Here is a 144,179-nt window from a genome sequence, read left to right on the forward strand (position 1 = left end):
TGTTGTTATATGCCTTTTTAGATTACCAATAGTGATTAGTTTACCGCACCTGGGACATGATTCTATGGCGGTTACATGCTTAACAGGTACACAGGCACGGCAGTGTCTTTTGAAATGTTTACTTGAAACACTAGTTTCACACGTAGGGCAAATTTTTACCGATTGCATCTTGTCGGAAAAAATATTTGTGGGGTGTTATTTTATATATATTTAGTGGAGTGTCACAAAATAAATGCTTTGCAATAAAAAAAAATCTTGTAAGGCTAATTCACGATGGTGTTGGTTTGGTGTGTGTTATTTTATGTATATGCTATTCTTGCTCCACAATCAATCCTGTAAATAAATAAAAAAAAAAAAAAAAAAAAATAATTATGTTTGTGTATAGAAAACACAAAAATATTATGAGTATAATTCTATTTAAGTTTTTCTACAAAACGGGGTGTAAGGGGTGCTGCTTCCACGTAGTGCACCCAAAAGTCAACCTCACTTCCACGTAGTGCACCCTGGACAAGAGACTAACGAGGCTCTGGCGACTGGCGCTATTGCCAGTATAATTTTGTGTGTGTTGTCCTGTTTTATGTCCTTGAGTGTGCTGAGTGCGCGTTTACAGCCTCAGCTTTTAACAAGTCAGAACATTTTAAGGTTTTAAAGTTTTTAGTTATGCAACGTTTGAGTTGTAATTTGTAATGGTAAGGGGCTGGACCCCGTATAATGTGACGGGAGCAAATTAGCCTAAGTGCTGACGCTCCCAAAATTTTAAATTCAAATTCAAATTTTCTACAAAACAATTTCTTTTTTTTTCTAACCCTCAGCCCTCTTGGCGTATGAAGTATAAATCATAATTTCAGAAAACAGAGTTATTTCCGGTCGCCATTTTTGAAATCAAACCATAAGCATTATTTATGTTTATAGTATTCGTCAAGCAATAGCAGATAAAACAAGAATGGGTTTTCTACAACCCATAGTTTATGAATTACAAAAATCTTAGAAATTACATCTTGAAATTTAAATTTAAAATAACTCGAAAACAGCAAGCACTAGTTATCATCCCTTCAATAGGTTGTAGAGTACTTCTAATTTTTTATCGAATGCTATTAAAATTTTCGAATTAGGGTAAAAACTAAGCCGGCAAATCAAGTCTCTCAAAAAAATTTAAAATGTCTGTATTTCCGAAACTTGAGGGGGTAGAATCGATTTTATTTGCTAGTCGAATAGTTCTCGTCGAATCCTATCCAACAAACCTAAAATCATCATCCTAGCTCAATTAGGAGCCAAGAAAATCAATGTCTTGGAAAACGTCTTAAGATTTTTGTCTTAAGAAAATTTTCTTGACAGACGGGAAGTAACATCTTGAGATACATCTTTCTTAAAGATTAAGATATTTATTTGTCTTAAGACGTTTTCCAAGGCATTGATTTTCTAGGCTCCTATGGGGCCTAGAACCATGTAACTTTGATCTATGTATATACTAGTACTTTTCCTACATGTTCACTCACCTTACAACCCACCCGATCAAAAAATAAAATTCACCTCTCGCGCGCATGCGCACATGTATAAATTTAAATATAGGCTCGATATTGAAACAAAATATTAGTTTTCTTCTTCTCTCTGGCCAAGATTGCAAATAATTGCAGGAATAATGCCATAATATTTTTAGACTGTAGGTCCAGGTCCCGAACCAGACAACATCTGAGTTGGTGTTTTTTTAAGTCCACTTTATGCGCAGTAAGGCTAATCGGGACTGGACCTACAGTTTTTTTTAAAAGTGGGATCCGAACCACTTGTGCCTCCACCGGATATCGAACCCGGGACCCCTTGATTGCAAGGCAATGACGGTACCACTGCGCCATGGGGGAGGCCCCAGACGACATATTTGCTCTACAACACGCAAAAATTGGAATTGGAATTGAGTTAAAATTTCTGGGTGCGTCGGCACTTAAGGCCATTTCGCACCCTTCTATGTATACGGGAAAATATCCCTTATCTAGAATTCTGACTGAGAACTTAAAAAAGGGGTGTAAAGAGCCCCTTGGGAAAAACTAAAAGTGCAAGGTTGTAAAAAGACCTGCACGAGACAAACACAACACATTAAAAAGTCAGAACGAACTAAAAACCTCCTTACAGACGGTGGAAGAGTCAAGCTCTTCGCAAAAAACTAAAAACATGTGATAAAATACTGCTGTCATCATCCAAGAGGGATGACAAACAGCCGGAAAGGTTAACAGTCTGTCGAAGGTAGGCAAGATCGACACATTCAACGAGAATGTATCGGATGCTTAAAATAACATTACAAGCACGACACAACGGAGGGTCCAGCCCTTGCATTAGGTGACCATGTGTGAGACGGCTGTGTCCTATACGCATGCGGGTAAGAATAACTTCTTCTCGCCGAGAGAGACGAGACGAGGAGCGCCAAGCACCTATGGTGGGCTTAACAGCGTGAAGCTTGTTCCCCGTTTCCACATCCCACTCGGCCTGCCAAGTGTCATGAAGGCGACAACGGAACAAATTCTGCAGGTCGCTAGCTGGCAAAGGGTGGACGAGAACGTCGCCATCTGCATCAGGAGACTTGGCGGCAGCATCAGCTGCTTCGTTCCCCTGGATGCCCACGTGGCTAGGGACCCAACAGAAGTGTACATTCACACTGGCAGATAAGGGCACTAGCCGTCTGAATATGCGTTGCGCTACCGAATGCCGGGAATACGGCGAATCCAGAGACTGCAACACGCTGGTCGAATCACAGCACACAAGGACTTTCTTCAGACCATTGACGTCTGCAAAGTCCAGTGCCTTTAGAATGGCGTACAACTCTGCCGTAAAGATGGAACAGGCAGGATGTAGCGAGAAACTAGAACTTTGAGTGTCTAGGACGAAGGCGCAACCAACTGATTCGACTGTCTTGGACCCATCCGTGTAAAACAGATTAAAATTAGGGTGCTTCGCACGAAGTTCTAAAAACCTTTGCTGGTATACAACCATTGGTGTTTCTGACTTTGGAAGGGCAGTCAGAGAAAAATCGAGAGAAGGTGCAGGAAACTCCCAGGTAGGGAGAGGCGGAATGAGTGGAGAGACGCCAGGAAGATCACTGTCAACACCAAGTGCTGACAGGATCTAGTCTGCACGAACACCAAATGGTCTAGTGGCACTAGGGTGGAACCGATACCTCGCCAGCCTATTCTCGTCTGAGATGGTGTGAAATGAGGGATGTGAAGGCATCGAGCGAAGATGGAGGAAGTAGCTCACTACGAGCCGCTGTCTTCGCAGCGACGGCGACGGCTCAGATGCCTCTACGTACAAACTGGCGATAGGGCTGGTACGAGAGGCACCAGAGCGCACACGTATACCAGCATGGTGGACGGTGTCTAGGATGCGAAGTCTAGATGGGCGGGCAAAATAATACACAACGCATCCATAATCAAGCTTCGACCTGATGAGTGCATGGTATAGGCGAGGCAGAACCGTCATATTAGCACCCCAGGAAGTATGAGATAAAACACGCAAAAGGTTGAGAACTCGAAGACAAGAGAACTTAACTCGCGAAGGTGAGGTATTCATGTTAATATCTTATCGAAAATGAGGCCCAGGAAGCGGACCTCATTCACGAAGCACAGGGGAGACTTCCCCATGTACAGGCAGGATCTAAATGACATGTACGTTGGCGACAAAAGTGATCACACACGTATTTCTCGGATGAGAAGGTGAAACCTGTTTGGGAGGACCAAACGGTTTATCGTCAGTTGGAGTTGACGAGAAGCTGACGCGAGATTCCGTGAGCGACAAAAGATCGTGAGGTCGTCTACATAGAGGAGGCCATGTACAGGGGAAAGAATGTTTGCCATAACACTGTTCACTGCTATGGCAAACAGTCACAGTTAAAACGCTGCCCTGTGGGACACCGTTCTCTTGTTCGTGAAGATCCGAAAAGGAGTTCCCAACACGTACGCGGAAAAAACTATCTGATAAAAAGTTTTTAATAAAGTACGCCATATGGCAACGAACGCCCCAAGAATGGAGCTGGTTTAGGATGCCAAAGCGCCACGTTGTGTCATATGCCTCTTGGAGGTCAAAGAAAACTGCAACTAAATGTTCCTTGTTGAGGAATGCATCCTGAATATGTGTTTCCAGCTGAACCAGATGGTCCAGTGTTGAACGGTTGGAGCGAAAACCACATTGAAAATTACTTATCAATGAGTTTTCCTCCAAAAACCAGGTGAGACGCTTGTTGATCATGCGTTCCATCAACTTGCACCCATAGCTAGTTAAGGCAATAGGCCTATAACTCGAGGCTGCGGTGCGTTGTTTACCTGGCTTCAGGATGGGAACGATAATTGCTTCTTTCCAGAAAGAAGGGAAAGAGTCCTCCAACCAAAGCCTGTTGAATACCGCCAAAAGGAAATTTTTGGCTCCAATGGGCAGATGACGAAGCATCTCATAGTGGATCTTGTCCACTCCAGGAGCTTTTTTTCCTAGAATGTCGAAGCAGTTGGAACAAGTTCTCCGGATTTTCGCGTCTTGATTCGCTGCACTGCGGTCACATGTTCGTCTGAATCTCTTCCTCCTCAGCATTTAGCAGATCCAAGTGGCGAATCACACCTTTACTACTGTTAGATTGACGATGAGGTTCAACATTAACAGGTAAGTCGCCCAAAGATCTTAGCTTTAAAGGGTTGTTGGTCTGGCGATCTGTACTTGTCTGGATAAGTAGACTCCCATTTCTCAGATTTTTTATTTCTGGTACGTCTGAACCAGCGGCGTAATCTAGCTGTTTCTTGATCAGAAATGGTGACAGGTCCTTTAATGTAGCAGCTCCATATTTCTTGGTTGTTGCAGATTCATCGTTACTGTCGGTCTTCTGCACAATACTAATCACAAGATAACGTGGCACGTTACTTGTCTTTTCCACTAATTGAAGCGGGCTCGAAGACCGTGCTCGTTTTGGGGGTTTCCCCCCGTTTGAGTTGTTTTTTGTACCCATATACAAAATTTGTTAGTGTGTGAGGGTCCATAAATTGTCGCCTCGACATGCCCTCTATGCCGAGGAAGGCCTACCCCCAAAAATGGAGGCTACTCGAGGACCAAACCGAAATCCCCGAGGCCACGTTCGCGACTGCACCTACTCCTGCAGCCAACACTGTCCCATCGGCACGTGCAACTCACACGTTGGGATATATTTTTTTTATCGAGGTTCTGTCCTCTAGCAGGACCCTTAGTTATAGGAAGGTCAAAGATATGGAGATGAATGACGTGATTTAATGGTGAAAATGTGAGATATGGATGTGAAGAATGAGTGAAATGATGAGATGAAAATGGCCTCCCTACCTTACTTATAGGGAGGTCAAAGATATGGAGATGAATGACGTGATGGGATGTAAGGGGTGACATTCCACGTAGTACACCCAAATGTCAACCTCACTTCCACGTTAGTACATCCTGGACTTGACTAACGAGGCTCTGGCGACTGGCCCCATGGCCAGTATAATTTTGTTTGTATTGTCCTGTTCTTTTGTCCTTATGTGTGCTGAGTGCCCCTTTGCAGCCTCAGCTTTTAACGAAAGTCAGAACATTTTAATATGTTATGATTTTAATTCTGCAATGTTAGAGTTGTTATTTGTAACGATGGCTGGACCCCGTATAATGTGACGGGTGCAAAATAGCCTTAGTGCTGACGCACCCAAAATTTTAAATTGAAAATTGTCAAAATGAATGACGTGATTGAATGGTGAAAACGTGACATATGGATGTGAAGGATGGGTGAAAGGATGAGATGAAAATAACCTCGCTACTAAGCCCCCTCGCCCCGTCAAGGCAGTCTTACATGGATGGGGAACACGCAAAAATAAATTCATATCTGTGCATATGGTGGCAATGTGTGATGTGATCAGCACCAAACATTTAATTTATATGTATGTATATTTGAATTCCGTGTTGCAATCATGAAATTAAATTTTAATTAACTTTTTTTTCTATCCATCTATCTCTCTCAATCTATATAGCCTGTTCATATTTGGCACAGTCATTGCAAGTCGGCCATTTTGTTTATGTAGTAAAAATAAAATCTCAAGCCATTTTTGCGAATGCTGGCTGTAGCCATAAGCATAATTAGATATAGTTGCCGGATTTTATTTAATTTTAGGTTTAATATCAATAAGCGTGCATAAAAACTAAATATTTTAAATAATAAGATTCGAATCACTATGTACTTCCACTAGATATCAAACACACACAACTCTCCTCCATTTTCTTGCCTTCCTCTAACAATTTAACACGCACTCATATTTCCTACCAACAACAACGGCACGCAGAAGAAAAAGATATTCCAGCTACCAAGATGCATGCTCCAAATATATAAAGCAGAGGGAGACATGAAACACCTTCTATATTCCCTCTCTTTTTGCATGTTTTGTGAGTATATTTTCTTCCACAATACATAAGGGCTGCTTGGCTTTTCAGGAAGTTACCCTCCATCCACAGTCCCTTACATCTGTTAGGTTTTTCAGAATTTGACTCACAAAAAGCAACTCCATATTTATAAATCAAAGCCATCCCGTGCAAAGCTAAGAAACTAAGTTACTCACTTTTTGGAAATCCTGCTGAAATGCTCTTCACTGACGTTCAAAATGAAACAGAACTTTTCCACACTAGCGCTTTAAGTTTTATCCGTTTTAGTGACGTCGAGGAGTGATATGTTAGCCAACGCAACGTGGACCAATAGAAATCCGAGACAATCCCCTCTAGCCACATCATTTTGCGAGTTCGAAAATTCACAAGTTAATGCATAACATCATTGCTACCAATGCTGTTAACTGACGTCACTATTTCTCAACAGTTGCCAGAGCTGATGTAAAAAAAATAACTGCTGTAACCTAAGCATCGTGTGTATTGAAATATGAACAAAACATATTATATACGTTGGTGAGGAATTCCATCTTTCAGCTGCTGAAAAACCAGGAAGTATAACTTCCGCTTTCCAAGCCCTACCTATTGTTGAATTTCTGTATTCTGTCAACATTGTTAGCACGCTGGGGGGAACGAAATTGTCGTTTCAAGATGTCCACAGGCAAAGCGTAATTTTTCAAATACGGATAACAGTCGCTTTTCGCTAATTGCTACAGTACAATAAGTATATATATTTACAATTAATAGCAAAAATATTAATATTTATTAACAATATCTATCTATGAATTTGTTTCGAACGAAAAAACATGTTATAGAAACATGTTTCCAGCCGTAAGTTAAAAATTTTGGCACCCTCTCCCCACCCAAATCGCATTACATACATACATGTGGAGGACCCGTGGCCTACCTCCCAATATTGCTTAAGAGGTTTGGTTAGCATGCAATAGATCAGTATGCTAGAAAATACAGAGGATAAGAAGAAGAAGACGGGGATAACAAGAGCACCACCACCACCACTATCGCCAGTTAGCGTCATTAATTATTCTTCTTCATCTTACTGCATACTTATCATCTTAGAAGGCTACGACGTCAACTCCTATTTGTAGTTTAGCTTCGCCTCTGAAATATCATACAGCAAAATGTTTAAAAAAACAAAAAGTTTGTGAAGCAACTAGTCAGTGTTGCCAACTCATATTGGTAGGTTAGCTCCGCCTGTAAAATATCATATGGTTAAATTTTTTGGGGGTGGGTTGGCAACACTGAGACACACTTGAAGTTTGTCAAGCGGGTTGAATACAACTACTCGCATATTCAGACGGCTTGTGTCCTTATCTGCCAGCACAGATGTACACTTCTGTTGGGTCCCTAGCCACGTGGGCATTCAGGGGAACGAAGCAGCTGATGTTGTCGCCAAGTCTGCTGATGCACATGGCGACGTTCTCGTCCACCTTTTGCCAGCTAGCGACCTGCAGAATGTGTTCCGTTGTAGACTTCTTAACACTTGGCAGGCCGAGTGGGATGCGGAAACGGGGAACAAGCTTCACGCTGTTAATCCCACCATAGGTGCTTGGCGTTCCTCGTCCCGTCTCTCTCGGCGAGAAGAAATTTTTGCATGCGTCTAGGACACAGCCGTCTAACGTCTAATGCACGGTCACCTTCTCCAAGGGCTGGACCCTCCGTTGTGTCGTGTTTGCAATGTTTTTTTTTTAAGCATTCGACACATTCTCGTTGAATGTGTCGATCTTGCTTACCTCCGGCAGACTTTTAAGCTTTCTGTCTGTTTGTCATCCCTCTGGGGTGATGACAGCATTATTTTAACAAGTGTTTTTAGTTTTTTGCGAAGAGCTGGACTCTTCCACCGTCTGTAAAGAGGTTTTTAGTTTGTTTGTTCTGACTTTTTACAATCTTGCACTTTTAGTTTTTCCCAAGGGGCTATCTACACCTTTTTTTAAATTTTAGATAAGGGGCTATTTCCCCGTATACATAGGAGGGTGCGAAATGGCCTTAATTGCCGACGCACCCATCAATTTTAATTCATTCAATCAATCAATCAATCTCCCCTCTCCTTCTTCTTAGTTTCTTGTGGCTGGCTGGCCGGAGGAAAAAATTCAAAATTATTTTTCTGGTTTCAGAGCCCTCGGGTCCCTCCCCTTACCTGCTTCCGTGTGTCCTTTTGTCGTCCGATGTTAATAACGCAGAAAGTTAATAAAATAATAATATTCTCTAATAATTCCGCTATTGGATAAATGCTACAGTCGCGACAAATTATATTCACAATTACACCAATAATAAACATACACCTAATAAACATATGCTATCTACACATCGGTTAAATATTCAGTTGATTAAAATTACCGTACAAATTACACATTAATACTTTAAATGATCATGCCTTTGTAGATTCTTACCAGGATTTGCAGTTACGGGTTGCTATTTAATTATTTACAAAATTTGAATTTGAATTTAAAATTTCGGGTGCGTCAGTACTAAGGCTATTTTGCACCCGTCACATTATACGGGGTTCAGCCCGTTATCGTTACACATAACAACTTTAACGTTGCAGGACTAAAATCATAAAATATTAAAATCTTCTGACTTTCGTTAAAAGCTGAGGCTGTAAAGGAGCACTCAGTACAAATAAGGACAAAACACAGGAAAACACAAACAAAATTATACTGGCCATGGGACCAGTCGCCAGAGTCTCTTTAGTCTGCAGTCCAGAGTGTACTGCGTGGAAGTGAGGTTGACTATTGGGTGCACTACGTGGAAGGAGCACCCCTTACACCCCAGGCGGACGAATAATTGGACCTCATTTTTTTCAAGCGAGGCTTACGGGTGTTGTGTACCGCACATTTCTTCAAGAACAATTTCCCAGTCTTCTCTAAGACGTTCCCTTACACATCAGAACACACATGTGGCTACAACAAGATGGCTGCCCAGCACATTTAAAGCTGACAGCGAGGTATCAGGTGAATGCAATGTTTTGTGGTCGCTGGGTAGGTAGAGGTGGGCCTGTGCCTTGGCCTCCTAGATCACCAGACGACTGAGAGAAATCGTTTACCAAAATCACCTACAACGAGGGACGACATGAAGTTATTGCAGCACAGAATGATTTCAGTGTCCGTGTGCAGAAATGCATTGAGAGCGAGGAGAAACATTTCGAACATCTACGGTAAGTTGGTAAATGTGCATCACACTGGGTGCTTTACCTATTCTTCTCGTTTTCGTTCTTCATTGGTTTCTGATTAATCTTTCGTTTTTCTTGACATTTCAGTTAGGCCTATTTCTCTTGTCAAACAATGGTTTGGCAATCAATTGTGAGAAAATGACCTTTTTCGTTGGCGAAGCAGTCGTTAAACACGCCAACGAATTCCTTATTTTGTGTGACAGTAAACCATTCGTTGCCAGTTCTAGCCTGGAGAAAGTGTGAAGGGCTGTCAAAGTTGAAGCTCCAACAAAGCTTACAGTAGTACGGTGTTTCAAGAGCGGATCCATTAACATAATTGTTTGTACAGGATCTTATGTACTCTGTCGAGTGTTTGTGTTTTGCTATTTACGTACGTAATTCCTCACTTTGGAACACCAACTTCAGGGGTCGGAATTGTGTTGGTCGCCATTTTGAAACCGGTCAGTGGATTACAAAATCAGGTTCGCATCCCTTTCACGTTTTCTGTCACCTTTAAAACGAGGTATTACTCGATTCCCCCTTGCCATTTGAAATTTTCGATTTCTTCCCTAAGTTTAGACCTTCTTTTTTGGCTCACTCGGTCTCATCCTTTTTTAGTCCCGAAGTCATCATGTGGCATATCGTTGGAAAGCTTGTGTCCTGCAGTTTCCGAAACTGTTATGGTGGTGCACTTATCTTAATTGTTAAGCTCGGTATACTCGATTTGGCTCAACTTCCTTTTTTTGCAAGACCACGGTAGGTGGTACAGACAAATGTTTCATATGTTAATCGTATTTTTCCCCGCCATTCCGAATCTGCATTCCAAACTTACCCTTTCCATTTGAATTTGAATTTTAAATTTTGGGTGTGTCAGCACTAAGGCTATTTTAAACCTGTCACATTATATGGGGTCCAGCCCCTTATTGTTACACATAACAACTATAACGTTGCATAACTAAATTTAAATTTAAAATTATGGGAGCGTCAGCACTTAGGCTATTTTGCTCCCTCCACATTATACGGGGGCCAGCCCCTTACCATTACATATAACAACTCTAACGTTGCATTAAAAATCTTAAAATGTTCCGACTTCTGTTAATAGCTGAGGCTGCAAACGGGCACTCAGCACACACAAAGACAAAAACAGGACAATACAAACAAAATTATATTGGCCATGGGGCCAGTCGCCAGAACCTCGTTAGTCTTCAGTCCAGGGTGTACTAACGTGGAAGTCAGGTTGACATTTGGGTGTACTACGTGGAAGGTCACCCCTTACACCCCCGTTGCGTAACTAAAATCATAAAATATAAAAAACTTCTGACTTTCGTTAAAAGCTTAGGCTGTAAAGGAGCACTCAGCACAAATAAGGAGAAAACATGGGACAACACAAAATTATACTGGCTATGGGGCAAGAGCCTCGTTAGTCTGCAGTCCAGGGTCTACTATGTGGAAGTGAGTTTGACTATTCGGTGCAATACGTGGAAGGAACACCCCTTACTCCCCCTTCCCATTTGAAAATTGTACGAACGGAACGTGCCCCCCCACTAAAACCACAAAGGGTGGCTTTCGAACTGTTGCAAATACTTTCTAGAGATTCTTTGGGCCCAACTTAGTGGTGCATTTTTTTTTGTTTCAACTTGATACGATCTCCTGTTCTCTAGAAAAGGGTAGCGTCTGGGTCGCTCTGAAACACCCTGTATATAGGCCACATTTGTTTTTTCTCTGCTGAGCTCATTATCTTGTAACTTTTGGTCTATTACAAGTGGGTTACTCTCAAAACCTTTCCAGACCTTATATCTTAGTTCGTCTTGCTCTTTCCTACTCCATTTTATTTTTGTACCATCCTTAACACAGGCTATGTTCCATCCAATTACATTGTGGTCACTGGTGGTCAGATCTTTAACCCACCAGTTATTTATGAACTGCCGGTCTTCGTAATCTAAAGTAATATGTATGTTCGATCCCACCATTGTTACTACAAAAGGTTGGTATTGAGGATTTGCTATTTGCAATATGAAGGGTTTTACTTGCAATAAGATCTTCCATTTCCTTGCCTCTGTTATCAAGTTCCTCGCTATACTATAATGGAGATTTAGCATTGGCATCTGCACTTATCAGGACATGAGAATGTAAACCATTTTGGTGCCTAATTGCTCTCTCCATCATTTGTATATATGGCGATATTCTGTCTTTAAACTGACAATAAATATTTATCAGAGTCCAGATTTTACCACCCTTCTCAGCATTTACCACCACACAGTGCGGTGTTGACGAGGATTTTCTCCAGGTAAATTGGATATCCTCATTTGTTACTAAAGTAACTGCGTTTGATGTCTTGGAGTAAGCGAAGCACTTGGTAGATACAGGCACTTGGTAGATACAGGAAGTCCAACAATCTTCCCTTTGATATGCTAGGGTTCCTGGATCATCGCAATATCGATGTTATTGTTTGTAACGTAATGAATAATCTCTTGCATTGCCAGCTTCGCACCTTGGGCATTATGTTGTATTACTCTTATCTGAGGGGTGTAAGGGGTGACCTTCCACGTAGTACACCCAAATGTCAACCTCACTTCCACGTTAGTACACCCTGGACTTAAGATTAACGAGGCTCTGGCGACTGGCCCCATGGCCAGTATAATTTTGTTTGTTTTGTCCTGTTCGTTTGTCCTTGTGTGTGCTGAGTGCCCCTTTGCAGCCTCAGTTTTTAACGAAAGTCAGAACATTTTAATATTTTATGCTTTTAATTCTGCAACGTTAGAGTTGTGATTTGTAACGATAAGGGGCTGGACCCCGTATACTGTGACGGATGCAAAATAGCCTTAGTGCTGACGCACCCAAAATTTTAAATTCAAATTCAAATACTCTTATCTGATTTGAATTTCTTTTAATTGTCTTTGTTGTGTTATCCATAATTTATTTTAGATATTGCCCTGTCCATTAGATCTTGATAAGTTGGACATACATTCTTATTACAGTTTATCTTGCGAAATTTACAAGGTATACATATCTTAATATTACCCAAGTTACAATTCTGGTCATTGTGCAATTCTCCACATTTCCTGCAGATGGTTTCATTTCTGCAATGCTTACTGACGTGGCCAAGGTCATTACACTTAAAGCATCTAGGAAGCGCTATATAGTCTTTAAGCTTTATTACCTTGAACGGTAGATAGTTTTTGTTTCTTAGTCAGGATGTTCCTCATTGTAGGGGTTGTTTCCAATACGACATTCATTGTTGAATCGTTCCGTCTTCCTGTTTTAAAGGCAATTTTAAGTTATTTTCAATTTCTTCTTTTGTGTTTACACCATCTAAATTTAATTGATAGATGTCTTCCTTAAGGTCTTCGTCTTTGTATTCCTTTGGCACGACATATGACATTATTTAAGGATTTTTCTTTTTTGTGGTTTCCATTAATAACCCTTTAGATTGGAAGATTGGGTTATTCTTTATTGTTTGTAACTCCTCATTTCTTGCAAATTCTACAATGAGTAACTTCTCTGTTGTCCTCATATTCGTTATTCTGATTTTGTCATTTGTTGGATTGACATTTTCAGTAATTATGTCGTGTATTTCTTTGGGGTCTTTCCCCCCTGACTTGACAAACAGAGTTGGTTTTGTTTGCCTTGATGGTTTATGAACTTCAACTGATACTTGTTTTAACTTATCCGCATATGTATTATTTGCATTATTTAGACTATCATGCTTATATTCTCTTATTGCTCTAACTTCCTCTTTTAGATATACTAAAGTACTTCTCAGTTCTTCGTTTACAGCCTGGAGCATTTGGTTCTCAGTGTTAAGATCTTCATATGCTGTTGCTATCTTCCCTACCAATTCTATCAATAATGTCTTTGTTGTAGCAGAGACGTTCTTTCGAGCACTTGCAGTTTGTATTTCATTTATGTAAAATCTAAACGTTCCTACTTTCCTCCCACTTTCTGTTTCTTCATCATCGTTTGACCTCAAGTTTTCACCTGCATCTTCTTCCGTGTCACCCATTCTTCTCTTTCTTAATGGTTTTTTTAGGCTGGATCTTTCAGAATGTGTTCTAATTCTTTTGCTTTTATCGGAGTTCATCCTATCCTTAACATTTTACACCAATAACACATAACAAATGGTCTTGCTCTTGACGCTCTAACCTCTTCTAAACCCACCGTTGCATTTCATAAATCCGTTGCAATTGCAACCACCTACTACTCCACCTGATTCCTGCTAGATTGTTACTTGTTAGCCATATTGTACATACGTTAGGTCGTATTTCTGCAAGAAGTTACAAAGGACAACTTCGACACAACACAGGAGTTCACGTTTGACTTCACATTTGATAACCACAACGACAATTAAGAATTTAAATATCTCAATATGGCTTCCTGCCCAGCACTTTAAAACACCTCGGGAGAACACAGAATAGTCGTCGACACCAGTTTAAAATCTCCCGAGGGCGGCTACCCATTTCCTGGGGCGCCAATCCCTGATCAGCCCGGCCTCTGCTTCGCACCTTTGCTTTTACCAGAAGCAGGTGGATCCCCTGATTGGAGTCGAGGATGCACTTCTATTTCGTGGTTGGTTTAAGCCAATCAGAGGGGGGCGGTAACGGGGGTCGGGTACAAGTATAAGTTTGAGGCCAATAACTAACAAGACATCAGTGATTTGAGTTTGACGCTTGTGAGCTGTCGGGTCACAGGCCAAGACAAGACAATAAAGTGAGGCTACTGAACTGCAACATACACACTCGAGAATGGGATTATGACGAGGAAGAAGGATGCAAAATCTGCTCGCGCCATTAGTCTCCTGCTTCAAAAAACAAGTAACGGTTTTTCGTATTATTTCTTGCACCACTTTAAAAAAATCACAATTGCACTAAAATGAACTTTCTGTTTTCACACTAGACTGCGTTTGGAAGAAGAAAAAAACACTGAATCACTAGCATTAGGTTGCAAAACATGTTTTATTTTTGCGTTATCAAAAACAACATTCTCACTATTGTTTAATTATTTTTGCATTATGACGAAAAAATATTCTCACTAATGTTTAATTATTTTTGCATTTTTCTATCGTTTTTTTTAATTTTCTTTTTTTCTTTCAGATGCTGCAACCAGTTTTCCCTCCTATCACCCTAGGGAAATAAGCATACAACTTTAGGTATTACACATTCCATTCATCCATGTTCATTAACCAAGATTTTTTTTTTCCTCAAATTATCTCTTTTCCTCTTATTTGTTTACTTCAATCATACAACACCATAAAAATTGTTGCAACAAAATAATATCATACACTAGAATCGATAGCTACAAACATTGCATGCAAAACACACACGGAGGTCCTCTGTAGGAAGTCAAAAGTGTTTAAGAAAAAACAATAAAAGAACCCATGAAGGGGTGTAAGGGGTGACCTTCCACGTAGTACACCCAAATATCAACCTCACTTCCACGTTAGTACACCCTGGGCTGAAGACTAACGAGGCTCTGGCAACTGACCCTATGGCCAGTATAATTTTGTTTGTATTGTCCTGTTCTTTTGTCCTTGTGTGTGCTGAGTGCCTCTTTACAGCCTCATCTTTTAACGAAAGTCAGTATATTTTATGATTTTAGTTATGCAAAGTTAGAGTTGTTATGTGTAATGATAAGGGGCTCGACCCCGTTTAATGTGACGGGTGCAAAATAGCCTTAGTGCTGACGCACCCAAAATTTTAAATTCCAATCCAATCCAAAAACCCATGAAACTCTACAGAGGCATGGTTTATATGGCCATATAGAACTGTGTTCGGCACCACGCATCCCTGGAGGGATAATTTTTTCTTTGGGGGCCAGAGATTTTCTTAACAAATAAAGAATTCTTTAACACGCGTTATAGAGTTTGCCTTTATCATTTTACACCGTGGAGATGTGTGATGTTAGAGGTTAGCTTAACATGTACAAGGTCGTAAGAACAAAAGTAGGTCAAAAGGCGCGTTAAGAGTAAGAAGAAACATTGTGCAAATTTGCAAGAAGTAAAAAATATCTTAAAAAGTGCCGATGGGATAGAGTTGGTTTGCAATGTTGCCAAATTTAGACGCACGAGGGCAAAGAACATTCGGCATAGGGATGTGACGACCTCAACGCCCAGTGACTTTGTTCACTGCAGTAAGTCAACCAATAGAGTGAAATGGTCAACATTTTGCTCTGTTGGCATTTACAGAGCTGTCCTGTCATGGTTCTATGAGCGTCCAACAATCTCCAGACTACAATGTGATTCAGCTATTTTTTGCTCAATCTTATTTTCGTAGGTGGTGGGTCCTCAACGTAAACGCCTACGATGTATTTGGGGGCTTTTTTGTAAGTGGTGGGCCCTCAGCGTAAACGACTACGATGTATTTTTTATGATGTGTGAGCCCCCTTTTTCACGAAGTATGTCGTGGAATTAGTTCAATGCCCTCCACTACTTTTGTAGGGGGCCACAGTGGGAGGGGCTCGCAGTGTTGCCAACTTACTCCACAAAAATTTCACCATATGATATTTCACAGGCGAAGCTAACCTACAAATAGAAGTTGCCATAAATTTCTATAGTATAGTGATTTTTTTATGTGTGAAGAATGTTTGGATCTAAGGTCAGCGTAATTTTTATAGAATTATCCAATTTTTTTTCTTGTATCTAAAACTGTTCAGTCACTCTTTCATTCTTGACATCATTCACAAAAGTTTTCTCTGCAATAAGAATAACGCTGCATAGAGTATCGGCAGGCAAGGCGTCATGGAACTCGTTAACAACCACCTGCTTTCTCTTCGATGTGTTAACGACGATTATGGGTCTGCGAGCTATGAACTCATTGGGGTTGTAGTACACGTCCACATCTCCTGGAGTGGACAAGATCCACTATGAGATGCTTCGTCATTTGCCCATTGGTGCAAGAAATTTCCTTCTGGCGGTATTCAACAGGCTTTGGTTGGAGGACTCTTTCCCCACTTCCTGGAAAGAAGCTATTATTCCCATCCTGAAACCAGGTAAACAACGCACCGCAGCCTCGAGTTACAGGCCTATCGCCTTAACTAGCTGTGTGTGCAAGTTGATGGAACGCATGATCAACAAGCGTCTCACCTGGTTTTTGGAGGAAAACTCATTGATAAGCAATTTTCAATGTGGTTTTCGCTCCAACCGTTCCACACTGGACCATCTGGTTCACACATTGCAGCTGATGCATTCCTCAACAAGGAACATTTAGTTGCAGTTTTCTTGGACCTCCAAAAGGCATAAGATACAACGTGGCGCTTTGGCATGCTAAACCAGCTCCATTCTTGGGGCGTCCGTGGCCATATGGCGTACTTCATTGAAAACTTTTTATCAGGTCGCTTTTTCCGCGTACGTGTTGGTAACTCCTTTTCGGATCTTCACGAACAAGAGAACGGTGTCCCGCAGGGCAGCGTATTAAGTGTGACTCTGTTTGCCATAGCAGTGAACATTGTTAGTAGTGTCACAAATATGCCTTCTAGGCCAACTCTGATTTCTTGACCAAACGACCACAAAAACCTGAAAAACTCACTTTCTCTCCACGTTCCGCGCCTCATTTATTGCGCTGACGATGTTTCACGGCGCAGAAAAGCAGTGATGAGTGAAAGATGCACTCTCATCCTTTCATCCTTTGAAGGATGAGTGCACCTTATCGTAATTTTCCAAGTCCGGGACCAAAATGTTTATATATCGTGACCTTTGTAAACCTCTCTCTCTCTCGGGGAAACGATGTGCCTCTCATTACTTCCGTATTGTGACGCAAACAAACAAATAAATAATTGTTGTTTTTTTTAGGATCCCTGGCCCCTATATAACCTCGCCAGGGGTGCGTGGTGCCCAACCAAAAAAAAAGTAAAAAAAGGTTCTCTAACGGCTGCGTATTTTTCTCACCAAAGTTATGCCGTTTAAAAATTCACCTGTGCTACTCAGAAATATAATCTCAGATCATTTCAATTTAGATTGTCTGGAAGCGACACATTCAAACGAAAAAATAATAAATGATAGTGTTCCAAGAGAATATCGAATTCATTTTGAAACGCTCGTGAAAACGGATTTGGCTCGAATCGAAAATTTGTCAGCACTCTTTTCAAGCTTGCACAATTTAACTTTCAATTTCCAACCACATCTACTTCCCAATTTCAATGTTTTTTTGGGTCGCCGTATCGTTTTAGAATTTCACGTTCGTCCGTTTGCGTAGATGGTACGACGCTTTAAGTTCGTATCAATTTCCTGTACGTCAATGGATACCGCATTTGATTATGTTGTTCGAATTAGGCCGTTTGGCCGATATCGACCACAAAACGATCCAAGAAAAAAATTACCACCGCTGTTTCGTAAAAACGATATAACGCGAGCGGAGAGAGTGTGGTCGACCGCAGCATCCGATAAAAATAATTTAAGAATAGCAATCAATCCTTTTTACCGTTGAGAGTACGAAGAACCAACGCGAGAATAATTATCTTGGAAGAATTCGAAAGACCTCACTTGATATTAAATTCCACACGATTTATAATTTTCATCTGGGCCATCCTCCACTCGCAACATCTGCGAACGCACGAACCGGGCTGTCGGATAGATCGTTTATTCGCATCTATTTTTTCGGTCATCAACAACTGGTCGATTTATTCATCTGGCGTTGCGATTTACTGGTCATACATATTACCAACATCGACCGTATATAAATATATTTTCGAATTGGTAGACGACGCTTTTTCATCTCGCCGCATCGACGTGAAAAAGTTTGATGAAATTAGCGAATGCGGCAACCGCCCCGTCCGTGGAACCTTTGCAGACGATCGTAGAATTCACGTCCTTTCCGCCTCCACGGTCATGAATAAAGAATCCGCCACATCCCCGATATCAATCGAATCACAAGCAGGAAACGAGGCGTCCACCGTTTCATTTCAGGCATGGTTGAGTTTTTGTGCTGTGTGGGGTCGCCCGTTTCACACACCACACACCCTGACGAGGCGTGGAATAGAGGCCGAGGAAATGATCGACAATACATGCATGGGTGGAACTGTCAACGCCCGTTCATTGTTATTTGTCCCCCACAGGATATTGTGCGCATCGAAAAGTCTTTTGTTGAAAAAAAAAGTATAGCATGAGTGAATCGGTCAACGCGGGGGTTTTAATTGCTAGGACATTGACTATAGCCCTCATTGTGTTTTCACCAAAGGGGGTCGCGTGGGGGTGGGGGTTCCTATATAACGTACCAGTTTCTCCTTTTGTACATCATTATCATAGTGAACGTCAATCGTGCTAGTTTAGTATTTTTTAATTTGTTTGTCTGGCAGTATACATACATAGGAAGTTTTTAGTAAGCTACAAGTTTTTATTTTGAAGTCTCTCTATCTCTCTTAAAAGGTAAGTTCTTTTTCATGATATATATATATTTATTTTTGTTTTGCGTCTGACAACACATATTCAGAGGAGTCATAAAAATTGACACACACTTACATGTCGCATATTTTTTACCTCCTACAACAGTGCACATACTGTTCGCGTCTAATATATATATGCACTTGTGGAAGAAAAAAAAATGTCTAGCATTTTTCAACTTTTTTTTTCCTTCTGTTTCAGTGTGCTTTCCCCTACCACCACCACAACCCCCCCCAAAAATTTCTCTGTATATATAAATAACAGAGAAAAAAATGGAATCGCAAGCAGGTCCCTCCGGTCTTTGCGGGAAAGTGGCATGTCGCAACTGTGGAAAATTAATTTCTAAACCTAATATTGCTAAGCATTTGAAAAAATGTCGTCTACCGGAACATGATGTCGTAGTCCCCCCGGCAAAGAAATCTCGCACTGATGCGCATGAAGGCGGTGCTTTGAATAAAAGTGCACGCATCATGACGTATAAATCTGGAAGCGACGAAAAGTGTGACTGGACCACCTTCCTCGACAACGTGAAATCTCTGATAGTCGATCAATTACGTGATTGCCTCGTCAATGTTGCAATTAAAATTCATCTCGTCTTGACCCTGCTGTATGAGAAAGTTGTCTCGTCCAAGACAAGCACTTTCAGCTTTTACGTAGGGTGTGAAGGCTTACACGAGGGCAATCACGAGGATCTTGACGAGATAGTGACACGGCTATTCGAGCACTTGGGACAAAAACAAGAAGAGTTTGAAGGTAGAGGAAGTGGATGGAGTCTTTGCGGTCGCAGCCACATGTTAGAGCTTCGAGTCTGCAATTTCAAACCGTTACGCAGCGATCAAAAACAAAAACAAAAAAATGTTGCACGAGACATTAAAAAAAAAAGCCGTGTTGAACATAGAAAGTAATGATGCGAAGAGTTTCCTATGGTCTGTCATCGCCGCATTACACCCAGCTAATAATCACCCCCAACGCCTGTCCAATTACAGAGGATATGAGGGAAGATACGAGAATATGATGAGAGGAATTTCCTATCCTGTGCCTCTGAATAAGATCAATCAATTTGAAAAAAAACTATAGAGAGGAAAAAGGAGAAGATATCGATATTTCTGTGTTTGGGGTTGACGATTCCGGCAATATTCGTGTGTTAAGACCTGCGAGAAGGCAGAATAATGTAATTCGACTCTTGCTTGTAGATGGCCGTTACAGTTTGATACGGAATTTCTCACGATTAGTAGGAGGACAGATCAGCAAGGATCACGATAAGATCGAAATTTGCGATCGATGTTTGAGAATTTTTCGCGTGGGAAAGAAGATGAGAGAACAGCACAAGTGTTTTGGCTCCGTGAATGCAGAACCCGAAGATGTCATGCCGGAACCCGGAACCAAGATGAAATTTCAGAAACACCAGGCTCTTCTCCACCATCCCGCTGTCCTTTATGCCGACTTTGAAAGCTTCCAAGTTCCTATGACGTCTTGCAACCCTGATCCCTCTACCTCAAGCACGATCCAAATTTTTCACCACGAGCCTTGCAGTTTCTCCATCTACGGAGAAAAATTGAATGATGTCATCTTGTATTGCGGACCTGATGCGGCAAAACATTTTGTTAAGAAGATAGCGGAATGCGCGACAGAACTTGCACCCAGCCTGAAAGGCTCTTACGTTTCTCCACCTGCTCTCACGACGGAACAACAGCAGAGACATGACGCGGCGACAAGATGCGCGGAGTGTAACCAGGCTTTCACCGCCGAAAATCACAAGGTCGTACACCATGACCACCAGAATGGATTATTCCTGAGCACCATCTGTAATTCGTGCAATCTTAAAATTAAGGAGTCGCATTTTGTTGTCGTGTTTCTGCACTACACGGAGAAGTACGACACGCATCTGTTCGTCAAGGAGTTGTACAACATAACTTCTAGAATCAGGATCATTCCGAGAACGAGCGAGAAGTATATTACTGTGAGAGTGTGGATCCCTCTTGAAGAAGGAGGAAGCGTGGAAGTGCGAATCCTAGACTCGTACAATTTCCTGTCCTCCAGCCTCGCCACCCTTGCAGCTCAACTTGGCGACGAAGATCTTGTGGCCACCAAGCAAATGTGTTTTTCGGGGAGAGATGAGAATTTGAATCTGTTGCGTCGCAAGGGCGTCTACCCCTACGAGTACGTCAACGATTTCGACAAATTTGACGAGACGGAACTTCCACCCCGGGAGGCATTTTATTCTCATCTCACGGAGGACGTCTGTTCCGAAGAGGACTACGAACACGCTCGTAGTGTGTGGACGGCCTTCAATTGCCAAACTTTCCGTGATTATCACGATCTCTATCTTAAATTAGACGTGACTCTCCTCATGGACATTTTCGAGTCGTTTCGCAAGAGATGCATCTCGATCTACAAGTTGGATCCTGCGTATTTCTTCACGACGCCGGGATTGACTTGGGAATCGATGATGAAATACACCAACGTGGAACTGGGACTCATCGCAGAGAAGGAACAGTATGCCTTCATGGAGAGTGCGATACGCGGTGGCATCGTCCAATGTCCCCGACGCCATGCTCAGGCAAACAATCCTCATAGGCCTGGTTACGATGCATCGAAGCCCAACACCTACATCGTCTACTGGGATGTCAACAACCTGTACGGCCACTCCATGTCCCAGTGTCTTCCCATCGGCGACTACGCGTGGATGACCGAAGAGGAACTCTCCTGTGAGGATTTTTTTCTCAACTGGAGCGAAGATAACGAATGGGACTGTTTCTTGGAAGTGGATCTCGATTATCCCGAAACGCTTCACGAGAAACATCACGGATTGGCCCTGGCCCCCACCAAAGAGAAGCCACCTGGAGGATCAGCAGAGCCAAAACTAATACTAAGCATGGAGAACAAGAGGAATTACGTTCTGCACTACCGAGTCCTCCAATTTTACGTGAGTCACGGTTTGCAGCTGAAGAAAGTACATAGAGGATTGAAATTTAGGCAGACTAGGTGGCTGGAACCCTACATAGCCGAGAACACGCGACGCAGAGCGCAATCGACATCGCCTGCAGACAAGGATCTGTACAAACTGTTTAACAACGCCATCTACGGCAAGACGATGGAGAACGTGCGTAATTACATCGACGCAACGTTGGTCACGGACGAAAAGAAATTCGAGAAGATCGTCGCGTCCCCCTACTTCAAAAACTTCACCATTTTCGACGAGAATCTCGTATTCGTCGAGAAGAACAAGAAGCAAGTGATGCTCAACAAGCCGATTGCCATAGGTGCTACCGTCCTTGAACTATCAAAATTGCACATGTACCAATCCTATTACGATCAGTTTCAACCTTTTTATGGAGATAACATCCAAATATGTTACATTGACACGGATAGCTTTATTTTTCTAATCCAAAACACACCAAGCCTCGAAAATGATCTGACTAAGATGAAGCATCTTTTTGATTTTAGCAACTTACCATCAGGCCATCACTTGCATTCGACAGAAAATAAAATGACGATTGGAAAGTTCAAAGACGAATCGGCTGGTAATTACATCAGCGAATTTGCGGGGCTTCGTGCCAAAATGTACTGCGTCAAGATTGCAGAAGAAAAAGAGATCAAGAAAGCGAAAGGGGTAGGAAAAATAAGTACCAGCAAATTTAGCATGCAAGACTACAAAGAATGCCTGTTTCAAGGTAAAAGAAAACTCAGTACCGATCATCGCATTGCAAATAAATTGCATGATTTGTACACAACTCGTGTAACCAAAGTAGCACTCGATGCTCGAGACAACAAGTTACGTGTTCTCGATTGTCAAATCCACACGAGAGAGTGGCGCCACTGCAATGGAAGCGATGAATGTGACGTGTGTTAACTCTAACCGCATAGCCATGAAGTCCGCTGTTTCTTTTGCCATTCTTCAAAATATACGGAGGAAAAGAGGGGCCCTCGGGCGATGAAAAGTTGCAAGTTGTTATTATGTCGTTAAGCCCGCTCTAAACGAGGCTCATTAAATTCAACTCTTACTTTTTTCTTCATCGTGATTTAACGACATAATTACATATTCGAGTCTTTTGAATTGCATCGCCGCAGAGAAAAATCTTCTCTTCTCTTTTCTTTTTTTTTATTCGATCTACGAAGGGGCACAGCATATAGAAAATTTAAATGACTAACAAGGACAATGAATCTCTTTGGTTTCCGGAAACAAAGCATCATGGAAACTGCACTACCAAATTCCAATAACCTCTTACCTTCCGTGTTATCTAAACTCAATGGTCTACTAATTGTACACCTCAACAGTATTTGGACGAAACTGAATGACGAAATCGGCAAGATGTTTTACGTCTTTAATAACAATTTACATTTCTACGAAATTCCGATCGAAGGGAAACTTCAAATCACCGTGAATCCGGAAAACGTAGGCGAAATCAAAATATCTACCGGCAAGAACATTTTTCGAATCAAGCACGAAAAGATGCTTTCTAACATTACGTACGATGTTTCTGCAGGAGATTATCTTTACGTTCAACTCCTAGGAGATTACGACAAACTCATTCCTCTCTTTGTAGAATTACGAATCGTTTATCCTATTATAAATAACCGTTAACCAAAAATGCCTAACGACATTTTCGGCAACACCAAGCGTGTAGACCATGCAGAAGAGATTCTCATGCTCGACGTTCGAGTCAAAAAGTTGAGGAACGATTTGATCGCTTTGCAGGAGACCTTAAACAAAAGTTTAGAGTCGGAGATCGCTACGCTCCAAACGCAATGTCTCGACCCCATTCTGAAAATCGATTCCGAACTGAAAACGCTCATAAAAAATTATGTCGACGTACCTTCTTACGACAACGTTCAAAATATACAGTTGAGCGTGGATTCGCTTCAAAATGATTTGGCCAAATTACAGCAATTTCAATCGAAAAATGAAGATTTGGAAAAATTGAAACTCGAAATCGAAGAACGAACTTCCGCAATCGAAAAGAATTTCTCTGAACTTCAAACCGTCGTGAACGATATTGATGTAGAACGCTTGCATGTCGTAGTTTCCAAATTACAAGAAGAATTCACCAGCACGTTGGAAGAAATTAAATCCAAGTTACAGACTTTGGAAGATACAATGACGAACCTACCATCGTCAGACGAACTGCAGGTCATCGGTAAAAGCGTCGCGAACATAAAAATTCAATTGGAGGCTTATCAAGATTTCGAACACATTCAAACCACCATCGCTACGCTTCAGGCGTCCTTGGAGTTGATCAACGAAGAAATTAAAAATATTCACGCTGAAGCGAGCGCGTTGACGAGCATTTTGGACACGTTAAGCACGGTTCGGCAGAAGATCGAATATTTAGAAAATTTGAACGTCGAATCCAATCTTGCTCATTTTCATCACGTACTGGACAACATACAGGGTGACTTGGAATCGTTACGGACGAGCGTGCCTTCGAGCGAAGATTTGGAAAAATTGAAAACTGCGGTGACGGCACTATCCGATTCGAGCGACGTCAAAAGTTCATTGAGCGATCTCGAGAGTAGGGTGGCCAATCTCCCCACCTCCAAAGAATTACACGCTTTGAAAAGGAACATATCGCGTATGCTGAAACGACTGGAAACGGAAACGGCGAACGTGGAACAGATTCGAGACGAACTTGCTTCGCTGGTGTCGACGTTGCCCACTTCGCAGAGCGTCGCCGACCTTCACACGCAGTTTACAGAGATGCGAAGCATCGTGAACGATCTTACCGAGAAGAGCTCGAAATTGAATCAAGTCGAGAACCTTCAGAACATTGTCGTCAACATCAGAGATCAAGTTGGAGTGCTGGAATCCACGCAGGAATCGACGCTGGCCTCTTTCGGTGCCAAGTTGCAAGAACTCAACGAAAACTACAAGCAGTTGAACGTGGAAGTGAAAATCAAACCGTCGTTTTCTGCCGTAACGGATACCATAGTCGAGCATTTGCTGCCCATCGAAAATAAAATCGGACACGTTCAAAGTAATCTCGTCACCTTCGACACTAAATTCGCCAAATTGTTCACCTTGCAAGCCATCGAAATCAACAGCGTACCCAATCAACAGAGAATCTCCACGTTCGTCGAAGGTAACAAACTGTACATGTTGCATCCTTATCATCCGTACTACAAGTTTCTCCTCGATGGCACGATTCAGGTAAACGAATTTTCGTACTGGTCTCACGGCAGAAAGGCTAGCGTTCCCACCATGACTTTGATATCGAATCGTGGTGTCCAGAAAGCAGGAAACATTCCTCTGGCACGTTGGAACGAAACGCGCAACATATATGAAATACACGAAGACGAAGATCTTACCGTTTTCGACGTGAGTGCCGGCGATAAGCCGATCGTTCAAAACACGAGCGAGGTGCCACCCTCTTTGAATCCCATCACGCTGGTGCTTCTCTTGAAACGTAATCTCTAAAAAAAAATGTCTAGGCAAACCATCGTCCAAGAATTGCATAAACCTGCACGCCGCAACTACGAACGTTTGGCGGTGGTAACCAAGGGCATCGACGACCTCTGGGAAAGCGACCTCGTCGAGATGAGTAGCGGCAAGTTAAAAAATGTACATAAATTGAACAAGGGCAACAAGTACCTCCTCACCGTCATAGACACATTTTCGAAATTCGCATGGGCTCTACCTTTGAAGGCGAAAACAGGAACGTGCGTCACGGAAGCATTCAAGACAATTTTTCGCGAAAGCGGCGGCAGACGACCTCGGTTTCTGCACACGGACAAGGGGAAGGAATTTTACAATGCCGTATTCCAAAAGTTTATTCGGAAACACGACGTTCGACATTACTCGACCTTCAGTGACGTCAAGGCCAGCATCGTGGAAAGATTCAATCGCACTCTGAAATCGCGCATGTGGTCACGCTTTACGCTTCAGGGAAGCTACAAGTGGGTCACCATTCTTCCGGAACTCGTTAACGACTATAATTACACGGTGCACAGAACGATAGGCATGAAGCCAGCTGACGTTACCAAGTCCGACGAGCAGCGTTTAATTTCTAGCGTTTACTGTCCAAAGTACACACCCACGACAAAAAAGCTAAATACAAAATTGGAGACCAGGTGAGGGTCAGTAAATTGAAGCGAACGTTCGACAGGGGTTTCACACGAAACTGGAGCACGGAACTTTTTACCGTGGTTCGAGTTTTACCCGGGAACCGTCACACGTATATAATAAAGGACAGTGGCGGTGAAATTTTATTGGGGCGCTTCTACGAGGAGGAACTCTCTAAAACTAAATACCCCGACACGTACCTCATCGAAAAAGTTTTGCGTAAGAGAGGTGACAAACGTTTGGTGAAATGGCTGGGACTTCCGGAAACGAGTTGGATCGATTCGAACGAAGTGATTCTATGAGTACGTGGAATGTCGTGAAACGTCTACCTGATTCTGAAAGTCAAACGAAGAAAAGGAACGGCGAATTGCTCCCCGATAGCATACGGTGTCTGATCGTAGGACTTTCGGGGTGCGGAAAGACGACACTGCTCATTGATAATTTTATCCTCGCACCCAATTGGTTAGACTGGGAAAACAGACACCTCTACGTATTTTCGAAAAGTCTCGAACAAGCGAAATACCAGCAACTTATGAAACTGTACGAGGGACTGGGCATTGCAACTTTCGCAACTGAAATCATTCCACTGGACGATTGTCCCGAGAATTTCGTTGTGGTGTTCGACGTCATGATCTTGGAAAATCAAAACGAGATTCGTAATTTTTTCACTCGAGGACGTCACAAAGGATTGGATTGTTTCTACCTGGCACAAACTTTTTCCAAGGTTCCGAAACAACTGCTACGCGATAATGCTAATTTCATATGTTTGTTTCGACAAGACCACACCAATTTAAAACACGCACACGATGATTACGTAGGGGCTGACATAAATTACAATCTATTTTCTAAATTCTGCTCCCACTGTTGGAACAGTGACGGTTTCGGATTCGTGACCATCGACATGACTCGAAAAGCAAACCATGGAAAATATAGAAATAAAATAAACGTTTATCTAGACGTCTCAAAGGCTAACAAGAGGACGATTTCAGATTTGCAACAAGAAGATAAAATTCCAAAATAAATCAAAATCGAGAATCTAAAAAATAAAATTTGAAAAAACGTTATTTTTTTTCAAACGTCTGACAAGCATATATAAAATAACCATTACAACAAAAAGTGAGTGTTAGAAAAAGTGGATAGTCTCAAGAGGGTGACAGCAGAAAACTACGAGAACTGAACGTATAGGCTGAGAATTCGACGTTTCAAAAACGTTTCAACGTATATAGAAAAATGTCAAAACGTCAATTTCAAGAAGACGAAAATCTCAAGTTGCGAGAATACCTCGTGAAACGCTTCAAAGGTTGGAAATCCGAGAATCGCGGATCCTACGAAGAGAAGAAACGTCAAGATCAACCTGTGATCGATGCCATCAGCGGTCTAGGTAAAGAAATTAAAAGTTTCACGGAACCAAATAAAAATTTGATCAACGAACTCGTACCACTCGCAGCTAAAAATTCCGCCGTACCCACGCCCATTTCGAGCATTCCTTCGACGCCGTTCGAACTGAAGGAAGTACCGGCACGACGTCGAGCCATAGGCAGCACCTCTTCGGATAAAATCGAGTTGGGACCTTTGGCACGAGACTACCTGAGCACGGGGAAGTTCGACAAGGATGAAGTGTTCGGATTGTATCCCAGCATGGAGAGCAACGAGGTTGGCGGTGTGGTGTGGAAGATTGGGAAATCGAAAGTCACCTTCGAAGGCAACGACATTAAAGTTAATTTAGGCGATAAGGATAGTTGGACCAGGTATCCGGGTACGGTGGGACTGTGTGAACTCGTTGCCAAAAAGCAGCCGAAAGATTACACCGACGAAGATTACCAGAGTTACAAGGAAATTCTAATCATGACGGATGCCTTGTACCAGAACAACGACGCCTCGCAGAATAGGGTGAAATCGAGTAGCGGCGAGAAGTACAGGAATCTCATCAAACCGATTTGGAACCAGGTGAAAACAGGCAGCGGCGTCAAACGCTACAACACGTTACCCAAAGAATTCGTTTGGGTGGACGACGTTAGGAAGCTCGTGGACCGATTGTTGGTGATAGCCGGCGAAGAGAATGCAGGCAATCGTAATTTCTACAACGAGAAGGTTGGTATCGTGGACATGATCAGCGCCAAACTTTCCAACTTCATCGTGAACGACGACAAGGGCATAGGTTACCTGATCAAAATCATCAACACGCTGCCTCCGAGATTCTGGAACGTGGCCGAAGGAAAGGGACTCGTGAACGACATCATCAACAAGTTACTTTTCGAGATGCATTTACCTGGCTACCAGTACTGCGGACCGGGTACCAAACTCGAGAAAAGATTGGAGAGAGGAGACAAGGGTGTGAATCCGTTGGACGCCGCATGCAAAGATCACGACATCGCCTACAACACCAAGCAGACGGATCTGGATGCACGTCACAAAGCAGACAGAAAGTTAGAGCACGCAGCTTTCGAAAGGTTCGTCAGCAGAGACGCTTCGTTGGGTGAACGGGTCGCCGCACTGGGTACCACCATCACCATGAACGCGAAACAAAAATTTGGGTGGGGTGTATAAATAACATACAGTAAAAAAAAACATGTATCGTATAACCGACTTGCCACCCGAGCTACTATCTAAAATATTCAAAAAGGTAGTAAGCGGAGATATAGGAAAACTTTTGATCATAGCAAGAACGACGAATTCGACGAATTTCGAATTCCGTGTGAAATGGCCGTCAAGGACCGTCTTCGGGAGATCAGTGCCATGAGGTGCGGCGATCTCGATACTCTTCTTTCGGCCGCAGGGGAAAAATTAAACGAGAGAATGGACGAACTGCACGAGGCGAGGCAGGGAAGAAGACGATACACGGATGATTGGCGCAAGTCTAAACAAGAAACTGAAGATATTATTACGCACATCATCGCGTTGTCGGAAGCACGGACTTTCTTCCTCCGTGAAAAAAAATAATAATATATACGTGTCAAAAAAAACTTGATATATAAATAACACACATCGTGAAAAAAAATAATCTTCGGTATATATAAATAACACACATCGTGAAAAAACAATTAAATTTCTCTCTAACACTCTGAAAATTTTTCTCCTTCGATATGAGTGAAAAAAAATGAGTGACCTCCAAGCATTAAAACAAATGCTAAATTTGTCAGTCGAGTATGTAAAAATTCAGGAATTGGAAGTCGGCAAACCTTACACGATAACTTCCGGTTCAATTGCTTCTACCCAGTATGGTCCCAAGGTGCGTCTGTTGCTCGACGGACAATACAGTCTATTTTTACCAGATCGATACGCTAACATGTTATCCGACGAGAAGCTAGCTATTTTAATCGAGAACAAAACTCGAATCGTGTACAAGGGAACAAAGGAACTTCTTGGTAAGAAAACAAAGCACGTAATAGAATTTGTGTAACGACTGCGCGGAGTATATATAAAATAACATACCTTGAAAAAAAATTACACGAAACAAAAAAAAATCTCAGAACATTTATATATAAATAACATACCGTGAAAAAAAAATTACACGAAACAAAAAAAAATCTCAGAACATTTATATATAAATAACATACCGTGAAAAAAAAAATTACACGAAACAAAAAAAAATAATCTCAGGACATTTATATATATATAAATAACATACCGTGAAAAAAATATATATAGAGCATCAACATGAAGCCCAAGGGTGTCGTGTACCAGATACCATACTCCAATCTAAAAAATCTAGGTGCCCTCGATGGGTTACTCACCAAGAAACAACGCGAGAAGAAACGTTCTTGCTTGTCCAAAGGACACGGAATGAAATTACTTCTCAGCACACCTCAATTGAGACGCTTGCAGCGTTCGCGGAAACAGCAAAAGATCGGAGGTTTCATATTCAGCATCCCGGCCATCCTGGCAGCATTGGGGGCCGTTGGAAGTTTGGCTGGGGGTAGCGCCGCCATCGCGAAAACCGTCATCGACTCGAAGAAGAACAAGGCGGAATTGGAAGAACAGAAACGTCACAACCTGGCCATGGAGAAGAAAGGGGGAAAGGGCGTGATGAAAAAGTTTTAAAAAAAAGAAACAGCAGCACTCACCAACCGAGATATTGAATCTCTGATCCAACCATTACGAATCAAACACTTCAGAGGAGTTTTCATGTCCGACTCGTTACCTTCAACCGTTAAAAATAGAGAATGCGGCGTAGTCAACTTGGACAGTCAAGAAAATCCAGGCACGCATTGGATATGTTACCACAAAAACGACAATAACAAAGCATTCGTTTTCGATTCTTTCGGAGGTGTTCCACCTACAAATTTAGTCCATTATCTGAAAACGAACAAAACCTCTATATACTACAACGACGAACGAATTCAAAATTTCGGAGACGAGAACTGCGGTCATCTCTGCCTCTCCGTGCTCGCGTTTCTCTCTAAAATAAATAAGCCTACGATCGAAGATTTCCAGAAAGCATTGTGGAATCTGAAACAGCATCACCAGGATGGGCGTGTTCCATCTCACGAGCGAATCTTCGATCTTGAAACTCACGCTGCACGACGACATCGTCTATCCTAAATCCGTAGCTCTGCGTGCATTCTACAGCATGTACCTCATACCTAACGTCACGCATCACAACAACAAAATTAGCGTCGGAAGCGAACATATCGTCGTCACGCCAGGCCAATACAATCTTTCCACTTTGCAAGCTCAATTACCCAAAGGCACGTACCTTTCTCAAAATTCGGTCACGCACAGAGTGGAAATCGTGTCCGCGACGGAGACCGTGGACCTTGGCACCATGGGAGAACTTTTAGGTTTCGAGAACGACACAAAACTCGAAGCTGGCATCAAGCACGTAGCAACCAACATTCCTAAATTCTTGGCCATAGAGACTCTGAACGTACACTGCAACATAGCGGAAGGCATGATCACGAAATCCTCGGACGGATTAGGAAGTCACAAGCAGACGGGAATCATAGCCACTTTCAAACCAAGTTCCGAGTTCATGGAACCGATCATCTACACACCCTCTTCGCCGATCTATTTTCCAGTAAGTCGCAACCGCATAGACGACATAGAGTTGGTGGTGACGAACGAGAAAGGAGAGGTGGTGGATTTCGCAGGTGCAACGACCACTGCCATCGTGGAGATCAACGTATAATAAATAACCATACACATCATGGAGCAAATCGAAAGTTACGAATTGCAACCTTTTCCTCCGAACCGTCGCACGTTCGCCAATTTGAACGAAGCGAACCGGGAGATCGAATACGACGTGGACGTAGGGGACGGGTTCGTTCATCCTCACAGAGCGGACCTCTACCTTCAATTCGACGTGGTGAAGAAAGAAAGCGGAGACGCGTTTCCCGCAGCAGCAAATTTGATACTCGTGGACAACTTCGTGCCTCACCTGTTCTCGCAGGTGGAGGTGAGGAAACACGGTACCGTCATCGACAGAATAGATTATCCAGGCATCACGTCGACGGCAGTGGGAACGTTGAAATTATCCAAAACGGACGCGGCGTACTATCAGGCCGGGGGGTTCGAAGCGGGGACCAAAATATCGACGACAAGTCACACGGTGCTCTTTCCCATGCGTCTGCTTCCGGGATTCTTCTCGGACTACAAGGAGATCATGTGGAAGGGAGGACTGAGGATCACGTTTCGAAGAGCGGCCAACGACAACGACGCACTGATGCGATACACCAACTTGAACGCAGACGGCACGCCGATAGCCAACACTTTACCCGAAGCGGCGAAATGCGTCATCCGGAGCATGGAATTGAGAATGCCGGTGGTGGAATACGAAACGAACTACGCCCTCAAGAACAAAGCGGAGATCTTGAAAAGTCCGCAGGTACCGATTCACTTTCACGGTTACCAGTGCGTGCAGAAGATGGCGTCCGGAAGTCACACGGAATTCGACGTCACGACGCAGTTCAACAACATACAGTTCGACATGCCAGATTTCGTCATTGTACTTTTTCAGACCGGGAGGGACAAGAATCAGGAAAAAGATTCCAGCAAGTTCGACGACTGCAAGATCAAGAACGTTTATCTCAAGAACGGTAGGAACGAAGTGTTCCCGCGCGAGAATTACAACCTCGACATGACCAAAGACGATTACCTAAAACTTTACGAAGCTTACACGTCTTACAAACGCGTGACCGAGGGAAGCGTGGACATGTATTACACGCCCAGCGAATTCAAAACCCACAGACCCATGTCCGTCATCAACACATCTAAGAGAAAGCAGGTGGTGGTCAACGATCGCACCAACATCAAGGTCGTCTGCGAGTTTAACAGTCCGTTGCCCGCCGATACCCTATGCAGCGTCATCCTGGTCGCAGAGAAGTCCTTCGTCCACGACGTGAAGAACGAGAGTTTCACGGAGCAGTTTTAACAGGTTTTTTAACATCTTTTCTTGCACAATAAGGAATTTTTTGTACTAGCACAATCAGTTACAATGGCACAATACGAATTTCACTAGTTCGGATCGGTTACAATGTCAATTTCATCAGTTATCAGTTACAATATCTTTTTTTTTTTCATCACTATAGCACGAGACAATCAGAATTTGCACAAAAATTTTTGTTATTTTTTTTACACGAAAAAATTAACAATAAAATTCTTTCTTTTTTTTATCGTTTCAGATGCTGTCGAACATCAAAAACACATACACATACACACACTAGAAAAAAAAGCATGCAACTTTATTTTGTAACACACACATATATTCTCCATCTTCATCAAGAAAATATTATAATAAACATAATTTTTTTTTATCTATCTCACAATAAAACTCTATATCCAAAAAGTTACAACATCAAAATAACACTAGAGTCGTTAGTACAAGTTGCATGCATAATTACGGAGGTCCTCTGTAGAGTTTCATGGAAGTTTGAGAGAAAAAAAAAACACGTGAAACTCTATAGAGGTGTGGTAATCTATAACCGCAGCCGTTAGAGAACCTTTTTACTTTTTTTTTGGTTGGGCACCACGCACCCCTGGCGAGGTTATATAGGGGCCAGGGAATCCTAAAAAAACAACAATTATTTATTTGTTTGTTTGCGTCACAATACGGAAATAATGAGAGGCACATCGTTTCCCCGAGAGAGAGAGAGGTTTACAAAGGTCACGATATATAAACATTTTGGTCCCGGACTTGGAAAATTACGATAAGGTGCACTCATCCTTCAAAGGATGAGAGGATGAGAGTGCATCTTTCACTCATCACTGCTTTTCTGCGCCGTGAAACATCGTCAGCGCAATAAATGAGGCGCGGAACGTGGAGAGAAAGTGAGTTTTTCAGGTTTTTGTGGTCGTTTGGTCAAGAAATCAGAGTTGGCCTAGAAGGCATATTTGTGACACTACTATTGTTATTCCAAACATTGTTGCCCCTGTACATGGCCTCCTCTATGTAGACGACCTCACGATCTTTTGTCGCTCACGGAATCTCGCGGCAGCTTCTCGTCAACTCCAACTGACGATAAACCGTTTGGTTGAGTGGTCCTCCCAAACAGGTTTCACCTCCTCATCCGAGAAATCCGTGTGTGTTCACTTTTGTCGTCAGCGTACATGTCATTTCGATCCTGGCCTGTACATGGGGAAATCTCCCCTGTGCTTCGTGAATGAGGTCCGCTTCCTGGGCCTCATTTTCGATAAGAAATTAACATGGCTACCTCACCTTCGCCAGTTAAAGTTCTCTTGTCTTCGAGTTCTCAACCTTTTCCGTGTTTTATCTCACACTTCCTGGGGTGCTGATAGGACGGTACTGCTTCGCCTGTACCGTGCCCTAATCAGGTCGAAGCTTGATTATGGATGTGTTGTGTATTCTTCTGCCCGCCCATCTAAGACTTCGCATCCTAGACACCGTCCACAATGCTGGTATACGTGTGTGCTTGGTGCCTTTCGGACCAGTCCAGTCGCCAGTTTGTACGTAGAGACATCTGAGCCGTCGCTGTCTCTGCGAAGACAGCGGCTGGTAGTGAACTACTTCCTCCATCTTCGCTCGATGCCTTCACATCCTTCATTTGACACCATCTCCGACGAGAGTAGGCTGGCAAGGTACCGGCTCCATCCTAGTGTCACTAGACCATTTGGTGTTTGTGTAGACGAGATCCTGTCAGCACTTGGTGTTGACAGTGATCTTCCTGGCGTCTCTCCACTCATTCCGCCTCTCCCGACCTGGGAGTTTCCTGCACCTTCAATCGATTTCGTTCTGACTGCCCTTCCAAGGGCAGAAACACCAATGGTTGTATACCAGCAACGGTTTTTAGAACTTCGTCCGAAGCACCCCAATTTTAATGTGTTTTACACGGATGGGTCCAAGACAGTGCAATCTGTTGGTTGCGCCTTCGTCCTAGACTCTCAAAGTTTCAGTTACTCGCTTTCATCCTGCCTGTTCCATCTTTACGGCAGAGTTGTACGCCATTCTAAAGGCACTGGACTTTGCAGATGTGAATGGGCTGAAGAAAGTCCTTGTGTGCTGCGATTCGACCAGCGTGTTGCAGTCTCTGGATTCGCCGTATTCCCGGCATCCGGTAGTGCAACGCATATTTGGACGGCTTCTGTCCTTATCTGCCAGCGCGGATGTACACTTCTGTTGGGTCCCTAGCCACGTTGGCATCCTGGGGAACGAAGCAGCAGATGCTGCCGCCAAGTCTGCTGATGCAGATGGCGACGTTCTCGTCCACCTATTGCCAGCTAGCGACCTGCGGAATGTGTTTCGTTGTTGCCTTCTTGACACTTGGCAGGCCAAGTGGGATGCGGAAACGGGGAACAAGCTTCACGCTGTTAAGCCCACCATAGGTGCTTGGCGTTCCTCGGCCCGTCCCTGTCGGCGAGAAGAAGTTATTCTTACCCGCATGCGTCTAGGACACAGCCTTCTTACGCATGGTCACCTGCTCCAAGGTCTGTACCTTCCGTTGTGTCGTGTGTGAAATGTTTTATTAAGCATTCGACACATTCTCGTTGAATGTGTCGATCTTGCTTACCTCCGGCAGACTTTTAAGCTTTCTGGCTGTTTGTCATCCCTCTTGGGTGGTGACAGCAGTATTTTAACAAACGTTTTTAGTTTTTTGCGAAGAGCTGGACTCTTCCACCGTCTGTAAGGAGGTTTTGTAGTTTGTTTCTTCTGACTTTTTAATTTGTCGTGTTTGTCTCGTGCAGGTCTCTTTACAACCTTGCACTTTTAGTTTTTCTTAAGGGGCAATCTACACCCCTTTTTTAAATTTTAAGTCAGAATTTTAGATATGGGGACATTTCCCCGTATACATAGAAGGGTGCGAAATGACCGTACGTGCCGACGCACCCAGAAATTTTAATTCATTCATTCATTCATTCATTCATTATCGATGGTAACTTCACTATGCGATCAGAGGTAAAAAAAAAATTAAACTCGCATGCGCTCTCAAGAATTTGCAGTAATAGGGGGCTTCCCTTATGTTGCATACTGTAAGTTAACTCTGGAATTCTAATGCGGGACCAATAATTATTACGTAAAATGCCTAAGTTTACTGCTCTAAAAATAGGAGCGATGTCATTCATCTGTACTAAAGGTGTTTCAAGAAGTAAATCAAATGATCTACTACTGGGTTCATAATTAATCAAATATACTTTGGTGAAAGAATAAAATAATCCTATGTCTGTTTTGTAAAGCGAACCTTTAAAGTCGGGGTGATGCTGAATAAATGTACGGAGCCAATTAGGAGTTAAACTATGATAAGATAATTTTCCTGAATCTATTTCCATAATTATAAGATCCAAACGCTCTATCATCTCAGAGGCGTGCAATAAGGCAACAATATGTCTCTCTTCATTATTATCATAACAAAATTTAGCAAGTAATTCTTCTTTTAAATGCAAAACTGATTGCTTTAAAACTACTAAAATTCCATTGACAATGTTGACCATCTTTAATTGATTTTGTTTCATATTTTGTACTTCCTGTATCTCCATTTCTCACGAACCGAGAAGTGGAGAAAAATTGGATAAATATTAAAATTACATTTGTTTTTAGTGATATAAACGCAGGTAAAATTAAAGGTCTTACGTGGAAAATTTTATCTTGTTCTGTACTCAGCCAAAAGGCACCGATCTAATACATTTTCCAATAATTTCAAAATGTTATTGAATGTTTCATGTCGATAATTTGATCAAAGTATCAATTCTTGACGCTTAGACGATATTTTCTGCAACTACCTCTTCTCTCCTCTCGTCTCCAATCCATTTTGTTCTTCTCTTCTCCTTCTCCATCTTCTCTCCACTCCTTCTCCTCTGCTTTTATATCATATTGTCTTCCCTACTTTTCTCGCATCTTGTCTCCATCCCACTCTTGTCCCACTCCTCTTATCTCCTCTCTTGTCTGCGATGTACGACTCCACTGCACTCCTCTTCTTTCATTCTTCTCTTTTTCTCTCTTTTACTCTACTGTCCACTCCTCTCTTCTCGTCTCTTCCTTTCCTCTCCTCTTCTCTCATGCCATTTACCTCCTCGTATCTGCCCTGGTTCTATTTTCCTCATCTCTCCTCGAATCTTTTTCCTTTCTCCTCATTACCTCTGCTCCACTTCTGTCCTCTATTTTCTTCCCTCCTTTACTTTTCCTCTTCCCCTTTCTCTGTTCTCCTCTCTCCTGTCACCGCAGTGCATCGATTAAACACGCAAAAGTCCGGAGAGCTTGTACAAACTGCTTCAATTATACTGATCTTCCAAACAACCACTCTCCCAGATAGGATACGGGCTGTTTGAGACTAAAAGTCCGGCCGTACATCCCTAACGTGATGCGATGTTTCAATGCCAGCACTTTGGGACACTCAGCCTTCCTGCAAGGCCACTATCGCCCTTTGTGGTAAGTATAGTCAGCCTGATGGGGTGTAAGGGTTACCTTCCACGTAGGCGCCCAAAAGTGAACTTCACTTCTACGTAGTGAACCCTGGACTAAAGACTAACGAGGCTCTGGCGACTGGCACTATGGCCAGTATAATTTGGTGTGTTGTCCTGTTTTGTGTCCTTGTGTGTGCTGAGTGCCCATTTACAGCCTCAGCTTTTAGCAGAAGTCAGAAGATTTTAAGATTTTTAGTTATGCAACGTTAGAGTTGTTATTTGTAATAATAAGGGGCTGGCCCCCGTATAATGTGACGGGAGCAAAATAGCCTAAGTGCTGACGCTCCCAAAATTTTAAATTCAAAATTCAAATTCAAACCACAGCCAATATCTGTGTGCTCTGTCTACATCACAAGGGAGGAGCGATTCTCTCTTGACGACCTCCATTGTATATTCGAACAACTTCCGTGTCCTGTAGTTCTTTTGGGCGATTTTAATTCCTACCATCGTTTGTGGGGATCCGTGCGTACAGAGCCCCGGGGTCAAATTGTAGATCAATTCCGTGAGGCATCAGGTTTAACGTCTTTTTACAACCTTGCACTTTTAGTTTTTTCCCAAGGTGCTGTCTACACCCCCTTTTTTAAATCTCAGTCAGAATTTTAGATAAGGGGGACATTTCCCCGTATACACAGAAGGGTGCGAAATGGCCTTAAGTGCCGACGCACCCATAAATTTTAACTCAATCAATCAATCATATATTCGAACAACTTATGTCTCCTGTAGTTCTTTTGGGCGATTTTAATTCCTACCATTGTTTGTGGGGCTCCCTTCGTACAGAGCCCCGGGGTCAAATTGTAGATCAATTCCGTGAGGCATCAGGTTTAATGTTGCTGAATGATGAGACTCCTACATATTTCAGTCCTTACTCAGGCACATACTCTACGTTGGACTTGTCCTTCTGCAGTCCCAGCCTTGCTCCTACCACATCTTGGAGCGTTCACCGTGATCTCTGTGGGAGTGATCACCTCCCACTCTTTCTTACTCTGGAACATCTTCAGCACTCACGTGAACAACACCCTCACTGGCATCTCAGTCGGGCCGACTGGGGTGCCTTCGAATGTGCAGTGGACCTTGAAGTCGATCTTGCGTCGACTTTACCAGCCATCGACGCCTTAGATATATTTGTGTCAAGAGTGCATGATGCTGCACGCACCTCCATTCCACATCCCAGTGGAACTGCGAGGCGACGCCCAGTCCCCTGGTGGACTGTGGAGATCAGTGCAGCCATCAAGGACCGCAATCATGCCCTAGATCGATTTAATAGGAACCACACTGCCGCAAACCTCGAGCAGTTCCGCATTAAGCGTGCCCGTTCCCGTAGGCTCATCCGAAACAGTAAGAGGGCGTGCTGGGTCCAATAGGTGTGTTCTCTCACGAAGCAGGCTTCGTCGAAAGCCGTTTGGAACAAAGTACGTCGCATCCAGGGGTGTGCATCTACTCCTCTGAGCGCTCTGGATGGGACGTTGTACACCGATTACGGAGACATAGCTAATATCTTGGCCACGCAGTTTTCTGATGCGTCTAGCTCAGAAAATTATGAACCACGTTTCCGCCGTGAGAAGGACAGTCAGGAAGGACGGCCTCTAGTTTTTCGAAGTCTTAACACCGAGCCATACAACTATCCATTCACTGAACGGGAGTTCGATCAGGCGCTTCGAGATTCTAAGTATACAGCTCCTGGAGTGGACAAGATCCACTATGAATTGCTTCGTCATCTGCCCATTGGAGCGAAAAATTTCCTTTTGGCGGTATTCAACAGGCTTTGGTTGGAGGAATCTTTCCCTTCCTCATGGAAAGAAGCACTTATTGTTCCCATCCCGAAACCAGGTAAACAACGCGCCGCAGCCTCGAGTTATAGGCCTATTGCCTTAACTAGCTGTGTGTGCAAGTTGATGGAAAGTAGTGTAATTGTTGATACTATAAACTCGAGAAAGTATGAACCCCCCTCAGGCAGATTTGGCTACACCTAAAACAAGCTCAACATGCCCATAAGATTTTTTTGCTCAAGTGTGGAACCCTGTCTAATCCAAGATTTTTGTAAAAATGCCCTCGGGAATTTCCCGGGAAAGTATGACCCCACTCAGATTGATTTGCCTACACTTATAAAAGGCACTTCTGTGAGATCGTTGTCCATAAATTTGTTAAAAATATGCCCCTCTTGATATTTTTTTTGGCTACACTTAAAACTACGCCAAACGTATTAACACACACACACCCACCCACATACACCCACACATATTTACTTCCGGTTTAAGTTCAATTGGGCACCAGGCTCAACTTGTATATCTAGTATTAAGATAATGTAAATCTTCTAGAATTGCTCTGTGACTCTCTCATTTCTTACATCATAAACATATGATTTTTCACCTATGAGAATAACACTACATATAGTGTCATCAGGGAGTGTATCGTGGAATTCACAGATAATTTTAATGTTTGTCCTGTCATTAACCACAACTTGTTTCCTTTTTGAAGTGTTGATTACAAACATGGGTCTCTGTGCTTTGAATTCATCTGGTGTGTAATACATGTCAGTATCGCCAGTAGTGACCCTTTTGTATGCTGTAAATGCTTCGTATAATTTAAGAAAATCATCCTTGGACCTCATTTCTGCCATTTTTAAGATATATGTTCTTGATGTTGCAGTCATCAAATCTACTTGAATCTTTTTCCTGATTATTGTGTCTTCCAGTCTGAAACAATACCACCACAAAATCTGGCATGTCATATTTTATACTGGAGAATGAATTTGTAGCATCAAACTCATAATAAGTACCAGCGGCAGGCTTCTGTACACATTGATATGTATAAAATTGTAAAGGAACCTGTAGATTTTTTATTATATCTGCTTTGTATTTAAGAGCATAACTGGATTCATATTCAACAACTGGGATTCTTAGCTCCATAGTCTGAATAATGCATTTGCCTTCATCAGGTAGGGTGTTGGGCAGAGCTTCCCCTGTAGAGTTTAATGTACTGTACCTCATCAAACCATTATTATCATTGGCAGCTCTTCTAAATGTGATTCTTAAACCACCCTTCCACATAATATCTTTGTAATCTGAGAAGAATCCTGGCAACAGGCGCATAGGGAACAGCACTGTGTGGCTCTTAGATATAATTTTATCACCAGCCTCAAATCCACCTATTTTGTAGTAAGAAGCCTCGGTTTTGGATAATTTTAGTGTGGCCAAAGCTGTGGAGATAATGCCGGGATAATCCACTCTGTTTATAACAACACCATGCTTTCTGATCTCAATTTCAGAGAACAGATGCGGCTCAAAATTATCTACCAATCTTATATTTGAATTTGCCGGATAATCTGTTCCATCGAGCTTTATAACATCAAATTTGATGTATAGATCTGCTCTGTGGGGGTGTATAAAGCCATCCCCTACATCAAGATCAACCTCAATCTCTGTGTTGGGTTGATTTAAATTTGCAAATGTCTTCCTGTTTGGAGGGAATGATTGTAGCTCATAACTCTCAATATTTTCCATTTTTTTTGTATGTATTTTTATTTAAATATTAATCTCTATGATTGCAGTTGTTGTGGCTCCAGCAAAATCAACTAATTCTTCTTTTTCATTAGTGACCATCAATTCAATGTTATCTATTCTATTATGGCACACAGGAAAATATAATGTTGGGGATGGAGTGTAGATGATGGGCTCCATTCATTCAGAATTAGGTTTAAATGTTGCAATGATGCCAGTTTGTTTGTGAGTGCCTATGCCATTTGATTTGGGGATCATACCCTCGGCCACATTACAGTGAATATTCAGAGTCTCTATGGCTAAGAATTTGGGTATATTAATATCAGTGTGTTTGATGGCTGGTTCAAGTTTTGTGTTGTTCTCAAATCCTAACAGCTCTCCTATAGTACCCAGATCCACTGTTTCTGTATCAGATACAATCTCTACTCTGTGAGTGACAGAATTTTGAGTTAATACTATACCTCTGGGTAATTGAGCATTTAGAGTGGACAGATTATATTGCCCTGGAGTGATGACAATTTTTTGATCCCCTACTGCAATTTTGTTGTTGTGGTGTGTAATATTAGGGATCAAGTACATGCCATAAAATGCTCTGAGGGCTATTGTTTTGGGATACACTATATCATCATGTAATTTGAGTTTCAATATTGAATTTTGGCTGGTGAGATGGAATACCCCCATGATGTTTCAGATACCACAAGGCTTTTTGAAAATTTTCAATTGATGGTTTATTTATTTGAGACATATATCTGAGAACAGATAAACACAAATGTCCACAATTAACATCTTTGAAGTCTTGAACACGGGCATTATTGTAATAAAGATTAGTTGATTTTAGATATTTTACTAAATTTTCAGGTGGAACACCTCCAAATGAATCAAACATAAATGCCTCATCTTTTAAATATTTAAGATAACAAATCCAGTGAGTGCCCTGATTTTTGTACTTATCCAAATTAACAATGCCACACTCTTTGTTGAGTGGTTGTTCTGGCAAAGAATCAGACATGTACACTCCTCTAAAATTTTTGATGCCCAGTGGCTTGATTAAAGCTTCAATATCTTGGTTTGTAAGCGGCTCTTGTTTTTTTAAACTTATTCATGGCTCTCTTGTTGGGAAACCTGATGGTAAGAGACCAGTAGGAAGGCCAAGACGAAGATGGAGGGACAACGTCGAGATGGACCTAAGGGAAATCGGTAGGGATGGAAAAGAGTATATAGATCTTGCTCAAGATAGGGACAGATGGAAGGCCTGTGTTGCTGCAGCCATGAACCTTCGGGTTTAAGAAGGCGAGAGAGTTAGTTAGTTAGTTAGATATTCATGGCTCTCTTAACACCTTTGCCTTGTTTCTCCATGGCCAGGTTATGGCGCTTCAATTCATCTAATTCTGCCTTATTTTTTTTGGCATCTATTACTGTTTTTGCTATGGCAGCTGATCCCCCAGCCAAGCTCCCAACAGCCCCAAGTGCTGCTAAGATGGCCGGGATAGTAAATATGAAAAAGCAACAATTTCATACCATGGCCCTTGGCAATACAAGAGCTTTTTTTCTTGCGCTGCTTTTTGGTTAAAAGACTATCAATAGTTTTAAGAGATTTAAGACCTGCATAAGGTATTTGATACATAACACCCTTGGCCTTCATTCTAGGTTTATTATATACATATTCACAGCCCCCACCCCAGTTTTTGTTTGGTGTTCATAGCTATGGTGGTCCCCAATGCTTCTATTTTTTCACTTAAAGAAGCATCTTTGCTTACAAATCTACCAAATGCAGCCTCTTCTAATTTCTTGTCTGCAACATGTCTCTTGTCAAGATCAGAATGTGTGTTGTATGCTAAGTCTTGGTCTCTACAAGCAGCATCTAGGGGATTAACACCAGGATCACCTCTGTTTAATCTATGGTCCAATTTTGTGCCTGGACCACAATACTGATAGCCTGGAATGTGTAGTTCAAATGGCAGCTTGTTTATAATGTCATTAACCAACTCCCGACCCTCAGAAATATTCCAAAATTTAGGTGGTAGAGTATTAATAATTTTTATAAGATATCCAATCCCCTTAGTGTCATTCACTATAAAATTAGACAATTTTGTGCTTATCATGTCCATAATTCCAACCTTTTCATTGTAAAAATTGTGGTTGCCAGCATTTTCCTCCCCAGCTATCACCAATAACCTATCTACAAGTTTCCTGACATCATCAACCCAGACAAATTCTTTAGGCAGGGTGTTGTATTGTTTGATTCCACTGCCAGTCTTGATCTGTGACCATATGGGCTTGATTAAGTTGTTATATTTTGCTCCACTGCTAGACTTGACTCTTCTTTGTGTGGGATCATTGTTCTGGTATAGAGCATCTGATTTTATTAATATTTCTTTGTAGTGCTCATAATCTTGATCTGTATAGTTGCCAGGTCTCTTCCAAGTCATCAGTTCTCACAATCCAGGTGTGCCAGGGTACTTAACAAAATCACCTCTTTCTCCAAGATGAGATTCTGAATATACAATTAGATCATCTCCCATAAATGTTACTCTGAAATTGCCAATTCTATGTATGATGCTACCATCACTCTCTGTGTCAGCATATAAGCCAAAGACCTCATCTTTGTTGTCTTTAGGTGTGCTTAAATATTTTTGAGCAAGAAGACCCAATTCAATAGTATCCTGAGTAGCTTCAATTCTTCGAGGAGCAAAAGGATAGGTGTATGAATACTAGAAAGTGGGGTGATTGGATAATCTAATATGTTCCTAGCAGCTACAGGTACAAGCTCTGTGATCAAATTTTGATTTTGCTCTGTAACAGTTTTGATATTTTTACCTAATTCACTAATAGCATCAATAATAGGTTTTTCTGTTTGCTTGTGTTGTTCATAGATTCCTCGGTTCTCTGATTTCCATTCCTTAAATCTTTTTACAAGATAATCTCTTAATTTAAGATCATCAATGATTGGCCTTTTCATGGTTATTTATATATGTTTCAATGTCTAGAAAATTGTTGATTTTATTTCTGTATTTACCACTATTGGGTTTCCTTGTCATATCAATTGTGACAAACCCATAACTCTCCTGGTTCCAGCACCTACTGCAAAACTTAGAAAAATCATTGTAGCTCAAGTCCCCACTTACATATTCATCATGTATGTGTTTGAGGTTGGTATGATCTTGATGAAACACACATATAAAATTGCTGTTGTCTCGGATCAGTTGCTTCGGAATTTTAGAAAAAGTCTGTGCCAGGTAGAAACAATCAATGTTTTTGTGTCGCCCCTGTGTAAAGAAATTTCTAACCTTGTTTTGATTATCCAGTATAATGTCATCAAACACAACAACAGAATTATCGAGACATTCATGGAGTGGCTTAACATCTGGTTCAAAAGTGGCTATATCCAATTCATCATATAGCTTCATCAGCTGCTGATATTTTAATTGTTCCAAGCTCTTAGAGAAAACATACAAGTGCCTGTTTTTCCAGTCTAACCAGTTGGGTGCCAATAAAAAATTATCAATCATTAGTGTAGTTTTACCACAAGCTGATGGCCCAACAATAAGACATCTAATATTTTCAGGCAGCAACTTGCCATTTCTCTTAATCTGCTGTTCAGGTTCTGGCAGCCTTTTTATAACATCCCAGGTGCTCATATTATCACTTTGTCTGCATCGATCCAGCTGTGTTCTGGAAGTCCTAGCCATTTGACAAATAACTTGTTGCCTTTTCTGCGGATGGTTTTTTCTATGAGATATGTGTCAGGCTGTTTAGTTTTGCTGAGTTCTTCTTCATAGAATCTGCCTTTGAGAATTTCTCCTCGGTGATCTTTTATTATATATGTGTTAAGGGTCCCAGGTTTAACTTGAACCACTGTAAATAATTCAGTGCTCCAGTTTCTTGTAAAGCCTCTTTTGAATAAGTGCTTATATTTGCTGATTCTTACTTGATCACCCACCTTGTATTTGGCCTTTCTTGTTGTTGGCTGGTATCTAGGATAATAAACAGTCCTGATCAATTTTTGCTCATCAGATGAAGTTACTTCAGAGGGTTTCATGTTGATTGTGGAATGGACCGAGTTGTTATATTTATGTAGAAGTTCTGGAAGAATATTAAGCCATTTATAATTACCTTGAAGTGTAAATTGTTTATACATAAGATTTATTAGGGTTTTGTTGAATCTCTCTACAATTGAGGCTTTGAGATCACTGTAACTCGAATAATGTTGTATGGACTGGCTTTTAATAAATTGTTGGAACACAGAATTATAAAATTCTTTGCCATTATCTGTTTGCAAATAGCGCGGTGATCTTCCACTCTGATTGATGATTGTCCTGAAGGCTTCTGTAACACATTTTCCAGTCTTGGATTTGAGTGGCACAGCCCAGGCAAATTTTGAAAATGTGTCTATTACAGTAAGTAGATACTTGTAGCCCTTGTTGATTTTGTCTAAGTTTTTCAGCTGTCCACTTGCCATCTCAATCAAGTCGCTCTGCCATAAATCATCTATGCCCTTTGTGACTACTGGCAATCTCTTATAATTATGTCTGGCTTGTCTGTGTAATTCATCAACAATAATTTGTCTAGACATAATATGAAAACAAGAATATTGCAACTATGGGGTGTTCAGCAGCTGATACTACAGGATTTTCTAAATATAATTTGTCTCCTATTTGTATATGAAATTTCAGAGAGCCATCATCTTCAGCATAAGATGTTTCTAATGTATTGGGATCTGTAAAATCCTCTAACTCTACACTGGTGATTTTTGGTTTGTTGTCAGCATTTGTTATTGATAAGGTGGGGTAGTGGTGTGCCTGTGGTTGAAGCCAATATTTGATCTTGATTGGTCTCAGTGTGCCCCCAACAAAAAACTGGTAATAAAATTGTGCAGGGGACAGCATATATATTTTGCCACCTGGTGTAAATGGTGAATCATATTCTTTGTTGGGGATGCTGTACAATTCAAGAATTACTGTATGTTTTGGATTCTCAATTATGCCTGTTATTTCTTTTTCTGCTGTAAGCAATCTGCTTGTTACAGATTCAAGGTGCTCATTGATGGTCCTAACAACATCATCATGGCCTGGCTTGATTTTTATGTCCACAATAAGTTTCTTGTATTGTTGTACAATCTCTTGTAGCTGGGTGGCAAAAACAGACAGGGCATTTGCTTGATTGGATTCCATGGTCCCTAGCTGTTGCTTGATATTAGCTACAATTTGTTGCAAATTTTCAATGACTGCCAATTTTGAATTTTGAGCAGTAAGATCATGGACCTGTCTTCTGATATCCTCAAACAGGGCATGCAGTTCATTAATATGTTGATTAGTTGGTAGAGTGGCCACTGTCTGAGTAAGTTGTTTGATCTCTGTCTGGATATTCTTGATATCTTCTGATTTCAATATGCGATTCACAGCTCTCTTAATATTTTTAAGTTCCTGTGATGTAGGCAGATTTGGTACAGTATTTTGCAAAGATTCAAGTGCCAATTTCACATTATTTAATTCAGAAGCATCAGCCACATTTTGCATAGCACTTTGGAGCAGGGATATATCTGCCTGAGTGGGTGTTGATTGTTGTAAAATTTCAAGTTTTGTTTGGATATCATCGATCAAGTAATGGAAATGAGATAGCTCAGATTCAGTGTTGAGGTTTTCAAGCTTTGTGATCTGTTGCTGGACACTGACAAGTGTGTCTACAATACCAGGCAGGCGGGATTCTAGAGATTCTTGTACATTTGTCAAATCACTTTGCACTGCTGCTATTGTACCCTCAAGATGGGTTATGGTACTTTGAATTTTTCCAAAATCTTCATATGTTTCAAGATGCAGCTTGATGTTGGCAACACTCCGAGTTATTGCACTCAAAGCATCAGAAGATGGCAAGTTGTTCATAAAATTTTCAAGTGTCTCAATTTTTTCTTTAACCTCGGCTATGGCATTGTTCAGAGGGTCCAGATTAGGTATTTGGAGTGATTGAATCTGTTCTTTTAGAGTGGAAATCACTAGATCAATATCTTCTTGTGATTTTATGCTTTTGACAATTGTTTGGAGCTGTGTCTGGACATTATTTATCTGCTCTTCCAATTGCTGTTTCAATTGCTCAGAGTTGGTGGCCTGGGTCTTAAATTTGGCTTGAAGAGCTGCTACAGCTTCTTCTAAACTTTGAAAATTATCCAATGTTGCCAGATCAGTATATTTCTGAAGCAATAATTTGAGTTCAGAATCAATTTTAAGAAGAGGGTCCATGCATTGTGATTGTAAATTTGTAATTTCTAGTTGAAGACTGGCATTGAGTGTGGTTTGTAAAGCTTGTAAATCACTTCTTAATTTCTTGACTCTGACATCAAGCATCAGAATCTTATCACTGTAATATATCATTAGGCATTTTTGTTTTAGTGGTTATTATTGAATATCTGATTCTTAATTCTATAAAAAAAGGTATAAGCTTGTCATGACCCAGGGACTTCAATATATAAGCAGTCACCAGCAGAAACAGTATATACAGTGCCAGAAATCATGTTTGAGTGCTTAATTCTATAAATATTTCTCCCTACTGAAATCTTGACATTACTCTCAGGGGTTGTAATAAATTGCAATTGACCACCTACAGGTAATTGGTAATGATTTAAATTATTGTTAAATATGTACAATGTTTTACCTGTTTCATCATCAACTTCTGTCAATATGCTGTTCAGATGAACAATTAACAAAGCACTTAGTTAAATATTATATCAGAAGAGGGTTGTGGTGTTGGCAGGTCCATAATAGCCTGTTTTTTGAACCCAAATAAGTTCATAGACATGTTTATTTATTTCAAATCATGCTCTGTAATTGGGCATTGTTTGCCATTTTTCAAATCACAATGACCCCATGGTGAAGTATGTATGCCACATGATAAAATGCATCTCTTATCATCATGTGGGTCCAGAGCCACTTTTCTTACAATATTGCTAGTCAACAAGTGATCCACACTCTGAATTCTGGATTCTGTTGTTCTGATTGTGCTACATGATTTCAGGCAATTTTTGTAATCTTCAAATTCAAGGTCTTTGTCAACAATTACTCTGCCAATGCCCTTGGCTTTTTTTGCAACAGCGCCACTACATGTTTCAAAACTGTACATCTTGGCCCTTAACCCAGCAAATGCCACAATAACATCACCAAGTGTCTCATCTTTTAACTTGCCAGGCACCTTTTTGTTGTGGGGTTTAATTTTTGAATGTTCAGTGGTATCAAAATATTTAAACAATTCAGGCTGTGCTATATCTTGATAAACATCTTCTGTTTGAATATCAAGAACAAAACTATCTGTGTCCATGTACATCAGTTTTACACGATCCTTATAAAAAGGCTTCAACCCATCATAATACAATTTTAACATGTGTAATTTGGCCAATTCCAATATCACAGCCCCTACATAAATAGGCTTATCAAACTTAATCTTTGTTTTTTTCATGTTGAAAAGTGCCATATTCTCATCATAAATTCTTCTGTAATTGAAGTTGGGCTTTGCAATCAATTTTTTGCTCCGGCTGGGGTCAGTAATTATTTTAACATCAATATGTTTTCTGACATTTTCAATTGTTTTGCCATACACTGAATTGACCATCAATTTAAACAAGGTCTTATCAAATTGGCTCATTGCAGATGTTCGAAGCTCTGTGTTTGTATCAATATATGGCTTCAACCATCTTGAGTGCCTGAACCTCAAAACTTTGCCAAATTTGGTCACTTGAACACCATGTTTCATCAGGAACTGGAGGTTTTTGTAATATATAACATAATCCTGTTTCGGCTCTAGAGTCATCATCAATTTCTTCTGTTTAGAGCCAGGTGAACATTGAACCTCAGGAATTGGGGGCAGATCAGAAAATGTGTTGTGTAAATCATCAGGAATTGTCAGATCAACCTCTAAGAACAGACCATAGTTACTGTCATCAAAATCCTTAAGATCTTCAATGTTGAAATCTTCAACCCACTCAAGCCCTGCATAAGGCAGTTTTTTCATCATGGCATAACCATAGAGGCTGTTGGCATATACATACAGTATATAATTTGATGGCAGTGCTGGATCATAATCAGGAATATATTTGTTATTTGCTCTGGCATATCTCTGAGAACATTGCACCATGCCTCCTCTTATACATTGTTCCATAAACAGATACATGTCCTGATCCTGAATGAGATCCAACTGCATTTTAGTGTTTAAAAACATTGCAGACCATGCTAGGCCTGGCGCACTGTAAAAATACATTGGGTCCAGTTTATAATTTTGCATCGAAGATTTTCTGAATGCCTGCAATATATCAGCTAAGAGGGTCACATCAAGTTTTAAATAAGCCTTGTGATAATCACCAAATGTCTGGCATTTTAAATTGTTCCACATCAACTGGGCATGGTGATAATCCTCATCAGTGATTCCAGATCCTCTGATTTTGCTGTAAAACTCTTGTTGTGGTGGCAGAGAACACTCATCAAATTTAGAAAAATCTGTAACATAATCATATGGATATACACCCTTCCGCCTAATTAATTTCAGGTCCTGATTTGGAAACAAAGCACATGTGATTTTGAATTGATCATCAGATAATTGAGTGGCCAGTGTAGCCAGGCTAGCCGATAAAATTCTGTATGAATCAAGAAATCTTAAGTGAATAGGAACACCATTAACTTTCATTATTTTCAGCTAAAATATTTAAATTCTGCTTGTCAAACCCCTCGTACCTGATCAAATGATGAAAATCATAATTGGATGCACCATGGCAAAATATAGGGATAAATTTTGGTCTCTGGATCTTAATATTACAGCTATTACACAGGGCCATTAAGAATTTACCATCTGTATGGGAATGGTGATGAATCTTGATATTTGTATCTGAAAATTCAGAATCACATACCGGGCATTTTTCTGCATTGTTGAAATCTTCAATCTGATCCTCTGTTAAAGGCAACATGGGTTTTGATTTTAATAAGACATTGGATGCTATGTCATGGCACTCATTTTCTATTCTATCTGCAAATTCTTTGATGGCATCTGCTCCCATGTATAAATCTTCTTTACTAACAACCCCATCCTGTACAACAACATAACAAAAACTAGAAGGTTCATGTAGCTGGTATGATGTACTTGAAGATTCATCAGGATCTGGGCTACAGAATGCAAGAGGTTTGAGATTTGATTCAAAATCACAGACTATATATGCTGGGTGTTCCAACAAGGCTTCAAATTTTTTGAATTTGGCATTTTCACTTGGTTTGGGCATCACCATATGAACAGGTTTATGATTGCCACAGTATTTCAGATGCTCAATTAACCTGTTTTTAGCAATTTCTGCATTCTCTTCCCGAACCCCATTCACCATTTTTTGACCATCAAATACAAACATCTTCTGCACAACTTGAATATTCTATGAGTTTTGTCTAGTTGTGTTCTGACTAAAGCTTCAAGATTATGTATCAGAGTATAATGGCGTGTATCATCCCCTTCAATTAAGAGCAGATCAATCGGAACAGCAGAATCATCATCAAATGTACTGACTCTGAGAGGTGCTATCAAGCAATTGCCATGGCCAGTAGAACAAGTAAATACATTAATAGATAATTGTTTACCATTAATATCCCTGGCTTTTTTTTTTCAAATTTATCAATATTCTGAACAGACATTGGATATTCTAAGACCTTCATTGCTTCATTAAAAATATGTTCATGCTGTTTATAATAACTTATTCTCTCAGGATTCCTTAAAACTGGAAACAAAGCAGCTAAAATACACCACAAAAAGCATTTCTGGTCGGTATTTTCTATGTTAACCACGGCTCTTTTGTTTTTAATATTGGCAGGTAATGGCAGATATGTAGATCCTTGTAATGGGCTGAATTCAGAAATATTAATATATAACTTGTGTGGAGATCCGCATAGGCTCCATCCAGACTCTTTTGCAGCAAATTCAGAGTGTTTAATAATCAATTGATCTATCAAACTGCTTATTATTTTGTCTGAATTTGTATTTGAATATACAGGTACAGTTTCTGTTATGTGGGGCTGTGTAAATTTTGTGCCATTTGATTTCCTATATTGTGTAAACAATTTGAGGGGCAGCTTATAAGAGCCATTTTGTGCATTTAGAATTGCCTGCACATCTGGATTTATACTGTTCAAAAAATTCTTAATATCACATCTTGGCTCTGATACAAACCGGTGATCCTTTAATTGGCCATTAAAACTGCTATGGATGGGTTCATAGCGTGGCTGCTTTGCCGATCCAGCATTAACAGGTGTTTCATGCTTCCTTTTCAGACCAGATGTAGATGGTTGTGGGGGCAATGTTGATGACTGTGCAGAACAAGTACCTTTATGTTTATATGTGAAGTATTCCATGCTATATTTTCTATGGCATTTAGGGCATATTTTTGTGGGAGTTCTGCATTTGTCTGGATTACAATTCTTTTGATGCTTAGCCCAATTGGGGCTGGATATATTCTTATTGCATTGATTACAATATTTTTGATTCGGCATTTTTGTAGTTGTTCAAAATTCTATGCCTAATAATAAATATCAGTTGGGTTCAGCAGTGTGTTTTGTATATTTAGTGTGTGTGTGTGTGTGTGTGTGTATGTGTGAATATTTTTGGCTTTGGTATTTATATAAAATTTCTTGGGGTTCAAATCAAAACTCTATACTTAATAAAAAATATCAGTTGGGTTCAACAATGTGCTTTGTGTGTGTGTGTGTGTGTGTGTGTGGGTGTGTAGGTGTGTGTGTGTGTGTGTGTATCTTGGCTTAGTTTTAAGTTTAGCCAAAAAAAATATCAAAAGGGGCATATTTTTGACAAATTTATGGACAACAAACGGAGAGAAGTAGCTTTTACACACATAGGCAAATCTGTCTGAGGGGAGTTCTTCATTTCTACACTAGAATTCAAGATTCTTGGGATTTTGACAGAATAACACACTATAAACAATAAAATCATATGGGTACTTGACATAATTTTAAGTGTGGGCAAATCGGGGCATATGAACTCTTCTTTTCTACACTAGGATTCAAAATTCTTGGGGATTAAGAGCATATCACACTTGAAGAATTGGGGAATAAGAGCATCTTGGCATAATTTTAAGTGTAGGCAAATCGGGCTGTTTAATCATATAAGCTCTTCTATTCTACACCTATAAGTGGTGCTCATCCTATTACAAATCACACTACTTGTGTGGGTGTGTGTGTGAGTGTGTGTGTGTGTGTGTGTGTGTGTGTTAATACGTTTGCTCTAGTTTTAAGTGTAGCCAAAAACAATATCAAGAGGGGCTTATTTTTAACAAGCTTAGGGACAACAATCTCACAGATGCAGCTTTTGTAAGTGTAGCCAAATCAATCTGAGGGGGGTCATACTTTCCCGGGAAATTCCCGAGGGCATTTTTACAAAAATCTTGGATTAGACAGGGTTCCACACTTGAGTAAAAAACTCTTATGGGCATGTTGAGCTAGTTTTAAGTGTAGCCAAATCTGCCTGAGGGGGGTTCATACTTTCTCGAGTTTATAGTATCATCAATTACACTACTATGGAACGCATGATCAACAAGCGTCTCACCTGGTTTCTGGAGGAAAACTGCTTGATAAGTAATTTTCAATGTGGTTTTCGCTCCAACCGTTCCACAATGGACCATCTGGTTTAACTGGAAACATATATTCAGGATGCATTCCTCAACAAGGAACATTTAGTTGCAGTTTTCTTTGACCTCCAAAAGGCATATGACACAACGTGGCGCTTTGGCATCCTAAAGCAGCTCCATTCTTGGGGCGTCCGTGGCCATATGGTGTACTTTATTAAAAACTTTTTATCAGATCGTTTTTTCCGCGTACGTGTTGAGTAGATAGTAAATATGCCTTCTATGACACCCCTGATTTTTTGACCTCTAAGAAAACCGCACCAAAACCTCAAAAACTGACTTTCTCTCCACGTTCCGCGCCTCATTTATTGCGCTGACGATGTTTCACAGCGCAGAAAAGCAGTGATGAGTAAATGCACTTTCTCATCCTTGAAGGATGAATGCATCTTATCGTAATTTTCCAAATCCGGGACCAATGTTTATATATCGTGACCTTTGTAAACCTCTCGGGAACGATGTGATCTCTCTGCCACACAAACACACACACACACACACACACACACACACACACACACACACACACACATATGCGCGCGCCTCTCATTATTTCCGCATTGTGACGCAAGCAAACAAACAAAATAATAATTGTTTCTTTTTTTTGGATTCCTGGCCCCTATAACCCCGCCAGGGTGCGTGGTGCCCAACCAAAAAAAAAGGTTCTAACGGCTGCGGTTATAGATAACCACACCTCTGTAGAGTTTCACGTGTTTTTTTTCTCAAAGGTCCTATGGGACACTTTTGTTTGTCAAAATTCGAGATATTTGCAATTTAACGCAGGACTTGGAAAAATTTTCGGAAAATTTTTGGTTCCAAGACGACCTATGTTTATTTTGGTATGGGAGGACAGAGGACACCGAGACTCGACCAATGCACTAAACCTGATTTTTCTACGACTATTCGTTCAAAAGTTACGAGTGATCAAAGTTTTGGAGGGTGGTAGGTTAACTTCTTACCCCTTGACCTCACGACCACCAAAACTTGGTACACGTATTCTACACCTCCAAAATCGACAGGGGGTATCTAACGATACCGTATGGGGGTGTTTTTCGATATATTTTTTTCGATAACTCTTACTATTTTCGAGATATTTGCAATTTAAGATTTTTTTTAACGCTGTGGACTTAGAAAATTTTCGATTGATGAAAAAAAATTGGTTTCATGACGACTTATGTTTATTTTGGTATGGGAGGACAGAGGACACAGAGACTCGACACACTAAACCCGACAGGTGGGATGCTTTGTTTTTGGCTCAGCCCTTTGACCTACTTTTGAAATGACTTACGACATTTTCCTATAAGGCTGTCTCCTCTTACGATGTTTTCCTGTAAGGCAGAGATCGTCTGTCAATGGGCCCTCAGTGTAATCTACTACGACCTAATACTAACTTTCTTTTTATGTTTCGCGGTTGTTTTTTATTGCAGTGACGAACTAAAAGAGCGGAAAAAAGGCTCTGAAAGGTGAGTGTCAAAAAACATATTTTCAAGTATGCATGCTCCAGTAATGTAACTTTCTAAAAAACATGTGCCGTCTATGTTTCTATATCGTGAGGCGTTTCTGCGATGATGGCCTTTATATGCGGCTGTGAATGAAGTTCTACTCTTAGAAGCAATAATGCTGTAACGCGGAAGAAAGGATATAGGATTCTTGCAGTGATATGGCTGCATCAAAACAACTGCTTTTTATTCACCAGTTCCATCTGTTTCTGCGGTGATGTGATTGTTAAGTCATCCAACAGCTCTTAATAATGGTCGCGGATTGCTGTATCCAGATTGTTGTTGCATCTGCGGAAATATATAGATACTCAATCTCTCGTAAACATTCTGTACAACTAAATTACGTTCAATTCGTCCTTTTTATTTCTCAAAATTAAATTTCTGTATGCATCTCGTAAGGAAATGTGAGTCCATATAAAATGTTCAATTTGATCCATCCATCTAATTGGTAAATAACCTCTGGATATTTATTCTTCTTCTATTTCTTGGAGAATGGATTCCCAGGACCAGTTTCAAAACAACGTACTACATGCTCAAATTTATTGTAAAATCTGATGACAGCAAACTGTCTAGAATTTTTCTTGAATGCACAATTTATTTCAAATCGTTCGTCAGTTTTTTCAAACGTCTAATATATTCGTAGCATTCGCAACCAGCACCACCTTTCGAAGGCTCCGATTTTTGGTCTGATGCTTTTATTGTCCATGATTCAACACCGTGCATGAGAGGGCATCCCCGATTGCCTTGTAATCAAGAGGTCCTGGGTTCGATACCCGGTGGAGGCACTTAGTTGTTCGGATCCTACTTTAAATTGTAGTCCCGATTAGCCTTTCTGTACCAGTCGACCTCGTGACGTAGTGGTTAGCACCAATTAATTGATTTCGTTTATTTTACTTTTTTCCGCCATTTTTGGCTAAACGCGAAGATGAGTATGTGATGCTGATGAAATTAATGAAGGGACACCACAAATAACACCCATGCCCAGGCCAGGATTTGAACCTGGGACCTCTTCCTCAACGCTGTTGATTTCCGGTTCAGTGGTTAGCACATGATAACTTATTTGAACCAGTTTAAAAATTCAAATACTTAGGAGTAATATTAACAAATGAAAATTATATTAAAGAGGATATAAAATAAAAAAGTAGGCTTAAAATTTAGGAAATGTATGTTACTTCTCTCTAAGAAACTTATAGTTAAAATATACAAAACAGTAATTTTGCCTGTTGTATTATATGGTTGTGAAACTTGGTCTATCATATTGAAAGAGGAACATAAAATTGAGAGTATTTTAAAATAAGATCGTTAGGAAAATATTTGGATCTAAAAGGGGTGAGAAGATAGGTGAGTGGAGAAGGTTACATAATTTAGAACTACATAAATTTATATTCATGTCCAGATATTATTAGATTAATTAAATCAAGAAGACTTAGGTGGACAGGCCATGTGGCACGAATGGGAGAGGAAAAAAAAGGAGTTTACAGGATTCTTGTTGGGAGACCTGATGGTAAGAGACCTGTAGGAAAACTAAGACGACGATGGAAGGACAAATATTGGGATGGACCTAACGGAAAATTTTGGTAGGGATGGAAAAAGAGTATATAGATTTTTCTCAAGATAGGGACAGATGGAAGGCCTGTGTTGATGCAGCCATGAACCTTTTGGGTTTGAGAAGGCTAGAGAGTTAGTTAGTTCGTTATGAAAGCACATGCCACTATAAAAAAAATACAATCCCTGGCAAAAAATGAATTTAAAAAAAATGAAATTTATTTCCATATAATGAACTTCAACCTATACAATTGTACATTTTTTTTAATTTTGCAGGATTTAAATGAAACAGCCGTAAATAAGAATTGGGAACACGTACGTAATGCAATAGAATCAGCAGTTAAATAAAGTATAAATCAAGAAAAAGTAAGCCATGGTTCGCATAACCTAATAGAAATAGATTGATTGGTGCACAGTAAGGCTAATCGGGCCTGGACCTGTAATTTAAAGTGGGATCCCAACCACTACATGCCTCCACCAGGGATCGAACCCGGGATACCTTGATTACAAGGCGACGACGCTACCACTGCGCCATCGGGGAGGCACTAATAGAAATAGACTTAGCGCGGTTAAAGAACAGCAAGTTTTAGAAGATTACTTGAAAAGTAAAATTATAAAAGTATCAGAGGTGCAAATGAATTGAGAGAGGGGTGGCAACCTAAAGTAAACTTGATAAAAAATGGCTGACTATTTTAAAATAGATGGAAGAACTACTTTAATGACGTTTTAAATGTTCATGTAGGAGATAAATCAGAAATAAATTAAGTACGCACAGCAGAACCTAACTTGAATGAAGTCAAAGATGCCAAAAAGATAAATTAGTCGAGAAGAAAGTTGTTAATATGTCTGACAAATGTACAATTCATGATGGATTAAAAAAAAAAGAAGTAGATGCATTATCTCCATTGCTTTTTTAATTTTGCCTTACAATATGCTTTTAGGAAGCTAAAAGAAACTAACGAAGTAGTGTTAGCATATGCAGATGATGTAGACTTACTGGGGAATGATGTAAATACAAATTAAGAATAATGCTAAAATATTTTTTCAAAGCAGCTAAAGAGATAGGTTTTAGAAGTTAGCAATGTGAAATCTAAAGATATGTGCTTACAGGCCGAAACCAAGTGATAACAACTTGTTTGAACCAGTTTTCCAAATCTAAATACTTAGGAGTAATACTAACAATGAAAATGATATTAAAGAGGAAATTAAAAGAACGCTTAATTCATGTTACTTTTCTCTTCATAAAACTTTTGTCTCCTCGTTTCATATCTAAGGAACTAAAAAATTAAATATATATATATATAGATCTTGCTCAGGATAAGGACAAATCGAACTTTCGGGTTCAAGAAGGGTAGAGAATTAATTAATTAGTTAATATTCAATGTAATATGGTTTCACGTATTAAACAAAAACAAAGTTAGTAATAAGGTATTCATATTGACAAGGGAATTCTTACAAATTCATTCTCTTCGTAAGTTTGACAATAGCATTTTCATCATCCTGTGTTATTTCAAATCTTCAATTATGCAATGCAAAAAGAAGAATATCCATGACATGATAACATGAATTTGTACGTTGAAAGAAAAATGAAAACGAAGAGCTGTGATAAAGAAAAAAAACACGCTTGACTCTGACGAGCGGGAAACATAATAGAAATCAAGGACGGAAAATATGAACAGAGGAAAGGGGATATTCAAAAGAAGGTGGCTCTTCCATGATAATTTTTTTACTTTCTCAATCCGAACAAATTCATAAACATTATCATCATTGAATGTTGTTGTTGTTGAGTTGGTGTTTTAAGTCCACTTTATGCACAGTATGGCTAATCGAAACTGGACCTACAGTTTAAAGTGGGATCCGAACCACTATGTGCCTCCACGAGGTATCAAACCTGGGACCCTTTGATTACAAGGCGACAACGCTACCACTGCGTCATGGGGAGGCCCCATCATTGAATGGTTGGTTACGTTGTCCCTCCGAACGAAAGACGGAATGCATACAAGCCTGTGCCTCCTAAGTTCATCGTGGCTTGCGAAATGAAAACTTCCGATGATTTTTTTATTTTAACATGCTTCGCTAGGGAGGTCAAATAACAAGTTCCGTAATTTGAATAACTTGTTGATTTCATTACGAACGAAGAAGGAATGCATGGCACTTAAAATGCTGTAGTATTATTACATCAGATCATCTTTTGTCTTGCTCGCGTCGATTAGTCTCCTTACGTTTCTTCTTCTCCTTGTCGTTTTCGTCCAGAATCGCTTCCATCTCTCCTGTTATTACATTCGCGACTTCTAGATTATGACTTTTTCTCCCTGTAATTTTATAAATATAGTTTTTTTTCATGATCATATAGAGAACACCGGATAAATTTCAGCAAAAATTACCGGAACGTTGAAACGTTTATACAGAAAGGTTGAAACGTATTGTCACGAATAGTCGAACGTGTTGTGAATGACAAATAAAAATAAAAAATCTCAAATTCAAAATCGGTTAAACAAGACAGAACAAGATAAAAGTGGAATCTTCGGGCTCGCGTTTTTTTTAACCGACCTACTCCTGGAAGTGCTATATAAAATTTTCAAGAATTGTATTGGACGAAGATGATGATATCCATTTGAGTGATCGATATTGCTGAAATTTATCCGGTGTTCTCTATATGATCATGAAAAAAAAACTATATTTATAAAATTACAGGGAGAAAAAGTGATAATCTAGAAGTCGCACCACGCACCCTGGCGGGGTTATAGGAGCCAGGAATCAAAAAAAAAAAATTATTTTGTTTGTTTGCTTGCGTCACAATACGGAAATAATGAGAGGCGCGCGCATATGTGTGTGTGTGTTTGTGTGGCAGAGAGATCACATCGTTCCCGAGAGGTTTACAAAAGTCACGATATATAAACATTGGTCCCGGACTTGGAAAATTACGATAAGATGCATTCATCCTTCAAGGATGAGAAAGTGCATTTACTCATCACTGCTTTTCTGCGCTGTGAAACATCGTCAGCGCAATAAATGAGGCGCGGAACGTGGAGAGAAAGTCAGTTTTTGAGGTTTTGGTGCGGTTTTCTTAGAGGTCAAAAAATCAGGGGTGTCATAGAAGGCATATTTACTATCTACTGTGTTGGGAACTCATTTTCGGATCTTCACGAACAAGAGAACGGTGTCCCACAGGGCAGCGTTTTAAGTGTGACTCTGTTTGCCATAGCAGTGAACTCCAACTGACGATAAACCGTTTGATTGAGTGGTCCTCCCAAACAGGTTTCACCTTCTCATCCGAGAAATCCGTGTGTGTGCACTTTTGTCGTCAGCGTACATGTCATTTCGATCCTGACCTGTACATGGGGAAATCTCCCCTGTGCTTCGTGAATGAGGTCCGCTTCCTGGGACTCATTTTCGATAAGAAATTAACATGGCTACCTCACCTTCGCCAGTTAAAATTCTCTTGTCTTCGAGTTCTCAACCTTTTACGTGTTTTATCTCATACTTCCTGGGGTGCTGATAGGACGGTACTGCTTCGCCTATACCGTACGCTCATCAGGTCGAAGCTTGATTATTGATGCGTTGTGTAGTCTTCTGCCCGCCCATCTAGACTTCGCATCCTAGACACTGTCCACCATGCTGGTATACGTGTGTGCTCTGGTGCCTTTCGTACCAGCCCTATCGCCAGTTTGTACGTAGAGGCATCTGAGCCGTCGTTGTCTCTGCGAAGACAGCAGCTGGTAGTGAACTACTTCCTCCATCTTCGCTCGATGCCTTCACATCCCTCATTTCACACCATCTCAGACGAGAATAGGCTGGCAAGGTATCGGCTCCACCCTAGTGCCACTAGACCATTTGGTGTTCGTGCAGACGAGATCCTGTCACCACTTGGTGTTGACACTGATCTTCCTGGCATCTCTCCATTCATTCCGCCTCTCCCTACCTGGGAGTTTCCTGCACCTTCTATCGATTTTTGTCTGACTGCCCTTCCAAAGTCAGAAACACAAATGGCTGTATACCAGCAACGGATTATAGAACTTCGTGCGAAGCACCCCAATTTTAATGTGTTTTACACGGGTGGGTCCAAGACAGTCGAATCAGTTGGTTGCGCCTTCGTCCTAGACACTCAGAGTTCCAGTTTCTCGCTACATCCTGCCTGTTCCATCTACACGGCAGAGTTGTACACCATTCTAAAGGCACTGGACTTTGCAGACGTCAATGGTCTGAAGAAAGTCCTTGTGTGCTGTGATTCGACCAGCGTGTTGCAGTCTCTGGATTCGCCGTATTCCCGGCATCCGGTAGCGCAACGCATATTCAGACGGCTTGTGTCCTTATCAGCCAGTGCGGATGTACACTTCTGTTGGGTCCCTAGCCACGTGGGCATCCAGGGGAACGAAGCAGATGATGCTGCCGCCAAGTCTGCTGATGCAGACGGCGATGTTTTCGTCCAATTTTGCCTGCTAGCAACCTGCAGAACGTGTTCCGTTGTCGCCTTCTTCACACTTGGCAGGCCGAGTGGGATACGGAAACGGGGAACAAGCTTCACGCTGTTAAGCCCACCATAGGTGCTTGGCGTTCTCATCCCGTCCCTCTCGGCGAGAAGAAGTTATTCTTACCCGCATGCGTATAGGACACAGCCGTCTAACGCATGGTCACTTGCTCCAATGGCTGGACCCTCCGTTGTGTCGTGCTTGTAATGTTATTTTAAGCATCCGACACATTCTCGTTGAATGTGTGGATCTTGCTTACCTCCGGCAGACTTTTAACCTTTCCGGCTGTTTGTCATCCCTCTTGGGTGATGACAGCAGTATTTTATCACATGTTTCTAATTTTTTGCGAAGAGCTGGACTCTTCCACCGTCTGTAAGGAGGTTTTTAGTTCGTTCTGACTTTTTAATGTGTTGTGTTTGTCTCGTGCAGGTCTTTTTACAACCTTGCACTTTTAGTTTTCCCCAAGGGGCTGTTTACACCCCTTTTTAAGCTCTCAGTCAGAATTTTAGATAAGGGATATTTTCCCGTATACATAGAAGGGTGCGAAATGGCCTTAAGTGACGACGTACCCAGAAATTTTAACTCGATTCAATTCAATTCAAAACCGTGGCCAAGGAACTCGGCGACCGGCTGGAAAGCTTCGAAAAGCAGGTGCGTTGGGAGCTGGACAGTTTTAAACGGAAAATTGATAATGAAACACAGTCTAGAAGCGGGGACCTAAGTGCTACGTACGATTCCGAAGGAGTAAAGAAACTCAAAGACTGGCTGAGTAAATTGGAGGCACGGTTGGAGGAAAGTTTCAGAGTGCAAAAGGTCGACTTCCATATTTACTGGATAGGATAGAATCGCAAGAAGATAGGCTGGACGATTTGGAACAATATTCAAGGCGTGAGTGTCTCCTTATTCACGGAGTGCAGGAGAACGTCCAGGAGAACGTGGAGGAGAAGGTCCTGGACTTATTCCGAAATAATATGCACGACAACATCAAGAGTGACCAGATCGTGAGGTGCCATCCTTTGGGAAAACCAAACCGTAGCGTGGCCGTGCAGGAAGTAAAACGCTGCATTATTTTTGATTCGGAACATGCAAAACCAGGCACTCAGTGTGGTCGGCCAAGAAACATCTAAAAGAAGCCGGTCGCGAATCTACATCATCACCGAGTCGCTGACTCCAGTGTGACAGGAGATGCTGCAGGTGGCGAAAGAGAAGTTCGGGCGCAGCGCATTCTACACCGAAGACAGCAGGATCGCCCCCCTCCATGTAGGACTGCCTTGACGGGGCGAGGGGGCTCAGTAGGGATGTCATTTTCATCTCATCATTTCACCCATTCTTCACATCCATATCTCACGTTTTTCACCATTCCATCACGTCACTCATCTCCATATCTTTGACCTCCCTCTAAGAAACTAAGGTAGGGAGGTCATTTTCATCTCATCATTTCACTCATTCTTCACATCCATATCTCGCGTTTTCACCATTTCATCACGTCATTCATCTCCATATCTTTGACCTCCCTATAACTAAGGGTCCTGCTAGAGGAGACAACCTCGATAAAAAAAAACCTATCCCAAGGTGTGAGTTGCACGTGCCGATGGGACAGTGTTGGCTGCAGGGGTAGGTGCAGTCGCGAACGTGGCCTCGGAGATTTCGGTTTGGTCCTCGAGTAGCCTCCATTTTTGGGGGTAGGCCTTCCTCGGCATAGAGGGCATGTCGAGGCGACAATTTATGGACCCTCCACTTAAAATAAATTTTGTATATGGGTACAAAAAACAACTCAAACGGGGGAAACCCCCAAAACGAGCACGGTCTTCGAGCCCGCTTCAATTAGTGGAAAAGACAAGTAACGTTCCACGTTACCTTGTTATCAGTATTGTTGAGAAGACCGAAGATGAATCTGGAACAACATCGAAGAAACATGGAGCTGCTACATTGAAGGACTTGTCACCATTTCTTATCAAGAAACAGCTAGACTACGCCGCTGGTTCAGATGTACCAGAAATAAAAAAGCTGCGAAACAGGAGTCTACTGATCCAGACCAGCACAGATCGCCAGACCAACAACCTTTTAAAGCTAAGATCTTTGGGCGACTTCCCTGTTAATGTTGAACCTCACCGTCAACTTAACAGTAGTAGAGGTGTGATTCGCCACTGGGATCTGCTAAATGCTGAGGAGGAAGAGATTCTTGAAGCACTCTCAGACCAACATGTGACCGCAGTGCAGCGAATAAAGACTCGTAAGTCCGGAGAACTAGTACCAACTGCTTCACTCATAGTGACGTTTCAAACGACCACTCTCCCAGATATTGTACGGGCTGGATATTTGAGGCTAAAAGTCCGTCCATACATCCCTAACCCGATGCGATGTTTCAAATGCCAGCACTTTGGGCACACTCAGCCTTCCTGCAAGGCCACTACCGCCCTTTGTGGTAAGTGTAGTCTGCCTGATCATGGGACCGAACCTTGTTCTTCTGGTTCCAAATGCATTAACTGCCAAGGCACCCAGTCTCGCATCGGGACTGCCCCTCTTTCCAACAAGAGAAGAAAATCAGAGAGTTGGTCGTCACAGAGAAAATCTCTGCGGGTGAAGCCAAACAACGTCTCCAAGAAAGTATACGCACCACTTTACCTGTGCCATTCGCTACAGTTGCTGCAGCTGCTCTTACCCGTCGCAGTGTAGGGGTACAAACCAGCGACGTGTCAACTCAAACACCAACGATTGCCGTAGTAGCCCGCCCTGCTTCGAGGAAACCAGCAACCACTCCTCGCTCCACAGAGAGGAAGATCAAGCAGGTGCATTCAAAGGAATATTTTCTTAAGTCTACTAGCTCTCCAGTCAGGGTGGCAGCCACCACCCTGAAACCTAAGGCGCAGCCGAAAGCTGCCCGGCGGGCGCTCAAAGCACCCGCCCCCACTCCCCCTTCTTCATCCCCTTCGCCCTCTGTGTCCTTACCCGAGGACATGATACAGGACGAAGCCGCGGACGAAGAATTTATCAAGGTGACAGGGCCTAGAAACAGAGTACGCCTCAAAAGGTAACTATAATACCTCCAGCTATGGCTTATTGTCTCCAATGGAACCTTAACGGTTTCCGTACACATCTCGAGGAACTGCAAATCTTAATATCTGAATTTGACCCTGCCATTCTATGTCTCCAAGAGACACATTTTCGTCCAAATGAATGGATGATTCTAAACGGATACACGCTTTACCGCACCGACAAGCTTCCTGAGGGTCGTCGTGCACACGGTGGTGTTGCAATCGGTGTTCGAGATACCATCCACTCTACACCAATCTTTCTCACCACCCCCCTCTAAGCTGTCGCCGTCCGGGTCCATCTACCACAGCCAATATCTGTGTGCTGTGTCTACATCACAAGGGAGGAGCGATTCTCTCTTGAGGACCTCCTTTGTATATTCAAACAACTTCCGTCTCCTGTAGTTCTTTTGGGCGATTTTAATTCCTACCATCGTTTGTGGGGCTCCGTTCGTACAGAACCTCGGGGTCAAATTGTACATCAATTCCGTGAGGCATCAGGTTTAACGTTGCTGAATGATGGGACTCCCACATATTTCAGTCCTTCCTCAGGCACACACTCTGCGTTGGACTTGTCCTTCTGCAGTCCCAGCCTTTCTCCTACCACATCTTGGAGCGTTCATCCTGATCCCTGTGGGAGTGATCACTTCCCACTCCTTCTAACTTTCGAACACCTTCATCACTCACGTGAACAACACCCTCACTGGCATCTCAGTCGGGCCGACTGGGTTGCCTTCGAGCGTGCAGTGGACCTTGAAGTCGATCTAGCGTCGACTTTGCCACCAATCGACGCCTTACATATATTTTTGTCAAGAGTGCATGATGCAGCACGCACCTCCATTCCACATCCCAGTGGACCTGCGAGGCGACGCCCAGTCCCATGGTGGACTGCGGAGATCGGTGCAGCCCTTAAGGACCGCAATCATGCCCTAGATCGATTCAATAGAAACCACACTGGCGCAAACCTCGAGCAGTTCCGCATTAAACGTGCCCGTGCCCGTCGGCTCATTCGAGCCAGTAAGCAGGCTTCGTCGAAAGCCGTTTGGACCAAAGTACGTCGCATCCAGGGGGTGCATCTACTCCTCTGAGTGCTCTAGAGCACGATGGGACGTTGTACACCGATTCCGGAGACATAGCTAATATCTTGGCCACGCAGTTTTCTGATGCATCTAGCTCTGAAAATTATGAACCACGTTTCCGCCGCGAGAAGGACCGTCAGGAACGACGCCGTCTAGATTTTCGAAGTCATAACACCGAGCCATACAACTCTCCATTCACTGAACGGGAGTTCGATCAGGCGCTTCGAAATTCTAAGAATACAGCTCCTGGAGTGGACATGATCCACTATGAGATGCTTCGTCATCTGCCCATTATCGCAAGAAATTTCCTTTTGACGGTATTCAACAGGTTTTGGTTGGAGGACTCTTTCCCCACTTCCTGGAAAGAAGCTATTATTGTTCCCATCCTGAAACCAGGTAAACAACGCACAGCAGCTTCGAGTTATAGGCCTATTGCCTTAACTAGCTGTGTGTGCAAGTTGATGGAACGCATGATCAACAAGCGTCTCACCTGGTTTTTGGAGGAAAACTCATTGATAAGTAATTTTCAATGTGGTTTTCGCTCCAACCGTTCCACACTGGACCATCTGGTTCAGCTGGAAACACACATTCAGGATGCATTCCTCAACAAGGAACATTTAGTTGCTTGACGTCAATGGTCTGAAGAAAGTCCTTGTGTGCAGTGATTGATTGATTGATTGATTTAAAAATTGTTTGGGTGCGTCGGCACTAAAGGCCATTTTGCACCCTTCAATGTATACGGGGAAGTAGCCCCTTATCTAAAATTCTGACTAAAATCATAAAAAGGGGTGTAAATAGCCCCTTGGGAAAACATTAAAAGTGCAAGGTTGTAAAAAGACCTGCACGAGACAAACAAAACACATTAAAAAGTCAGAACAACCAAACTAAAAACCTCCTTACAGACGGTGGAAGAGTCCAGCTTTTCGCAAAAAACTAAAAACATTTGATAAAATGCTGCAGTCATCACCCAAGAGGGATGAAAAACAGCCGGAAATGTTAAAAGTCTGCCGGAGGTAAGCAAGATCGACACATTCAACGAGAATGTGTCGAATGCTTAATAAAACATTACAAACACGACATAACGGAGGGTCCAGCTCTTGTAGCAAGTGACTATGCGTAAGACGGCTGTGTCCTAGACGCATGCGAGTTAGAGTGACTTCTTCTCGCCGAGAGGGACGGGACGAGGAACGCCAAGCACCTATGGTGGGCTTAATAGCGTGAAGCTTGTTCCCCGTTTCCGTATCCCACTCTGCCTGCCAAGTTTCAAGAAGGCGACAGCGGAACATGTTCTGCAGGTCGCTAGCTGGCAAAAGGTGGACGAGAACATCGCCGTCCGCATCAGCAGACTTGGCGGCAGCATCAGCTTCTTCGTTCCCCTGAATGCCTACGTGGCTAGGGACCCAACAGAAGTGTACATCGGCACGGGCAGATAGGGACACAAGCCGTCTGAATATGCGTTGCGCTACCGGATGCCGGGAATACGGCGAATTCAGGGTCTGCAACACGCTGGTCGAATCACTGCACACAAGGACTTTCTTCAGACCATTGACGTCTGCAAAGTCCAGTGCCTTTAGAATGGCGTACAACTCTGCCGTATAGATGGGACAGGCAGGGTGTAGCAAGTAACTGGAACTTTTTAGAGTCTAGGACGAAGGCGCAATTAACTGATTCGAATGTCTTGGACCCATCCGTGTAAAACACATTAAAATTGGGGTGCTTCGCACGAAGTTAAAAAAACCGTTGCTGGTATACAACCATTGGTGTCTCTGATTTTGGAAGGGCAGTCAGAGAAAAATCGATAGAAGGTGCAGGAAACTCCCAGGTAGGGACAGGCGAAATGAGTGGAGAGACGCCAGGATGATCACTGTCAACACCAAGTGCTGACAGGATCTCGTCTGCACGAACACCAAATGGTCTAGTGACACTTGGGTGAAGCCGATACCTTGCCAGCCTACCCTCGTCTGAGATGGTGTGGAATGAAGGATGTGAAGGCATCGAGCGAAGATGGAGGAAGTAGTTAACTACCAGCCGCAGTCTTCGCAGAGACAGCGACGGCTCAGATGTCTCTACATACAAACTGGCGACTGGACTGGTCCGAAATGCACCAGTGCACACACGTATACCAGCATGGTGGACAGTGTCTAGGATGCGAAGTCTAGATGGGCGAGCAGAAGAATACACAACACATCCATAATCTAGCTTCGACCTGATGAGTGCACGGTATAGGCGAAGCAATACCGTCCTATCAGCACCCCAAAAAGTATGAAATAAAACGCGTAAAAGGTTGAGAACTCGAAGACAAGAGAACTTTAACTGGCGAAGGTGAGGTAGCAATGTTAATTTTTTATCGAAAATGAGGCCCAGGAAGCGGACCTCATTCACGAAGCACAGGGGAGACTTCGCCATGTACAAGTCAGGATCTAAATGACATGTACGCTGACGACAAAAGTGAACACACACGGATTTCTCAGATGAGAAGGTGAAACCTGTTTGGGAGGACCACTCAACCAAACGGTTTATCGTCAGTTGGAGTTGACGAGAAGCTGACGCGAGATTCCGTGAGCGACAAAAGATCGTGAGGTCGTCTACATACAGAAGACCATGTACTGGGGAAAGAATGTTTGCCATAACACTGTTTACTGCTATGGCAAACAGAGTCACACTTAATACGCTGCCCTGCGGGACACCGTTCTCTTGTTCGTGAAGATCCGAAAAGGAGTTCCCAACACGTACGCGGAAAAAAGTTTTGAATGAAGTACGCCATATGGTCACGCACGCCCCAAGAATGGAGCTGCTTGATGATGCTAAAGCGCCACGATTTGTCATATGCTTTTTGAATGTCAAAGAAAACTGCAACTAAATGTTCCTTGTTGAGGAATGCATCCTGAATGTGTGTTTCCAGCTGAACCAGATGGTCCAGTGTGGAACGGTTGGAGCGAAAACCACATTGAAAATTACTTATCAATGAGTTTTCCTCCAAAAACCAGGTGAGACGCTTGTTGATCATGCGTTCCATCAACTAGCACACACAGCTAGTTAAGGCAATAGGCCTATAACTCGAGGCTGCGGTGCGTTGTTTACCTGGTTTCAGGATGGGAACAATAATAGCTTCTTTCCAGGAAGTGGCGAAAGAGTCCTCCAACCAAAGCCTGTTGAATACCGCCAAAAGGAAATATTTGGCTCCAATGGGCAGATGACGAAGCATCTCATAGTGGATCTTGTCCACTCCAGGAGCTGTATTCTTAGAATCTCGAAGCGCCTGATCGAACTCCCGTTCAGTGAATGGAGAGTTGTATGGCTCGGTGTTATGACTTCGAAAAATTAGAGGGCGTCGTTCCTGACGGTCCTTCTCACGGCGGAAAAGTGGTTCATAATTTTCAGAGCTAGACGCATCAGAGAACTGCGTGGCCAAGATATTAGCTATGTCTCCGGAATCAGTGTACAACGTCCCATCGTGCTCCAGAGCGCTCAGAGGAGTAGATGCACCCCCTGGATGCGTCGTACTTTGGTCCAAACGGCTTTCGACGAAGCCTGCTTCGTCAGAGAAGACACGTATTGGACCCAGCACGCCTTCTTACTGGCTCGAATAAGCCGACGGGCACGGGCACGCTTAATGCGGAACTGCTCGAGGTTTGCCGCAGTGTGGTTTCTATTGAATCGATCTAGGGCATGATTGCGGTCCTTGATGGCTGCACTGATCTCCGCAGTCCACCAGGGGACTGGGCGTCGCCTCGCAGGTCCACTGGGATGTGGAATGGAGGTACGTGCAACATCATGCACTCTTGACACAAAGGTGTCTAAGGCGTCGATGGCTGGCAAAGTCAACGCTAGATCGACTTCAAGGTCCACTGCACGCTCGAAGGGACCCCAGTCGGCCCGACTGAGATGCCAGTGAGGGTGTTGTTCACGTGAGGGCTGAAGATGTTCGAAAGTTAGAAGCAGTGGGAAGTGATCACTCCCACAGAGATCAGGGTGAACGCTCCAAGATGTGGTAGGAGCAAGGCTGGGACTGCAGAAGGACAAGTCCAACGCAGAGTGTGTGCCTGAGGAAGGACTGAAATATGTGTGAGTCCCATCATTCAGCAACGTTAAACCTGATGCCTCACGGAATTGATCTATAATTTGACCCCGGGGCTCTGTACGAACGGAGCCCCACAAACGATGGTAGGAATTAAAATCGCCCAAAAGAACTACAGGAGACGGAAGTTGCTCGAATATAGAAAGCAGGTCCTCAAGAGAGAATCGCTCCTACCTTGTGATGTAGACACTGCAAACAGATATTGGCTGTGGTAGATTTACCCGCACGGCTACAGCATGGAGGGGGGTGGTGAGAAAGATTGGTGTTGAGTGGATGTTATCTCGAACACCTATTGCAACACCACCGTGTGCACGACGACCCTCAGGAAGCTTGTCGGTGCGGTAAAGCGTGTATCCGTTTAGAATCACTGATTCATTTGGACGAAAATGTGTCTCTTGGAGACATATGATGGCAGGGTCAAATTCAGATATTAGAATTTGCAGTTCCTCGAGATGTGTACGGAAACCGTTAAGGTTCCATTGGAGACAATAAGCCATAGCTGGAGGTATGGTTGTTACCTCTTAAGGCGTACTTTATTTCTAGGCCCTGTCACCTTGATAAATTCTTCATCCGCGGCTTCGTCCTGTATCATGTCCTCGGGTAAGGACACAGAGGGCGAAGGGGATGAAGAAGGGGGAGTGGGGGCGGGTGCTTTGAGCGCCCGCCGGGCAGCCTTCAGCTGCGCCTTAAGTTTCAGGGTGGTGGCTGCCACCCTGACTGGTGAGCTAGTAGACTTCAGAAAATATTCCCTTCTATGCACCTGCTTGAACTTCCTCTCTGTGGAGCGAGGAGTGGTTGCTGGTTTCCTCGAAACAGGGCGGGCTACTACAGGAATCGTTGGTGTTTGAGTTGACACGTCGCTGGTTTGTACCCCTACACTGCGACGGGTAAGAGCAGCTGCAGCAACTGTAGCGAATGGCACAGGTAAAGTGGTGCGTATACTTTCGCGGAGACGTTGTTTTGCTTCGCCAGCAGAGATTTTTTCTGTTACGACCAACTCTCTGATTTTCTTCTCTTGTTGGAAAGAGGGGCAGTCACGATGCCAGACTGGGTGTTCGCCTTGGCAATTAATGCATTTGGGACCTGAAGAACATGGTTCGGGCTCATGATCAGGCAGACTACACTTACCATAACGGGCGGCAGTGGCTTTGCAGGAAGGCTGAGTGTGCCCAAAGTGCTGGCATTGGAAACATCGCATCGGGTTAGGGATGTATGGTCGGACTTTTAGTCTCAAATATCCAGCCCGTACAATATCTGGGAGAGTGGTCCTTTGGAACGTTAGTATAATCGAAGCAGTTGGCACAAGTTCTCCGGATTTTCGCGTCTTGATTCGCTGCACTGCGGTGACATATTGGTCTGAGAGTCCTTCAAGGATCTCTTCCTCCTCAGCATTTAGCAGATCCCAGTGTCGAATCACACCTTTACTACTGTTAAGTTGACGATGGGGTTCAACATTAACAGTGAAGTGGCCCAAAGATCGTAACTTTAAAAGGTTGTTGGTCTGGCGATCTGTGCTGGTCTGGATAAGTAGACTCCCGTTTCTCAGCTTCTTTATTTCTGGAACATCGGAACCAGCGGCGTAGTCTAGCTGTTTCTTGATAAGGAATGGTGACAAGTCCTTCAATGTAGCAGCTCCGTGTTTCTTTGTTGTTGCAGAAACATCGTTACTATCGGTCTTCTCAACAATACTGATAACAAGGTAACGTGGCACGTTACTTGTGTTTTCCACTAATTGGAGCGGGCTCGAAGGCCGCACTCGTTTTGGGTGTTTCCCCCCGTTTGAGTTATTTTTTGTACCCATATACAAAATTTATTTTAAGTGGAGGGTCCATAAATTGTCGCCTCGACATGCCCTCTATGCCGAGGAAGGCGTACCCCCAAAAATGGAGGCTACTCGAGGACCAAACCGAAATCCCCGAGGCCACGTTCGCGACTGCACCTACCCCTGCAGCCAACACTGTCCCATTGGCACGTGCAACTCACACCTTGGGATAAAGTTTTTTTTATCGAGGTTGTCTCCTCTAGCAGGACCCTTAGTTATAGGGAGGTCAAAGATATGGAGATGAATGACGTGATGGAATGGTGAAAACGTGAGATATGGATATGAAGAATGGGTGAAATGATGAGATGAAATTGACCTCCCTACTAAGCCCCCTCGCCCCGTCAAGGCAGTCCTACATGGAGGGTGTGTGTGCAGTGATTCGACCAGCGTGTTGCAGACCCTGGATTCGCCGTATTCCCGGCATCCGGTAGCGCAACGAATATTCAGACGGCTTGTGTCCTTATCTGCCAGTGCGGATGTACACTTCTGTTGGGTCCCTAGCCACGTGGGCATTCAGGGGAACGAAGAAGCTGACGCTGCCGCCAAGTCTGCTGATGCAGACGGCGATGTTCTCGTCCACCTTTTGCCAGCTAGCGACCTGCAGAACATGTTGCGCTGTCGCATTCTTGACACTTGGCAGGCAGAGTGGGATACGGAAACGGGGAACAAGCTTCACACTATTAAGCCCACCACAGGTGCTTGGCGTTCCTCGTCCCGTACCTCTCGGCGAGAAGAAGTCATTTTAACCCGCATGCGTCTAGGACACAGCCGTCTTACGCATAGTCACTTGCTACAAGGGCTGGACCCTCCGTTATGTCGTGTCTGTAATGTCATTTTAAGCATTCGACACATTCTCGTTGAATGTGTCGATCTTCCTTACCTCCGGCAGACTTTTAACCTTTCCGGCTGTTTGTCATTCCTCTTGGGTGATGACAGCAATATTTTATCAAATGTTTTTAGTTTTTTACGAAGAGCTGGACTCTTCCACCGTCTGTAAGGAGGTTTTTAGTTTGTTTGTTCTGACTTTTTAATGTGTTGTGCTTGTATCGTGCAGGTCTTTTTACAACCTGCACTTTTATTTTTTCCTAAGGGGCTATTTACACCCCTTTTTTAATTTTGAGTCAGAATTTTAGATAAGGGGCTATTTCCCAGTATACATAGAAGGGTGCAAAATGGTCTTAAGTGCCGACGCACCCAAACAATTTTAAATCAATCAATCAAGCCACTAACCTCGTAGCGCGAGTTGGTGGATGGAGACGAACTTGATGATGGACCAAGTTGCGCAGCACCTTGGGGAGCTGGGGTTCGAGTGCCTCGCCTGCCACTTGTCCCCAAAAGACTTATAGCCAACTTCTCACGGAACTCACAGTGCCTCGCGTTTTGATGAAATGTCTTGAAGAGCAGGTAGGCGTTGAGGATACATTGGTCGAGTAGGTGGAAGAAGAGCTTGACAGTCCACTTCATGGTCTTTCGTTGGACACCGTAGGAATTAGTCATGCGGTCGGCCTTGTCAACGTAACCCATGTGGTTATTGTATTCGCATACAATAGCCGGCTATGGTCATCTAAGAAATTTCCCTCAACTGGTGACTGATGGATGTTCGTCAACAGGTACACCTCTCTCTTGTCTTGTCTTTCCAACATATCACAGTCAAGTCCACTGTTCACCCGAACACGTAGGTCATCTCTTTTCAGCTTCAAGTCAGTCTTTGAAAAGTTGGGTGGGAGGCCTTTTCGTCGGGGATTGACGGTCGCGCAGCAATAGACACTTCTTGTTTCGAGATCATCAAATAACTCTGAAGAAGAGAAGTAGTTGTCCATAAATAATTTATGACCAACTCCCTTCACCTTCTCTGTCAACGCTACAACTAAACCATGTGTCGCTGATGTCGTGGCAGTCACTCTGTTCTTGTCCTTGCCCAGATATACATACATGTCATAGGTGTATCCCAAAGAATCACAGAGTTTGTAGATCTTGATCCCAAACCTCTTGTGTTTCTTTGGAATATACTTCATCAACTGCTAAATGCTCTGTAGGATAGTAACAATTAGAGCTAAGCTCATTGATCTTGTCAAAGACAAACCTCATCTTCCACAGCCTGTCATAATCGGGATCGTGGGGTGAGGGGTTCTTCGTGTTGGCCCCAAAGTGTAGGAATCTGAGCAAGTGATAAAAGCGGTTACGTGAAATATGTTGTCCGTAAAACTGTGTCTGAAGGTGGGGTTTTCTGGACCAGTAGTCTCGCCAACGTAATCTGCGGTCATGTCCCATCAGTATTGTCAAACCAACGAAATTCTTCATTTCGTCAATGGTCACGTCACATTCGGGCTTTGTCGTTGGGTTCTGTGTGATATGTTGGTGGTAGTACCTGTTAGTCTGTCACCAGATGCTGGAAGATTTCTTCGGAGAAAGTCAAGGAAAAAAGTCCAAGGAAAAGGATGCATCGTCAATGTGTCGAACCTTTAATCCAGTCTGTCCTAGGAAAGGTTGGGGGTTGGGAGCAGTTCTACCAGTTCGGGATGGAGGTTGCCAGTCGAATGGAGCAAGAGAAGGGGAAAGGGAACGTCTTTGTGACATATCATCAGAATCAGATTCTGATGATATATCAGAGGGAATGTCAAGCTCTTCTTCATCCCACTCGGAGTCTGTATCCACATCCTCCAGCTCATCTCTGATTTCATCAGAACGGAGATCACCGGGATCAGCCATGGTCGACTATAAGCCTTTTGGGGACACAGCAGGCACAAACGACACTAGCACACATTTCACAACCACAAAAAAAAAAAAAACAAAAAAAAAACGTGGATACAAAAAAACCTTGGAGGTCTGTCTCTTCACTCAAAAAATATCCTCGCACAACTTTCACGGACGAAAAGCTAGAACGCAGTGAAAAATAAACGCTGATTCTTGCAGCTGCTTGACATTCTATGTTTAGACAATGCAGGGTAACCTATGTTGCACCTTGTGGAACACTTGTGCTCACAAACAAAGGTTTCCCTTCAGCGCGCTTCGAAATTCCATTCTCACAACGCAGATTCAACAACCAGTCTTGTCCCTCCCTCCACCCCCTGCTTGCGCTCTCAAGGGAAACTTTCATTTTGACATCGGATACTGATAAAGAAGCTTCCTTCGAATGCAGTTAACAGGCGGGAGTGAAAAGCATTGCTTTAGAACAACAAAGCCGGTCTTCCTTTGTCGGCAGAAATTTTCCCTTGAAAAGAGACGCAAAAGAGAAGTCCATTTTCCCGCCTTTTCCCCTCCATTTTCATGGAGACAAAAAGAATGCAAAAAAACATTTCTGTTAAATACATGTGTTAGGAACAATATATATATATATATATATATGTATATAAAATCGAAATTATATCCAAAAATAGAAACGTTATAACGTAAAAACTACGACCTGACACAGCGTCTCGATCGAGACGCTTGGGACCGTGAGGGTTACATTTGGGTATCTCGATCGAGACGCTTGGAGGTACATAAAAATAATTATGTTCATCATCGGGAAACACACAGGTTCTGAATCGAAACTTTTCTAGTGTGGTTTGTTTGAGATCGAGGAATATGTATCCATAAGGCGGGGTTGTAGCATCATTGTAAATTTCAACGAAACGTTTTTTGTTTTCAGGATAGATTGGAGAAGACAAACAACCAATCTGACCTTTATCCCTAGGGGCTTTAAAGCAAACAAGATAGCGGCAGTTCAGAGATATATCACGGAATACTTTGCTCTGATGAAATACATTTTGGGAGAGAAATGTTATACTGATATTCCTATGATGGCATCCTTTTGTGAAAAGGTCAACAACTCTATTATCTGCCTCTCTCATCAGATCGTCAAGTATAATCAAATGAGGTCCTTGTTCTGCTGTGTATGTATCCATGTTGGGGAGTCCTTTCCAAAAGTGCACATCAGTTGAATCTCTACTGTGTAATGGCTGCCATTCACTGTAACACTATGTAATGTTCATAAAATCCAAATTCACTAAACTCTTCAGATGTGTTAAAATCCTCGAAACAAAGTTTGACTTTCCGCATCCAGATGGTCCAGCTAGAATAATTGAAAATGAATGTTCCCATCTGTACTCCATTTTAACATTAATACCCGTTTATTTTTTCAGAATTTAGATCTTTACAGAGATTCTGCATGTGGTGGTGTCCGGAATGCTTCTGTTAGATTTACATTGTTCGCTGTTTCTTTTGTGGGATAACGTACCCAAACGGGATGTGTTGATATCCTCAACAATTCTTCTTTTTGTATAAACCACCCTTTGGATTTTACTTTCGGATCTGTTAAATACTCTGAAATCTTTACTTCTAGATATCTTCCTCCTATTATGAACAGTAATCTGCTGGGTCTTGTGAAATACCATATTCTTCAGGGATGCTATATTTATTTTCTTCTTCTCTTCATAGTTAAGGGTGATACCTTTCACTTTTTTGAATTTGAATTTTTGGGTGCGTTAGCACTTAGGCTATTTTGCAGCCGTCACAGGATACGGGAGCCAGCCCCTTATCATTACCAATAACAACTCTAACGTTGCATAACTAAAATCTCTTAAAATATTCTGACTTCTACTAAAAGCTGAGGCTGTAAACAGGCACTCAGCACACACAAGGACAAAAACAGGACAACACAAAATTATACTGGCCATAGTGCCAGTCGCCAGAGCCTTGTTAGTCTTCAGTCCAGGGTGTACTACATGGAAGTGAGGTTGACTTTTGAGCGCCTATGTGGAAGGTACCCCTTACACCCCATACCTTTCACTTTGCAGACACTACTTAGAACTTGGGTGGTAGGGTTTTTCACAGTAAATGCATATGATTTCGGACCAGTGGAGACAAACTCTGTAATGTAACTCCCTTCACCGTACACTTCCATTTCATCGGTCATGTCACCAAGACAGTTACCGGTCTCTGGTTCATATTCTCCATCTTTGGAAATGTAGATAACACTGTCTGTGTCGTAGTATAACACACGTTTCCCCAAATTCTCCAGATACTGGTAAAGCTGAAGTCGTGCTCCCGCCGTGGTATATGCAGCAATAACTACATTCACAGTGGCTAGTTCGGCGACTGCCTCCTCTATCTGCTGCCAGTTCATAACCAAAGCATTTTCATCAATAGGTAAAAGTGCATTAACACTAATAGAGGGATTAGTAAGTGCTGTATACAGCTCAGATGGTTGTGATAAAATAGATGTTTTGGGTAAATTACACCTCTGTACAAATTTTCCTCAAAAACTGTTCAACATCAGCTTGGCAAGACAGCGTTTTCCAGGGTTCATTTCAATTTTATTGTAGTCTAGTAGAATTGCTTCTTTTTTCTGATATTCTGCGATGAAATCGGCCTTTTCTTGTTCGGTATTACAATTAGATGGCCACCCATTAGCTTCCTGTTTCATTTCTAGAAACTTATCTATGTAGTCCACAAACAAACCCCCTTGACCTGTTTCAGAATCGAAACTTGTTACTTGGTATTGCCAGACATCGTACATCTTTACAATTTGGTACCCTTTCTGCACTGCCTTTCTTACTTCCTCTGCAACCCATGTACCGGTGAAACACCTTTCTTCTAGAATATGTGAGCAGTCCTCCTGGTTATCTTCTTCCCCCACATGGTCTCGGTAATCAACATCCCTCGTTAGTAACTCTACTACCTCGTTTACACCCTCATGGATCCACTGTACAGAGTTTTGGTTATCCGGAACAGGGCGAAGTCGTACATTCATCTGCCTACCTTGTAGATTAAACCTTCTATATTGACGATCAAATTCTTGAATTACCACAAAATGTTTATTTTCACTTCTCACTTTCCCAATTGTCTTCTTGATTGTTTAGGGTTTTCCCTACTGGTTTGTTGGCTGTCGGGGGTACTCGGGGAGATTCGGATTTAATCTGGTGCAAACTGAATCCATCGAACCCACCCCGGCTGAATACCCAGCAAAGTTGTTAATATCCTTTAATATTTTCTGGGTAGACAAAATATATACTTCTTCTTGACTTTCGAATACATCACATAAATCTTGTGGGGAATGGATTTGACACTCTATTTTATGCAAAATTTCCTGTGTAGATATATTAATCAACTCAGTATCACTGTTCATATTACCAACGATATTACAAGAAACACCTCGCATAGATGATGACTAGGGAGACGATTGATCTGGAATACAAAAAATACCCTTTCTGAGTTTCCACCCTTGAAAAATTATTCACATAAAACAAAATCAATTAATGCCATCACACCTTCGAACTTCTGAACCTGCACTTTAAAGTGTAATCTGAACCACTATACCGCGTACTTCCACCGGGGTATAAAACTCAGGGCCACCGGTGTATAAAAGCCTGGGACCCTTGATTACAAAATCATGTCGTAACAAATACACCATCTACATAAAAACAGTTAAAAATATTAGTTACCTACCCATCCTTATTCTTCACTTCCACAGCCAGAATATAAAATGTATCTCGTTAGTATGTACTAGATGCTGTAAACTTCTTCGTCTTCACCTCGCACAAATACAGAATAAATTCATGTTTAACACGAAGAACTATCGATCGAGAGTCAAACTTTTAACCACCCGCAAACAGACACATACGTAAACTCGAAACTATACTCAACACTAAATTTCATGCTCTTCTCACATTGACTACAGATACTTTATAACCGTTGAAAATCACAACCACGAATCATACCAAACAGTTTCTACTCGGAACTATATATACTACAAACCTCGAGTCAACTTTGTCCCTATTTACTTTTGTAAAATAAATAGAACATCGGGTATAACAGTTATGTGAAACAATGTTGCCGGGTCTGATTCAGAACTAGTAAATCGTCAGCCCCTCTTATTTCCTTGCCGTTCAACTGGAAGTTTCTATTTTTCTTTTATTTTTTTTAAACCACATTCAATAGATACATATACAGGGTTATTCTAAAGGTATAGTACAAACGAAAACCACAGATACCTCCCATGAAATAGAGACGAAAGTTCCGCTTCCACTTTGCCGAGAGATGCCTCCGTGAGGAGCTAGACAACGCCGAAAACGTGTGAAAATGAACTTCACACCTCTGTACAGCCAGTACCAGTGAAGATAGAAAGGCGGAACAAACGAAGTCAAAAGGAACACCAAAGTCGCCCATCCGAAAAACACTAGGCGGCAGCTGCGCAACGCATGCGCATGGGGTTCCACAAAGGAAATAGGAGTGTCCCGCAAGACAAGTGAAGGGAAAGTGTAGCGATCGACAACGGTAGGGAGAAAAGAAGCTATGAAGCATGAAGTAACAATTGCACAGCGGGAAACAAACACCATGACTGAAGCAGTGCAGTCGAGAAAAGTATTGCGGGGTTGCAGAACCACGGGAGGACGACGTAGGATGTAAAAACACACCGAGAATGCAAGCAAAGTGGTCCGTGACACTCGACAGGCAACAGACGCGTACATGGTTCGGGGCAGAAATGGCGGCGCTGGCGGTGCAGCGCAAGGGGAGTCCCCAAAACACAGTGGGGAGACACCGCAGCAAGAACAAAGGAGAAAGAGGACCGGACGGGAAGTGGTACCTGCCAAGGAGACAACAAATGCGGGACGAGGGATTCCCCGTAGCAACACAGAGGTCGTGCGCCAGCAGGACAAACACAGCAACTACGGGCACAGGAGGTTATTGCTAATGAAAGGTGCACCTACAGATAGGACCACGTACCCCGTACTGACGTTGTAACAAACGTCGTGATGGGGCCCAATCAGCCTCTTAGAAATGAAGCCGGAGGCACATCGCTGGGTGGGAGCGGGCGAAAGGCTGCTGGAGTGTCGTACGGACCCCACCACTCCGTACGGTGGACGACACTAATGGACGAGGTCGGAATGTTTCCATCCCGATCACCAGGTCCACCGTTCCCAGACCTGACGCGGCTGCTTGCTTCCGAGCGCAACCCCAGCCGAACAACTCGAGTCCCTCCTCGGCCACAGCCTTCCGCTCCGAAACCAAGCGTGGCCACACACCACCGGAGCCGCACACTGCCGCGTGGGTGTGAGACCGGGCCGAGCAAGGCTGGACAGATAAACTGCGTGGGACAATCGTGTAATGAAGCTACGTGGTGGTATGCACGTCTGTTTAACTGCTGGGTTACCCCACATTGGTGTACACAAACACCACACGATCGTACGTAGTGCTCCCCGTCGGCTCGAGCAAGACGGACGAAGTACGTGTTGTGGGTGAATGGGGCAAGAATGAAGGACGCGACATGTCTTCCACGATGACAAGGCCCCAGAGTACATGGCCCCACCTGACGGCAGTGGTCAGGTAGTGAAGAGCACAGGCACGGGTGGCTCAGGAACGTCAGCTGATTGTACCACAGCGCCGTGTGGGCTGATTGGAAGTGCAGCGTCAGGGAGCGTGTCAGTGAAAGAGCCGGTGCGGTGGTGGTGTACTTGACGTACGACAATTGAGTACGTTGTTTCGAAGCCGTTGTGACCAGTGTGTGTGTGTGTGTGCCACCTGTGCACTGCAGTACAGTATTCCATAATTGGCACTATCCTCACCGTACCATGGAACGCTACACATTTGTAGAACTGAGGGACATGCATTTTGTCTACGGCCTTGCAGATGGCAATGGCCGAGCATCTGCACGCCTTTATCGCGGACGGTATCCGGAGAGGCGACAACCCGACAGCAGGTTATTTTCGAACGTGCACCGTACCCTTGGTGAATCGGGTGTGTTACGTGCAGGCCATCATGTCGGTCACCCAAAACATGTGCGCACCGCGGCGGTCGAGGAGGACGTACTTGCTCGCTTGGACGACACACCGTCCACTAGCACCCGTAGCATTGCACGTGCAGTGGGAGTATCACAGTCGACAGTGTGGCGTGTCCTTCATGATGATCTGCTGTATCCCTATCATCCACAGCGAGTCCACGCGTTGCAGGCTGGGGATTACCCACGACGTGTGGAATTCTGTCAACGACTGTTGCAGTTTTGTACCGACGATCCCCGTTTTTTGCGCCATGTACTTTTCACGGACGAGGCAACATTCACCCGTGAGGGCATCTTCAATTGCCATGTGTGGGATTATGAAAATCCACATGCAGCAGTCGGAGTGCACCATCAGACCCAGTTTGCAGTGAATATCTGGGCAGGTATCATCGATGAACAGATTATCGGTCCATACCTGCTGCCACCACGTTTAAATGGCCGCCTCTATCGCACCTTTCTTGCATCAGTCCTTCCAGAGCTGCTAGAAGATGTACCCCTCAACGTGCGACATCGTATGTGGTTTCAATTGGACATTTTGATGGCACAGTGCGAACCCTTTTGCACCGTACCTACCCACAGCGCTGGATCGGCAGAGAGAGCCCCGTCCCCTGGCCCGCCCGTTCGCCTGACCTCACACCAATGGATTTCTTCTTGTGGGGCCATGTGAAAACACTCGTCTACGAGACCCGGTGCCTGACAAGGAAACATTGGTAGCGCGGATACTTGCAGCATCGGCCGAGGTGTGTACCATGCCAGTGATTTTTGATAGGGTTCGCCAAAATTTCCTGCGACGCTGCAATGCCTGCATTGAATGCGGTGGTCGTCAATTTGAGCAACTTTTGTAACTTGAATTTGAATTTGAAACAGCACTTAGGCTATTTTGCTCCCGTCACATTATACGGGGGCCAGCCCCTTATCATTACAAAGAACAACTCTAACGTTGCATAATTAAAAATTTTAAAATGTTCTGACTTCTGTTAAAAGCTGAGGATGTAAATGGACACTCAGCACACATAAGGACAACAGGACAATACAAACAAAATTATACTGGCCATGTGGCCAGTCGCCCGAGCCTCGTTAGTCTTCAGTCCAGGGTGTACTAACGTGGAAGTGAGGTTGACATTTGGGTGTACTACGTGGAAGGTCACCCCTTACACCCCCTTTTCTACACTTCCGTTTTCCGTAGTTCTTTTGGGGTGTAAGGGGTGACCTTCCACGTAGGCGCCCAAGAGTCAACCTCACTTCCACGTAGTGCACCCTGGACTAAAGACTAACGAGGCTCTGGCGACTGGCACTATGGCCAGTATAATTTTGTGTGTGTTGTCCTGTTTGTTGTCCTTGTGTGTGCTGAGTGCCCGTTTACGGCCTCAGCTTTTAACAGAAGTCAGAACATTTTAACATTTTTATTTATGCAACGCTAGAGTTGTTGTTTGTAATGATAAGGGGCTGGCCCCCGTATAATGTGACGGGAGCAAAATAGCCTAAGTGCTGACGCTCCCAAAATTTTAAATTCAAATTACGTCAAATTACGTCCGTAGTTCTTTTGGGGGATTTTAATTCCTACCATCGTTTGTAGGGCTCCGTTCGTACTGCTTCGCCTGTACCGTGCACTCATCAGCTCGAGGTCGAAGCTCGAATATGGATGTGTTGTGTATTCCTCTGCCCGCCCGTCTAGACTCCGCATCTTTGACACCGTGCACCATGCTCGTATACGTGTGTGCTCTGGTGCCATTCGTACCAGTCCAGTCGCCAGTTTGTACGTAGAGGCATCTGAGCCGTCGCTGTCCCTGCGAAGAGAGCAGCTAGTAGTGAACTACTTTCTCCATCTTCGCTCGACGCCCTCACATTCATCCTATCATGCCGTGTCAGACGAGAGTAGGCTGGCAAGGTATCGGCTCCACCCTAGAGCAACTAGACCATTTGGTGTCCGTGCAGACGAGATCCTGTCAGCACTTGGTGTTGACAGTGATCTTCCTGGCGTCTCTCCACTCATACCGCCTCTCCCGACCTGGGAGATTCCTGCAAGTTCTACCGATTTTTCTCTGACTGCCCTTCCAAAGCCAGAAACACCAATGGTTGTATACCAGCAACGGTTTTTAAAACTTTTAAAACGTTCTCGTCTATCTTTTGCCAGCTAGCGACCTGCAGAATGTGTTCCGTTGTTGCCTTTTTGACACTTGGCAGGCCGAGTGGATTTGGAAACCGGAAACAAGCTTCACGCTGTTAAGTCCACCATAGGTGCTTGGCGTTCTTCGTCCCGTCCCTCTCGGCGAGAAGAAGTTATGCTTACCCGCATGCGTCTAGGACACAGCCGTCTAACGCATGCGTCTAGAACACAGCCGTCTAGGGCATGGTCATTTGCTGCAAGGGCTGGAACCTCCGTTTTGTCGTGTTTGTAATGTTGATTTAAGCATTCGATTTGATTTTAAAATTTTGGGTGCGTCAGCACTAAGGCTATTTTGCACCCGTCACATTATACGGGGGCCAGCCCCTTATCGTTACACAGAACAACTCTAACGTTGCATAACTAAAATATTAAAATCTTCTGACTTTCGTTAAAAGCTGAGGTTGTAAAGGAGCACTCAGCACACATAATAACAACAGGACAACACAAACAAAATTATACTGGCCATGGGGCAGTCGCCAGAGCCTCGTTAGTCTTCAGTCCAGGGTGTACTTATGTGGAAGTGAGGTTGACATTTGGGTGTACTACGTGGAAGGTCACACCTTACACCCCGTCTTCGTAAAAAGGAGAGCCAAATTGTATATCAAACCGAAATACGATACCATGGTACCGAAGTAAAATGAACATAACGAACATGTTGCTTTGTGGAATAATGGACCTGGTGTGATTCTGGACTAGCAGGTTTTTGGTTAAAAAACCTATATCAAGGGATGTTAAAGTTAAAGTTTTTCTAAGATGTTTAATGTTTTATTGTTCCTAGTTGAATGTTGTTTTTCCATGAAAAAATGTTGAGAAGAAAAAATAATTATATAAAATCAAAAATAAAACTTTGTCCATACACACATCCAAAAATTTTATTTTGAAAATTTAAAAATTTAACACCATGACAAGTACCCCTCTACGAGAGTTACGTTTATGTAAAAATAATTATAAGGATTCACCTATAGGAACGTCTATTTATCAAGTTTATGTATTCAGGACGCTCCTCTATTACGGCCGCTTTCCAAATCTCAACATTATGAAGATCAATATTAAAACATGGAAATTATATTTTAGAAAAACTGATTAAGCTACTAATATTAAAGAAAGTTATCAGTTTAAAATATTAAGAAAATTCAAATAATAATCCTGATATATTATTTATACATTATGAATAGCCAGAAAGGCTAAAAGCTAAATTTATTCCTGAGTTACCTCAAACAGCAGAATGTCGCATAGCAACGAAATAAACAGTCTTACGTTATAAAAGCAAGAAAAATCCGATAGATATTCGGAGTCATATGTGGTTTTCACTCGTATGCACTTCGCCCAAAGTCCCGCCAATAGTGTTTTCATCCGTTGAAAGACGACTTAGCTGATTGAGAATCAGTTCGGAAACCTGGAAGGGGATGAGGTTTTCACCTAAACTCAACTAAAATCCTTTCGACTGATAACCACTAGCAGAGTCTGTATTAAGGCGACCTGTGGTTTTCACTCAGGTACCTTTTTCTCACCGCTAACAAGCATTTGATCTTTTCACGGGCAACATCAACTTCAAGATGGGATGACCTTCCACGTAGTACACCCAAACGTCAACCTCACTTCCACGTTAGTACTCCCTGTACTGAAGACTAACGAGGCTCTGGCGACTGGCCCTATGGACAGTATAATTTTGTTTTTATTGTCCTGTTCTTTTGTCCTTATATGTGCTGAGTGCCCCTTTACAGCCTCAGCTTTTAACGAAATTCAAAACATTTTAATATTTTATGATTTTAGTTCTGTAACGTTAGAGTTGTTATTTGCAACGATAAGGGGCTCGACCCCGTATAATGTGACGGGTGCAAAATAGCCTTAGTGCTGACGCACCCAAAATTTTAAATTCAAATCAAATGAAATCAATCAACTTCAAGATAACCTACGCAAGAGCTACAGCTTGGAATAGCGGTATTATATAAAGCTAGTGATATCTAAACAAAGATTGGTGATAAAGAATACAGTAACAGCATCGAATAAAATTAATCAATAGATAGAAACAAGCCATTCAGGGACTAAGAACGGAATATTCCTACTTGTATCGCTGGCAATGGGCCAGGTGTTACCTTAGCCTTAAGAACAGTTTACGATCAAACAAAGTAACGATACCTGTGGAGTCCAAAGGATCCGGTACCCGTGGGAACATGACAAGTCCAATGGGAGAGACCACCCAACCGCCTGCATCCTCTGCCTCCAATGTGCCTGTTGCAGGTCTCAGCGGTTCAGCACCTGTTCAGTTCGAATCGGCGACCCACTACACTTCAAAGGCGAACAAGAATATTTTGAGGAACGCGTGGTGAAAGTGGTTGGTGTAAGGCACGTGTCCGGATTCCATCGACATTTCCCCTGCTATCCCAGATGAGGAAATTGTGAGTGTTAAAAAGAAAATAAAGAAGAAGAAATAGAACTTGCCATAACGTTTCCTATTTAGTGAACTTGTAACAAGTTATGGAACTTGTCCTAAATATCAAATTTAATGGAACTTTTCCTATTTAGTGAAATGGAACTTTTCATATTTAGTAAACTTGTAAAGTTTAGTGGAACTTGTCATTTATTTGGTTTGATTTGGTGTTTTAAGTCCACTTTATGCACAGTAAGGCTAATCGGGACTGGACCTACAGTTTAAAGTGGGATCCGAACCACTATGTGCCTCCACCGGGTTTCGAACCCTGGACCCCTTGATTACAAGGCAACGACGCTACCACTGCGCCATCGGGGAGGCCCTGGAACTTGTCATTAAGTGGCATAATTAGTGGAACTTATCCTATGTAAGTTAACTTTGCATATTTACTTGAACTTGTGAATAGTATATTGTAATATTTCTTAGTGGACTGAATATTTAAAGGACTGAGAAGCCAGTCGCCCAAAGCTACTCCCACGACTCTCGTGGAGCAAATAGAAGATGACCAGTAACCCAGTTCTCTGATTCGCCAACGCTTCCAACCATTCAGATGGCTCATTTTCCTGCTGGGACTGTTAACGCCAATTGGGGAGACCAAGTCGAACGTGATTTGCCGCACCAAGACATACATTTCCGCAGCCACTCGGATGAAGTACATTCCGCATCAGAATCGACGTCGTCTAGAGAAGGAAAGAAATCCAGTTCTACTGAAGCAATCCAATAGAATCCGTCCCACAAACGTAGGCGACTCCAGCAAGGAAGGATATCAAAATCCGATTCTAAGGATAGCTTTTTCCCACCCGTAATAAAACAGATGTTTCCGAGTCCGCAATCACCTATAGTCGACGATGAAGGTTTCCAGAAGGTTCCTTTACGGAAAACGAGTTTTTCGTCTTCAAAGGACAATATATCACAACAGCCGATAGAAACCTCTAATAAATTTGAACCTCTGCAGCAAGCGGACCAGAGGGAAGATAATGACAACAACGAAATGCAAATAGATGGTGGAGAAGGGGGACCAGATCTACCGCAGGATTTGTCAGGCAAAAGTACATCTCGTACTCATCGCTGTCACTTGGTCTACGTGTACGAACAGGCCGCTCCACATAATTTTGTCAGCATGATGGCACACAAATTGAAAATAAATCCCAAAATTCGGATAATCAGACATAGTATCAGATTCCAATTAAATTCCCAGTCAGAATTTGCCCGATTCAGCGAGCATCTGAAAACTGCAAAGATAAAACATGCCATTGCACCAGAACGGACGAACGACAAGGTTAAAGTGGTTCTTCGACTACTTCCGATTGACCTAGATGTTAAAGACATCTGTACTATGTTGCATGAAGAAGGGTTAGAAGTCCACGCGGTACAACAGATGACGCAACGTGCCTCAACCAACACACAATTAAAGAAGATACCGCTCTTTCTGGTAACCCTGTTCAAATCTCCTGAGGTCTCAAACACCTATGAACTGGAATTTCTCGGCAGATACCGAGTACAAGTGGAACCATATCGTCCGTCACTAATACTTCAATGTTTTAGATGTCAACGCCTCGGACATACACAGCAGAAATGTTTCGCAACTCCCCGGTGCGTGAAATGCGGCAAAGATCATGAGGCCAGTAAATGTTCTTTAAAAGCAGATCAACCTCCAAGGTGTGTCAACTGTGGAGGCGAACTATCGAGGATGCAGGATCTTTACTGATACTTTGAAAAGTTCATCTATCTCAGCGCGGGCAGGACATCAACCTACCAGAACAGGGACACAGATAGCTTCGAGAACTTCAAGTACTCCTTCATCCACAGCTGTCCCATCTAGAACATCAATAGCAGATCCATCTAAAACTTCAGCGACAACTTCATTCAGATCCTCAGCTGCATCACAACCACTAACATATGCACAGTATGCAGACCCAATACATCGCCAAGGACGGAAATCGTATATCCCTCCTCCAACATCTACGGGACATGGTATAATCACACTACTGGAAATGGCCAAAAATTGGAATTTGTCAAAAATCTGGCAACATCTATCAAGAGGGTTACAACAAATTTCACAAGCAACTACAGGAATGGCAGTTATAAGCACGATTATCCAAATACTTCCAGAGATGCAGTCTGATGGCTGCTTTTAATAAACGAAATCTACTGCGACAAATCAATCTCTTGATTTATAACGCTAATGGAATACAACACCAAATTCCGGAACTGCTTCAGAAATTACTGGATAAACATGTGGACATAGCCCTGATCAATGAAACACATTTAAAACCTCATATCAAATGGGATCTACCCACTTATCGCACAATCAGAGAAGACCGAATTGGTCGTCCAAAAGGCGGCCTTCTTATTCTATCCCGAAAAGGACTTAATGTAGCTCAAATGGCCATACCAACGTTGCAATCTATCGAAGCGCTAGGCATTCGCTTACACACAGCCAACAAAGAACTGATTTTGATTGCTGCATACCGCTCTTCATGATCAGGATCTCATCACACTCAATGCCTTAAGACCACACGTCATAGTAGCTGGAGACTTGAATGCCAAACACCCGATGTGGAATTCCAGAGTATCAAATACAGCCGGTAATCTTCTCCTTCGAACATTACCAAATACCGTCTTCTCAATTTCCGCTCCAAAGGATCCAACGTTTTATCCCACCGGAAGAGGACTCCCTGATGTGTTGGACATATTACTATGCAAAGGTGTTGGGGCGAGTACAGCTCCTTATGTAGAAGATTCACTAATTTCCGACCATCTACCGGTCTTCACGGCATTGGCACAGGGAGTGTACTGTCATCGGTTCCAGCTTCCTCAGACCTTCTCTACAGATTGGGAACAATTCCGAAGCAGTACACATCAAAAGCTGAATCTCCATCATACCATGGAAACTCCGGAGGACATCGATAGTGCTGTGAGCCATTTTACAGCGGTGGTAGCCACTGCTTACCGTGGAGCCACTACAATCAATCAGAACCCGGTCAAGACTGTTCCTTCACCAATTCTAACTATCTTTCTACAACTCACACGGTGGGCTCGGAGAAGATGGCAGAGAACAAGAGCTTACCATCATCTCTACGAATGGAAATACATTGTAAAACAACTGCACAACTATTTGGTACGAGACAGGATATCCAAATGGGACGAGCGTCTCCAATATCTCACTGTTCAAGACCCGTCCTTTTGTAAACTGGCCAGGAATTTAAATGCGAGCGACAAAGGAGCTCTTTCATCACTTACTGCGAACAACAGAACTGTCCTGTCTCCAGAAAAGAAAGCAGAACTGCTCGCCCAACACTTTCACAGCAACTTCCAAATCAATGAAGGATTAATGGACTTGGAAACAGAGCAGGCTGTGACACACAGTTATACCCAACTACTGCAGCTCCCACCAGCATTAGATGCCCCGCATATCTCTCCCAAAGAAATAGGCGGTATTACCAAGAAACTAAAATCCACTTCAGCTCCGGGATTAGATGGGATACCCACCATAGCTCTCCAAAGACTGACACGGAAAGGTTTGGTGTTTCTGACCAAATTGTTAACAGCTATCTTGAAAAGAGGTTACTTTCCTCCAATTTGCAAGTTGGCCAAAGTAATAGCCATCCCAAAACCGGGCAAAAATCCTAAAGACGTAACCAGCTATCGTCCTATCAGCCTGCTATCACATGTTAGTAAACTGTTGGAGAGAGTCATTCGGAACCGATTGACCAAGATCATCGATGATAAACATCTATTACTAGACCATCAATTTGGCTTTCGTATGGAACACGGAACAACTGAACAACTAATACGTGTCATAGACTATGCGGCATCTCACATTAATAGGAAACATAGAGAGAGCTCTCGGACTCTTTATTGATGTTCATAAGTCTTTCGACAGAGTCTGGCATCAAGGATTATTACACAAAATGTCAATGCTACCGATACCAGAATGTTACAAAAAGTTTCTAACTACTTATCTAACGAACAGAAGTAGTATGAAACGGTATGGGCTGGCGCCCTCCTTTTGCCTTAAACTTGGCAACGTTGCAAAGCTTTTCTGCTAAATTATTGTAAAGCGAAATCACCGTAGCTTTTCTTGTTTTAGTTAAACCTACAGTCTTATTGCTAAATTATTGTATGACAAAATCATCGTGGCCTTTCTTGTTTTAGTTAAACCTAAACAATTTATGAGATGCTACTACTATATCTTAAAGATGAAGATCTTAAAGATTAAGATATTGATTTTCTCAGGCTCCTAATTAAGCTTGTTGCAAGAGATCAGCATAGCATGTTTTGGGGTTAGTTAACAATTTTAGGAGTTTGGGCAATACTGTTGGGCTATGGCACAACTTATACTAGACAAACTTTTAAGATTTATGAGGCTGGGGGTTTTATTGGAGACGTTGCCAAGTTTACTGCATTTGTAATCTTCTCTTGTGTGATGCGTCTTGAGCTGTGCAAACCTTATATAGTTTTTTGGAGTGTGTGTGTGTGGGGGGGGAGGCTGGTGACAGACCTAAATTTTTCATGTAATAAATTTCTAAATCAGCACGATACGTCTTAGCATGTGCAAACCTATATGTTCCTATTATATCTTAGTGTGTGCACTGCTGTATATCTTAGTTGCATTTAGTTGATGCCTTATCATCGCATAATATATATGTATTGGTTTTACGTGAAGCTACACACACATGCATCTTTGGGTCGTAAGAGACCTATGTGCGCCACCTTATTAAGACCGTGCTTAACGTGCAGTTGCGTTATGATCTAACATGCGTTAAAAATATGTTTATAATATAAAAATATATAGTCAAACCTTTATATATATTCTCCTCTTGATGCATGCAAATAATAATAATAAATTATTTATTTTTTTGGAAAAACCTGGCCCCTAACCCCGCCAGGGTGCGTGGTACCCAACTCATTGTTCTAATGGTTGCGACTAATGTTAAGTCACACCTCTGTACAGTTTTGCGATGCTTGCAATTTTTTTGATCCCAACTCCATACAGAGGACCTCCGTGCGTGTGTGTACTAATGATTTTAGTGTTATTTGATGTAGTAGTAAAAAAAATATATATATACATTTTGCGTTTTTGATGTTATATGTGTCAGATTATTAAGAATTAAAATTGTTGTCTCATATTTTTTCTTGGTGTGTGTGGCAGCCATCTGAAACGAGAGAAAATTACAAAAAAAATTAATAATTTTGCAACAATGATTCATAATGTTGTGTTTACATATGTTAAAGTTTATCTTGCAAGAATTAATTTATTTTATGCATTCAGAATTTCCAAAAATTGTGCAGTTTTTGTGATGTGGGACTTTGTGTCCAAGTATTGTGTTAAATACTATCAAAAATTCTTACTTGTTTTAAGCAGGAGGCATGCAGATTTTGCAATCTTCTTTGTCTTCTTCCTTCTTGCCATATCCCCATTCTCGAGTGTGGTTGTTGCAATCCATGACCCTCAGTTTGTTGTCACGAGGATCAAATGCCACCTTGTTGATTTTAGAAGTGTGCAACTCGATGATGGAAGATGTGATACGATGTTCGGTCATGCGTTTGTTTTTATTTTTCAATAAGCACCTCTTGTAATCTTTCATGGTTAATTTTTGAGAACTTGAGCGACCTACCCCTTTTGCTTTTTTTATTTCACTTTCATCCTTGAGCTTGATGCTATACATTTTTGCCCGAAGGCCTGCAAATTCTGTGATGATTTGACTGTTCACTTCATCCTTCATTTTTCCGATTGTCATTTTCCTCATGTTGTCGAAAAGAGCATGGTCTTGTGGATAATTAGAGAAATCGAAATGATGACGCAACTTTTCAAGATCTTTGTACAAATCATCTGTTTGGATGTTGTATATGAAGCTGTCTGTGTCGGTATAGGCTATCTCGATTTTCTCTCCATAGTATGGTTTTATCACCTCGTAATGGAACTTATACATGGCTAGCTTTGACAACTCGAAGACAGTAACTCCAACAGCAACTGGTTTGTTGAAGGTGACGAGACGTTGCGATCTCTCAATAAGTGCTAACGTTTCGTCCAGCATGGTGAAATCCTCATATGTTGGCTGAGCTATGAGCTTTTTCAATTTCTTTGGGTAGGAGACCAAGCTTATTTTTCTTCTTTGTCTAACATCCTCCATGCATTTTCCATACACACTGTTGTTCATGAGTTTATAGAGATTTTTATCGGCAGGGGAAGAAGCTTGAGCTCGATGTTTGGTGTTCGCATCGATGTATGGTGCTAACCATTTTTTGTTTGTTTGAACATCCAACCGGTATGCATCTTTTTCAAAATCAATCCATGTTTTAGGTAGAATTGAAGAAGACGATAATGCACAATATAGTTCTTCTTGTCTTTGAAGGTTAGCATGCGTTTTTTTTTTCCTTGTAATTACTGGGGGGTGCTTCCATTACGGGTGCCCTTGCATATCCATGATGTTCTTGATGAATGGACTCGGGATATTCCAGATCTACTTTAACGAGACAACCAAATTCGTGACCATCGGGCCATGTTAGACAACTCTGAAGTTCGGGGTGTAAGGGGTGCTGCTTCCACGTAGTGCACCCAAAAGTCAACCTCACTTCCACGTAGTGCACCCTGGACAAGAGACTAACGAGGCTCTGGCGACTGGCGCTATGGCCAGTATAATTTTGTGTGTGTTGTCCTGTTTTATGTCCTTGTGTGTGCTGAGTGCGCGTTTACAGCCTCAGCTTTTAACAGAAGTCAGAACATTTTAAGGTTTTAAAGTTTTTAGTTATGCAACGTTTGAGTTGAAATTTGTAATGGTAAGGGGCTGGACCCCGTATAATGTGACGGGAGCAAATTAGCCTAAGTGCTGACGCTCCCAAAATTTTAAATTCAAATTCAAATTCAAACTCTGAAGTTCCTCATTGTTCATCCATTTATATTTCCCGATGGGTAGGGCTTCGGACATGGCATACCCATACAAATTATTCATGTCCCAGTATGCAATGAAATTTGATGGTTTGGTATTATTGTAATCCTCGAGATAACAGTTGTTAGCCTTGATGTACCGAAGGGGGCATTGAACAATGCCGCCACGCTTACCCTCTTCCACAAATAAGAGTTGATCGATGTCTTTGATGAGGTCTATCCAGATTCTAGTGTATTTCAGCATTGCCTGCCATGAATATCCTGCCGTAGTGAAACTAAATGCAGGATCTAAACCATAAGATGCTATTGCTCTAGCACGATGAAGTTGAAAACGGTCAGCCAATAACGTCACATCCAATTTTAGGTATAGATCATGATAATCTCCCATGTTTTTACACCCGAATGCTTCCCATACTTGCTGTGCATGGTGGTATTCTTTCTTAGTGCACGAGGTGTTGCTGAGACGACTGTAAAATTCTTCTTGTGGGGGTAGTGCAGTTTCTGCAAATTTCGAGGCATGTGTCATATATTCATATGGATAAATATTTATTTATTTATTTATTTATTTACGACTTTGTTTACATGGCGAAGTTAAGGCATTAATGCCTTCTCTTCCACTTAACCATTAATTACAGGGATCATTTTTTCTTTACAGTTAATTGTATACAATTAAAAAATTAAAAAAGATAAATGAAAAATAAAATAATAAAAGAAAAGTAAAGTAGTGAAAGTAAAATGAAACTAAAAATGAAAGCAATACAGTTTGAATACGAGCAGTCAAGCCCTGGATTAACCATTAATTACGTACATTGCTCATTATTTTTACTAACACAATGAAAAAAAGTAGCTTAGAAGAAATTAAAAATAAAAGCAATACAGTTTCTACATGCACACACACACACACACAAACACACATTCACACACAAGTACCTACATAGAAAGCATATTTCGTGGGCTAAATGTATAACGTATTTCTTTCTGGGAATTTAATCTAGGTCCAATTGTTTAGCATGTATAATTTTAATTGTCTTTTGAATGTTACAATTGAGGAGGAGGCTTGGATTTCGGGGGGCAGTCTGTTCCAGTGTCCTGCAGAGGTAACTGTAAACGAATTGGCGTAGAAGTTAGATCTGTGGATAGGGATGGATAACAGAGATTTTTCACGTGATCTGGTGTTGCGGGAGTGAAAGTCCGAAAGATATTGAAACCGCCCGGAAAGGTATTTTGGATCTTTTATTTCTAGGGCTTTGTACAGTAGGACAAGGTTGTGGTAAATCCGTTTATCACTTAATTTCAGCCACTCGACCTTCGCATAATACGGTGTCAAATGTTCTGAATATTTTATGTCGAAAACGAAGCGGACACAGGCGTTCTGGATTCGCTGAAGGCGTTTAGCTTGCTCACAATTTACGTCCGAGTAAACAGTGTCACAGTAATCAATAATAGGGAAAACAAGAGATTGAACAAGTTTGGTTTTTATACGTTCGGGGAGGAAGTTTTTAAGCCGGTAAAGAGAGTGTAGTGCACCGAAAGCTCTTTTACACACGGAGTTTACGTGTTCTCTCCAGGTAAGATTATTGTTTAGTGTAATTCCCAGATTTTTAACCGTGGTAGAGAGAGGCAAGTGTTTATCGTTGACCGTAAGATTAGGGAGATTTAATTCGTCAATTCTGTTCAGAATCTTTGGGGAGCCTACGAGCATACACTGGGTTTTGGTCGGGTTGACGTGCAAGCCGTGGTCTACAGACCACTTGTTGATTTTTTTCAGGTCGTTGTTTATACGTTCGGTTGCATTCAATATTTCTTGAGGAGGGAAAGAAAAGTATAATTGAAAGTCGTCGGCATAGATGTGATACCTACAGTGATTAAGCACCGACGGGAGGTCGTTAATATACAGTGTAAACAGGAGGGGGCCCAGTACGGTGCCTTGAGGGACGCCACAGGGGATGCTTTTCCAGGATGATCTTCGATGTGGGTCGACGACACATTGTTGACGTCCAGACAGGTAGGAACGGAACCAGTTAACCGTAGAGTTCGAGAAGCTGAATAGGGATGATAGTTTTGTGAGTAAAATTTCGTGATCAATGGTTTGGAAAGCTTTGGTAAAATCGAGAAGAACAAGGATTGTAAGTTGTCGATTGTCCATGGCTAACCTAATGTCGTCGGTTACGTTGACGAGAGCCGTGCATGTGCTGTGGTTGCTACGGAACCCAGATTGAAAGTGGTTTATTAGGTTATTTCGTGCTAGGAAGTCACGGGTTTGACCACTAATAAGATGTTCTAGAGCCTTAGACAGAGCTGGGAGGATGCTGATTGGTCTAAAATTGTTTAAATTGATTTCGTTGCTTGTTTTAGGTATAGGGCGTACCTGGGCGAGTTTCCAAAGCGACGGAAATGTGTCAGAAAGCAAGGAGAAATTGAATATGTCCGTGATGGGAATAAGGACATGGTGGAGGATTTTTTTGATCATGAGAATGGAAACTTCATCTACTCCTACGGCCGACGATTTTATCTTAAGTAAAGATTTTCTAACGTCTTCCGGTGAAATCCAGGAAAAGCAAAATTTTGAAGCGTTTGTGGAGTGCGTTGCGATGTTCCGAATAGTTTCAATTTTAACATTATTTTCAATAGTCGGGAGGTCACAAAAATGATTATTCAGTACATCTGGTGCAAACTTAGGAATGTAGTCGTCCTTTTTCTGTTTCCCAAAACCTAGAATTTTCAACTTTTTCCATAGAACGTCCGGTTTATTTTGGTGGTTGAGCAATTCGTATGCGAATCGGCGCTTGGCTTTTCTTACCTCCTGATTGCATCGGTTCCTCAGGGTTCTATAATTTTCGAAGCTGCATGTGCTAGAGTCACCTTTTTTTACGTCATTTCTGTATTTGGTGTAAGCTCTGTCTCTCATGACCATAAGTCGACGTACGTCGTCCGTCAGCCAGGGGGCGGGGGGACGTGAGACCCGTTTCTTTCTGACGGGAGCATGTTTATTGAACAGCTCAAGAATAAATGTATTTAACAGGTGAACTTGCTCGTCCACTGTTGGTAACGTGCTAATTACGTGCCACGGAACGAGTGCAGCGCCCTTTTGCCTTAGCAATGCTAAGTGTTTATCACCAATACATTGCTTAGTAGCAATTAAATCATTTTCTGTTAGCTCAGTTGCCAATGTGGCCAAACTCGAGGGGAGAAAATTGTACGAATCCAGAAAGCGAATTTCTATGTAGTTATCATTTCCTACATCCACCATCTTGCTGAAGGAAATGAATTTTTCGCTTGTGCGAGGTATGACGCTGATGGGTTGAGCGTCGCATCCCATTTCCTTTATGAAGAGTTTTGCATCATAGCCTTCTAAGTTATGCAGAAAAACAGGGATGAATGTAGGTTTTGTGATTTTTATATTGCATGTATTACATACGACCCCCAAATATTTTCCAGTATAATGGCTATGGTGGTGAACTTTCTTGTTTAGGGGGGTGAACTTGCATTCACACACATTACAACGCAAGGCATGCTTGTATATATATTTTTGCATTTTCGTCAGTTCATTCATTTTCTTATTTTTTTGTAATATAGGAGCCAATTTAATAACTATTTTTTTTAATTTTTTCATAAATGTTTGTGGTACATCATTGCCGCGATATATGATCGGATTGTTAGTGTTGTTTAACACCATGCCAAAGGCACAGGCTTCGTGGCGAAGAACTTCAGTGGTGCTTGATATTTTGGGATTTCGGGCTGCAGGTGGCAAGTGCAATTTGATAACTTTCAAAATCAGCATATATTACTATGGGATGACGAAGTAATGCTTGGAAGTTTGAAAATTTTATTGGGTATGAAGGCATTTTTATGGCTGTGGCCGGATGTGTATTGCATAGAAGAATATGATCTCTGTGTTCCTCGTCAATGCTTTTCTCTCCTCGACCCCAGAATATTGTTAAGCATCTGTCGCACACTCGAATTTTTGTTGTATGACTACTAATTTGACTTCTTATTAATTTTGGAAGGTTTTGTATAAGGCAGTAGTGATAATTATTATTATTCTCGATAAGAAGCAACCTGATGATGTGATCACTTTTAATATTGCTATGTCTGAGTATGTAGACAATGTTGTTTTTGTTTAATCCGAAAACATGTACTGCCACATTTTGTTTTTTGTCTGCCTTATACTGTGCCTCGAATTTGGAAATGTCATGAAGATTTATGGGGTAACTGATGTTTGCTAGAGATTTCTCAAATTCTGAGATGCATTCAGGTTTATTATAGTGGTATAAACGTTGTTTGTCTTTTTTGGCTGGGTGATGATCAGCAATGATGCACCACAAAAAGCATTTGTTATCCTCATTTTGAATATTGATGATTGCTTTCTTACTAGCTATTTCCTGGGGCAACTCGATGTAAGTGGATCCTCCTAATGGGGTGTAGCGTGCAATCTTTAGAAATAGAGTATGTTATAAACCGCAAAGAGACCAACCTGATCCACGTTTTTGAAAATTCTCATGTTTCTTCAATAAACTCTTTCACTCGCTACACTTAGAATGATGTATTTAACAGCAAGTGCATTACTTCATCCCCCACTGGCCTTGTGAGGACGCCCCACTCTGTAAATTCCCTTCTCCATTGTTACTTCATTTCTCTTGTATAGATATAGCAATACTCGAGGAGGAATTGGGACATTTCGTGCATCTTTTTTTTGTCAAACTAACAATGCTCTGGTGAGTTTAATTTTGTGTGTGCTTTAACTTTAAAAATATACAAATATATTTTCCAATATATTTATTTATTTTCAGAATTAATATCTTCAAAATCAAAATCAAACATCTCAACACTTTGCGAAGATTTATAGATTGAAGCAACACTAAATTTTACTTCAAAATTTAGGTGAGTACAAAAATTATTTGTGTCAATTTTTTCATGCTAACTAACAAGGCTCTGGCAACTATAATTTTGCATGTGTTTAGCTTTAACAAATATAAAATTTTAAACAAGTAATTGCATGATTACAAGATACAAATGTAGAGTCAACAGCAAAGATAATGGTAGGTAAATTGTCTATTATATTCCATGCCTTGTGTTGTTCCAAGGAATATATTTTTGTTGATGCATAGCCTGCCTGTTGATATTTTTGTTGATTCTTGATTCTGCCATTCCACGTGGCACGCGATTGCGTAATATCATTCAAAATGTTTCCGGGAATGCTAAACGCTAAACGCTTCATCATTACTTCCACCTCGTGAAATACACAGACAGATCATCCAAGAAGAGTATATATATTTTACGTCCGATGCCATACCCCTTTTGAAAATAAAATTCTGCAGCATGAGCAATCGAAGTTACGACCACGCTTACCAGGAACAAGCACGTTATCAGTCATCACTTCAATCCCTGAAGATAAAACAGCTCTCGGAAGCCTATCCGGAAATAACCTGGTTGATATTCCGGTAAATCCTCTTCATCAAAGTTCGCATGAGTTTAAGCAAAATTTGAACTTAAATGCACTGCACACTATCGGTCATTTCTGTAGAAAGCAGTTTATCCACAATCTGCGGCAAAGAAATGTTTGGAACACTGGCAGGTGGTTGTTGCCGCAACCGTGTTAGGAAACTTTACGTCCATTTCCTTGTAGAACAGTTGGCAAGAGGCGTAACTGTTTCTTTTTTAATCTAAAATGAAAGATCACAGGTTCAAATCCCAGCCGCTCCATTTCATTTCTGTAGAAGTGAACACAGAAGTCGATATTTACTGAATACAAGAACTTCGAAATAATTTAACCTTGATTGAACAGATTACTCTGCGAAAAACAAATCGCAAGATTACAACTCTAGAGTTTCAAGAGTAATCCTTACGAATACTTTCATTCGACTTCTTATGCATATTTCTGGGGTGTAAGGGGTGATTTTCCACGTAGTACAACCAACTGTCAACCTCACTTCCACGTTAGTACACCCTGGACTGCGTTTTCCAGACGAACGAGGCTCTCGCGACTGGCACTCTGGCCAGTATAATTTTGTGTGTGTTGCCCTGTTTTTTTGTCCTTGTGTGTGCTGAAGGCCCTTTACAGCCTCAACTTTTAACGGAAGTCAGAACATTTTAAGTTCTTAAGATTTTACTTATGCAAAGTTCGAGTTGTTCTTTGTAAAGATAAGGGGCTGGACCCCGTATAATGTGACGGGTGCAAAATAGCCCAAAATTTTAACATAAAATCAAATCAAATTATGCATATTTCTATAAAAACATGAGGTTCCATATAAAGCATTGTATCCCCAAAACTGTTTATCGTTCAATTTACAAAATGAACATTGAAACATCAATGTTTTGGTGATGTTGCATTGAGAGCCGATGGAAGGAACTTTGTGAGTGGAATAGATTTTTATGTGAATAAATGTGATGTTTCAATCATTGTCTTGGGGGAAAAGATCGTTTAATTATTGCTTTTCTTGTTTGTTGTGGACAAAAAATTGTGACAAGAAATTTGGATTAGGTATTACATAAAAAAAAAGTGGAAGCTGACCCGGGATTGAACCAACACCTCAAAGAGAAAAGATGAACGTAAGAAGGGGTATGGTCGTCTGACACGTTACCACTACGCTTCAGATGTTCTGAGCGTGTGCGTGTGTTTAGTAATACCAAATACTTTTACACATGGACGTAAAGAGAACTACTCGTTGTACCACATTTGTCATAATTATTCTTTATTTGTTCAATAAATTAAACTAATGTAATTGTAAATAATGGTTAATTTATTTTATTATTCTTGATATCTTTTTCTGGTATGAATTCGTACGAAACTTTTCATGGTTGAATGTTATTGGATGTTGTCTTCGAACCAACTTCAACATAACGTGATTAACTATACCAATAGAGGACCTTATTTCCCTTGAACTACGCTCTAAACAGCGGCATGCAACATTTCTTACTTCAACCTCGAGAAGAATGGAGCTCTACAACAAATCCACAAGAAAAAAGGTGATCGGTTTAATAGAGGGAGCTGGATTGTCACCTCGTTTAGCTGTATTGATCGAGTTTGGAATAGAGTAATTTTCTCAGACGAGAAAGTATTTTCTATTGCAAATGATGTTCCGGTTGTTGTCTACCGGCGTCAAGGACAACGATTTGATCCCTGTTTTGTTGCTAACTCACTACACGTGAGCGTGCCTGTCTGGGGTTGGATATCTCTCGGTGGCGGAGGTGACCCACATCGCATAGGACGTCTCAACGGGATACAGTATGTGCACATTTTGGAGCATGTTATGGTTCCTGGGGTGCGAGCTTTGTATCCCGGAATGAAACGACATAAATCATATTGACCGACCACCAATGTGATGTGATATCAACCCCATTGAAAATATGTGGGCCGAAGTCGTTCCGTGTTTGAAAGAAAACTGGCCTCAAAGAAGTGAAGAACTATTTGACCACGTCAACAATGCCTGGAATGACGTGTGCACTTCACACAGGTATATTCGACATCTTATGCAATCCGTTCCTCGACGCCTGTGACATGTCATACATGCAAGTGGCTACAAGACAAGATATTAAATAAATGTTCAATTTTCCCAAACATTCCTTTTCAGTACTAACAAATTTAAAAAAATAAACCCATGTAAGAAATATTTCGGAACCTTTCATATTATTGTCTTATAGGCCTTAATATAAATGAATTTAATTTGAAGTTGAATTTAAAATTTTGGGTGCGTCAGCACTTAGGCTATTTTGCACCCTTCACATTATACGAGGACCAGCCCCTTATCACTACAAATATCAAGTCTAACTTTGCAGAACTAAAAATCGTAAAATTTTCTGACTTCTGTTAAAAGCTGGGGCTGTAAACGGCCACTCAGCACACACAAGGACAAAAACAGAACAACACAAAAATTATACTGGCCATAGTGACAGTCGCCAGAGCCTCGTTAGTCTGCAGTCCAGGGTGTACTACGTGGAAGTGACGTTGACTTTTGGGCGCCTTCGTGATATACCCCTTACACCCCTTTAATATAAATGAAAACATCCAGATAAAGTGAGGGTCGAATAATTACCACAGACACAAGTGGAACTGGAAATGCCACAAAGATACAACAGAGTGAACTCCACAGCTAATACGATATCTTACTTTTTGTTTCATATTCATGCATACACCTATTACCGCTGGAAAACGGTTTTCTCTTGGAAGATTTAGATCGAAAGAGTTTCGTTCACTAATTTTAACCATAAAGATCGTAAAGCACAGTCATTCATTAGTTATTTCCTTGCTACGTTGGGGATTTTCCTGTAACGAAACCACTGATTTGCAGCTAAAATCGAGCCTCCCTTACCTGCTTCTCCTACCGACTTTAACACGTGTCCGGGGTATAAGGGGTGCTCCTTCCACGTAGTGAACCGAATAGTCAACCTCACTTCCACATAGTACACCCTGGACTGAAGACTAACGAGGATCTGGCGACTGGCCCGATGGCCGGTATCATTTTGTTTGTGTTGTCCTGTCTTTTGTCCTTATTTGTGCCGAGTGCTCCATTACAGCCTCAGCTTTTAACGAAAGTCAGAACATTTTAATATTTTATGATTTTTAGTACTGCAACGTTAGAGTTGTTATTTGTAACGATAAGGGGCTGGACCCCGTATAATGTGACGGGTGCACAATAGCCTTAGTGCTGACGCACCCAAAATTTTAAATTCAAATTTACACGTGTCCGTTTATCTTCTGTGTAATTGGTTTGTTAAATTATGTTGCATTGCACCTCTGGGAGAGAGAGAGAGAGAGAGAGAGAGAGAGAAAGAAAGACGTGTAGCTTGTGGGAAGCAGACTAGAAATATATTTAACATACATATAGAGTTTTTTTTAAAAATCACAAGACCGAGTTGGACACAGCAACGACGTTTCAAGAAAACAACCCCTACTTACCTTCAGTCCAGAAACGTCTTATCAATTTCTAAACTTATTATTATTGACTCATAATGTGTGTTAACACAACTTATGACGCATAGCTGAATGAAATAACAAGTTTCTTGCCTACAATATTGCCAATCAACCGAATTTAATTGAATATCTGACAAGTATTGAGTCAGAAAAAATTGAACTGAGCTAAAGGAACCTTCCCCGAAGTATAGCTATATATAATAACCCATGGCGCGACATCCCTCGAAGGGCCTTGGCCTATCTCCCAACTGCCGGTCTCCCTCCCATAAATCTACCTAGTGGTGTGGAGTTCTTCAAACGGTAATGAGGTGACGTGGGGTCAGCACGTCGAACCCTCAGCCGTCATAGGAGAGTTTTATGACCGGGTTATTGCTACTCACTCGTAACTTCCTCACGTTGGTGTGTTGCCTGCAACGATCCTGCGAGATCGCCACAAGTTACGCATTTGTTCTTTTTATTGTCATTGTTGAATAGCATTGTATAATCTTATCTATTGTGTTATCGCTTCTGCATAGGGTTTCACTGCTATGCTTGGTAGAGAACGTAGTTCTACCATATCTCACTGCGGAGCGTTATTGTTCAAATAGTTCATTATTAATCTGTATAGATGGCACCTCATGTTAATCAGCGCTCTCGTAGTTCACGAGAATCCACTAGAGGCGCTGGCGCTGCGCTCGGAATTGTATATAAGCAGCGACGCTGCCCCGGCCAGTTTTTCATCTCACCCCCCCACCCCCCGAGATGCCGAGGAGTAAAGACCTCGGACGTTTGCATACGCCGTGGTAGACAGGGGAATGTACGCTTCCGAACGCCCCAGTCATGGATCAAGGGAAAAGGACGAAGAGAGCCCGCAAGGAACGACCTCAAATCGCCTTAGAGGGGGGTGCAGCCACCAGTAGCGAGCTCGACAACGACCGACAGACCGAGTCGCAGCACAGCGGTCAGCATAGCAGTACGACTAGAGGTAACGAGCCAGTTATCTCCCCGCCCAAGAAGACACGCAAGCCGCCATGCATAACTATATTCAATACGACCAGCACGGAGATATCTACAATGCTCCGCACGCTCACTGACAACCGGTGTCTCTACCGATATACTCGATGGAGTTGTAGAGTCACCCCCCTCGACCAGACGGACTTCACTGCTATCTGTGACTTCCTCCGCGCCAAAGGAATTGGATTCGCCTATGGGACCTCTGCAGCGGAGAAACTCAAGGTCGTCCTAAGGGACCTTCCGATCGACATCAGCCTCACGAGCACTCAAACGTATTTGACGCAAACACTTGGAGTTCCTGTCCATAGTGTGAGCAGACTAAATACAATAGACCGAAACCGGCAGAATCATGCTACCGAGAGTTCGTGTCATAGCAAGACCAGGCGACCACTACCCTTAGTAATGGTCGTTTTGCCTAATATTCCGTACTCGACAGATTTTTAAAATCGACAGCATCGGCCCATATTTGACCAGAATGGAAAAATACCGCTCTCACCAGATTCTACAGTGCCACGCGTACCAGCGGGTCGGGCACGGGCAGCGGCACTGCTTTACTACACCCCGCTGCGTCAAGTGTGCGGGGCCGCACAAGTTTGCTGATTGTCCAGAGAAGGATATGGACTCACCACCCAAATGTGCTAATTGTAGTATGCAACACTATGCCAGCTATAGGGGATGTCCCCTATTCAAACGGATCAAAGACGAGGCTCGGACCCAATCTCACCAACAGCGCCCAGTCACACCGAGGCCCATTCGACAAGACGTTCCCGTTAAGACACCCGCCCGGGAATACCGTCCACGTTTTACTTCTAGACCGGCCAATCAGAAGCCACCACTATGCAGGGGAGCCCAACGTCCTCCTGCAGCGAGACAGACTACCAGCCAAGCTGAGAATTCGACACCAGATTCCCGGGGTGTAAGGGGCACCTTCCACGTAGGCGCCCAAACGTCAACCTCACTTCCACGTAGTGCACCCTGGACTAAAGACTAACGAGGCTCTGGCGACTGGCACTAAGGCCAGTATAATCTTGTGTGTGTTGTCCTGTTTTTTTGTCTTTGTATGTGCTGAGTGCCCGTTTACAGCCTCAGCTTTTAACAGAAGTCAGAACATTTTAAGATTTTTATTTATGCAACGTTAGAGTTGTTATATGTCATGGTAAGGGGCTGGCCCCCGTATAATTTGACGGGAGCAAAATAGCCTAAGTGCTGACGCTCCCAAAATTTTAAATTTTAAGACACCAGATTCCCAGGTGGACCACGCATCTTTACTGGAATTACTCAGGGTTACTGGCGCAACCTGATGTCATCCCTGGACTGCTCCAGCTCGTACAGGGACTCCAAACCATCCGGGATGCACCGGATCGCTCGACTCGGCGAAGGGAACTTACCCGACTCGTCGACGCTTTGGTACCCTAGGGTACCAAGTGTTGTTTTGTACTGTGTGTATTTAATGTTATAAATGTTTTCTGATCTTGTACAATCCCAACGAGCCAACCTTGCCACAGTTACGGGAGGGCTCGCTGGGGGGTGTGTTATAGCTGTAAAAATGGTTCCCCCTTTCATACGACTTCACCATTTAGTGCGGGGGAAAAGGGGTATCCAGAATATATATTTCCATTTGTACTTGTACTAGCTAATGAGATTCCAGCTAAAAATAAAATTGATGCTGGGGCAACAAAGCCCTGTCAACGACCAAAAAAAAAAAAAAAAAAAAAGACCGGCCAGTTAATTCTGTGTTGACTCTTCGACGACTCATGGTCGAGCTCTGCTCCCGCAAATAGCCCAGCATTGCAAGCACACGGGTGCTTAGGGATACAAGAGAGCTTCTTACAGTGTGGCTTACTCTGGTAGATTATACGAGAGGTAGCAATATTTCTTGGCCTACCAGGTAGAATATACGCATTGTTTCAAGCTCAACCTCCTACAGTGTGGCCTGCCTGTAGAACAGAAACGTACTCCTTCTGCGGCCTACAGGTAGATTATACGCATTGTATTGGGTTACGGTTTAGCTCGTGGACATATTTACTGTTGGGAGACGGCCTACTAGTAGATTATACGAAGGGTATCCGTATTCTTTGGCCTACTAGTAGATTATACATTTCACAACAGTCGATGCAGAAATGACGTCATCTTTTGGCCTACTGTGGTAGATTATACGAGTGATAGCAATATTTCTTGGCCTACCAGGTAGAAAATACTAAGGGTGATGTTCATCGTTAGTTAATTTTTCATTAAGGGAAAAACGAGCAGTGTTTTATTACTGCCTACAGCCTAGCATTATTCAAGTAATTAATTAAAGTAAATAAAGATTAACTAAGCATTATCCTTTGTAAGCTTATAGTAAATTTCCGTTGCTTTGTTGATATTACTCTTTACTAGGAAAGGGGTGTAAGGGGTGATCTTCCACGTAGTACACCCAAATGTCAACCTCACTTCCACGTTAGTACACCCTGGACTGAAGACTAACGAGGCTCTGGCGACTGGTCCTATGGCCAGTATAATTTTGTTTGTATTTGTTCTTTTGTCCTTATGTGTGCTGAGTGTTCTTTGCAGCCTCAGCTTTTAACGAAAGTCAGAACATTTTAATATTTTATGATTTTAATTAAGCAACGTTAGAGTTGTTATGTGTAAAGATAAGGGGCTGGACCCCGTATAGTGTGACGGGTGCAAAATAGCCTTAGTGCTGACGCACCCAAAATTTTAAAATCAAATCAAATCAAATCTTTACTAGGAAAGCAGATTTAAATGTTCCTTGAGTCGTTTAATTAATGCCCTATTGTCCCCAAGTCAGCACCGAGGCGACCCAATGCCATAAAAGAAAAATAAGGTCCTTTATTCCCCACCGGAGAAAAATTGAATGGTCCCTGTCCTCCCTCTCCAAGACTTCTGCAGAGGAGATTCGAACCTGGAACTTCAAGAACGACAAAAGTGCAGTGAAATCTTATCAGGAGATATTGTGACTTTGTTTTGTGCGGATATCTAATTTCACCCCAGTTCAATAAACTGTTTACGTCGACGCTTTCATTATATATATATACCCGAACCCTGAGTGTATAAGAACATCATATCTCCGGCTAGAAAAGAGCTAACATCATGGGTAAAACTGAATAATGTTCCCCGTCACAACGTCGAACCCGGTACGTTGCAGTCAAGTACTATTCTGAGATACAGCAACTGCAACGTTGTGCCGTGAGGGTGTGTGTTGTTCGTGTGGATCGAACCACGAGGGGGCGTTACAGTTATTTGGCGCCCAACGTGGGGATCGACTATAAAGACTGAAACCTGCAAGCCAGTGGGGCCCGAGAAGCTTGATCGCCCGAAGAGTGAGTCTGTGCCCGATCAGTTATTGGTGAAACTTACTGTTTATGGCCCGACAGAACTGTGCAATTAAGTGAAGCCAACCGAACCGTGCATTAAAAGGACTGTCCAGTGAAAGTGAAAGTGTGGACTGTATTAAACATGGATCAAGAATTTACTGGTATGAACCTGAGAAGTAGAGGGAGGAAGATCATTGATTCAGAGTCTGGATTTGGTTGCTGTGAAGAACTGGGAGAAGAGGCAGCATATTTCCAGTGTTGCCAGTGCCAGCGCCAAATTGACTGGAGCTGTGATGGAAAGGATGTGGCTACCTTCCCTGCTGTAGGAGTTAAATGCCAGACGTGTGAATTTGCTCCGCTGACCCAGGTAGCGGAGACCGCAATACAAGAACCAAGTCCGCTGACCAATCCTCCATCAGACCATGGGTTATTGGAATGGTTGATGAAAGATAGGGAAGATAGACTCAAAAAAGAGGAAGATGAAAAGAAAGCGGAAGAAGAAAGAAGAAAGAAAAGAAAATTGAAGGATGAAATATCCTGGCTGAAATCAAGAATTCGACTCGGAGAAGTCCATCATGAGTACATGTTAGATTCTGTTAAAAGGCGAATAAAAAGTAGAGAAATATATTAAAAATTATTGAAAGAAACATCCTCCGTGCAGAAACAGATGTTAGAGAAGCAATAGAAAAAGAGTACAGCGATAAAGTTATCCTTCGGAGAAGGGAAAGTGTAGAAAGTAAAACAAGGGAATATGAAGAAAGTCTAGATAAACTGGAGAGCTACAACAAAGAATACAATGATCTATTGCTGCAATATGAAGAAGAGAAAAAACAGGAGAAGGAAGAATTAGCAAAGTTGACTAATGCTTTAATGGGGGAATCCAGAGTTGAAGAAGTAGAAGAGTTAAATGATAAGGAATGTTCTCTTCAGTCTCCTCCAGAACAGGAAACATTAATTTCCAGTTCCAGCATAGTTGTTGCTTCAGAACCACTCCATGATACTCTCGAGCCGTTGCCTCTCGATGAAGAAATGAAGATGCAACCAAAAATGCAGCCAGAAACGGAGCCTGTAACGAAGATGCAACCAGAGATGCAGCCAGAAATGCACCCAGTAATGCCCTTGAATGCCCTTGCAACCAAGTGTGACTTTCCGCCTACCCGAGATGTTTCCTTGTAAAGAAGAATATTGGAAGCGAAAGAAGAAAAGGAGGATAAAGAGGCTCTTCTACACTAGCCATCTCTCACAGAGGAAGAAGAAGAAGAAGGCTTTACAGAGGGAAAGGACGAAGCATCTATTCCACCGAAGCAGATGGAAGAGACATGACTGGCATTCTTCGGTTATTAGGATATGTAGAGATGCTATGCTTTCTTGTGAAGTCTACAAGGGCCGGAAAAAAAAGAAGTAATTAAAAGACAAACAAAGTAAATTTTCGCATTCCAGTCTAGTGATGGTATTCCTGATTGTGTCTGGAGGACTCATACAATTGTGGAGCTAAATAATTAAAAAATGAAGCACTTCTTATATACTAAAAAGTGGGAAGAACACCAGCTGTTCAGCATAATGAAAGGAGGAATGACTCCAGTAAAATGAAGAAATGTAGACATATACAGTTGAAGAAGAAAAATATGAATGATATATGAAAGGGGGGTGTAAGGGGTGCTCCTTCCACGTAGGCGCCCAAAGGTCAACCTCACTTCCACGTAGTGCACCCTGGACTAAAGACTAACGAGGCTCTGGCGACTGGCACTATGGCCAGTATAATTTTGTGTGTGTTGTCCTGTTTGTTGTCCTTGTGTGTGCTGAGTGCCCGTTTACGGCCTCAGCTTTTAACAGAAGTCAGAACATTTTAACATTTTTAGTTATGCAACGCTAGAGTTGTTATTTGTAATGATAAGGGGCTGGCCCCCGTATAATGTGACGGGAGCAAAATAGCCTAAGTGCTGACGCTCCCAAAATTTTAAATTCAAAATCAAAAAATATATGAAAGGTTGAATTGAAGCATGTATTAAAGGTGCCTACTTGAAGTTATTAATTAATGGAAGGAATGGAGCTAGAAAGAGGCCCAGATTAAAGGTAGTTTGCAGAGTCATAGCTAAATAGTGGTCGAGAGAAAAGACTCCCACGGAAGAGAAAAGACTCCCACGGAAGAGAGAAGACTCGCAGGGAACTTTATTGTGCTTATTTTTAGTTATTGCGCCCATGCCCTCAACCCAAGTCCAACTGTAATGAGAAACATGTCTCAAGAGCTGGAATAATATTGTCTTAATAATAGCTGAACGCATTTATAGGAGTGCCTATTTTAACTAAGCAGTGCATATATCTAGCCATTTTTTGCTGCTTCTTGAAAATGCTTCTAGAGCTTTTCAGAAATAAGAATGGAAACTAAAGCTACACTGGGATTCTCGGATGTTTGTTTAAAAGAAAGAAAGAATGAAACAGAATATTCGCAACATTCCTAATAGTACTGGTGTAACAATGGGGAAAAGAGATAAGCTATGAAGTAAATTATCAGAGTTGCTGATAACCGATATTCTTATTGTTGGGATTTAAGACTTTAGTATCATTCATCAGCATGGCAGCTAAGCACGCGGATGTCGAGTTGCTACGTCGCCAATTTAAGAACAAGGAAATGCGAGCAAGGGCGTATCCAGTGTCGCTGGGACCGGCCCCTGCAAGGAAAAAGCTCCAGCTGATTCCCCCACCTGCCTGCAATCCGGAAATAAAGCGTTCCAGTGCAGCCCGTTCTCGAGAACAGCGTGTGCGTTCCAAACATTTTTGCTTTGTTTCACCGGTTGTAAGGGAAAGCAGTGCTAACATTCAAGACACCCCCCATGTTTCTGAAGAAGTCCGTTTCTGACGTGAGAGAGTGCGGCTATTAGAAAGTGAGAAGAGAAAATTGACGGCAGAAGTCAAGGCCCACGACGACTCGCTGATGGCTTGGGGACCAATAGCCGAGACTAATCAACTGTCCGCGTCCGCTACACCCAACGTAAACGTTGCAGCTCAGCGCAGTTTTCCCCCTCCTTCAGAGAAATCGGCGGCCAGCTCCTCCTCCGAGACCAGACAAGAATCTTTTGAGAAGACCGTCCTGAACCTGGTTGGCAGGAAGCAAGTGACTCTCCTTGAACTTAGGAAACTTCTGAAAAAGGAAGGAGTGGGAATTCCCTCGAAGTTTCTCTTGATATCCAGGATGAGGAAACTAGGAGTGCTGAAGAGGAAGTGAAGAAGGAAGAGTGAATGTTCGAAAGGACTGATACGAAGTATATAAGGACTAGTACACTCTTATCAACTAGTGGATTTGTATTATTTAGTGGACTTTCCTTATTTACAGGAATGTGTACTTATATAAAGATGATATCATTTAGTGTACTTTTAATATTGTTTTGAAGGAATATTGCTAATATATTCTAATATCTATACCTAAAGGACTTTTAAGTGTAGTGGTGAACATATAAAAGTAAAGTAAGTGTATTATTTAGTGGACTATGGAGAAATATTGTTTTGAAAAATTTTTCAAGATTCTCTTGTAAATTTAAAATTTAGTCGAACTCTCAAAATTTTTCCCCAAGAGAGGGGCAATTGCAATGATCCTGCGAGATCGCCACAAGTTACGCATTTGTTCTTTTTATTGTCATTGTTGAATAGCATTGTATAATCTTATCTATTGTGTTATCGCTTCTGCATAGGGTTTCACTGCTATGCTTGGTAGAGAACGTAGATCTACCATATCTCACTAGGGAGCGTTATTGTTCAAATAGTTCATTATTAATCTGTATAGATGGCACCTCATGTTAATCAGCGCTCTCGTAGTTCACGAGAATCCACTAGAGGCGCTGGCGCTGCGCTCGGAATTGTATATAAGCAGCGACGCTGCCCCGGCCAGTTAATTCTGTGTTGACTCTTCGACGACTCATGGTCGAGCTCTGCTCCCGCAAATAGCCCAGCATTGCAAGCACACGGGTGCTTAGGGATACAAGAGAGCTTCTTACAGTGTGGCTTACTCTGGTAGATTATACGAGAGGTAGCAATATTTCTTGGCCTACCAGGTAGAATATACGCATTGTTTCAAGCTCAACCTCCTACAGTGTGGCCTGCCTGTAGAACAGAAACGTACTCCTTCTGCGGCCTACAGGTAGATTATACGCATTGTATTGGGTTACGGTTTAGCTCGTGGACATATTTACTGTTGGGAGACGGCCTACTAGTAGATTATACGAAGGGTATCCGTATTCTTTGGCCTACTAGTAGATTATACATTTCACAACAGTCGATGCAGAAATGACGTCATCTTTTGGCCTACTGTGGTAGATTATACGAGTGATAGCAATATTTCTTGGCCTACCAGGTAGAAAATACTAAGGGTGATGTTCATCGTTAGTTAATTTTTCATTAAGGGAAAAACGAGCAGTGTTTTATTACTGCCTACAGCTTAGCATTATTCAAGTAATTAATTAAAGTAAATAAAGATTAACTAAGCATTATCCTTTGTAAGCTTATAGTAAATTTCCGTTGCTTTGTTGATATTACTCTTTACTAGGAAAGCAGATTTAAATGTTCCTTGAGTCGTTTAATTAATGCCCTATTGTCCCCAAGTCAGCACCGAGGCGACCCAATGCCATAAAAGAAAAATAAGGTCCTTTATTCCCCACTGGAGAAAAATTGAATGGTCCCTGTCCTCCCTCTCCAAGACTTCTGCAGAGGAGATTCGAACCTGGAACTTCAAGAACGACAAAAGTGCAGTGAAATCTTATCAGGAGATATTGTGACTTTGTTTTGTGCGGATATCTAATTTCACCCCAGTTCAATAAACTGTTTACGTCGACGCTAACTTTCATTATATATATATACCCGAACCCTGAGTGTATAAGAACATCATATCTCCGGCTAGAAAAGAGCTAACATCATGGGTAAAACTGAATAATGTTCCCCGTCACAACGTCGAACCCGGTACGTTGCAGTCAAGTACTATTCTGAGATACAGCAACTGCAACGTTGTGCCGTGAGGGTGTGTGTTGTTCGTGTGGATCGAACCACGAGGGGGCGTTACATGCCATATACACAGGCCGAATACCCAGAGACTGAACCCAGGCGGACTCAAACCCAAGTGTGAAGTTAAAACAATGCAAAATCTTGTTCCCCCTCCTACAATTTTCCACTTTACACTACACCTCTACAGAAATATCTATGTCTTCATCTCTCGAACAGAGTACTTAAAATAACGTGAGCATGTCGGCGTGGTGTAGGAGGATCGTGTTTGTTTGCGGAATCAAAGGTCGTTGATTCAAACTTATTGCTTCTTTGCGGAGACTTTTTCAGAAAGTAAACGACCTTGGACGAGAATACTTATCTACATTTCTGAGATTTTTTGTTTATATTTGGTGGCCGCGGTGGCTCAGTCGGTAACGCGTTTGACTACCATGCTAAAGGTCCCGGGTTCGATCCCGGGCCGGTTCAAATCTGGGAACTTTTCTAACTATGGAAGCGGCCCCGGCGCCCACCCAGCGTCGAATAACATGGGTACCTGGGGGAAACCCTGGGGGGTAAAGGCGGTCAGGGGCGTGATGCTGATCACATCACCCCCACTCACGACCGGATCAAGGAAGTGTGGGGCGTTACCCCCACACCCCCTATATGCCTTCATGGCGTGGTGCTAAGCACAGGGGAGCACTTTCCTTTTTTTTTTACTTTTTTTGTTTATATTTATGCAATTTACTTCCAGCATTTGTTGAAGACATTTTAATCGTAGTAAGCAAGATGCAGCGTTTTGATTTGATTTGATTTGAATTTAAAATTGTGGGTGCGTCAGCACTAAGGCTATTTTGCACCCGTCACACTATACGGGGTCCAGCCCCTTATCTTTACATATAACAACTCTATCGTTGCAGAACTAAAATCATAAAATGTTAAAATATTCTGACTTTCGTTAAAAGCTGAGGCTGTAAAGGGGCACTCAGCACACAGGACAATACAAACAAAATTATACTGGCCATGGGACCAGTCGCCAGAGCCTCGTTAGTCTTCAGTCCAAAGATGCAGCGTGGAATGACAAGAAACATGTGATGTTAATTCTGAGGTGGGTAGTTTCAAACGCAAAATATAGCATAAAATTTGTGGTTGTATCATGGGAAATAAGTTGAAGAGCCCAAGCAAACAACATTCTATTCGCATATATACTATTTGTATTGTTTTATTAAAACTACTTTATGCACATACAGACTTATCGGGATTCAACCTACATTATGAACTGGAATCCGAACCAATGTGTAATGTGACTCCACCGGGTGTCGAGCCCGGAACCCATTGATTACAACATCCTGTCAAGAACAGATGTTAATGACATGTAAGTTCTTTTCTTAATATGTGTTAACTTATGACAGCAGAATGAAAGGAAAAGGTTTTTCTGAAATCTTGCCAATCACTGAAAGATTAAGAACATTAGTAGAAGCATTACTTGAGGCATGCACAGTGGCGACGATTAGGGAGGTGTGGAGGGGCAGTTGCCCCCGCACTATGCTAAACCTTATCTACCAAGGGAAGAAAGTAAACTGTCCTTGCCCCCCACCAGTTTTAGCACCTTACCCCATCAGTTTTGGATCTCAATTGCCGCCACTGAACATGCATCGCATAAATATTTACAGTAATATCATATAATCTTATATTATGTTATTACAACACTTCGTACTCGGTAAATAAAATGGAAAAAAATAATCAGGAAAGGTTGGGATTTGAACCTACGATGTTTAGATCTTGACGAAAACAGTAAACTACTCCAGGAGATTACTAACGGAAAACTCAGTAAAGCACGTTGATCTCAGATGAAGCAACCTTGTGCCGGAGTTTCGAACCATTTTTCGCCAAGAACCAAGGAAAAGACACACTTTGCAGAATCGTTTGGTGTTGTGCAAGATATCATTACTACAGATTTCGTATAAATCATCAGCAATTTGCATCTTTGCATTCAAATGTGACGGCAATTCTTTCCAGGTGGAACACCTGTTCAGTGTTTCAAAATGCACATAATTTTCCCTATTTTCAATTTGATAGCGAAGAATCGTACAATATTTTCACCATTTGTATTTCTACTTAAGTTTTTTTTGTCTACTCATGTATTTTATTACTGCTTTAAGATATTTTAACTTCATGGAATATGAAAGAACGAAAACAAAAAAAATCACAAGAGCGTTTCCATCTAGGAAGAAGAAATGTTGCAAAGTTGGCTACTTTTAGTTGGCTCCGAAGCGCTATGCTACCAAATTTACGAATTCCGGACTTTGACATTTTTCAGGGCGGTCAAATAAGATGTTGAGAAGTGTACGTAGGCAAAACTAAGTTACATGTGAGAACAGCGTAGTGACCAGTGTGCCCCAAATAAAAACGCATAGTGTGATATTCAGTGCGAAAGGATGCATAACCCCCCCAGGATGGATACCACAGGACACGGACAAGGCAATGGAAACTGACCAGACAAAATTGGAAATAAGAGGACGCCAGGAAATAATATTCCAGCAACTTTAAATATTACACCGACGCGAGCTGCAGCCGCCGAAGCCCTCATCGAGGTACAGGACCTAGGTAAGTTACATGCTCCAAATAATATACTGCATGTAGAAGCAAACAATAGTGATACATATACCATAAATGTCGCACAAGAAACCCCAAATCCTTTGTAGAGGCCTCGAAGTCCCTTAACCAAAACGAAACTTTGAATTATAGTGCTTCCCTGGAGAAACCAAATAATGTAAAAATAAACCAATCCGCTGATTTTAAGAGAACACACCCAATTACTGTCACTAGTCACGGTACGTACCAAAAACTTGCACGTGACTATAATGACATCAGAGTCAAATATGTTAACAAAACCTACAAAATAACTGCTCTTTCTAGGCAAACATTTCAATCAATTGTGTAGGAATTAAAGAAAATCAAAGCAGAGTTTTAATATAGTAGCCTTAATAATATTAAACTAGTTAAGGTGGTACTTAAGGGTCTCCCGCCTGTCGTGAAAACTGAGGAAATCGAGGAGTTTCTCCCTAACGAACTGGAGTGTGACTCCATCACGGTACATCAGATGACTAAGTAGGAAGGCAATGTCAAAGTGCCACTCTCGGTCTTCCTGGCGAGACTCTCAAATGTCACCTTAAGGAAAGAGTTACTTAAACTTGAGTTCATTTGCAGGTGTACGGTCATAATTGAATACTATACTCAGACCTCAGCTCCTCAGTGCTACAACTATCAAAAACTTTTCCATTCTAGTTTAAACTGCCACTTACCACCTCGCTGTGTCAAATGTGCGGGTGATCACCACCATAGACATTGCAAAATGGGTACACAAGACAAGCTCAAATGTGAGAACTGTGGGGGTGCAAAATTTTCCTCTCAGCAAGACCATCTCCTAAAAATCATCCAAGAAAAACAAATCTACAATAACAACCCAGCTAACAAGGTCTACAGCAGGCATGTCAAACACGCGGGCCGCATGCGGCCCTCGATATATTTTTGTGCGCCCTTTTTTTTGTGCGGCCCCTTTGCTATTACCTGTTTTTAAGTAATAAAGCCTTCAGATGTAGTAGTTGCTAAAATATGTGTTATTATGTACCACTATGTGAAATTTCACACGTTTTCCTGTTGGACAGGATATACCCGTCAGTAGGTGAAAAAAATGTCGTGTTGCATTATTGGGGTGGTTGACGAATGTAGTGATTGCCAGTTGTTCAGAGTCCAAGGCTAAGTCGTCTGCCTGCGCAGTTTTCCCTCCGGAATCTAGAATGAGGGGAGGGTTGAAGGGAAAGGGAAAACAAGCTGCCTTCGCCCGAAAACCAATTACCGCGTCTTATAGTCTGCGCGACTCTCCCCTCCCTTGCCTCTTCCACATCTTCGCTACCCTCAGTCAGGTTCCATTTTCAAAGAAGTTCGGGTCTAGCAGTCAATTCGGGTTGCTTTGTTTGTGCGAACAACAATGTCTTTGTCGAAACCAAGTGATAGTAAACGATAAATTTCTGATGAACATGGTAGTTTTCAAGAGAAATTGGAGTTGGAGTACTTTTGTTGTGAAGTGAAAGATAAAATTGCAGATCAACCATTAGTGTACCGAAGTTATATAACGTCAAACATCATTATGAGCAACACAGAGCTACATACAACCAATACGACGGATTAATGAGGCAAGACAAGCTGAGAGAAGGCAGGATTAAAACAACAAAAAGGTATGTTTACTAAAGTAGCTCAAGAAAGCGAAGCTGCGGTACGCGCAAGCTACGCATTGTCGGAGTTGATAGCTAAACACTCAAAGCCTTTTGCCGAAGGCGACTTTATTAAACGGTGCTTGGTAAAAGCTGCTGAAATAGTTAATCCCGCAAGTGTAAAAGCTTTTCAAGGCATTTCACTATCCCGCAACACGGTTGCTGAAAGAGTAACCGAACTGGTCTGGGAATTGAGTGATCAAATTAAAACAAAAGTGTCAAATTTAATTGCTTATTCCATCGCTTGTGATGAGAGTACAGACATCGGTGGTGTAGCTCACTTATCTGTGTTTCTTCGTGCTTGTGATGAGGAGTTCAACATTTTCGAGGAGCTATTGGACATTCTACCGTTGCATGACACTACTACCGGTGAGGATATATTTATTGCTGTTCGTGAACTTTTTCGGAAGTATGATTTACCTCTGTCAAGGTTATCCTGTGTAGGTACGGATGGTGCCCCTTCAATGACGGGGAAAAAACAATGGTTTTGTGACAAAACTGCAAATCTAATTTCGTGAAACCTGCGATAAACACATGTTGCATCATGTGCATTCCATCATTCACCAAGAGGTCTTGTGTTCAAAAGTAATCAACATGGAAAGTGTCATGAAGCCTGTGAATTTGATTTTGAATTTAAAATTGTGGGCGCGTCACCACTAAGGCTATTTTGTACCGTCACATTATACGGGGTCCAGCCCCTTATCGTTACAAATAACAACTCTATCGTTGCAACTAAAATCATAAAATATTAAAATGTTCTGACTTTCGTTAAAAGCTGAGGCTGTAAAGGGGCACTCAGCACACATAAGGACAAAAAAACAGGACAATACAAACAAAATTATACTGACCATGGTGCCAGTCGCCAGAGCCTCGTTAGTCTTCAGTCCAGGGTGTACTAACGTGGAAGTGAGGTTGACATTTGGGTGTACTACGTGGAAGGTCACCCCTTACACCCCCTGAAGCCTGTGAAAAAAGCTATCAACTTCATAAGATGCCGTGGCTTAAACCAGCGATAATTTTCTGCTTTCTTTGCATATTTAGACAGCGAATATTCTGGAGTGCCCTATTACACAGAAGGGCGCTGGCTATCGTGTTCTATGGTTCTTGAAAGATGAACTATGCCAATTTTTGGAAATGAAAGAACAAGACACCAGCTTTTTTTTCGCAACCAACGTGGTTACAAGATATTTCCTTTCTTGTTGATTTAACCCTTTATTTGGCTGTGTTGCTCACAAGCAACATGTTTTTCTACTAAGCATTATGCAGACAGGAAAGCCACAGTGACCGTTCTGTTGGCATTGTTGCTTTCCAGCAACTTTTATAAGCGCATATTACCATTCATTTGTCAACTTTGTTCGGAAATCTGCCAGTAGATGGGAGGCGTAATCAGTGCTGCAGGAGCATTGTTTGGCGGGTTGGATCGTGTTCCTTTGTTTATATAGTTCCATTGTGTTTAGCAACGATTCTTCAAGTAAACATAATTGTTTCGCCTCAAGAAAGATTCAAAGGTAAGGTTGCACGTATTATGTACTTTAGTCAATTGTCTTTAGTACAAAATATTTAGTACTAAAAAGCATGTTTCCTGTAGGCAACATTGCCCGTACTTGAGGTATTCCTTACAATGTAACCTGCTGTTGATCTTCACATTATTGAATGAACTAAAAGGTGGTATTTCGATTTACAGGTGCTGATTTGTCATGGATCCAGGGAAATTTTATGGTAAACGAAGGCATGAACGTGTTGTGCTTCCACCATCAAATCCTTCACTATCAGATGGGGATGAATCTGACATGTCAGAACCAGAAATTTTCGCGGATGATAGCGATAATGATTCTGAATATACACCAGAAATTTCTACTAGAAATGGTCTATTGATAATACCAGAATCTGATTCAGATAATAATATTGAAGAAGCTGTCACTTCTAATGCTCATAATGTGGTCATACAGCCTACTACTCGCAGAAACCGTACCCATCAGCGGCAAAGAGATCTTAGGGTTTACAGATGGGTTAGACAGGACATTGATTTGAGTACAACCAATCAGTCTCTCCAATTTCACACTCATGACAACACTCCATTGGAATACTTTAGACGATTTTTCGATTCTGAACTCGTAGAAAAAATTGTGGGTGAAACAAATCTTTACTCTGTTCAGAAATCTGGTGTCTCAATAAATACTAATATCAGTGAAATGGAGCAATTTGTGGGGGTCCTTATATATATGGGAATTGCTAGTATGCCATCTTATATTGATTATTGGGCCCATGACACCAGCTGTGAAAAAATTACAAATATATTTAGTTTGAAACGTTTCCAAAAGTTACGAAGGTTACTGCATTTCAACAATAATGAAAATGCTCCAGATTCAAATGACAAATTGTTCAAGATTAGGCCTGTTTTGGATGTCATTGTAAGGAACTGTAGGAAACAACAACAGGAATCCGAGCATTCAATTGACGAGATGATGGTGCCTTACAAGGGCACAAGGGCAGGAAATCTGCGTCAATATATTCAGAACAAACCACACAAGTGGGGGTTCAAGATTTTCGTCCGTGCAGGTGTATCAGGAGTCATTTATGATTTCCTTCCATACACAGGGAAAGGAATGCTGACCGATCTCTCTGAAGAAGAAAAGTCATTTGGACTTGGAGGCCAAATTGTCATCACTCTGTGTAAGACTTTACCTGTTGGTATGAATACTAAGGTGTATTTTGACAACTTTTTTTGTACAATGGAGTTGATCATTTACCTGAAAGAGTTGAATATTGATTCTTTATGGACACTGAGAAAGAATCGACTAAAAAATTGCCCCCTTGAAAGTGAAAAAGATCTTCAGTCGCGTGGGCGAGGCAGTTATGATTTCAGAATGGATACTTCATCAGGGCTCATAGTTGTGAGGTGGGTAGATAATAAAGTAGTGTGTCTTGCAAGTTCCTTCTGTGGCATAGAACCAATCTCAACTGTTAAAAGATGGAATAAAGCAGAGAAAAGAAAAACAGACGTGCCCTGTCCCAATATTGTGCAGCAATACAACAAACACATGGGTGGAGTTGATTTAGCTGGGATGCTAATCGAACCATACAAAGTTCCATTGAAATCACGCAGATGGTATTTGCGATTATTTGGATATGTTTTGGACTTGTGTGTTGTCAATGGCTGGCTTTTGTATCGAAGAGAAACTCCAGACAAGAAGATGAGTCTAAAACATTTCAGGGCACACATTGCGAATGGCCTTATGACTGCAGGTAAAAGAAAAGTAGGTAGGCCATCCTTGGATTCGAATTCACCACCCCAAAAGAGGAAGGTAAAAATACCTGTTCCAGTACAAGATGCAAGGTATGACCGTTTGGATCACTGGCCTGAATTTGGACCCAAAGGCCGATGCAGATATTGTCCCAGTGGTTACTCAACTGTGAAGTGTTCCAAATGCAATTTAGTTCTTTGCTTTGTCCCCAAACGAAACTGTTTCCAAGCTTTCCACATGAAAGAATAAGATGCTGGACATAATATACATTTATACTGGAAAATTTACTGCATTGCTTAGTAGTGTTTATATATTATTATATTCTATCAAAAGATTTGTTTCTGGAATATTGTGAATTTCTGTTGTAATAATTTTATTGTGGATTATAAAGTGGTTTTTGTCACAATAATTGCACCGCGACAGAAACAAATTCAAAATACTATTGTAAATGTTGAAAAATTTTAAATTTTCACTCGTACTTTATTTTAACTTCATGTAAAATTCTTTGGAAAACTACATTAACCATGTTACAATAAAAGTTTTAAGAGAAAAGTGTATTTCATTGAATAAAAATAATACGTATTTGTTTAGATGTAAAGAATTGTATAGATAATAGGTAGACATGTTACTGGCAATGTTGCTTACAATCAACATGCTTTATTTCTTATAAAAATACAATATTGTATTTCAAATGTCCAAACTTATTATTAGAAAGTCAAAATTACCTCATTTCTATAGTGAAAAAATTTTTTAAACATTAATTTCCAAGAGTGCCAAATAAAGGGATAACGAAACACTTGTCAGATTTAAATTTGAAACTGCACGAAAAAGACCAATTAATCACCAACATGAATGATCAAGTCATAACATTCGAGCGTAAGTTATTGCTTTTGGAAAAACGGTTAAGAAACTAAGACTTGACGCACTTTCCAACTTGTTCTAAATACAGATCAAGTTCAAAGGACCCCTAGCAACCCCCCTCTCATGCCACTTGCTGTAGGTTCTAATGCTGTAACTAGCAAGAAAAATTCCAAAAAACAAACCGGTTCCTCAAACACAAATGAGGAATTCACCATAGCAACCAACAATAAAAGAAAGAAACCCAAAACGCAAAAACCAATGTAAACCCTGAAAACAACCTCCCAACCGAATCCTCAGATGAGGATACTCCCCTCCACCAAAACCTATCTCAAGAAGGATACAGCAAAAGCCATTACTGGTTTCCCAGGTAACCCAAACCCTCCCCCTCCCCCACCCATTAACATCTCCAGCACCTCAGCTAATCTAGTAAAGTGCATACAAAGAAATAAATCACGACTTTGATCCCAATAATATATTTATATACTTGAAAATATTGATAAAGTTGAAGGCAGGATTAAAACAACAACCAGGTATGTTTACTAAAGTAGCTCAAGAAAGCGAAGCTGCGGTACGCGCAAGTTATGCAGGAGGTCAGGAGGCCCTCACGTAGCCACGCCCATCGTCTGCAACATCCAGGTAAGGTGACGCCGAGTGTGTCTCTTGGAAAGCAATGAGACCGCGATATCCCCCTTCATTCAGGAATGCAAGAAAAGCGACCCTCTTGCCTGTGACTCAGTAAATTGCAATCCAAAACGAAACACCTTTGTTCAGTTAAACTTTCATAATAACAATAACAATAGAAAACACTTTATTATTGCATATCAGAACGTACGAGGGCTAAGAACGAAAACAAAACAGTTTTACCTAAGTGTATTATCCAATAATTACGATGCGGTGGCATGTTCCGAGACTTGGTTAACGTCTGCGCATGCTAGCGAGGAACTGTTTGACGACAGATACGTCGTATTCAGGACAGACCGTGGACCGATCCGATCGCCTCGGCGGAGGTGTCCTGTTGGGTGTTCGACGGAAATTCCAAGCCTCCAAAATAGACTGCAATCTTAACGATCTCCCAGAATGCCTGCTACATTCCAAGAACTCTTGTACGCGGATGACCTGAAAATATTTGTCTATAACGAACGATAATGATACCTTGGAACTGCAAAACGACATTGAAAATCTTGTAGAATGGTGCACTAAAAACAAACTAAGACTCAATTTTAACAAATGCAAAATTATGACTTTCACTCGAAATAAAGAACCCTACACACACACTTATATATTCAGTGGCCACACGTTAGGCAGAGTGTCAAGTTACAAAGATCTTGGTGTTCAGTTTGAAGAAAATAACAGTTTCCGAAAACACATCGACCGCATTGTAGCAGAAGGGTACCAAAACCTAGGGTTTATAATGAGAATGGGAAACGACTTTAAGAAATTAGAAACATTCCAAACGCTATACAATACCTACGTAAGGTCGAAATTGGAATACGCGTCTATCGTCTGGTCCCCACAAAACCTAAATGAAACCAGCAGAATAGAGAATGTACAAAGCAAGTTGCTTCCATTCCTAGGACTGAAAAGAGACTGCGTTTACCCCAAATATACTCCTTATCATACCCTAAAAAAATACTTCAATGTACAATTCCTAGGCGATAGAAGAAACATATATCAGTTACTATTCTTACATAAACTTTTAAACAACTCATTAGACTCCTCTTAGCTGCTTTCAGAAATCCCTTTTTATGTACCATATAATAAGGTAAGACCACGGAAAGAGCTGTTTCAATTGAATTTGAATTTGAATTTAAAATTGTGGGTGCGTCAGCACTAAGGCTATTTTGCACCCGTCACATTATACGGGGTCCAGCCCCTTATCGTTACAAATAACAACTCTATCGTTGCAACTAAAATCATAAAAAATTAAAATGTTCTGACTTTCGTTAAAAGCTGAGGCTGTAAAGGGGCACTCAGCACACATAAGGACAAAAACAGGACAATACAAACAAAATTATACTGACCATGGGGCCAGTCGCCAGAGCCTCGTTAGTCTCCAGTCCAGGGTGTACTACGTGGAAGTGAGGTTGACATTTGGGTGTACTACGTGGAAGGTCACCCCTTACACCCCAAGAGCTGTTTCAAGTACCGAGAACTCAAACAAAGTCAGCCAATGAGGCACCCACTCGGAGAATGTGTATATTATATAACGAAACTGCAAAGACATATGATAAGGACATCTTCCAAAGTTTTCGAAAATTCAAAAGGGAAACAGAAACTTATTTCCAAAGCCAGACTTAACTTTGTTTATTAGTTCAGTCTCTTTATGTACAGGCGTAGAGTCCATCCTATTTTTCTTTTTTTCTTTTGTGTTATTTACTAATTACTGTCATTACATTTATATATATCATCGTTTTTAAATGTAAGGTGAAGTACATATGTTTTTCCTTGGTTATTTTCTTGGTTATCATGTGTAAGTTCTAACCCAAACTGTCAGGTTAATACTTTACAGTTCTCTTTCATATGTCATCTTATATTAATTTTTATATTACTGTAACACATATTATCATATTATTGTACTTTTTGAATTCTTCTGATTGCATATTTTGTGTACCAAACAGTGTTATAATTTCATACCAACAAGACACTGTATATGGGCATTTGCCTGTAGTGTCATGTCTTTAAATAAATAAATAAATAAACAATAGTAGAATGATTAATAAATATTTCTCTCCCCAATGGCTCCCCCCAACTAATCCCCACTCCATCAAAATACTGGCCTTTAACTGTGAAGGCCTCTACAACCAGAAACTAGAAATCCAAGATTACCTCCACGAAGAAAAAATACCCATAGCTTTTTTCTCGGAAACCAACCTTACTCCCCCCCAAAAGGTTCAGTTTATTAGAGTAAAATATTGAAAGAATAGATAGGGCAGGGTCTCGGTATGCTAGCCGCTATCGGATATTAAATTTGTAATCCTCACCCCTCCCTCCTCTGACAACTTTAGAAGCAAACACAGTAAGATTGCACACCAATCAGGGACCAGTAACAATTATCAATTTATCAATCCCCCTCGAAGGTAATACACCTGACAGACATTAGCTCACTGGAAAATATAGACTCCAAAGTAATAATAGTAGGAGATTTCAACTTCAAACATACAAATTTTTGTACTGGAAATCCCAACCAAAATGATTACTTACAGAAAAGGAGACTTACAATATTGTCACAACATAAACCGACCTATCCCCATGATTGCAAGAAAAGGCAACAAGGTATTAGATTTTGCTCTGTATAAAAACATCCATCAGTATCTTAAAATAACAGGCGTTCATGAATTTGTATCCGACCACTTACCCATTATCATAACTTTGAGTGCTAAACCCCTTCACCCAAAAGCGCGGCAAAACTTTCAATTACCCAAAAGCAGACTGGCAAAAATTCTATACTGAAATAGCAAGCAACTTGAATAACTTCCCTCCCATCACGGTTACCGAAAATATTGACGAGGCTGCGAAATTTTAAACTAAAACCATCCATAATGCAGCAATAAACTCAATCCCTTATAGAAAAGCACAAACAACAGAAATAGATAATCTTCCTCCAGAAATTAAGCAACTCATTCAAAGCAGAAATAGGCTTAGAACGTAATGCAAACGACCCGGGATAGAACCTATAAAGCGTCCATAAATAGGCTAGAGAGAATAATCACCTTTGAAACTGAACAATTCAGAAACGAAAAATGGAAACAAAAAATTGAAACATTAAACATAAAGGACAATTAGTATGGAAAATACCTAAAAAAAACTAAGAAATGCCAGAACCCCCCCCCCCTTTCCCGGTATGCGCGGTATCATACGAGGACAACGATAAAGCCGAGGCATTTGCTGATACATTAGAAAGTATTTGTCAGGAAAATAAAAATAATAACAATGCTAGGGAAGAAAGGAAAATAATTAGAACTGTATACAATTTTCTTCAAAGTCAAGAAAATGACAACCCGGACTACACAAACGATGCGGAAATAAATAAAAAATTTAATACCTAAAACCGAAAAAGGGCCTTGGCCTGGATGCCATTCAAAATATATTACTCAAAAACCTCCCCCTATAACCATAGAAAAATAATTGAACTAATAAATAAGATAATGATGCTTAATCATCCCCCACCCACCTGCAAAAAATCAAAAGTTATAACCATCCCTAAACCAGGCAAGGACCCACTATTCCTCCAGAACTACAGACCCATAAGTCGTTTGAACACCCTAGCAAAAATTACCCCGAACAATTTGACTTCAGAAATAAACACTCCACCACACACCAACTGCTCAGCCTCACGGAACACGTCACCACCAATTTTAACGAAAAAATGCTACTGGACCCATACTTACAGACATTAAGAAACCCTTTGATAAAGTCTGGCATGTAGGTATGCTTAACATAGGACTGCAGTAGTGTAAAATACAATAGGATGAGCACCACTTACAAGTGTAGAAAAGGAGAGGCTATTTGATTGAACAGCCCGATTTGCCTATACTTAAAACAAAGCCAAGAGGGGCTTATACCCCAATTCTTCTAGTGTGATATGCTCTGAATTTTTAAGAATTTTGAATTCTAGTGTAGAAAAGGAGAGCCTCAATAATCTGATTTGCCTATACTTAAAACTATGCCAAGGTCCCATATTATTTTATTGTTTGGAGTATGTTTTTCTGTCAAAATCCCAGGAATCTTGAATTCAAGTGTAGCCCCCCTCAGATTGATTCTGCCATGTATATATTTATGAGACCCAGTGGAGTATGGTGCATAGTCCCATGGTTTTTATTGTTTTGTAATCAGGAGGCCTCTGGGTTTAAGTCCTCATAAAATGTGAAGCCTCCCCTGATTACAAAATGTTAATATTGTTGTTTTGTAAGCAAGAGGCTCTGGGTTTGAGTCCTGATAAAATGTGTAAGATTGAAATACATGTGGCAAAATAATATCTCCACACGTGAGATTTTGAGAATAATTATTGCTAGTTGATATACAACTGATAGCCCCCAGATCTGAAACCTGGTAAAAAGTGTTGAACAACAGCATAAAAGAACAAAATTATTTTATATTGGGGATCACCCGAGCCTAGTTATTGCTGTTGGGTATAAAAACACTAGCTCAGCCAAATACTATATATTCTCATTGCAAAACATCCCCGATCAATACAATGAGACATGTGCAGGTGCCTGCATGTTCTTCTAATCTTTTGATCAGTCACATGCCCCGGCCAGGGCAATTAATTGCACGCCTGTAGATTATATCTCTTGCATGCCCATCTATCAGTGTCATTAACTCCAAGGTGAATTCTTAGTTGCCCGCTTCCATGTTTGCCTGAAAGAATTCAGTTGTGTTAATATGTACCTGAGAGGGGCTCTGAATATTTACTGCACATTTCAAAATCCCATTTTGAATTGTATTTTAGTTTTTCTGCAGAATAGGCAGAAGTACTGTGTTATTTGAGCTTCTCTGCAATATGCAGATGTGGTGTAGACATAATTCCTTGGCCTATATGTTCTACAATCAAAAGGCCACAGGTTCGAAACCTGGCAGAGTGTCTGAGCCTCCCTGACAGCAAAATGTTGGTATTATTGCTTTGTAATCAAGGGGATTCTGTGTTTGAATCGGCCCTCTAGAATTGCTCTGTGACTCTCTCATTTCTTACATCATAAACATATGATTTTTCACCTATGAGAATAACACTACATATAGTGTCATCAGGTAATGCCTCATGGAATTCACAGATAATTTTAATATTTGTCCTGTCATTCACCACAACTTGTTTCCTTTTTGAAGTGTTGATTACAAACATGGGTCTCTGTGCTTTGAATTCATCTGGTGTGTAATACATGTCAGTATTGCCAGTAGTGACCCTTTTGAATGCCGAAAATGCTTCATATAATTTAAGGAAATCATTCTTGGACATGTCTAAATTATAATTTTCTCTAGGGAATACCTCATTTCTGCCATTTTTAAGATAAATGTTCTTGATGTTGCAGTTATCAAATCTACTTGAATTTTTTTCCTCATTGTTGTGTCTTCCAGTCTGAAACAATACCACCACAAAATCCGGCATGTCATATTGTATGCTGGAGAATGAATTTGTAGCATCAAACTCATAATATGTACCAGATGCGGGCTTCTGTACACATTGATATGTATAAAATTGTAGAGGAATCTGTGGATTTTTTATTATATCTGCTTTGTATTTAAGAGCATAACTGGCTTCATATTCAACAACTGGGATTCTTAGCTCCATAGTCTGAATAATGCAATTGCCTTCATCAGGTAGGGTATTAGGCAGAGCTTCTCCTGTAGAGTTTAATGTGCTGTACCTCATCAAAGCATTATTATCATTTGCAGCTCTTCTAAATGTGATTCTTAAACCACCCTTCCACATAATATCTTTGTAATCTGAGAAGAATCCTGGCAACAGGCGCATTGGGAACAGCACTGTGTGGTTCTTAGATATAATTTTATCACCAGCCTCAAATCCACCTATTTTGTAGTAAGAAGCCTCGGTTTTGGATAATTTTAGTGTGGCCAAAGCTGTGGAGGTAATGCCGGGATAATCCACTCTGTTTATAACAACACCATGCTTTCTGATCTCAATTTCAGAGAACAGATGCGGCACAAAATTGTCTACCAATCTTATATTTGAATTTGCCGGATAATCTGTTCCATCGAGCTTTACAACATCAAATTTGATGTATAGATCTGCTCTGTGGGGGTGTATAAAGCCATCCCCTACATCAAGATCAACCTCAATCTCTGTGTTGGGTTGATTTAAATTTGCAAATGTCCTCCTGTTTGGGGGGAATGATTGTAGCTCTCAATATTTTCCATTTTTTTGTATGTATTTTTATTTAAATATTAATCTCTATGATTGCAGTTGTTGTGGCTCCAGCAAAATCAAATAATTCTTCTTTTTCATTAGTGACCATCAATTCAATATTATCTATTCTATTATGGCACACAGGAAAATATAATGTTGGGGATGGAGTGTAGATGATGGGCTCCATAAATTCAGAATTAGGTTTAAATGTTGCAATGATGCCAGTTTGTTTGTGAGTGCCTATGCCATTTGATTTGGTGATCATACCCTCGGCCACATTACAGTGAATATTTAGAGTCTCTATTGCTAAGAATTTAGGTATATTAATAGCAGTGTGTTTGATGGCCGGTTCAAGTTTTGTGTTGTTCTCAAAGCCTAACAGCTCTCCTATAGTACCCAGATCCACTGTTTCTGTAGCAGATACAATCTCTACTCTGTGAGTGACAGAATTTTGAGTTAATACTATACCTCTGGGTAATTGAGCATTTAGAGTGGACAGATTATACTGCCCTGGAGTGACGACAATTTTTTGATCCCCTACTGCAATTTTGTTGTTGTGGTGTGTAATATTAGGGATCAAGTACATGCCATAAAATGCTCTGAGAGCTATTGTTTTGGGATACACTATGTTATCATGCAATTTGAGTTTCAATATTGAATTTTGGCTGGTGAGATGGAATATCCCCATGATGTTTTAAATACCACAAGGCTTTTTGAAAATTTTCAATTGATGGTTTATTTATTTGAGACATATATCTAAGAATAGATAAACACAAATGTCCGCAATTAACATCTTTGAGGTTTTGAACACGGGCATTATTGTAATAAAGATTAGCTGATTTTAGATATTTTATTAAATTTTCAGGTGGAACACCTCCAAATGAATCAAACACAAATGCCGTATTGTTTAAATATTTAAGATAACAGATCCAGTGAGTGCCCTGATTTTTGTACTTATCCAAATTAACAATGCCACACTCTTTGTTGAGTGGTTGCTCTGGTAAAGAATCAGACATGTACACACCTCTAAAATTTTTGATGCCCAGTGGCTTGATTAAAGCTTAAATATCTTGGTTTGTGGGGTGTAAGGGGTGACTTTCCACGTAGTACACCCAAATGTCAACCTCACTTCCACGTTAGTGCACCCTGGACTTAAGACTAACGAGGCTCTGGCGACTGGCCCCATGGCCAGTATAATTTTGTTTGTGTTGTCCTGTTCTTTTGTCCTTATGTGTGCTGAGTGCCCCTTTACAGCCTCAGCTTTTAACAGAAGTCAGAATATTTTAAGATTTTTAATTATGCAACGTTAGAGTTGTTATTTGTAATGATAAGGGGCTGGCCCCCGTATAATGTGCTGGGAGCAAAATAGCCTCAGTGCTGACGCTCCCACAATTTTAAAATCAAATTCAAATTCAATCTTGGTTTGTAAGCGGCTCTTGTTTTTTTAAACTTATTCATGGCTCTCTTAACACCTTTGCCTTGTTTCTCCATGGCCAGGTTATGGCGCTTCAATTCATCTAATTCTGCCCTATTCTTCTTGGCATCTATTACTGTTTTTGCTATGGCAGCTGATCCCCCAGCCAAGCTCCCAACAGCCCCAAGTGCTGCTAAGATGGCCGGGATAGTAAATATGAAACCCCCCACATGTGATTTTTTTCTAGATTGTTGTAATTTTTTTAATTGGGGGGTACTAAGCAACAATTTCATACCATGGCCCTTGGCAATACAAGAGCTTTTTTTCTTGCGCTGCTTTTTGGTTAAAAGGCTATCAATAGTTTTAAGAGATTTAAGACCTGCATAAGGTATTTGATACATAACACGCTTGGCCTTCATTCTAGGTTTATTATATACATATTCACAGCCCCCACCCCAGTTTTTGTTTGGTGTTCATAGCTATGGTGGTCCCCAATGCTTCTATTTTTTCACTTAAAGAAGCATCTTTGCTTACAAATCTACCAAATGCAGCCTCTTCTAATTTTTTGTCTGCAACATGTCTCTTGTCAAGATCAGAATGTGTGATGTATGCTATGTCATGGTCTCTACAAGCAGCATCTAGGGGAATAACACCAGGATCACCTCTGTTTAATCTATGGTCCAATTTTGTGCCTGGACCACAATACTGATAGCCTGGAATATGTAGTTCAAATGGCAGCTTGTTTATAATGTCATTAACCAACCCCCGGCCCTCAGAAATATTCCAAAATTTAGGTGGTAGAGTATTAATAATTTTTATAAGATATCCAATCCCCTTAGTGTCATTCACTATAAAATTAGACAATTTTGTGCTTATCATGTCCATAATTCCAACCTTTTCATTGTAAAAATTGTGGTTGCCAGCATTTTCCTCCCCAGCTATCACCAATAACCTATCTACAAGTTTCCTGACATCATCAACCCAGACAAATTCTTTAGGCAGGGTGTTGTATTGTTTGATTCCACTGCCAGTCTTGATCTGTGACCATATGGGCTTGATTAAATTGTTGTATTTTGCTCCACTGCTAGACTTGACTCTTTTTTGTGTGGGATCATTGTTCTGGTATAGAGCATCTGATTTTATTAATATTTCTTTGTAATGTTCATAATCTTGATCTGTATAGCTGCCAGGCCTTTTCCTAGTCATCAGTTCCCACAATCCAGGTGTTCCGAGATACTTAACAAAACCACCTTTTTCTCCAAGATGAGATTCTGAATATACAATTATATCATCTCCCATAAATGTTACTCTGAAATTGCCAATTCTATGTATGATGCTACCATCACGCTCTGTGTCAGCATATAAGCCAAAGACCTCATCTTTGTTGTCTTTAGGTGTGCTTAAATATTTTTGAGCAAGAAGACCCAATTCAATAGGATCCAGAGTAGCTTCAATTCTTCGAGGAGCAACAGGACTAGGTGTATGAATACTGGAAAGTGGGGTGATTGGATAATCTAATATGTTCCTTGCAGCTACAGGTACAAGCTCTGTGATCAAATTTTGATTTTGCTCTGTAACAGTTTTGATATTTTTACCTAATTCACTAATAGCATCAATAATAGGCTGTTCTGTTTGTTTGTGTTGTTCATAAATTCCTCGGTTCTGTGATTTCCATCCCTTAAATCTTTTTACAAGATAATCTCTTAATTTAAGATCGTCAATGATTGGCCTTTTCATGGTTATTTATATATGTTTCAATGTCTAGAAAATTGTTGATTTTATTTCTGTATTTGCCACTATTGGGTTTTCTTGTCATATCAATTGTGACAAACCCATAACTGTCCTGGTTCCAGCACCTACTGCAAAACTTGGAAAAATCATTGTAGCTTAAGTCCCCACCTACATATTCATCATGTATGTGTTTGAGGTTGGTATGATCTTGATGAAACACACATATAAAATTGCTGTTGTCTCGGATCAGCTGCTTGGGTATTTTTGAAAAAGTATGTGCAAGGTAGAAGCAATCAATGTTTTTGTGTCGGCCCTGTGTAAAGAAATTTCTAACCTTGTTTTGATTATCCAGTATAATGTCATCAAACACAACAACAGAATTATCGAGACATTCATGAAGTGGCTTAACATCTGGTTCAAAAGTGGCAATATCCAATCCATCATATAGTTTTATCAGCTGCTGATATTTTAATTGTTCCAAGCTCTTAGAGAAGACATACAAGTGCCTGTTTTTCCAGTCTAACCAGTTGGGTGCCAATAAAAAATTATCAATCATTAGTGTAGTTTTACCACAAGCTGATGGCCCAACAATAAGACATCTAATATTTTCAGGCAGCAACTTGCCATTTCTCTTAATCTGCTGTTCAGGTTCTGGCAGCCTTTTTATAACATCCCAGGTGCTCATATTATCACTTTGTCTGCATCGATCCAGCTGTGTTCTGGAAGTCCTAGCCATTTGACAAATAACTTGTTGCCTTTTCTGCGGATGACTTTTTCTATGAGATATGTGTCAGGCTGTTTAGTTTTGTTGAGTTCTTCTTCATAGAACCGGCCTTTGAGAATTTCTCCTCGGTGGTCTTTTATTATATATGTGTTAAGGGTCCCAGGTTTAACTTGAACCACTGTAAATAATTCAGTGCTCCAGTTTCTTGTAAAGCCTCTTTTGAATAAGTGCTTATATTTGCTGATTCTTACTTGATCACCCACCTTGTATTTGGCCTTTCTTGTTGTTGGCTGGTATCTAGGATAATAAACAGTCCTGATCAATTTTTGCTCATCAGATGGAGTTACTTCAGAGGGTTTCATGTTGATTGTGGAATGGACCGAGTTGTTATATTTATGTAGAAGTTCTGGAAGAATATTAATCCATTTATAATTACCTTGAAGTGTAAATTGTTTATACATAAGATTTTTTAGGGTTTTGTTGAATCTCTCTACAATTGAGGCTTTGAGATCACTGTAACTCGAGTAATGTTTTATTGACTGGCTTTTAATAAATTGTTGGAACACAGAATTATAAAATTCTTTGCCATTATCTGTTTGCAAATAGCGCGGTGATCTTCCACTCTGATTGATGATTGTCCTGATGGCGTCTGTAACACATTTTCCAGTCTTGGATTTGAGTGGCACAGCCCAGGCAAATTTTGAAAATGTGTCTATGACAGTGAGTAGATACTTGTAGCCCTTGTTGATTTTGTCTAAGTTTTTCAGCTGTCCACTTGCCATCTCAATCAAGTCGCTCTGCCATAAATCATCTATGCCTTTTGTAACTACTGGCAGTCTCTTATAATTATGTCTGGCTTGTCTGTGTAATTCATCAACAATAATTTCTCTAGACATAATATGAAAACAAGAATATTGCAACTATGGGGTGTTCAGCAGCTGATACTACAGGATTTTCTAAATATAATTTGTCCCCTATTTGTATTTTAAATTCCAGAGAGCCATCATCTTCAGCATAGGCTGTTTCTAATGTATTGGGGTCTGTAAAATCCTCTAACTCTACACTGGTGATTTTTTGTTTGTTGTCAGCATTTGTTATTGATAAGGTGGGGTAGTGGTGTGCCTGTGGTTGTAGCCAATATTTGATTTTGATTGGTCTCAGTGTGCCCCCAACAAAAAACTGGTAATAAAATTGTGCAGGGGACATCATATATATTTTGCCACCTGGTGTAAATGGTGAATCATATTCTTTGTCGGGGATGCTGTACAATTCAAGAATTACTGTATGTTTAGGACTCTCGATTATGCCTGTTATTTCTTTTTCTGCTGTAAGCAATCTGCTTGTTACAGATTCAAGGTGCTCATTGATGGTCCTAACAACATCATCATGGCCTGGCTTGATTTTTATGTCCACAACAAGTTTCTTGTATTGTTGCACAATCTCTTGAAGCTGGGTGGCAAAAACAGACAAAGCATTTGCTTGATTGGATTCCATGGTCCCTAGCTGTTGCTTGATATTAGCTACAATTTGTTGCAAATTTTCAATAACTGCCAATTTTGAATTTTGAGCAGTAAGATCATGGACCTGTCTTCTGATATCCTCAAACAGGGCATGCAGTTCATTAATATGTTGATTGGTTGGTAGAGTGGCCACTGTCTGAGTGAGTTGTTTGATCTCTGTCTGGATATTCTTGAAGAAAGATCCAAGATGGCGGCAAGTTGTAGTAGTGGTGCTGATCGTCGTCCTGTGTTTCGAGAGTTTTCTGTGGTTTTTCTCGGCCTGTGTTTAATCATAGTGTACTCGTGGCTTCAGTGTAGCATTCCTTCCGCTGTGTCAAAGGATTCTAATGAACTATTGCGGTGGAGATGTGCTCAGAGAAGATTTTCTTTTCCGGCACTCGCGGCGACACGTGTGCGTGTCTCCGCCATGGCTTCGCCCAGCAGCAGGGAACAACGCTCGGCAGGTAAGGGGACCCCGGTCCGGTACTTTCACCTCCTGTGCATGGCCTTGATCTGCGGGGACATACATGTGAATCCGGGGCCTGTGAAAACGGTGGCAAATTTCTCTGTGTATTACCAAAATACACAGAGCATTAAGAATAAGCTTGGCGATTGTGCAATTTTTGCGTGTGAACTCATGGCATATGACTGCCTAATTTTTACTGAAACGTGGTTGACAAAAAACGTTTGTGACAGTGAGCTGCCATTCGCAAGCCATTTCACCATATATCGGAACGATCGTGCGACTCGTGGTGGGGGCGTTATGATCTGTGTTAACTCAAAATGGCCAAGCAAAGTACGCCACGACTTAAAACGGAACTGTGAAATACTGTGGGTGGAAGTTTCAGTGACCGGTGCCAAGAAGCTTCTCCTTGGCTCTTACTATAGGCCACATAAAAACAGTCCTTTGTTCCTCCTCGAAGAATGTCGAGATTCTTTGCTTGCGGCAGTTGCCCTGGGAGACGTTGCGCTTTTCGGCGACTTCAACCTCTCAATTGACTGGCAAGACCCTGTGAATGGAACAGCAAAATGTACGAACGACGCATGGTTTATTGAAACTTTCATTTGTGGTTTAAACCTGAAACAACATAATTTGTTCAACACCAGGAAGGACAGCAACCTGGATTATGTTCTGTCAACCCTAAACGATATTAGTATCACACCGCGTAAGAACCTCCTGACCTCCGACCACGACAGTTTGGATGTTTCTATCCTCATCCCCCCACCCCCTAGAAGAGGTCATCGCCCCTCCATCCAGAACAAACGCTACCTGTGGAACCGAGCGCCGTGGGAGGAGATAAGACTTTGCCTCGACTCTTTCCCCTGGAGCATCTTGGAAGACGGGACGGTCGACGAGGCAGCTGACCTATTTACAGGTGTCATTCAAGCAGCAGTGACGGACCACGTGCCTACAGGGAAAATATCTTCTCGTAGATTTCCGTGTTGGTTCGACTCCGAAGTGCGGGATGTACTGGCCAACAAGACACTAGCATGGCAAACTTTGGAAGGGCTTCCCGAGTGAACACACGCACAATACCTTTGCTGCTCTGCGACGACACTCAAAGTATCTCCTTCGAAAAAATATAAGGAACATATAGACAATATCACTGCAACAATCCCGGAAAACCCAAAAAACTTCTTTAATCTAATAAACTCAAGGAAAAATAACAGTAGGATTCCAGCTGAAATTACGCATGATAGTGAAAGTGCGATAGGGGACCGAAGGGCAGAACTCTTCAACGCTTATTTTCATGGTAACTTCTGCCCCCCGTCTTCCCATGCAGCGTTGCCAAATGTAAGACCAGTCTGTTCCTCCTCCCTAACAACGCTTGTCACTACACCCGATGAGGTGAAGGATCTATTGTTGTCTCTTTCAGTTCACCGTGCCCTAGGACCGGACGATATCAACACCATGTTCCTCAGGAAAACTGTGCAATCCCTGTGCTATCCCCTCTCCATTCTCTTGAACAGATGTTTTTCGGAAGGCATCTTTCCTCACGCTTGGAAACAAGCTAACATCACACCGATTCACAAAAGTGGTAACAAAAATTTTGTTTCATCTTACAGACCAATCTCCTTACTCTCTCCTCTGTCCATCATCTGTGAAAAAGTAATCAAAGACAGACTGTACAAATTTGTTTCTCCGTACTTAAGCTCTAAGCAACATGGTTTTCTTCCTGGTAGCTCCTGTCTTACAAACCTGTCTGTTTTACTCTCACATGCTATGAAATGCATTTCAAATAATTCACAATTAGATGTAATATACTTTGATCTGGCCAAAGCCTTTGATACTGTTAGTCATCGTCTTCTGATTCACAAATTATGCAATAGATTCAACATTCATGGCAAATTTCTCACCCTTCTCACAGATTACCTTAGCGATCGCCAACAACGTGTCGTTCTTCCTGGAACTGTTTCTAACTTTCTTCCTGTCCTCTCTGGAGTTCCACAGGGTAGTGTTCTAGGACCTCTCTTGTTCTTATTATTCGTCGATGACCTTGCCGACCATCTCACAGCTCCCTCTAGCAATTACCTTCTTTTCGCAGATGACTGTAAAATTTTCAGGGAAATCTCCACTTCCGACGATACTCATCTTCTTCAGAATGACATAGCAACATTTACTTCCTGGTGCCTGACATGGGACCTTACATTACATCCTGACAAGTGTACTACTCTCACTATCTCTCTCAAGAAGAATCTGTTAAAGTCATCTTACTCCATCGCTGGCAATAACATCAAAGCAGTATCCTCTCACAAAGACCTAGGCATTGTTTTCGACCAAAAGCTCACATTTGAGGAACATATTTTATGCACCACAAAAAAGGCCATGCGTCTCTTAGGTTTACTCTACCGTTTCACTGAAATTAGTGACATCTCAGCCCTCACTTTGTACTTCAAATCATTCATCTCCCCAATAATAGAATACTGCTCTCCCGTCTGGTCCATGGCATGTCCCACTCACCTCTCCAGAATCGATTCAGTCTTTAACTTCTTCCTAGCTATAGTCCGTCACAGGGTTCCCTCATTACGCAATTTTTCATCTCCGCATCTCTTGTCCTTTCTTAACTTACAAACTGCTTATCAGCGACGTTTGCAGAATGATTTCAGTTACTTATACAAAATTGTGAATGGCAAAATCCGCTGCAACACACTCCTTGAGGAATTCCACTTTAGAGTACCTATGCGCACAACTCGCAATACAAGGTTATTTTATACAAAAAAACCTAGACTGGAAACTCAAAAAAGATCTCTCTTTTATAGACTTGCCACACAATACAATGATCTCCCCTCAAATATTGATATATTTTTCTCCGAGTTTGCCTTTCGGTCTTCTATCAGAAGAAATACTTGTAATTAATATCACATAGTGCCATCTCTTACTTATTTTTTTGTTCATTTGCTACTCACTTTTATGTTGTTTTGTTACTCTTAATTATTTCTTATTTATTTTTATTTATTTATTTTATTATATTTTTATCTTTATGCTTATTATAATTATTGCTCTCATTGTTGACAATTTCAGTGTAAAATGGCCACCTGTGCTGTATCTGAAATTTTCTCAAATAAATAAATAAATAAATAAATATCTTCTGATTTCAATATGCGATTCACTGCCCTCTTTATATTTTTAAGTTCCTGTGATGTAGGCAGATTTGATACAGTATTCTGCAAAGATTCAAGTGCCAATTTCACATTATTTAATTCAGAAGCATCAGCCACATTTTGCATAGCATTTTGGAGCAGGGCTATATGTGCCTGAGTGGGTGTTGATTGTTGTAAAATTTCAAGTTTTGTTTGGATATCATCAATCAAGTGATGAAAATGAGATAGTTCAGATTCAGTGTTGAGGTTTTCAAGCTTTGTGATCTGTTGCTGGACACTTAAAAGAGTGTCTACAATACCAGGCAGGCGGGATTCTAGAGATTCTTGTACATTTGTCAAATCACTTTGCACTGCTGCTATTGTACCCTCAAGATGGGTTATGGTACTTTGAATTTTTCCAAAATCTTCATATGTTTCAAGTTGCAGCTTAATATTGGCAACACTCCGAGTTATTGCACTCAAAGCATCAGAAGATGGCAAGTTGTTCATAAAATTTTCAAGTGTCTCAATTTTTTCTTTAACCTTGGGTATGGCATTGTTCAAGGGGTCCAGATTAGGTATCTGGAGCGATTGAATCTGTTCCTTTAGAGTGGAAATCACTAGATCAAAATCTTCTTGTGATTTTATGCTTTTGACAATTGTTTGGAGCTGTGTCTGGACATTATTTATCTGCTCTTCCAATTGCTGTTTCAATTGCTCAGAGTTGGTGGCCTGGCTCTTAAATTTGGCTTGAAGAGCTGCTACAGCTTCTTCTAAACTTTGAAAATTATCCAATGTGGCCAAATCAGTATATTTCTGAAGCAATAATTTGAGTTCTGAGTCAATTTTAAGAAGAGGGTCCATGCATTGTGATTATAAATTTGTAATTTCTAATTGAAGACTGGCATTGAGTGTGGTTTGTAAAGCTTGTAAATCACTTCTTAATTTCTTGACTCTGACATCAAGCATAAGAATCTCATCACTGTGATCTTCATGTCTTGTATGGCCAAATATATCATTAGGCATTTTTGTTTTAGTGGTTATTTATTATTGAATATCTGATTCTTAATTCTATAAAAAAAGGTATAAGCTTGTCATAGGATCCAGGGACCTCAATATATAAGCAGTCACCAGCAGAAACAGTATATACAGTGCCAGAAATCATGTTTGAGTGCTTAATTCTATAAATATTTCTCCCCACTGAAATCTTGACATCACCCTCAGGGGTTGTAATAAATTGTAATTGACCACCTACAGGTAATTGGTAATGATTTAAATTATTGTTAAATATGTATAATGTTTTACCTGTTTCATCATCAACCACTGTAAGTATGCTGTTCAGATGAATAATTAACAAAGCACTAAGTTTAGATATTATATCAGAAGAGGGTTGTGCTGTTGGCAGGTCCATAATAGCCTGTTTTTTGAACCCAAATAAGTTCATAGGCATGTTTATTTATTTCAAATCATGCTCTGTAATTGGGCATTGATTACCACTTTTCAAATCACAATGCCCCCATGGTAGAGTATGTATGCCACATGATAAAATACATCTCTTATCATCATGTGGGTCCAGAGCCACTTTTCTTACAATATTGCTAGTCAATAAGTGATCCACACTCTGAATTCTATTTTCTGATGTTCTGATTGTGCTACATGATTTGAGACAATTTTTGTAATCTTCAAATTCAAGCTCTTTGTCAACAATTACTCTGCCAATGCCCTTGGCCTTTTTGACAACAGCGCCACTACATGTTTCAAAACTGTACATCTTGGCTCTTAACCCAGCAAATGCCACAATAACATCACCAAGTGTCTCATCTTTTAACTTGCCAGGCACCTTTTTGTTGTGGGGTTGAATCCTTGTATGTTCACTGGTATCAAAATATTCAAGCAATGCAGGCTGTGACATATTTTTATAAACATCTTCTGTTTGAATATCAATAATAAAACTATCTGTGTCCATGTACATCAATTTTACACAATCACCATAAAAAGGTTTCAACACATCATAATACAATTTTAACATGTGTAATTTGGCCAATTCCAATATCACAGCCCCTACATAAATAGGCTTATCAAATTTGATCTTTGTTTTTTTCATGTTGAAAAGTGCCATATTTTCATCATAAATTCTTCTGTAATTGAAATTAGGCTTTGCAATCAATTTTTTGCTCCGGCTGGGGTCAGTAATTATTTTAACATCAATATGTTTTCTGACATTTTCAATTGTTTTGCCATACACTGAATTTACCATCAATTTAAACAAAGATTTATCAAATTGGCTCATTGCAGATGTTCGAAGCTCTGTGTTTGTATCAATATATGGCTTCAACCATCTTGAGTGCCTGAACCTCAAAACTTTTCCAACTTTGGTCACTTGAACACCATGATTCATCAGGAACTGGAGGTTTTTGTAATATAAGACATAATCCTGTTTTGGCTCCAGAGTCATCATCAATTTCTTCTGTTTAGAGCCAGGTGAACACTTAACCTCAGGAATTGGGGGCAGATCAGAAAATGTGTTGTGTAAATTATCTGGAATTGTCAGATCAACCTCTAAGAAGAGGCCATAGTCACTGTCATCAAAATCTTTAAGATCTTCAATATTGAAATTTTCAACCCACTCAAGCCCTGCATATGGCAGTTTATCCATCATAGCATAACCATAGAGGCTGTTTGCATCTACATACAGTATATAATTTGATGGCAATGCTGGATCATAATCAGGAATATATTTGTTATTTGCTCTGGCATATCTCTGAGAACATTGCACCATGCCTCCTCTTATACATTGCTCCATAAACAAGTACATATCTTTATCCTGGATCAGATCCAATTGCATTTTAGTGTTTAAAAACATTGCAGACCATGCTAGGGCCGGAGCACTGTAAAAATACATTGGATCCAGCTTATAATTTTGCATGGAAGATTTTCTGAATGCCTGCAATATATCAGCTAAGAGGGTCACATCAAGTTTTAAATATGCCCTGTGATAATCACCAAATGTCTGGCATTTTAAATTGTTCCACATCAACTGGGCATGGTGATAATCATCATCAGTGATTCCAGATCCTCTGATTTTGCTGTAAAACTCTTGTTGTGGTGGCAGAGAACACTCATCAAATTTAGAAAAATCTGTAACATAATCATATGGATATACACCCTTCCGCCTAATTAATTTCAGGTCCTGATTTGGAAACAAAGCACATGTGATTTTGAATTGATCATCAGATAATTGAGTGGCCAGTGTAGCCAGGCTAGCCGATAAAATTCTGTATGAATCAAGAAATCTTAAGTGAATAGGAACACCATTAACTTTAATTATTTTGCTAATGGCAATATATTTCTCATCATTTTCTGCTAAAATATTTAAATTCTGCTTGTCAAACCCCTCGTACCTGATCAATGATGAAAATCATAATTGGATGCACCGTGGCAAAATATAGGGATAAATTTTGGTCTCTGGATCTTAATATTACAGCTATTACACAGGGCCATTAAAAATTTACCATCTGTATGGGAATGGTGATGTACCTTGATATTTGTATCTGAAAATTCAGAATCACATACCGGGCATTTTTCTGCATTGTTGAAATCTTCAATCTGTTTCTCTGTTAAAGGCAACATGGGTTTTGATTTTAATAAGACATTAGATTCTATGTCATGGCACTCATTTTCTATTCTATCTGCAAATTCTTTGATGGCATCTGCTCCCATGTATAAATCTTCTTTACTAACAACCCCATCCTGTACAACCACATAATAAAAACTAGAAGGTTCATGTAGCTGGTATGATGTAATTGAAGATTCATCAGGATCTGGGCTACAGAATGCAAGAGGTTTGAGATTTGATTCAAAATCACAGACTATATGTGCTGGGTGTTCCAACAAGGCTTCAAACTTTTTGAATTTGGCATTTTCACTTGGCATTGGCATCACTATATGAACAGGTTTATGGTTGCCACAGTATTTCAGATGCTCAAGTAACTTCTTTTTAGCAATTTCTGCATTCACTTCCCGAACCCCTTTCACCATTTTTTGACCATCAAATACAGACAAACATCTTCTGCACAACTTGAATATTCTATGAGTTTTGTCTATTTGTGTTCTGACTAAAGCTTCAAGATTATGTATCAGAGTGTAATGATATGTGCCATCCTTTTCAATTAAGAGCAGATCAATCGGAACAGCAGAATCATCATCAAGTGTACTGATTCTGAGAGGATCTATCAAGCAATTGCCACGGCCAGTAGAACAAGTAAATACATTAATAGATAATTGTTTGCCATTGATGTGCCTGGCCTTTTTTTCAAATTTATCAATATTCTGAACAAGCATTGGATATTCTAAACCCTCCATTGCCTCACCAAAATCATTTTCATGTTGTTTATAATAAGTTATTCGCTGAGGATCCCTTGAAACTGGATACAAAGCAGCTAAAATACACCACAAAAAGCATTTCTGGTCATTATTTTTTATATTAACCACGGCTGTTTTGTTTTTGATATTGGCAGGTAATGGCAAATATGTAGATCCTTGTAATGGGTTGAATTCAGAAATATTAACATATAACTTGTGTGGAGAACCGCATAGGCTCCATCCAGACTCTTTTGCTGCAAATTCAGAGTGTTTAATATTCAATTGATCTATCAAACTGCTTATTATTTTGTCTGAATTTGCATTTGAATATACCGGTACAGTTTCTGTTATGTGGGGCTGTGTAAATTTTGTGCCATTTGGCTTTTTATATTGTGTAAACAATTTGAGGGACAGCTTATAAGAGCCATTTTGTGCATTTAGAATTGCCTGCACATCTGGATTTATACTGTTCAAAAAATTCTTAATGTCACATCTTGGCTCTGATACAAACCGGTGATCCCTTAATTGGCCATTAAAACTGCTATGGATAGGTGGTGCATAGCGTGGCTGCTTTGCCGGTCCAGCATTAACAGGTGTTTCATGCTTCCTTTTCAGACCAGATGTAGATGGTTGTGGGGGCAATGTTGATGACTGTGCAGAGCAAGTACCTTTATGTTTATATGTGAAATATTCCAGATTATATTTTCTATGGCATTTAGGGCATATTTTTGTGGGAGTTCTGCATTTGTCTGGATTACAAATCTTTTGATGCTTAGCCCAATTGGGGCTGGTTATATTCTTATTGCATTGATTACAATATTTTTGATTTGGCATTTTTGTTGTTGTTTATTATATAAGATTTCCTGGGGTCCAAATCAAAATTCTATGCTTAATAAAAAATATCAGATGGGTTCAGCAGTGTGATTTGTATATTTAGTGTATGTGTATGTATGTATGTGTGTTAATATTTTTGGCTTTGGTATTTATATAAAATTTCTTGGGGCTCAAATCAAAACTCTATACTTAATAAACCTATGACAGGTTGTCAAAAATTCTGTCTATTAAATCAAATAAATTTGTAATTCAATTTATATAAATTTGCAATATTTTTGTGTTTAAAAAAATATGAGCAGCACTGCAACAACACACCCTTACTCTTCAACAACTCTCACAATACTGGCTGATATGCAATGCAAAATCTCTTTATATAGCCTAAGCACAGACCACATTGAAAACATCTGAAACAATAGGCCAATCAGAATATAACACATCATTACATTATGTCATAAGCAACCAATCAGAAAACAACACATGTATAATAATTTGTTGCAAAACATGATGCAATATAAATAAACCAGAAATAGGCGACAAGTGGACCGGAAGTGGGCAGAAATAGGCAGAAATGGCCAGAAATGGACCGGAAGTGGACCGGAAGTGGGCAGAAATGGGCAGAAATGGACCGGAAATAAATATGTGTGAATATGGGTGGGTGTGGGTGTGTGTGTGGGTGGGTGTGCGTGTGTGTGGGTGTGGGTTTTATGAGCATCTTGGCTTAGTTTTAGGTGTGGGCAAAAAAAATATCAAGAGGGGCATATTTTTAACAAATTTATGGACAACAATCTCACAGAAGTGCCTTTTGTAAGTGTAGACAAATCAATCTGAGTGGGGTCATACTTTCTCAGGAAATTCCCGAGGGCATTTTTACAAAAATCTTGGATTAGACAGGGTTCCACACTTGAGCAAAAAGCTCATATGGGCATGTTGAGCAAGTTTTAAGTGTAGGCAAATCTGCCTGAGGGGGGTTCATACTTTCTCGCGCTGGTTGTAGCATCAATTACACTACTCGTTTGGCACTGATTTTTTTTTAATCGAGGCTGGTACGTAATGGTTCGCTAGGACAAACACAATGCTGCGTAGCAGTGCGCTACTTGACGGGGGTGTCTGAAATACCGTGTTATGAAATGTTCGAGTTGGGATTTTAGGTGATTGGATCTTCGTAGTGAGGGTATATGAGGACACTATAGGGACGGGAAAGTCTCGCCAGCCTAGTCTCGTCATAAAACGTTATATTCATTTAACCATTATATGTTTATCTAAAAAAATTCTGCTTCCAAATGTATACAATTCGACTTATTCCACAGTAAAATTCCAATTCTGTATGCGCAAATGTTCTATAGGTATTGATTTGATTTGATTTGATTTTAAAATTGTGGGAGCGTCAGCACTTAGGCTATTTTGCTCCCGTCACATTGTACGGGGGCCAGCCCCTTACCAATACAAAGAACAACTCTTACGTTGCAGAATTTAAAATCTTAAAATGTTCTGACTTCTGTTAAAAGCTGAGGCTGTAAATGGGCACTCAGCACACATAAGGACAAAAGAACAGGACAATACAAACAAAATTATACTGGCCATGGGGCCAGTCGCCAGAGCCTCGTTAGTCTTCGGTCCAGGGTGTACTAACGTGGAAGTGAGGTTGACATTTGGGTGTACTACGTGGAAGGGCACCCCTTACACCCCGTTCTATAGGTATTGAAAGCACACACTACCAATCACATCTCCGCGAAAGGTTTGATGTTATATACAAAATATTAGAATATGAAAGGGGGAGAGGATGTTTAAGGGATGAATTTCTCTCAATACACCCAAATGTCAACCTCGCTTCTACCTAGTACACCCTGGACTGCAATTTGAGATTAACGAGACTCTAGTGTCTGGACTGTCACCAAGTATAATCGTCAGTGGGATTTGTGTTATGTGCTGTTCATGTGTGTTTGTGATTGCTCTTTCATCATTTCATCTCATCACCATTCATCCTTAATATCCTGATTGGCCAAAAGAGGTAGAAATGCGAAGTAAGAAATTACATCAATCAATCAATATAAAGGATAGGGATATAATGTTGTGTCTAGAAATGTACGTAGAAGTACAGATTGGATTGATTAAATTAAAATTTAGAATACTTCAGAACTCAAGCTGTTTCTCTAGTCACGTTAAATATATGTTTATTATATAAATAAACACACGCACAAACATTATATATGAGAGAGAGGGAGGGAGAGATAGAGAGTGTGAATGAGTGATTGTCGCGGTAGTTCAGTCGTTATGACGTCTGACTACCATGCGAGATATCCGGGTTCGATCCCTGGCGGGGGAGTGGCCGGAATTTTTCCCAGTGTTCAAGCGACTCTGGCACTCACTTAGCGTCGTATGAAGTGGGTACCTGTGGAAAATCTGGGGGGATAAAGGGGGGCATACCACACCCTGCCTCCGGCCGTGATCAAGTAAGTATGGGGCCCAAACTCCACACCCCATATACGCCTTCATGGCGTGGTGCGAAGCACAGGGGAGCACTTATGTATGTATAAAGTCTGACTAATAAAAACATACAAAAATAATGTTTTGATTGAAATTAACTCGTGATGAAAGCATGGTCTATCAAAAAGTAAATATCACACGAAAAATCTTCACGTCTATTATTTCAAGGGACATTCGACACACTAATGCATATACGGAGGTCTCCACATTGATGGATTGATTTAATTTTATTTATTTTACTTCGCTTTTCTATCTCTTTTGGTTAATCGGGATTATGATGATGAATGACGATATGAAAGATATTAATGAAGGGACAGTCAGAAAGAACATCCATGCGCAGGCCGAGATTCGAAATCTGGACATGTGTTTTTTTTATTGATTTGTTGTTTTAAGTCCACTTTTTATGCACAGTAAGGCTAATCGGAAATGGACCTACAGTTTAAAGTGGGTTCCGAACCCGGGACCACTCATTTACAAGGCCACGACGCAACAATTACGCCATCGGGGAGGCCCTCGGGACATGTGTAATCGTAGTGTGCTCCGCAAACACTTCGCAGCTCAACTCATGCATTCCTAATTAAAATTATTGAAACTGTGACTCCAGGTGTCAGTCTTGCTATCCTGGAATAATGCTGTTTCGAGACCGAGCATAGGGGTGGATCAAGATTTTTCACTCCGGGCAAGGTGGATTTTTGTGGTACCCCCTCTTTCCACCCTGCCCCCTTCCCATCGTTCTACCTTGATCCTCCTACTTTCCACCTACCACCAATAAAAATAATAAAATAAAAACATGTAAAGTTTATTATTTATAGTTTTAATGACGAAAAATAATATCCTTATTCTTTAAATACTTTAAGTAGTACATCATGAAATTAGGCACACACAGGAGATGTACTACGTAGATATTCCAAAAATAGATATACGTAGATTTTTTTTTTTTTTAAATATCTACGTAGTACATCTCCTGTCTGTGCCAAATTTAATGAAGTTACATCTCTACGTTGGGAGGAACCAGGCAACGTCGACTCTACAGTATTTCAAAGGCGACAGATCCCGTTGCGGTAGCACTTGCAGAAATTACACACATGTAAAACTGTGCTCAGTGGTAGAGCAATGGCACGGTATAGAAGAGAACCGGGTTTGCGTCCTGGTCGAGCCTGTATTTTTCGCTGCAATATTTGGGTATTACTGCTAAAGAACACGTTTACCTAACATAACATCAAAATAAGAGTAATCTCTTAGTTTAAATTACTACTTGATTTCACAATGTCCACAATGTCCTTATGTTGTACAGCGGGGTGTAAGGGGTGACCTTCCACTTAGTACACCCAAATGTCAACCTCACTTCCACGTCAGTACACCCTGGACTGAAGACTAACGAGGCTCTGGCGACTGGCCCCATGGCCAGTATAATTTTGTTTGTATTGTCCTGTTCTTTTGTCCTTATGTGTGCTGAGTGTCCCTTTACGGCCTCAGCTTTTAACAGAAGTCAGAACATTTTTAGATTTTTAGTTACGCAACGTTACAGATGTTTTTTGTAATGATAAGGGGCTGGCCCCCGTATAATGTGACGGGAGCAAAATAGCCTAAGTGCTGACGCTCCCAAAATTTTAAATTCAAATTCAAATTATGTTGTACAGCAGTAAATTCAAGTAATTCTTCAACAATAAATGTAACTCTTATTAAAGCAAATAGTCAGGTATACTTGATTGGGGTGTAAGGGGTGATCTTCCACGTAGTACACCCAAATGTCAACCTCACTTCCACGTTAGTGCACCCTGGACTTAAGACTAACGAGGCTCTGGCGACTGGTCCCATGGCCAGTATAATTTTGTTTGTATTGTCCTGTTCTTTTGTCCTTATGTGTGCTGAGTGCCCCTTTACAGCCTCAGCTTTTAACAGAAGTCAGAACATTTTAAATTTTTTAGTTATGCAACGCTAGAGTTGTTATTTGTAATGGTAAGGGGCTGGCCCCGTATAATGTGACGGGAGCAAAATAGCCTAAGTGCTGACGCTCCCAAAATTTTAAATTCAAATCAAAATCAAATCAGGTATACTTGGAAGCATAGTAGATCCGGTCCCGATTAGTTTTTTCTGTACATAAAATGGACTTGAAAGTAAAATCAAAGAAACAAATAGCCACGCTTTTGTAATCGGAAATAAGATTTTGTTGCTAATCATTGGAGACGTCACGATTGCCCCCCCCCCCCCCCTTTGGCGGTGCCCACAGTCGCCCAGCCCTTAAGCCGACCCTGGCTGAGGACCCCACTAAAGGAACAATTACTATAATTTAATCATCCGAATCATTGTACCTATGTAAACAGAGGGGCTGACCACAAATAACAAAATTCTGCAGCCCCATTTCAAATATATAATGGTTATTTTTTTATTTTGTGTAGATTTTCTACATATGGGATTATTGGCGATGATGATGATGAAATAGATAACTAATGGTTGAATGATTCGAAACTAGAACCTCTGATTGTGTAAAGCGACACACTCACCACTCTGCCACGGAGGTTAGAAATGTCAGATATTTTAGAACCAAGGCAAATTATTCTAATGGGCCACATATCGCAACATATTTGTCAGTTGGGTCATTCCACTTCAATTCATACAGGCAATGTCACCCACCATCCCCAATTTTGATGAAATTCGCTATATTTATAGAATTTTTAATGCTGATTACAAAAATGACAATTTGTTTTAGATTGGTCAAGGGGTTCAGAAGTTACGCGATTTTTAAAATTTCCGTGTACGCCACTTGCGGCTCCATTCTGAATGACACGCATTCCCTCAGGTTTGCCGTAGAAACTTCCAAGTTTGCTTTCCTTTGTTCAAAATAGTGCAAACTTTCATTTAAGTAAGGTTTCACATGATTGTATTAATAACCATGTATTTTTATGTATAGTTTCATGTATTTTTTAAGAAGAAAAAATGACTAACTTCAAGAACGAATTCCGTGCAATTTCAATTCAATTTCCCCAATTTTAAATGCCGGTAGCTCAAAGTGTATACTAATGCCTGATGGAAAAATGGGATGGGCGGTTCAGAGACAGGGTGATAAAAAAATCATTTGCATCAAATGACATTAAAAGTTAATCTTATTAAAAATGCTTATGTATTTAGCACAAAGCCTGGAGTACAATATGTGTGAAGGTAAGCATAGGCGTAACCTGGCGGGGGCAAGGGGAACATTTGCCCCTCTAAAATTCATTAATTAATTAAAATTTACAAATAATAATTGCAGCGGAACCCCAATTTCAAGTTCGTTGATTTTACATTGTCCTGCATTTTATATTCAATCTTGGTGGTCCCAACAAAGCAAATTGCTAAGAAATTTTCCTCCGTTTTACATTTTCTCGCATTCTAAGATTTTTCAGCTTGGTCACCTGAATAACATAAAATCGAGGTTCCACTGTATCTAAGTCAGTTTCAACTGTCTTCAATGTTTTAAGAAATATAATCATCATTATTAGCATTCCCAAGTTTAGCAAATTATCTTCGAGAACATTCTATTTGTGCATTTTATCTCAATATGGAAGTTCTCTTTTTGGCTACTCTTCACGGGGATACGTAATATGAAGTTAGAATTAATAGTACACATTTGTGCTGATTGAAGTTTTTCCATGGAGATTTTCCCAAATAACATTGAGCCGCGGTGGCTCAGTCGGTAACGCGCTGACTACCATGCTCAAGGTCCCGGGTTCGATCCCCGACCAGTTCAAATCCGGGAACTTTTGTAACATTGGAAGCGGCCCCGGCTCCCACCCAGCGCCGAATGACATGGGTACCTGATGGAAACACTGGGGGGTAAAGTCGGTCAGGGGCGTGATGCTGATCATATCACCCCCACTCATGACCGGATCAAGAAAGTGTGGGGCGTTACCCCCACACCCGCTATACGCCTTCATGGCATGGTGCTAAGCACAGGGGAGCACTTTACCTTTTTCTTTTACCACAGAAACTTTCTTGACGGGCTGGTTGGAACAGTTAAAACAAGTGAGGCAATGATGTACCAATTAGAAAAAGTATTCAAGGCATAAATTTCTCATTAATGATGTAGGTGAAATAACAAAACGCGCAGTACGATGTGTCAGCGATTGCAAAGTACTAAACACCATGAAAATCAAGTATGCACTATTTTGAACTTAGGCTACAGGTTTGGTAAGTTACTTTTTACAAGTAACCGAGTGAGTTACTGTTACTCATTTAAAAACTCAGTTACAGTTACTGGTACTTTGGTAGTAATTATGAGTTACATTACAATTACTGTGAAAGTAACTTATAGTTAATGATCATTGATTTGCCTAAAAATTACACAAAATCAATGATCATGAAGACTTGAGTGTTTTTTTTATGTTTCAAGTA

This window comes from Lepisma saccharinum, chromosome 12 (assembly GCF_977018435.1).
Source record: "Lepisma saccharinum chromosome 12, izLepSacc3.1, whole genome shotgun sequence".
Taxonomy (NCBI): Eukaryota; Metazoa; Arthropoda; class Insecta; order Zygentoma; family Lepismatidae; genus Lepisma; species Lepisma saccharinum.